Below are 144,179 nucleotides of genomic sequence, written 5' to 3'. Positions count from 1 at the left end.
CATCAAAATTCATCCACAATTTTTTGAGCTATGTTGATGACAAACAGACAGACAGACAGCGGGCCCGTAGCCAGCAATTTCAAAAGGGGGGTTCTTTTTCTGAAAAAGTGGACCTTTTCCCATAAAACGTCATGTACCTAGATCAAATCTTACCCAGAGTTTCCCAGCAAAAGGGGCGGTTCTTTCGAATCCCCCGAACCCCCCTGGCTACGGGCCTGGACAGACAGACAAACAAACAGGGGTGAAAACATAACGTCCTTGGCAGAGGTAAAAATTATCTACTTCTAGATCTACCGCACCATCACTACAAGACTTTTTTCTTTTACATTAAACATTTTCCAATATTCTTTTGGATTTTCTACTTCTCATATTCTTAGTTTTATTTTGTAATTGGTATCTATAGTTAGTAAAAGATTTATTCATTACAGTTTTATAATGTTTCTGGGCATCAAGAACCCCTTGTTTAAATATAGTGGATCCATATTTCTTATATTTACAATGGCATTTACAGTACTCCTTACGTATGATACAGCACTCATTGCCAAACCACTCTTTATTCTTTTTTTTGGGGAAATTTAGTTTTATTGTTGTTATATCTATAAGATCCAAATATTTTCTTAGCTGAACTCAACAATACTTCAGCAGTCTTATCAAAAATTGAATCAATTTTCCTTTTCTGCAAGGCGGTAATTAACTTTTGTGCGCGCTCGGCTGCCAGAAGCTGACAGCAATTTAGAGTGAACCCTCAGGGAGTTTGGTCGATCAAGATGGAGTGATCTAAATCTTTGGGAACCCAGTCTTACAAAAGTGTAGTAAATAATTACCAAAGTTGTTAACTGTATTGTCTTTACTCGTACGTTGTACACTGGTCCCATTTTCAGACAAGTGTCACTCACTGCATTAATTTGTTCTGATGCCCCCCCCCCCCCCCCCAATGGTCCTCCTATCTCATAATCTGTGTCTATGCGCGTGCCCGGAGCCCCTTGGTCTTGGGCTTCCCAATCCACTAACACGTCCAGCGTTCGGGTCAAATGGTCGATTGTCAATGTTAAGTTTGTCAACCTTCAAGACAGCATTCTTATCGTGTGTCTTAGCTTCCTTTAGGTGCGGAATCAGCATCTTTCTTTGTTTGTTAATTTCCTTAGGAAATTGCTCAATGACTCCGAATCGTTTTCCCTTCGGCGTTCATGAGGCAGCTTTCCCCACCATTTCCTTGTCCTTAAATGACCCACACTTGGTGATGATTGGCCTATGTTTCCCCGGTGTATGGTTTTCCATGCGGTGAACCTTTTAAATTTTATTTCGTCAATGATTCCCAGAAACTACTATAAGCACACCACTTTATTATCAGTACTGGTATAGTATGTGCTTCAGCCTTGACTTACAACAACACTTTATTTTTTAAAATATTTCTTGGCAGTTTATTTGATGTAATGAATTTACTGAGATTTCATTATTCTAATATTTTGGATCTTGAGGAAAAAGCCTGATCACTGACTTTTTTGTCTTTTCCAGTCCATCATCTGTCCATCATCATCTGCCACAATGGTACACAATGACTACAGACTACTACACTGTACTAGGAGGCACAGGACTATACTACCACAATGGAACACAATGACTCCAGACTACTACACTGTACTAGCAGGCACAGGACTATACTGCCACAATGGAACACAATGACTCCAGACTACTACACTGTCCTAGCAGGCACAGGACTATACTGCCACAATGGAACACAATGACTCCAGACTACTACACTGTCCTAGCAGGCACAGGACTATACTGCCACAATGGAACACAATGACTCCAGACTATTACACTGTCCTAGCAGGCACAGGACTATACTACCACAATGGAACACAATGACTCCAGACTATTACACTGTCCTAGCAGGCACATGACTATACTGCCACAATGGAACACAATGACTCCAGACAACTACACTGTCCTAGCAGGCACAGGACTATACTGCCACAATGGAACACAATGACTCCAGACTACTACACTGTCCTAGCAGGCACAGGACTATACTACCACAATGGAACACAATGACTCCAGGCTACTACACTGAACTAGCAGGCACAGGACTATACTACCACAATGGAACACAATGACTCCAGACTACTACACTGAACTAGCAGGCACAGGACTATACTACCACAATGGAACACAATGACTCCAGACTATTACACTGTCCTAGCAGGCACATGACTATACTGCCACAATGGAACACAATGACTCCAGACTACTACACTGTCCTAGCAGGCACAGGACTATACTACCACAATGGAACACAATGACTCCAGACTATTACACTGTCTTAGCAGGCACAGGACTATACTACCACAATGGAACACAATGACTCCAGACTACTACACTGAACTAGCAGGCACAGGACTATACTACCACAATGGAACACAATGACTCCAGACTACTACACTGTCCTAGCAGGCACAGGACTATACTGCCACAATGGAACACAATGACTCCAGACAAATACACTGTACTAGCAGGCACAGGACTATACTGCCACAATGGAACACAATGATTCCAGACTACTACACTGTCCTAGCAGGCACAGGACTATGCTGCCACAATGGAACACAATGACCCCAGACTTCCACACCGTACTAGGATACACAGGACTATACTGCCACAATGGAACACAACGACTCAAGACTACTACACTGTACTAGGAGACACAGGACTACTGAACTTCACATGTAACAGACAAACAAAATGATGGATACAGCAATTTTCAAGACAGTCAAATAATAATATGAGTTTCATGAATCAAATTTTCTTACCTCCCTATGTACTGTAGGGACATTAGCTTTTTCCGTATTATTTGTTTTACTTTAAGTTTACTAATTGGCTTTGTTTGGCAAAGAAGCAGGTTACTTTTGAAAATTGGCACAATCTATTTACATTTACAGTAATTATTCCTGTTTTTTTGCACTACTTATGGTGATGTTCACCCCGTAACTGCCAAACCTTATTTTTGTTTTATATTAAATTTACTGAGTGGATTTGTTTGGTAAAGAGGCAGGTTGCTTTCGAAAAGCGGCCTGATTGGTTTACATTTACGGTAATTATTCTGTTTCATTTTTGTTTGAATATTTTATCTCTCACACATTAGCATTTTCAGTGTGTTTTATAGCCCATGAAACTGAATTACTTGCTAGTTTTTCAATATCCATGTTACTAAGCATATCTTAGTACTCACTCTTTGAGGTTTTGAACATGTTTTCATTGCTGGAAATTGTGGATAGCCTCATTTATTGAGTTCAATATAGCATTGATGACACTTTCTGAGTGGTTAGATTTGCAGTGAATATATACAGTTTTACTGTATTAGGTTTTTTGTATGGTCCAAAATATCTGTCTTTTAGGTTAAAGGTCACATCTAAGAGGTTAACAGAGTTGTTTGAGATGTTGGTGACCTTTGTTTATATCTATATATACCATGTTCAGCTTGTTTTTGAGAGGGGATCCTCTCAAACATGCATTTTTATTGAATTTACATAACAATTAACGGAAATTGCTCATTAAATTTAAATGCGAGTATCAGGAATTTTAAAACTTGTCTACCTATTTTGCCTCTTTAAAAATTATACTTCTCTATTTAAGATACTCAAATTCTATTTACTTTGCCCATTTCATTTATAAGGCTTATAGCTCTATATAGCAAGCATCACCATTAATTAGCTTGTGGTCTTCAAAAGTGCATTTTAATTAAGTGAAATTATTTTTACACTTGATTCTTCATGTTTGGATTTAATGTCTTATAAATTTTTTAATGTGATTTGTGTCATTTATTTTTCTTTATACATATTGCACTGGAAAGTTTTTTTCATAAAAACTTTTTACTTTGGTGTTTCTCAGCAGTTCCAGTGCTATCATGTCTGGCTCCATGATCTTTGATGTGCCTTCCCAGTTTTTTCTTATTTATTTATTTATTTTTCATTTATTTTTACTGCTTGTTAACCTCTCATTGGTGGAAACTTTTCAGCCTCTTGCAATGTGCTGTGAAACCTATACAGTAGGTTATAAGTTATATAACTTTGCCTGGTTTTTCTGAAATGGAGAAACAGCATATGAAGTCTTCATGTCAAAGAGTAAGGTGCATGATGTTCCTGACCCCTTCCAGTCACTTTATTCTTCAGCTCTTTCTGACCTTTTATCTTGTTGTCAAACCTAATTGTTAACTTTTAATTATCAATTTTATCATTTGAGGGCTTTAAGAGATAAAAGCTGTTGTCAAATTTAATACAGATTGGTTAGGAACTGAACACTTGCATGCATTAATATCATACCTGCTACATGCATGTTAGGGTGATATAGATTGAACAAAAGCATGTGAATCTTTTAAAAAGTTGGTGTGTCTTGGCAAATTGACACCATGCCGGGTGTCCCTTCCCCTGAGGGCAGTTCCTCTGTCCACCACTTTAGCCTTTAAAAAGTTATTTGTCAAGATTACTCTTACAGTGGCCGTGGTTGTTCAAAATAAAACATGGAATGTAAAGAAACCCTTGATTACCCATCTATCTTTTAAGATGGAATAAAATCTACCATGTTTCCATGTCTTTAACTAAAGTTCCACTCAGAGGTGGAGTTTTTGGGCAGGAGAATATCTGGCTGGAGAGCTGTACCCTGTGAGGAATTGATAAAGGTATAAAAATACCTAAACATGTGGAACTTTCATTTTCTTTTTGAGTTTAAAAGCAAGTTATTTTAATCTTATATCATCATTTTCTCATTTTGATATTAAAAAAAAATTATACTATTTGTGGCTTTACAGATTTTCACTCTAAGTGAAAGCTGTGGGCAGCAGCACCTCTGCCCTCAGAGAAGGGACACCCAAATTATTGTGTATTGCAAGGTTGACACCATGATGGGTGACCTTGCCTCCTAGGACAGTTCCCTTACCAAACACCTCCAGCTGTCAGATTATCTGAAAATTAATTTTCATTTATTATATCGGTATTATCATTTCTTTTTCAGACTGGTTCCTTGCAACACAATAAACAATATGACTAGTAAGGTATATAATGATGGGCTTGTGTGGGACATCTTTTCTTCCAGGTATGCCTGTCTCTACAGTCTATTACTCTGCTGTTAGTAAATTCCGTATGAAACAATAATGTCCCAATTACAGCCCTATTTTTTTAAAATTTCAGTGTTTATCATCAGACTTTGGAAATAATTTCTCTTTCCTTAACTGTTGCACAACTTGTGTATTGGGCTGTGTTAAAAGTTGTACAATCTTAAATCTCTGCCTTGTGGAAGGAGGGACTCCTGGGTGTCCTTAGTTTTTTTTTTCGCCCATCTTTTTCTCTGATGGTTTTCTGTGAATTGTTTACCTGTTACTGATAACAGTCAGTGTGAGGTGTTGTCTTTTGAGTGACAGATTTGTGTTCAAAATGATAACAGTTGAAAATGGAATTGATATGTGCATTTATTAGTTAATCCGTTTTTCTAAATATTTGTTTCTCTTTGAATCTTCTTTTATAAAGTTATTTTCTTTTATGTATAAAGCAAGCATGACATTGATTTAGTTACATTTTTGAACGATTACACTTGTACTAGCCAGTTTACATTGTATGAGCCTGGCATGTATTTATTCTTCTCCAAATTGTCCAGTGTGTTTAAACTTAGACATCTACAACTGTGGTCCCTAATTTACTGCAGCATTATCTTTACAAGTTAAGGTATGTATTAGCTAGTATTTGTATGTGCATGTTTCATGAGTGCATTAAAGGAGTACATAATAATGTACAGATATTTCTGTCAGGGCTCTGTCTTCAGTGCTGTTAACATCTGGCACACTTTTTGTAATAAAACTTCCTGCCATGACAGTAACCAAGAGTTGGGTTTGTTTTTGTTTCAGTAAAAGCAGAGAATGACATAAAGTGGTCATTTCTTTTTTAGTTGAGTGATGTAGAGGTTTTAAATTAAAACCCCATGAAGGAAATTTTCTACTTTAAGGGACAGTTCATAAAAATAAAAACATTATTTGAAAGTCACATATGGATATAGTTATAAATGAAAAAAAAAGTTTGGATGAAAGTCGAAGTTTTTGAACTATAATCAAAATCCATTTATGGTGTACAGGCCAAATTATTTGTTAAGGCCCATATTCGAGGATGTTGGTTTGAAAAAATTGCCCTTTTGCTGGAAAGGGTCCAAAACCTATCATGGTACCATTACTGTGACGTATCCCAAGTTGGATCAACTAAACGAATAAAGAAAATCCACTTTATCGGATAACGACAACCCCCCCTTAAGCATCCCACCCTTCAACATTGCTGGCTACTTATAAATATTCAAATCACCTGTTAACAAATTTTTCTCTTTTATTTAGAAAAGAAAGAAAGACAAAACCCATTTAATAACATTTAATCAATAGTTTATTGTACCAGTAAAATAAAGGTGTTTTAAGAAAACGATATTCTGAAGTGTTCAAACTGGCTGCCACAGAGCTAATAATAGATGTGCACTGACAACCCTGAAAAATGAAAGATGAAAATATTAAAATATAATTCAGTTAAAATGTGTATTCAGTTAAATGTAGTGTAAAAAGATGTTGACAGTAACTCTACAACCACCAGCTCCTGGCTGCTATCATATAATTACTGCTTTCATGTACAGTTTTACCAGCTGTTTGACTAAGTTTTCCTCTAAAACTCTTTAAGTTAACTTTGTTATGATGTCATTAAAGCAAGGAAACAAGAAAAGAACTTTCTTGTGACTGTATAATGAATCCGTTTTTTTTATAAATACTGTAATTTTTTCATTTCTAAATGTCCGAAATGATTAGATTTAATAATGAATGATAATAATTATAACCATTTATGTTCTTGGCCTGCATTTGAAGCAAGACGTGAAAAGATTTAACATCCTCCTCCACCTTGATTGGCAGCAGTCCTTGGGAGCTGAAATATATGGCACAGTATTACTTACTAATATGCAATAATAAATAACCTTCAATAAGCAGTCAGTGTATTACCTCCGCCAAGGAGGTTATGTTTTCACCCGTTTGTCTGTATGTTTGTTTGTTTGTCATCAACATAACTCAAAATGTTATGGACCGATTTTGATGAGATTTTCAGGAACTGTCAGATGTGGGCCAAGGAAGAGATGATTAGTTTTTGGTGGTGATCCAGATCAATAATCAATCAATAATCAATAATAATAAAAAAATCACTGCCTTGGCGGAGATCTGCACTCTCAGTGCTTTTCTTGTTTCATGTATGAAACTGCATCAAAATATTAACCATTGCTTAGAGTTAACAAATTTGCCAAGTATCATTTTAAACTTGCAAAAAGCACAAACTGTGTTGGCAAAACATAAGGAATGTGTGTGTGTGTGTGTGTGTGTGTGTGTGTGTGCATTCACAGTCACATTCCCCCAGCTAGAAAAGTAGTCCCCTTTGCAGTCTGCTTGCAGTCTCCTTTACAGTCCCCCCATGGAGCCTGCTTTGCAGTCTCCCTAGCAGTCCCCGCTCCCATAGCAGCCTCCTTTGCAGGTATCCTTAAGTATGGAGGGAGTCCCCTTGGCAGTCTTAATTTGCATTTTTGGAACGCGCTGCCAGGGGGACTGCCTGGGCAGTCCCCCTAGCAGTCTGCTTTGGCAGCCCCCTAGCAGTCTGTTTGGCAGTCTCCCTGGCAGTCTTAATTTGCATTTTTGGAACGCGCTGCCAGAGGGACTGCCTGGGCAGTCCCCCTAGCAGTCTGCTTTGGCAGTCCCCGTAGCAGTCTGCTTGGCAGCCCCCCTAGCAGTCTGCTTGGCAGTCCCCCTAGCAGTCTGCTTGGAAGCCCCCTTGGCAGTCTGCTTGGCAGTCCCTCTGGCAGTCTTAATTTGCATTTTTGGAACGCGCTGCCAGAGGGACTGCCTGGGCAGTCCCCCTAGCAGTCTGCTTTGGCAGCCCCCCTAGCAGTCTGCTTGGCAGTCTCCCTGGCAGTCTTAATTTGCATTTTTGGAACGCGCTGCCAGAGGGACTGCCTGGGCAGTCCCCCTAGCAGTCTGCTTTGGCAGCCCCCCTAGCAGTCTGCTTGGCAGCCCCCCTAGCAGTCTGCTTGGCAGCCCCCCTAGCAGTCTGCTTGGCAGTCCCCCTAGCAGTCTGCTTTGGCAGCCCCCCTAGCAGTCTGCTTTGGCAGCCCCCCTAGCAGTCTGCTTTGGCAGCCCCCCTAGCAGTCTGCTTTGGCAGCCCCCCTAGCAGTCTGCTTTGGCAGCCCCCCTAGCAGTCTGCTTGGCAGCCCCTCTAGCAGTCTACTCTGCAGTCTCCCTAGGCAACTGGCAAAAAAATATTTGTTAAAATCTTTTTATTTATATATTTTATTTATTTATTTATTTTTTGTATATTCAAACAATAATTACATTTATCAAAAGGAATTTAGAAATAATCATTCTCCAAAGTATGTGTATAAGTTCAAATCTAAATACAAAATTTCCCCTTGATCATAAAATGTATGTTATCTGATCCATTTATATCTAACATATTGGTTTATTTCTCTCCATACAATTTACTTCAGTTTACTGCTTTACATATATATATATTTCTACAAAGCCCATATTAGCAGAGGGCTGGGAATTCTACTGTATGTTATTTAATCATTCCAAAAACTCTATCACAAAATTCACTGACCAGGATTCATATATACAGACACATAACAGCAATATTTCAAGTAATTTTTAAGGTTTTTTCAACTAATGAGGGCAAGTTATACACTAATACAATTTTAAAGTGTACATACCAAAGGAAAAAAAGGCTCATTTCATTTAAACTTGGTATTTTTAACACACTGCATGATGATGAAATGTACAGAGATGTTTTAAAAGGTAATTATCCTCATCTGTGAATTATTGTTGATATTCATGCCAAAAACTAAAGAATTTAAAATAAGATTTTTACAAGGACCAAAATGGTTAAATGCAAACCTTTTTCTAGCCTAATAGCAATTCCAAGTACTTTTCAAAACCACAAACAGAATTCAAAGTGCTGGGTTAAAATTGAACACTTTCCAAGGCTCTATGGATCCTGGTGCATCAGTAAACTATACATGTAGGAACATACAAAACCTAAAAGGCTTGCATGCTCACTTCTTATCCTGTCTCTTTATCTCTTCATTTTTCTTTCTATATTTCCTTAAAATGTCTTCTTTTTCAATCCAGAAATCAATGTTTTCAGATTTCTTGCCTCTTCGATCCTTAGAACATTCCTGACCTATAGCTTCTGGCTTAGATATTTGAATCAGCCCAACGGACTACTGCCTGTTTAAACTGTGCTATGTACTGTCCAGTATAGTAATTTGATCTCATTGAGCAAGCTGTAGGCGGACTGTGTATATCAAACTGACAGTTAAGATAAACATGCCCCTAACTTGAAATGAATTTGGTCTATTGAAAGTTACCAGTTGATTTTAAGTCCAACTTAAATTGATGCTAACTGTGAGGTTTGAAATTTATACATTGTGCAATTGTATATTAAAATAAGACTTCAATCATTTGTCTAATTTCAATGATAATAATAGCAATGATTAAGCATATAAAATTTTCACAGCATTATTTAAAAAATATAAATCTGTTCACACAGTTATTTTTTATAGGTGAAGTAAATGTACTATATATGAGTGTATATATAGCTTGGAGGATTAAAGCCAACAACTGCTTTTAACCCAAACAATTTTAAAGTCATTTTGACAAGCTCTTAATAAAAAGAAAATGTTTTCTTTTAAGCCTGATAACTGATCAAAAGATTAGCATACATGCTTCCCAGTTGCGAATAGAAACACTTTTTAAGTAACTATTGGGTTTTTTATTGCATACGTTGGGCAACGTTAAAAATGTCAGTTATTGCAGCCTCCTTTGCAGTCCCGTGCAAAATATTTAAGTTATTGCAGCCCCCTTTGCAGTCTCCTGCAAAAATGCCTAAGTTATTGCAGCCTCCTTTGCAGTCCCCTGCAAAATGTTGAAGTTATTGAAGCCCCCTTTGCAGTCCCCTGCAAAATGTTTAAGTTATTGCAGCCTCCTTTGCAGTCCCCTGCAAAAATATTTAAGTTATTGCAGCCCCCTTTGCAGTCTGCCTGCTCAAGGAGACTGCACACTGGAGCCCCAGACTGCAAAAGGACAGTCTCCCTGGCAGTCTCTCTGGCAGCCTGGGCTCCTGTGGGCAGCCGGGGCTCCCATTCTAGCTGGGCCATCAGCATAATAAATAGATCCCTATTCTATTGCCCCTGCTGTCTTAACCTCTCTCCTTCATATGTCTGCTGTCACAGCTGTTGTGTCTTTAACATCAACTGAAGAAAAAAAAAAGGAAACCATACTTGTCCACAACACATATTCAAAGATATACATGCAATAAAAACAGATAACAGTGAATTAACTTAGTGATTGTGCAAGAGAGTCTGCTTATTGTGTGGGTAAATTTTTAGAGTGTGTTTAATGAATGCCTGTTAAATTGGTGTATACCATCTTACCTCTTTCGATCTTTAATGCTCTCAGCATCTGACATACTCTTTGTGTCTTTTATGTCGCCTGAAGACAAAAATGTGGAATAGAAACTAGCTGTGTACAAATAGGATTTGGGCAAAAATACAGAATTGAAAACTCATTCAAAGTCTATTCATTAAAAAAATTAATTATTTTCAAGAAGACCAGATTTAGTATTATAAGACCAGGTTGCTTGAGCAAAACTGTTCGTATGTATGTGTGCATGTTAGTATGTGTGCATGCATGCGCATATTTAATATGTGTATAAAATCATAATTTAATCTGGGCTCCATTCGACCAGATGCATGGGGAGGCATGTGAGAGGCGAGATATATTACAAGGACCAAAACTTTCACCCTGAAAATCAACAGCTACAAGGACCAAGACTTGCACCCTGAAAATGAACAGCTACAAGGACCAAAACTTGCACCCTGAGAGACAACAGCTACAAGGACCAAGACTTGCACCCTGAGAGTCAACAGCTACAAGGGCCAATACTTGCACCCTGAGAGACAACAGCTACAAGGACCAAGACTTGTACCCTGAAAATGAACAGCTACAAGGACCAAGACTTGCACCCTGAGAGACAACAGCTACAAGGAGCAAGCTTTGCACCCTGAGAGACAACAGCTACAAGGAGCAAGACTTGCACCCTGAGAGACAACAGCTACAAGGAGCAAGACTTGCACCCTGAGAGACAACAGCTACAAGGACCAAAACTTGCACCCTGAGAGACAACAGCTACAAGGACCAAAACTTGCACCCTGAGAGACAACAGCTACAAGGACCAAGACTTGCACCCAGAGAGTCAACGGCTACAAGGACCAAGATGTGACTTGCACCCTGACAATCCATATTTGCATTTGAATAAACTTGTTTTATTTTTGATAAGTAGATTTTGTCTGTAAACAACATATATATAGAAACTTGCACATTAAAAATAAAACAATACATTGTTTAGTTGCATATACCTCTTACACTTTAACTAACTTCATGTGGTTAAAGCCTAAAATGATTACACAAACTGCATTTCTATATACTGATAACTAATAAATATTAATATTAGCAAGAGCACAGCTCAAGAACATATTTTTTCATCTCTTAGAAGTATTGCAGAGGTTGTGATAGTTGTCATTGCCACACAGCATTTGGCAATGATTGGTGCTTTCGTTATATGATAATTGCAGGTTAAGGCATGGCAAAAGGATTAATCCTGGTCCTATACATCCTTCCCAGATAGCATGTAAACGTTGGGCCAACGTTGCTTTGGTTGCCCATGCACATGTTGGCCCAACGTTGGGTTTCCATCTAAGTGCTCACTTTGGCCAACGGTTGGCTGAATGTATTTGGCCAACGTTGGCCCAACGTTAGTCAATTTCAATGCTAACGCATTGCCAACATATTCCCAACCAAACTACGTTGGCCCTACATTGGGCCAACTAATATTCAACATGGGCCCAACAATTACCCAACCTGTAACCAACAGTGTATTTATATTGGTTCTACTAATAACCAACATCAGTCCAACAATTACCCAACCTCAAACCAAAATTGCATTAACATTGGGCCAACGGTAGGCCAACGGGTCACCGAGGTATCTGCAATTTGCACAATGATTAATGACCCAACCTAAAACCAGGAGCACAGTGATTTACATCACTGAACCAAAGGCAAAATAATTTTATCCAGAATCACATAAGTAGTAGGGCACTGAAATAACATGTCTGATGCACAGGCAGATCAGTGTCCTGATAAAATATCTTAAGCATCTGAAATCTGCAGACTGCAAGGTATAACTGAAAAATTAGGAAGCTGATTAATGGATGAATTCTTCAAAGGACTTGGTCTGCCGGTGTTGTGGTTGAAACAAAAAGATTAGTGATATATTTTAAACTGTTTAATTAATTCATAACATTACACTGAACAAATACCTTCAACCAACTAAATAATGTGATGTGAATGGAAAAATAATACAAAAATACATCTCAAAGAAACTTTTTATAAAGATATAATAATATTAAATTTAAACAATTGTTAAATGATTAATGTCAAGAAAATTATTACCAGTCCTGTGAAAGAACTTTCCACCTTATTCCTGGAGTCAAGGCAGTTATTTCACCCAATCCAAGAATCACAATTATTTCAATTTTTAAAAAATCTTCATTAAATTAAATTTAAATCCAGAAACCCTTGATTAATATCAGGTAAGATGTTTAAAATTCAAAAGAACTGTCATTAAGTAGATAAGTTACTAGTAAGTCTATAAAATCACATAAAGTCTCTTCCTTCAGGCAAAATCTCAGACATTGTCTATTTAAATAAAATCCTGTCCTGCACCTGCATGATCTTTGGCAAAGCATGATGAGTTAGGTGTATCTTCAACATCTTTTTCTTAACAGTCACAAAGGAGTGTGCTGCATCTACAAATTAAAATATTAAAAATTTAACTTGAAATATAATGCTGGAATTGATATGCATATGCATTATATGCATAACATTTTTAGGTGCTTGACTATACCTCTTCCCACATCACTGTGTTCCTATACATTATATTAGTAGTTGTGTATTATAATATAATATGATAATCTCCCCATATTCTCTAAGTTAGGCAAAAGCTAATATCTTTAACTTTTACAATGGAGTGTCTGTGTGCAGTTATTTATAGCAAAATTACTAGTACCTTTGTAGTTCTTTCATGTACACTTGACCATGAATCAGTTTTAAAGGGTTCAAAATCCCATACATCTGTACTGTACCAATGAATACCATATTATTTAGTCATTCCAACAACTCTATCACAGAATTCACTGGCAAGGATTCATACAGACACATAAGAACAATTGGCTTTCAAGGACCTTTAAGGCTCTAATTCAAGTATTTTTCAGGGATTTTTAGGTAATAGCCCAGGCAAGTTATACACTAATACATGTACTGTACAGTTATTCTAAAGTGTACATGCCAAAGGAAAAAATTATTTCTATTCAAGCCCAGAAGAAATTAATAGCATTAATAGAAATTAATAGAGTTTTCAATAGAATATCTCTAAAAAATTTCTAACTACATTTATTGCACGCTCACACACATACACACTGAAATTAATAATAATAAATTGCAATATTTGTAATAGGTAAACTTAAACAGCACCATTTACAATCAATCTTTACCTTAAACTGCACTATTTATACCTAATTCATGACAGTATTGATAAACAAAGTTTGTCTGGAATTGAACTTTGGGCAAAGTTGCACACCCATCATTCAATTAAAAACCCAATTTGAATCAAGGCCTGAAAATGTTAGAAAACACATGCAAGTCGGGGCACCACAAATTGTGGTGTACCCACTATCATGCTACCCTCTACCAGGGCGACTGATAGATTTTTACGGATATTCACAGATATGTCTCTATCTAGATAGATTGTCATTTTAACTCTAAGTCACTAGATTTACTTGTGACTTAGATGTGACTTAGAGTTAAAATGACAATCTATCTAGCTAGAGACATATCTGTGAATATCCGTAAAAATCTATCAGTCGCCCTGGTAGAGGGTACTATCATGCCCTAATCATTGAAGGTCCTGTTTCATTTAATGTACAATAATTATTAATTTTAAAAGATGAGTTTTACAGATGATCTTCATCTTCCCATTATATAGTAATTACATTTACTTGATCTTTTCCATATGAAAAAGTTGTGATTTTTACAAATATTGTATTCAGTATTTTCCAAGTCATAATTTCTAAAAATCAGATCATTCCTATGGGATGGTACAAACAAAATTATAAACATACTTCTATATAGTTATATTCTATGCAGTAAAAGCACCACAAATGCTATAAAGAATAAGTATTGTACTTATGAAATGATGTATCTGAATGTTTGATAATTTGCCCATCAAAAAGATTGAGTTTTTACTATATGTTCTTTATTTTTGTGGAACAACTGTAATTTCCTTTTAAAGGCCGGCACAAATTAACTTAGAAGTGATGCATTTGCAGGTGTGTGTGTGTTTGAGAGAGAGAGAGAGAGAGAGAGAGAGAGAGAGAGAGAGAGAAATGAATCATATGTAAACATCCACTAAAGGAGAGAAAGAGAAAGAGAGAGAGAAATTAATCATATGTAAGAAACGACTGAAGGACCTCCACAGAATAAGGACCTGTAGATTAATTTCTGGTACATGAAGTGCAGGTCCTCTGGACATTCAGCACCTTCAAAGTTTTCCCCATGTTTAAATTTGCAATACACAAATGGAAAATAAAGGTATGATAACAAAACACAGATGCTAGCTGCCATATCCTCAAGAGCATGCATTAAGATTGGTTCACCTAACCAGACTAAAACCAAAGTTTTGCTTGCAAAAACAATTCAAAACCAACAGTCCCTTAAATGATTATTTGCCTATCACTTACTAAAGACATACAAACACAAATATATTATTCATCTGTGTTATATTGCCATTTTTATGACACTATTCCACTCAAAATGCCAAACCAATGGCGCAATAAAACTTATTTTGGGTTAATGTTTTTTTTTTCTCAAAATTGATACAATACATTTGCACACACCCCCACACCCCGCAGGCAAAAAGTAAACATGTTTAAAGCCAAATTTAAGATTCATATATTTTAAAACATGCCTATGGTTAGTTTACAATGTTGTATATCTTTCACAACTTCTAGTACCAATTTTGTTACTCGCCAGTAATTAAGAGAACATTCAGTGAAATCGATGCACGGATATTCCTTTGGTGTATAAAATGTTACATAATTATATACTATATCGTCTCGTTAAGTTTATTAGTATAAAACTAGAAAGGCCATTGTATAAACACCTCTACATCTTACAGGTCTCTATGCTATCTTCTCTTGGAGCTGCGCCCCCCTCCAGTTCCCCCCTCCCCTCTTTGAAACGAGGCCAAGTCTAATAATTTCCTAAATAACCGCCATGCGAGCTAGCCGTCTGCTCCCACAGGGTATTCTGTACATTATTATGTAATTCAGGTGACAAATGATCATAGAGGTCAGTAGAAGATGGAGAAGACAGATATTTAGGGTACGTTGCTACAATTGCCACATCTCAGCCAAAAATTAAGCACAAAAAATGACATCAAGTTGCAGGGTATGAAATTCGTATAAATTTGAAGCCGGACAGCAGGGCTGGCAACTTGAAAAGTATCCAGCCCTGACCAAAAGTAGCCAGTCCTGATTTTTTTTTTTTTGAAAATTACCTGATTAAACCAATTGCAGGCAAGAACGATATTGAAACAGGGCCTCTTAGTCTCAAAGTGAATTTATTCAAGTAGATTCTTCACTGTCAGCATCTGAAACGTTATGCTCTGAACCCAAATCGGAAAAGTCTGATTCACTGTGATTGTCATAATCAGAGGTTAGTTGCATAACCTGCTTGTTACAAATGCTCCATGGGCATACTTAAGAAATCCCTTTGGACAGGTGGTCATAAATTTGACGTGTCTGATTTTGAATCCAATCTGTTCATCAAAACCATTTTTTCCCATTAATACCTCTTGGTAAACTTTGTAAACATTAATATGTGTAGTCATACATGTAATGCATTTTTTACCAAGATATTCAGTCAAATGAGCCTGGAAAATGCAGTGGATTTATTTTCAGATAAAAAGTCATTTCTTCAATCTTGTGAACTCCTGAATATTTAATCTTGCATATAAGTCCGATTTAACATGGTTTCGATCAGGGCTTTTCCCAGGGTTTGGGGTGCAGGGTCCACTTATTGTAAATCTGAAATTTGATAACAGATTCACATGAAGTTTAACCAAGTCTTAAAAAAATACTGTGAGCTGGAGGTGGGGGGTGGGGGCAGTGTTATATTATCTTATTAAAATATTCAAAATTTTTAATATTTGAATAAATTTCATTAAAAATAGAAGAATATTCATTGTATCATAGTTTACTTATATAAATGTCACAAATTTTAAAGTTTTTAAATTGATATTTATATTAACAATTAGCTTTCTTTAGGGGTAACATGTGTTTGATTTTTTTAATATACAGTATGAATTAAATAAAATCAGTCATTTAAAAAATTCCCCCTTCTTTTTATTTAAATTCTCATATTTTTATCACTAGTTAATTTTCTTCCTTACGTCAATACCACACTGGTATATGATAACATTGCTAATTTATCAAATTCCAGCACTAAATTTTGAACTGTAAATAACACAGGACTGAGGTGGTGCTAGAGTCATTAAATAAAACAAATAAAACAAAATTTTAGGTTATGCAAATAAACAACATTTCAACAATATTTTCAGTCCCAAAGTTTGAATTTCCAACTTCATATGGTTGTGAGGAGATAGCGTGCAATACGTTTGACTGACAGGCAGTATGCCTTGACAACAAACTATATACATCCAGTCCAATCTGGCTGTTGTACCCAGTGCTTGTGTAGTTTCTATTTTAGGAACAGTCTTTGTTACTAGAGCACTTAGATTTTTAAGCAAATAAATATTCAGTATTCAGCCTGTTACTAGTATGTGGATAAATTTTGTCTTGTGAAGTTCTGGAAGGTGTTCACTTACATAATTTGGTGGTAAGTTTGCTTAGACTTCGTTTTGGGACCACATGTTTTGTACCAAATGTAGGCTACTCTTTTCAATGCAATCCAGGAAGAGACGAGAAGACATTAGTATGCAACAAAAATGTCTTTTTCAAGATTTTTTTTCTTAAGTTCTAATAAAAAAACATAACCTGTCCGTCGGACAGCCCATCCTGCAAATTCACTAGTCCGAACTGAATTTTTACTTGTAGAGCCCTGCTTTGGTGTCATAATACACTTTATTTGACTGTCTGATACCTTCCTGTGTTCTTTTCTTACGTGCTGGGGCATCACATGCATTTTATTTCAGCCAAATCTGCTTAATATGAATGTGCATATTGATATACAATTATTTTAGAGGCCAGAAAATGGCCAGACCGACGGACTGGCAACTTTTGGAAAGAGACCGCCCAGGTGACAATTGAGCCGTCACGGGCTGCCGGTCCTTATTTCCTACCCTGCCTTTTGAAAAAAAAAGTGTTGATCGCTATTGATATTTAGCAACGGTTGCCATGGAAATAATGGATGAATTATCGAAAATTATATCTTGTCAGATTTTTCTTGGCATACTGTAACTTTCCAGAAAATTTCAAATGGATACTTTACTACATTCAAAAGTTATGCCAATTTTGTTTTATTTATTGGGCAATGAGGTGACACTTTTGGCTTCCACTGTTACATATATGCTTGGATACCAGACTTTTTCAAATTTTTGTGAGCAACTAGCATTCTTTTACATTTAATAACTTTTGATTGGCTTGCTTGATTTCCAAAAAATAAAATGTTTTGGAAAGCTCATGAATTTTTCTATCACATAAGATCCTTTTGGCTGATATCTATGTTACTATCAAAGTTGACCTGACCTCTCTAGTGGAATGAAACAAGGCAAGATCTAGATCATCAATATGCCCTACAAATAACTGTTTTAAGGGATAACAACTGGTTGTTTTGGCAAAGAAAGTATATAGTCCGGTTGCTTAGGGCAAAAAAATGGCCAAATCGTGACACAGCGGATAAAAGCACCAAATTTTGCATGTGGGTACCTTTTGACATACTAAATCAAATTAGAGCCGTAGCCCACGGAAAAAATTTACCGTTTGGCCAAAAAATCCAAAATGGCCGCCAATTTGTGAAATTTTGTAGAAATATATACATATCTATGTTGATTTTTATCAAATTAAGTATTTTCTCAATGTTTTCCACATCCTTATTACCCATATTATGCATATGTGTCAGATAACAAACTAGTGTCCTTGGACTTATTGAAAAATCCAAGATGGCCGCCGTATGGCATAGGAATACTAGAACATGTACAAGGGTTTTCAACTAACTAATGCCAACTAGGAAGATGCATTGCCCACTATCTAATTAATTTTGTTTCTTATTACACAAATAATATATTTGTGGGGAGTAACTAACCTTTATTCATAGGCAATTCGAGAAAAATCCAAGATGGCCCCCATATCAAAGGAATACTAGTATACACATAGGGCTTCTTCTGCCATGGAGATATAATATTAATTGTTAAATTAGGTTTGTTTCTGAGTATTTTCCACATATTTTTAATTAACATAATACATATGTGATGAGAATGTTATGTGTATCCTTTTTGAAAACAAAACAAAACAAAATGGCTGCCATTAGCCGTAGAAGGTGGGGTTCAGTTAATACCTGCGAGAGATAGGCTTACAAATAAAATGAAGCTGAATTCAGTTGTTATTCTGTTTTTTTTTTTAGTATTATTATCCCATGACACATATCTGTTAGGTAATTAATGTCCATATTTTATCATTTTGGGGAAATCCAAGATGGCCTTCTTTTCCTCATAGGAAAACTGGTGCATTAGATTTTATAGGCACTTCTAAGGCAAATGAGGGTAATCATGATATTTTTTCAAAATACTTAAGGGTATACACTTGTTACCCACCAGATAGATATCTAAAAGTCCAAAAAGAATGTGGGAAATACCGAGAAACAAAATTCATTTTATATTGAACCCAATGTTTCTCTGGCAGTAGTTGACTGTACTATTCCTATTGTGAATTGCAGCAATCTTGAATTTTCTCAAATACGCAAGATGCACACTTGCTACACACCAGATTTATAAAGAGTAAGGTTAATAAGGATGTCAACATGTTTAAACATCAAACGGCTTTATTTGAACTGTTCTATTAATTGACACCTATGTGCATTTGAATGATATATTCCTATGACAACTGGCAGCTATCTTGGGTTTTCTCCGAATAATACTCAAGGATACATACACTTTCAAAACACACAGAGTCTTTCATAAGGATAAATAGGATATGAAAAACATTTAAAAACGACCCAAAGTTAACTACATTTAAATCGTACTCAGTGTATCTCTAGCATTATTTGATTATGTGTTCGAATATTCTAATGACAAAAGGCAGACATCTTGAATTTTTTCAGAATACCCAAAGATACACACATGCTACAGACCAGGTATACATCATAGGGGTAATAATAAATGGAATGAAAAACATAAATTATTTTTAAAACAAACCCATGGAAATGTAATTGTATAATGAACCATATGCCTCTCTAGCAGCAATTGAAACCCACCCATTAGTATTCCTATGTTAAATTGTAGGTATCTTTTTCTCAGATCCAAGGATGCACACTATTTACCCACCAGATATATATCATAGGACTAATAAGGATGGGCAAAACTTGATAAGCAAACACAAATTCACCCTGGTAGTAGATGAAAAGCCATGGATGTGCAGTTGTAATTCCTATGGCCAGTGACGGCCATCTTGGGTTTTCTCAAAATGATCAAATGTGCACATTTATTACCTGCTAGATATGTATCACAGTGTAATAATAATGTGTAAAACACTAAAAAAAATAAACTGAATTTGATAGTGAATTAGCTGGCATTAGTTCCAACCCTTTGTAATACTAGAAGTATTCCTATTACATATGACGGCCATCTTGGATTTTCTCAAAATGCCCAAGAATACTGTTAGTTACTAACCACATACATATTGTGTGGGTAGAAAGGATGTAGAAAACACTCAGAAACCAGCTTAATTTGATAGTGAAAAACTAATCTTTCCAGTTGCCATTAGTTGAATCCCCCGTATACTAGAATTCCTGTGGCACATGGCAGCCATCTTGGATTTTCCAAAATGCCCAAGAACACTTCGTAGTTACTCACCACAAACATATTATGTGGGTAACAAAGATCTGAGAAACAGACTTAATTTGATAGTGGACAACGTATCGTTCTAGCTGGTAATAGTTGTGCACTAGTATTCCTATGGCTGTTTCTATGGCAAATGACAGCCATCTTGGATTTTTTCAAAAAGTCCAAGGGAACTTGTTTGATATCTGACATATATGAATAAAATGGGTAATAAGGGTGTGGAAAACTCTGAGAAAATAATTTATTTGATAAAAATCAACATAGGTATGTACATATTTCTAAAGAATTCAATAAATTGGCGGCCATTTTGGATTTTTTGGCCAAACGGTAAATTTTTTCCGTGGGCTACGGCTCTAATTTGATTTAGAATGTCAAAAGGTACCCACATGCAAAATTTGGTGCTTTTATCCGCCGTGTCACGATTTTTTCCTTAAGCCACCGGACTAATATACCTGGGGAAAACAATGATTTTCCCATACCCATACCAACAAATGTTTAATTAATCCATTCCAACATTCAAAGCTAGTCCATGTTTTTTTTTTTCTAAAAAGTTTTTTTCTGGTAATAATCTGTAAAGTGATTCTTATGGAGGCAAAAGCAGCCACCTGGTTTGTTGGCAAACATTGTAAAGTCTGCTACTGAAGAAAATGTGGTGCTTCATTAAATATGTTCATATTATTTCAAGGTTGAATAGAATTTTATGTATAAATGCCAAAACAAGATGTTGTAATGATCTACATACTGTATGTTCTTGCAGAGTTTTCGAGAATGGATGAAAGTGAACATGTTGGCTTTAAATGATAGTATGACTAAGTTGATATGGTTTACATCAATGTTCAAGGCAAATAGGAAAAATGCAGCAAATGCCAACATTGCATAGGAGATAATCTTATAAAACCATCTAGTTCTGTAAAAGAATGCCAAAATATGATGTTGTAATGATCAGCTTTTTAGGAAATTGTTTTTATGTACAGACACAGATGTGTCTGTACATATAGCCATCATCTGCGTCTGTCGTCGCCGTCGTCGCCGTCGCTGTCGCCGTCGCCGTCGCCGTCGCCGTGCACTTTTACCGATAACACGATAAGTGGAAAACCATTTTGCCTTTTGATTTGAAACTTGCAGAACTGATGAATATTCATAATACGCAGGTCAAGTTCGAAAATCAGCATGATGGGGTCACTCTTAGGGAATTTATGCTGTTTTTTCACTTTTTTCAACATATATGCAGCACCGATAACACGATAAGTGGAAAACCATTTTACCTTTTGGCTTGAAACTTACAGAACTGATGAATATTCATAATACGCAGGTCAAGTTCGAAAATCAGCATGATTGGGTCATTTTTAGTGAATTTAGGCTATTTTTTCACTTTTTTTCAGCATTTTTGCAACACTGATAACACAATAAATGAAGAGCTGTTTTACCCTTTGGCTTGAAACTTACAGAACTGATGAATATTCATAATACGCAGGTCAAGTTCGAAAATCAGCATGATTGGGTCATTTTTAGTGAATTTAGGCTATTTTTTCACTTTTTTTCAGCATTTTTGCAACACTGATAACACAATAAATGAAGAGCTGTTTTACCCTTTGGCTTGAAACTTACAGAACTGATAAATATTTATAATACGCAGGTCAAGTTCGAAAATCAGCACGATCGGGTCATTTTTAGTAAATTTAGGCTATTTTTTCACTTTTTTTCAGCATTTTTGCAACACTGATAACACAATAAATGAAGAGCTGTTTTACCCTTTGGCTTGAAACTTACAGAACTGATAAATATTCATAATACGCAGGTCAAGTTCGAAAATCAGCACGATCGGGTCACTTATAGGGAATTTATGCTGTTTTTTTTCACTTTTTTCAGTATATATGCAACACTGATAACACAATATAAGAAAAACAGATTGGCCAATTGTCATTATACTCACAGGAGGGGCCAATCTTACTAAAACGCAGGTTGAGTTTGAAAATCAGCATAATCAGTCCATTATTTTAAAAGGTAATGCTGTTTTTTCACATTTCCTCACATTCAATTCTTAGGCATGTTAACAGTCTCATTATTGAACTAATAAGATACGTAAATGTGTTTGTTTGGCATTTCCTGCATCTTTACAACATTGTTAGTTGATTTTGTAAAAATGATGGTAAACTTGTTATCATGTATTGTGTAATAAAGTGTCAAAAATGGAAATAAACTCATATCATTGCAGTTTGTCAGATGCATTCATCCACTATGTTCAGAATCTCAGAATGGAGGAAGTTGGGCATTTAAAACTGTTCTATTGATACTTTTCCCATCTCATCAATTTTCTTCATTGGTCATATAAAAATGGCAGTAAACTGTTTATTTTGTTTAATGTTTAAAAAGTGTTAAAAATGGAAATAAACCCATTTCAGAACAGTGCTGTATTGTTTACATTTTGGCATTTTCAATATGTGACTTTGAAGTTCCATGGGCCTGAAGGCTTTTGCTAGTCACATTTTCTGAATAACCATGATGCTAATATTTTATAATTAAAAATTGATGGTCATTATGCTGTAAAACATTATGTAATATTGCATGAAAATTTGAAGAAACCCCTATTTTGGGCACTGCTCCCATGATGACCATTTAAGGAAAATCATGTCACAGGGGTCAAAACAGAATTTGGGCAGGACTGGCCAATACGGACCAGTGGACCTTAGAGGTACTGGTCCTTACCAAGAAGTACTGGTCCGTAAAATTTTACGTTAAAAATTAGTAGTTTCAAGCTACTAGATATAACGAAAATGCATACATGTTTAACATCCATTTTTATTTCTATATGATTATCTAAACACATTCATAATTCAGTCAGTTCCTTTAACTGTTTGTACACATCCTCCTCTGCTAGCTCATCATCATAATATATAAAAATAAAATGGATATATAAAAAATTATTATGAAATAAATATAACTTCTACATATATCCATATTTTAATCTTAAAAATTTAATTTAATTTTAATTGCTGGGGTTGAACGCGAAACGAAAAAAACTTCTCTCAAACTTTACTAGCCCGAACCAAAAAACACTAGCCCAATTTAAATAATTCATTTAAAAAGTTTAAGCAGATGTTGTAAAGAGTTGTGGTACCATACTGTACTTTCTTATAAACCTTATTATAGAAGTAGAGCAAGTGAATAACAAAGTTAATCAGGTTAATTTCCAGTTGATGGGGTGGTAAAATTAATTAAAAATATATTTAATTTTTTTTAATATTGAAAAAATTCTTTTTTTTTTTTAATTTGTAATACTGAATATAGTTACCTTTACTTTTCATATTTTTATTATATCTTTTTTATATGCAATCAAAATCTTTTTTTTTTTTTAATTCCTATTCTTTTTATTGACAATGGCTCTTTTCTGACAATTTGCCACTTCTAATATAATGCCACTTCTAATTTAAAATACATAGGTGCTGTAAGGGTAATTAAACAAACGTCTTACAATTTTTTTGGTAACAATTCTTTTGGTTATATATTTGTTAAAACAACTTTTCAAGGACTTTACCAGGACAAAGTGTGGAGGGGTAGCCATGGCATAAACCGAACTATCCCACATTGTCAAGAATAGTTCATAGGGTATTTATGTAACTGCCATGTATTTACTCATGGACATTAAAATTATAAATAAAAAATATAAACAAAAAAGGAAATAGAATACTCCACCTCAGTCTGCTAAGTGGTGCTAACCTAAATGTTCTATGAGATAACGCATACATTACACTTGCTTCGGAGACAGTGTTGTTTTGACAAAACCTGTTGCTAGTGCCAAAGAATTCCGGTCTGATCCAGTTTCTTGATTGACAGCAATTTGTAGTCATGACAACAAACTGGTCAAATAAAAAGATGCCGACACGCTGATCAGACAGACTGCTACTATTAATAACTACAGTGAAGTTATTTATAGCAACTAATCAATATTCAGTAGTTTGAGCTAGGTGTGATTTTTTTTCAACTGAGAGGCATATCATACTATCTAGAAACGTCAAATTAGAGGCAGGAACAAAGAAGACTGGCGACTCATATTTTTGAAATCTTACTGAGTGTTAATATAGGTTCAAAATTACAGCTAGTGCTTTATAAAATTTCAACTTTTTTACTAGCCCGGTGCCACTTTAGGTGGGCAATTGCCTCCGGCTAGTGCTTAACGTCGCAGACTGTGGGTTTGGCAACGATGTTTGGCACTTTTCAGCGGTCGCCAAAACGGACCAGTACCCCTGACAGGTAGTCGCCCGGGACGTTTCTAAGTCGCATTGGCGAGTGGGCGACCGTCTGTTTCGACCCCTGATGTCACTTACTGTTCTCAAACTTACAGGAAAGAAACATGGGACTAAAATACAGCTCCAGTAGGCAATGCAGGCTGTTTGGTAAATTTTTCTGGCAATTAAACAGTTTTTTGTGAAAATTTAATTTTTCACTTATTGGCATTTTCAAGGTGTGACTTTGAAGTTCCATGATCCTGAAGACCTTTGCTTGTCACATTTCCTGAATATCCGTGATACTAATATTTTATAATTAAAAATTGATGGTCATTATGCTGTTAAACATTATGTAATGTTGCATCAAAATTTGAAGAAACCCCTATTTTGGGCACTGCTCCCATGATGACCATTTAACAAAAATCATGTCAATTACTGTTCCCAAACTTACAGGAAAGAAACATGGGTCTAACATACAGCTTCAGTAGGCAATGCAGTCTGTTTGGTAAATTTTTCTGGCAATTAAACAGTTTTTTTGTGAAAATTTAATTTTTCACATATTGGCATTTCCAAGGTGCGACTTAGAACCTCCACGGGCTTGAAGACCCGTGCTAGTCACATTTTGTGAAAATCCATGACACTGATATTTTATTATTAAAAATCGATGGTCATTATGCTGTTAAGCATTATGTAATGTTGCATCAAAATAGAAGAAAACACAATTTTTGGTGCTGCTGCCTTGATGACCATTATGGGAAAACCGTGTTACTTATGACTGTCAAACTTTCAAAAAAGAAACACAGGACTAAAATGCAGCCTGATTCAGAAAAGCAGTCTAATTGGCTTCTTTTTCTGGAAGTTATACATTTTAGTGTTATATTCATTATCTTTTTTGGCATATTCATTGTGGGACTCGGAGCTCCCATGGACATGAAGCCAAATGGTAATCATATTTTCTACATGTCCATCCTATTTATAGTCAATAAATAAAAATTGGTGATAATTATTCTCTAATTTATTATGTAATGTTACATCAAAATTGACAATCTTTTTGCACTGCTACTGCAAACATTATGAAAAGAAAACTGTGCTACTTATTATAATTTTAAACTTACAAGTACGATTTTTAGGATTGGCCTTCAGCTCATGAGAAAACCAGCTCTATTGGATTATCATGTTTATTGTATTTATGCATTTTTTGTGAAATTTTCATTTTTCTCATTCTGGCACTTTCTAAGTATAAACTTGAACTCTGATGGGCCTGAAGCCTTATGCTTTTACTTTCCTCTGTGTTACCTGTTGTGCATAAGTTGATGTTGACTGTGCAGTTAAACATAATGTATTATTGCATCAGAATTGGTAGTCTCCTATTTTGGGCATTATGGTTTTGTGCTTTTCTTAAGGTGACTTATGGGCCTGAAGACCTTTGAGTGGGTCAGTCTGTAAATTACCCTTGGGTATCACTAGATTAATTTCAGAGTTATAAAGTCATTTGCTTTAATAGGCCATTAAATGAGATTACGTAAAGCACACTTGTTGATATTTCCCTGTAAACTCCCAAAGGGAAAGCTCTCTGCTAGATTAATAATAAGGAAGCAGTGATAATTATGCAGGTAAATTTTGTTTAATATTGCAAATAAGTTTTATATATATATATATATATATATATATATATATATATATATATATCAAACTGGAAGATTAAAAGTTTGAATAGCAGCTTCATTGGAATTATATTTACCTCAAGCTCTGCCAAGGAGGTTATATTTTCACCCCTGTTTGTCTGTCATCCACATAACACAAAAAGTTATGGACTGATTTTGCAGAAATTTTCAGGAACTGTCGGAAGTGGGCCAAAGAGGACAATGATTAATTTTTGGTGGTGGTCCGGATCAATAATCAATCAATTATCAATAATAATCAACAATTGCTGCCTTGGCAGAGGTCTGCACTCTCAAAGCGCTTTTCTAGTTTTGTTGTTTTCCTTTATAATTTTTTCTCAAACACTTGCATTTGTGACTTTTAGCCCCAGGCAGGCTGTCATCTGCCTGGGGCTCTGCACATTTTCTGTATTTCTACATAAGCAGTTATATTGTTTTTTATGTCTTTAAACATTATGTAATATTATTTTATGCACTGTCATCATTTTTCAAATATTGAGACTTTCATAATGTGAATTTGAACTCTCATGGTCCTGAAACTGTAATCTTATTGAAGGGGTGGATTGAGACCATCTTCTGGGTCTTCCGGAAGACAGTCAGGTTATTAAGTTTATATTGACTGGTATCTATTTTTTTCTGTTGGAACACCATCAAAATGGAGGATGGATCAACATAGATACTTTGTAATACTGTCAGAAAATATCTCTGGGTCCGCTCCTGTTATTGACCATGTTACCTGTTGTGCAAGATTAAAATTCAGTGTTGACTGACAGTGCTATTATAAGCATTATTTATTATTGCATCAAAATTGACAAAATGACCTTTTTTGCATCTTTATTTTCTGTTTTTTGTCTGTACATTTGACAGCTTTGCTGCCTTGTTTTTTTTTTCATGTGATTTTCATCTTTTATTTTCAGGGACTCCCAGCTACTGAGTTTCCAGAAAATAGGATATATGCTCCATGAAAGATCTAGGCTTCAGATCCAGACTGCCATGATGCTATCAGACTTGGTTGTCCTGCCATGTAGCTGGCAGACTGGGTTGTCCTGCTATTCTGATGTCAGTCTCCGTTGTCCTGCCATGTTCTGGCAGTCTCGGTTGTCCAGTCATGATGCTGGCAGACTTGGCTGTCCTGCCAGAGTTCTCGCAGATTCGACTGTCCTGTCATTCTGATGGCAGGTTCGGCTGACCTGCCATGATACTGGCAGTCTACGTGGTCCTGCCATGTTCTGGCGGTCTCGGTTGTCCTGCCATGTTCTGGCAGTCTCAGTTGTCTTGCCATGTAGCTGGCAGACATGGTTGTCCTGCCAGAGTTCTTGCAGATTCAGCTGTCCTGTCATTCTGATGGCAGGTTCGGCTGTCCTGCCATGAAACTGGCAGTCTACATGGTCCTGCCATGTTCTGGCAGTCTCGGTTGTCCTGCCATGTTCTGGCAGTCTCAGTTGTCTTGCCATGTAGCTGGCAGACATTGGTTGTCCTGCCAGAGTTCTCGCAGATTCAGCTGTCCTGTCATTCTGATGGCAGGTTCGGCTGTCCTGCCATGAAACTGGCAGTCTTCGTGGTCCTGCCATGTTCTGGCAGTCTCAGTTGTCTTGCCATGTAGCTGGCAGACATTGGTTGTCCTGCCAGAGTTCTCGCAGATTCGACTGTCCTGTCATTCTGATGGCAGGTTTGGCTGCCTGCCATGATACTGGCAGTCTACGTGGTCCTGCCATGGAAATAATGTCCTGTCATTCTGATGGCCAGAAGGCAGTCTCAGTTGTCCTGCCATGTTCTGGCAGTCTCAGTTGTCTTGCCATGTAGCTGGCAGACATGGTTGTCCTGCCAGAGTTCTTGCAGATTCAGCTGTCCTGTCATTCTGATGGCAGGTTCGGCTGTCCTGCCATGAAACTGGCAGTCTACATGGTCCTGCCATGTTCTGGCAGTCTCGGTTGTCCTGCCATGTTTTGGCAGTCTCGGTTGTCCTGCCATGTTCTGGCAGTCTCAGTTGTCTTGCCATGTAGCTGGCAGACATTGGTCACCCTGCCAGAGTTCTCGCAGATTCGGCTGTCCTGTCATTCTGATGGCAGGTTCGGCTGACCTGCCATGAAACTGGCAGTCTACGTGGTCCTGCCATGTTCTGGCAGTCTCAGTTGTCTTGCCATGTAGCTGGCAGACATTGGTCGCCCTGCCAGAGTTCTCGCAGATTCAGCTGCCCTGTCATTCTGATGGCAGGTTCGGCTGTCCTGCCATGAAACTGGCAGTCTACGTGGTCCTGCCATGTTCTGGCAGTCTCAGTTGTCTTGCCATGTAGCTGGCAGACATTGGTCGTCCTGCCAGAGTTCTCGCAGATTCGGCTGTCCTGTCATTCTGATGGCAGGTTCGGCTGTCCTGCCATGAAACTGGCAGTCTACGTGGTCCTGCCATGTTCTGGCAGTCTCGGTTGTCCTGCCATGTTCTGGCAGTCTCAGTTGTCTTGCCATGTAGCTGGCAGACAGTGGTTGTCCTGCCAGAGTTCTCGCAGATTCGGCTGTCCTGTCATTCTGATGGCAGGTTCGGCTGACCTGCCATGAAACTGGCAGTCTACGTGGTCCTGCCATGTTCTGGCAGTCTCGGTTGTCCTGCCATGTTCTGGCAGTCTCAGTTGTCTTGCCATGTAGCTGGCAGACAGTGGTTGTCCTGCCAGAGTTCTCGCAGATTCAGCTGTCCTGTCATTCTGATGGCAGGTTCGGCTGTCCTGCCATGAAACTGGCAGTCTACGTGGTCCTGCCATGTTCTGGCAGTCTCGGTTGTCCTGCCATGTTCTGGCAGTCTCAGTTGTCTTGCCATGTAGCTGGCAGACATTGGTCGTCCTGCCAGAGTTCTCGCAGATTCGGCTGTCCTGTCATTCTGATGGCAGGTTCGGCTGACCTGCCATGAAACTGGCAGTCTACGTGGTCCTGCCATGTTCTGGCAGTCTCGGTTGTCCTGCCATGTTCTGGCAGTCTCAGTTGTCTTGCCATGTAGCTGGCAGACATTGGTTGTCCTGCCAGCGTTCTCGCAGATTCGGCTGTCCTGTCATTCTGATGGCAGGTTCGGCTGTCCTGCCATGAAACTGGCAGTCTATGTGGTCCTGCCATGTTCTGGCAGTCTCGGTTGTCCTGCCATGTTCTGGCAGTCTCAGTTGTTTTGCCATGTAGCTGGCAGACATATGATCTGTCCAGAATTGGTTGTCCATTCATGATGCTGGTAAGCTTTTTTGTTCTGCCATGATACTGGCAGTCTCAGTTGTCCTGCCTTGACATTGGCAGATAAGGTTATCCTGCCATGATGCTGGCAGTCCTTGTTGTCCTGCTATGACATTGGAAGTCATGTTAGTCCTGCCATTACATTGGCAGTCATTGTTGTCCTGCCATGACACTGGCAGTCCCAGTCGTCCTGCCATGACACTGGCAGTCTTGGTTGTCCTGCCATGACATTGGCAGTCCCGGTTGTCCTGCCATGACATTGGCAGTCCCGGTTGTCCTGCCATGACATTGGCAGTCCCGGTTGTCCTGCCATGACATTGGCAGTCCCGGTTGTCCTGCCATGACATTGGCAGTCTCGGTTGTCCTGCCATGACATTGGCAGTCCCGGTTGTCCTGCCATGACATTGGCAGTCCCGGTTGTCCTGCCATGACATTGGCAGTTTCGGTTGTCCTGCCATGACATTGGCAGTCCCGGTTGTCCTGCCATGACATTGGCAGTCTCGGTTGTCCTGCCATGACATTGGCAGTCTCGGTTGTCCTGCCATGACATTGGCAGTCCCGGTTGTCCTGCCATGACATTGGCAGTCTCGGTTGTCCTGCCATGTTTTGGCAGTCTCGGTTGTCCTGCCATGTTCTGGCAGTCTCGGTTGTCCTGCCATGTTTTGGCAGTCTCGGTTGTCCTGCCATGTTCTGGCAGTCTCGGTTATCCTGCCATGATGCTGGTAGTCTTGATGGTCCTTCCAGGATCAGGCAGTCTCGGTGGTCCTGTCATGTTCTGGCAGTCTCGGTGGTCCTGCCATGTTCTGGCAGTCTCGGTTGTCCTGCCATGATGCTGGTAATCTTGATGGTCCCTCCAAGATCAGGCAGTCTCGGTGGTCCTGTCATGTTCTGGCAGTCTCGGTGGTCCTGCCATGTTCTGGCAGTCTTGGTGGTCCTGTCATGTTCTGGCAGTCTCTGTGGTCCTGCCATGTTCTGGCAGTCATGGTTGTCCTGCCATGTTCTGGCAGTCTTGATGGTCCTGCTATGTTCTGGCAGTCTCGGCTGTCCTGCAATGATGATGGCAGTATTTGTGGTTCTCCTATGAAGCCGTTAGTCTCGGCTGCCCCCCCTTGATGCAATGTTAAGTCCAATCCTATTCTCATTATTATACATGTAACCTGTAGAAAATATCATACTTTAACATGGTCTGAACACTGTCATTTTTGCAGCTGACATACAAGTTTATGTTACATGCAAGAGTAACCAGTCTGCAACAATCACTCCTATGGAGGATTGTCTTGCAGAGTTTTCGAGTAATGGATGAAAGGGAACATGTTGGCTTTAAATGATACTAAGGTCGAGTTGATATGGTTTACATCAACCCTCGCCCAGGGCCGCAGTTATTATTGTGGACATATTTGCTGAGGCGACCCTGTTATGTTTGGCCAGGAGGAAACAATTAATTCTGCACGCAGGCAGAAGGCTTTGTACTTGCTCTGCAGGACCTCAATGAGAGCTGGGCTTTGCGCCAATATGATTAACACTTGTTATGCAACCTGCCTTGTCTTGTCTGTCTGTTAAAGGGCTGTTTTATTGTCACAGATGAGCAATGCACTATCTTGATTACTGTCAAGGGGACTTTGCAGGGACTTGCTAAGTGACCATGCCTGAGTAGTTATGCAAACATTTACAAGCCATGTAATCATCCTTGAGATTTCAGTACAGGGTGACATCTGACCAAAATGATCGTCTACTTATCTAGAGACGTATCTGTGAATATCTGTGGAAAATCAATCTGTTGCCCTCAGTGTTCATTCTAGGATGCGCCCTTGCGTCATTGGCGCAGAAAAAATTAGGTTGACGCAATTCCTAGAGTGAGCTGCGCCAACAAAATTCAAGAGAATTAACAGCGGCGCATTTTTGTGTTCTAAACGCGCCCTCCAATTCGGCAAATTCACGACAGAAGTTTGATTGTTTACTCGACATCTCTTGACATCAAGATCTTATGTTCGACGTAATGAAGATATTCTTTGCTCGTCGCAGTTTTTAACAAATATCTTAATTTATGCTGACATCATGCTTTTTATGAAAATCAGTGGCGATCGCCCCTCCTTTCTTGAATCCCTGATAGGCTGAGATTAATTGTCCATGTAAATCAATTGATCAACCCGTACATTGTACATGATGGCGGAGAAGAAGCAAAGTGTTATTTTAAGTTTTTTTAAGAAAGTCGATCCGAAAGATCACCCTAAAACGGATCAGAATAGTAGCGACGGAGACAATGATCATACACAGCAGACATTTCCACCGGAGAAGTTAGCTAAAGTAGATGTATGTGCTGCTGTCACGACTTCTGATACCGTATCAACTAGCAATGCAACTTCAAGGTCATTCCAAAAAAAGTGGAGAGATACTTACAAGTGGCTTGTATACGACAATAACGCAAACTTGATGTATTGCAGCTGATGTGTTGAAAAAAAGAAGGACAATATATTTTTTCAAGGGACTAATAACTTTCGAACCAGTACCCTTATGCGCCATGAGACATCTAATGACCACAAGCTTGCCATACAAGAAATGTCGGAATCAGCTCAAGCTAAACAGGCTTTTTGCAGAGCTTTAGAAGGTAAGATATTATTTTTTGTCAATATTTATTTTTAACACGGAGCATGAGCCATCAAAGTGACACTAGTGTACGTTGTTGATTATCGTGACGGTCCCGGACCCACGTGTTGTAGTTATATTTGTGTAGGTTGAAGAACTCTCGAAAGTGCATTCTGGGATATCGCAATGCTGAAAAACTATGTAAACGATGCGTTTGCTGCGTAGCATTGACACAGCAGACTTTACGAAAGGCGTCGGACGGTCGGACATGCCTGGCAAATTTCGTCACGGTCCGGTAAAAAATCCTGTATCGTCGGACCTTATGTCCGGCGAGTTTTCAAACTGACTGAGAATGTGTAAATATAAGGATTACGTTGTTGTTTCCTTTCTGGACGATATATTTTACTTCATTCGAAAAGAGAGACGGGGTGAAAATCTCGGGGAGTTCCCAGCTATTATATATAATTTATTAACCTCAGTTTCACTCACAAATACTATTTTGTGACTGGCTGAGGTTGGGGAATTCCTGAATGATGTAATGTACAGTCTCGTTTTCGTTTTCGTAATACTACACAACAAAATGGCCGCAACACATGTGCTTGTGTTAATTTGCGTTTTTACAGACTTGATCCTCTGTTTCTTCATTATCAGTCGTACATAGTACTCATGGATAAGCCTTTTGCTTAGAAAATGACGTTATTGAACTTTAAACACTTCGTTGGTGCAAAGCGTGGCAAAAATGAAAACGAAGTGAGGAAGAGAAACGGAAGTTTAATAAAATTGGAAAGAAGGTAGGCCCTGGCGGACTTATGATCTGTAGGAGAGGAAAATAGTGTGTGCCGGGTGTCAGGAGTACTAAAGTTATCATTTTGATCAACAGCAATGTTACAGCTTTATTACAGTTTCCTAGATTATGGAACATACGTACGCATTTGCATGTTCATCACGAGTTGGAGAAAGTGCACATGAACTTGATGAAAGCTCACAGTTTGAGTTTCTTTTTATAAAAAAAATAAAATGAAGAAGGAACTTAGACTCGGACTGGACAGTGGATGAAAGAGACTGTCTTACTGTGCTGTTTCAAAATGCATATGTTATTGCCAAAAACAACGTGTGAAATGGTTACTGATTAACAGACGTTTTTATGGACAAACATTTGATATTACTAGCTACGCATTCTTCATACTTGTAATGTTTTTAGTCCTTGTGTCATTCAACAGCGTCTTTTTCATTAAATAAAAAACAACTTGTTATGCAAGTAATTTTTTGCCTTTTTTTTGTTTTGTTTTTCCTTCTTATCTTACTTTTTTTTACGAATAAATATATATAAAAAAATTAATATTTGATTTAATGTCAATGATTTAAAACATTAGAATATACACATAAAAACATGAATAATGGTTTATATTTCTATTATTTTACTTTGGTCTGACAGATTTTGTTTCGGTCTGACAGAATTTTCAAGCTTGTCAGACAGAATGTCTGACAGATTTTTTGGCCTTTCGTAAAGTCTGCACAGGGCGTTACGCTCATGTTTTTTCCCTGAACATTATTTTTTGTATATATATAGATAAAACTTTCACATTCATTTTTCATAATTTTAGTGTGTCGAGAGATTTGGTCTCTGTTCATGGTGATTAAGGGAAAAATAAAGTAAGGGATTGTGTGCTGGAGTAATGTTTGCAGGTACCTTCATATGTACCATATGCTTTTGTCCATCCTCAGCATTGTCACAGAGCTATGTTTACTCTTCCAAAAGAAAGATCTTGACCCAGCCTTGGTGGATGTTAATGTGAAGCATGCATTGAGAGAACTGCAAAAGCACAGGGACCATGCCACAAGTAGTGAAGGGTTGTCTAGTAAACCTGGCAGCTACATCGAGGAATTTCTCCTGAAGGTGGGTACAGGTCATCGTAATTTTTCAGGGACCACGTTCTGACTTGTTGTGCTAATTATGAAAAACAATGCAAGGCAATTCAGTGTCAATTTATTGACAATCTCATTAACAACATAAATGCCAGATTTCCCCAGGATCACTTGGATATGGTAACAGCATTTGGGTATTTGAGCATGAGACCACTAAGCTTTTTGTCTGAGTCAGAAAGAGAAAATTGGGGTGAAGTCCCTATACAGAAACTTGCTAGCCATTATGGTAACATTATTGAACATCATGGGTCCAAATCAGTGCCAATAATAATTGAAAAACAAGGTATGAGTGAATGGTCTAAACTCGAAAAATTGGTTTTCAGAATGGGGTATGCGAGCGATGCCACCTGCAAACTGTGAGCATTATCAAAACACACCATAGTGAAGACTTTCCCAATTTGTTGAAGCTGGCTGCAATCTCCCTCATCCTTCCAATACACACTTTGTAGGTATCAAAAAAGGGACAGATTCTCTTAGTGATTTTTATGTACAGACACAGATGTGTCTGTACATATAGCCATCATCTGCGTCTGTCATCGTCACCGTCGTTGCCGTCATGCACTTTTACCGATAACACGATAAGTGGAAAACTGTTTTTTATTTCAGCTTGAAACTTACAGAATTGATGAATATTTATAATACGCAGGTCAAGTTCAAAAATCAGCATGATCGGGTGACGTGTAGGGAAGTTATGCTGTTTTTTCACTTTTTTCAGCATATATGCAGCACCGATAACACGATAAGTGGAAAACCATTTTACTTTTTGGCCTGAAACTTACAAAACCGATGAATATTATTAATCCACAGGTCACGTTCGAAAATCAGCATGATCGGGCCATTTTTAGGGGAGTTATGGTATTTTTTCACTTTTTAAACATATATGCAGCACTGATAACACAATATAAGAAAAACAGATAGGCCAATTGTCATTATACTTACAGGAGTGGTCAATCTTACTAAAACGCAGGTTGAGTTCCAAAATCAGCATAATCTGGCTATTATTTTAGAAGTTATGCTGTTTTTTCACATTTCCTCAGATTCAATTGTTAGGCATGTTAACAGTCTCATTATTGAACTAATAAGATACGTAAAAGTGTTTGTTTGACATTTCCTGCATCTTTATGACATTGTTAGTTGATTATGTAAAAATGATGGTAAACTTGATATCGTGTATTGTGTAATAAAGTGTCAAAAATGGAAATAAAGTCATATCATTGCAGTTTGTCAGATTCAATCATCTACTGTCTTCAGAATCTCAGAATGGAGGAAATTGGACATTTAACACTGTTCTATTGATATTTTTCCCATCTCATCAATTTTCTTAGTTGGTCATATACAAATGGTAGTAAACTGTTTATTTTGTTTTATGTTAAAAAAGTGTTTTAAAAATGGAAGTAAACCCATTGCAGAACAGTGCTGTTATGTTTCAGCATATATGCAGCACCGATAACATGATAAGTGGAAAACCATTTGACCTTTTGCCTTGAAACTTACAGAACTGCTGAATATTCATAATAGGCAGGTCAAGTTCGAAAATCAGCATGATCGGGTCATTTTTAGGGAAGTTATGCTGTTTTTCACTTTTTTCAGCATATATGCAACACTGATAACATAAGTGAAAAATCATTTTACCTTTTGGCTTGAAACTTGCAGAACTAATGAATATTCATATTACGCAGGTCAAGTTCGAAAATCAGCATGATCAGGTCATTTTCAGGGTAGTTATGCTGTTTTTTCACCTTTTTCAGCATATATGCAGCACCTATAACACGATAAGTGGAAAACCATTTTACCTTTTGGTTTCAAACTTACAGAACTGATGAATATTCATAATACGCAGGTCAAGTTTGAAAATCAGCATGATCGGGTCATTTTTAGGGAAGTTATGCTGTTTTTCACTTTTTTCAGCATATATGCAACACTGATAACATAAGTGAAAAATCATTTTACCTTTTGGCTTGAAACTTGCAGAACTAATGAATATTCATATTACGCAGGTCAAGTTCGAAAATCAGCATGATCAGGTCATTGTACCACCAGCGTTAGCGCTGGCGGTACACATGGTTTCGGTCCCGTCCGGATCGTTCCGCCGGCTCCGCCGGCTCCGCCGGCTCCGTTGGCTCCGCCGGCTCCGCCGGATGGCTACCGTTACCGCTTCTCCTCCTAGACGGTAAGGGCCCCCGTACCCATCTCATGGATTTAGGTCACCTATAATCTCAACTCGTTCCACGTAAAATTTGGGCTTTGTCGGTATTGGGGTCTGGGTGTGGCACTCATTGCAATGCACCCTTGTCTAAAAATGGCAAAATTAAATGCTAATTATCTACCCTACGGAAGGGGTTATGGGAAAAATTTCTATAGACGACTTTCCAAAAGTCATATGTGTAGATTTCAAATATACCCTTGGATTTGACCTTTGACCTTTACCTCAAGGTCAAATGGGCCAAAATTTTCAAAAAAATGAAATTTTTTACGAAAAAAAAATTTTTTGCCCTGTTATTCAGACACCACACAGACTTAACCAATAATATTATTGGAAAGTGTTACCCTTCAGGTCATCTTTCATCTCCATGAATTTGGGGTCAATCGGTGCATTTTCACGGGAGTAGCGGCCATAAGATACCGAAACTGAAAACTGTCTCTAATTCGGGAACCGTTAATGCTAGAAACCCATTCTTTTTTGCATTTTGTAGAGCATGTAAAGCCCAACACTGGAGGTGGTCTCGGTTTTTTTGTATTCCATACGGTTTTCGAGTTACGCTGTATCAAAAAGCACATATTGGTGGTAAAAGCAAAATGTGCAGTACGGTAATGGATAATAAATTTTGAACTCTGGAAAAATAAAACATAAGGCTTGGCAAAGCAGACAACTTGTGTTCAAAAATGACATTATTTCATCAAATTTGAACTTCTGAAACTTCAGAGCACCTCCTATTTCAAGAATTTTGACCAAAATGACATTTTCTTTATTTTAATTAATTTTTTCTGTACGAAATTTAAGGCACATTATGGTAACTCCAAAATTATAACATTTAGTCCCTTATATCTCCAAAACTGGCAGAGATAGGTCCATAGTTACTATTGAAGTTGAATAGGAAGTCATATACTGGCAATCTTACTATGACCTTGAAATTGACCTTTGACCTACTTTTCACCATGAACTGTACTTTGCAAATTTTTATGTACAGACACAGATGTGTCTGTACATATTGCCATCACCTGCGTCTGTCGTCGCCGTCGCCGTCGCCGTCGCCGATCATGTCGCCGTGCACTTTCAGTGTTAACACCATAAGTGGAAGACAGATTTACTTTTTGGCTTTATATTTACAGAGCTGATGAATATTCATAAAACGCAGGTCAAGTTCGAAAATCAGCATGATCGGGCCATTATTGTAGAATTTATGCTGTTTTTTCACTTTTCAGCATATATGCAACACTGTTAACACATTTCAAGGAAAACTGATAGGCCTGTTGTCATGAAACTCACAGGAGTAATCAATCTTACTAAAACGCAGATCAAGTTCGAAAATCGGCATGATCGGGCCACTATTTTAGTAGTTATGCTGTTTTTTCACTTTTCAGCATATATGCAACACTGTTAACACATTTCAAGGAAAACCCATAGGCCTGTTGTCATGAAACTCACAGGAGTAATCAATCTTACTAAAATGCAGGTCAAGTTCGAAAATCAGCATAATCGGACCATTATATTATAAGTTATGCTGTTTTTTCACATTTCCTCAGATTCAATTCTTGGGCATGTTAACAGTCTCATTATTTAATTAATAAGATACGTAAAAGTGTTTGTTTGACATTTCCTGCATCTTTACAACATTGTTAGTTGATTACGTAAAAATGATGGTAAACTTGTAATCGTGTATTGTGTAATAAGGTGTCAAAAATGGAAATAAACTCATATCATTGCAGTTTGTAAGATTCAATCATTCACTATGTTCAGAAACTCAGAATGGAGGAAATTGGATATTTGACACTGTTCTATTGATATTTTTCACATCTCATCAATTTTCTTAGTTGATCATATAAAAATGGCAGTAAACTTAATTTTGTTTTATGTTAAAAAAGTGTTAAAAATGGAAATAAACCCATTTCAGAATAGTGCTATCTTGTTTCACATTTCCTCAGATTCAATTTTTAGGCATGTTAACAGTTTCATTATTTAATTAATAAGATAAGTAAAAGTGTTTGTTTGACATTTCCTGCATCTTTACAACATTGTTAGTTGATTTTGTAAAAATGATGGTAAACTTGTTATCGTGTATTGTGTAATAAAGTTTCAAAAATGGAAATAAACTCATATCATTGCAGTTTGTAAGATTCAATCATTCACTATGTTCAGAAACTCAGAATGGAGGAAATTGGACATTTGACACTGTTCTATTGATATTTTTCACATCTCATCAATTTTCTTAATTGGTCATATAAAAATGGCAGTAAACTGTTAATTTTGTTTTATGTTAAAAAAGTGTTAAAAATGGAAAAAAAAAACATCAGAACAGTGCTGTCTTGTTTACATTTTGGCATTTTCAAGTTGTGACTTTGAAGTTCCATGGGCCTGAAGACCTTTGCTAGTCACATTTTCTGAATATCCATAATACTAATATTTTATCATTAAAAATTGATGGTCATTATGCTGTTAAACATTATGTAATATTGCATCAAAATTTGGAAAAAAAATATTTTGGGCACTGCTCCCATGATGACCATTGAAGAAAAATCATGTCACTTACTGTTCTCAAACTTACAGGAAAGAAACATGGGACTAAAATACAGCTTCAGTAGGCAATGCAGTCTGTTTGGTAATTCTTTCTGCTAGTTAAACAGTTTTTTTTTTTTTTTTTTTTTTTTTTTTGTGAAAATTTAATTTTTCACGTATTGGCAATTTTAAGGTGTGACTTTGAAGTTCCATGGGCTTGAAGACCCATGCTAGTCTCATTTTCTGAAAATCCATGATACGTATATTTTATTATTAAAAATTGTCGGTCATTATGCTGTTAACCATTATGTAATATTGCATCAGAATAGAAGAAAACACAATTTTGGGTGCTGCTGCCATGATGACCATATGGGAAAACCATGTTACTTATGATTGCCAAACGTTCAAAAAAGAAATACAGGACTAAAATGCAGCCTGAGTTGGAAAAGCAGTCTAATTGGCTTTTTTTTCTGGAAGTTATACATTTTGAAAGTGAGAACTTGAACTGCCATGGGCCTGAAACCTTATGCTTGTTACACATTTTACTTACATTAGTATTACCTGTTGAGCATAATTAAAATTTGATGTTGAATTTGCAGTTTAACATAATGTACTTTTGCATCAGAATTGACAGTAGCCTATTTTGTGCATAGTTATTTCCTGCTTTTTGTCTGTACATTTGACAGCTTTGCTGCCTTGTTCTTCCTTTTTATCTCCAAAACTGGCAGAGATAGGTCCATAGTTACTATTGAACTTGAATAGGTAGTCATATAATGGCAATCTATATGTGACATTAAAATTGACCTTTGACCTACTTTTCACCATGAACTGAATTTTGCAAATTTTGCTTTCCTTTTATCTCCAAAACTGGCTGAGATAGGTCCGTAGTTACTATTGAACTTGAATAGGAAGTCATATACTGGCAATCTAAATGTGACCTTAAAATTGACCTTTGACCTACTTTTCACCATAAACTGAACTGTGCAAAATTTGCTTCCCTTTTATCTCCAAAACTGGCAGAGATAGGTCCATAGTTACTATTGAAGTTGAATAGGAAGTCATATACTGGCAATCGAAATGTGACCTTAAAATTGACCTTTGACCTACTTTTCACTATGAACTGAACTTTGCAAATTTTGCTTCCCTTTTATCTCCAAAACTGGCAGAGATAGGTCCATAGTTACTATTGAACTTGAATAGGAAGTCATATACTGGCAATCTAAATGTGACCTTAAAATTGACCTTTGACCTACTTTACACCATGAACTGAATTTTGCAAATTTTGCTTTCCTTTTATCTCCAAAACTGGCTGAGATAGGTCCATAGTTACTATTGAAGTTGAATAGGAAGTCATATACTGGCAATCTAAATGTGACCTTAAAATTGACCTTTGACCTACTTTTCACCATGAACTGAACTCTGCTAATTTCTTTCTCTTTTAACTTCAAACTTGACAGAGATAGGTCCATAGTTACTCTTGAACTTGAATAGGAAGTCATATACTGGCAATTTACTGTGACCTTGAAATTGACCTTTGACCTACTTTTCACCATGAACTGAACTTTGCAAACTTTTCTTCCCTTTTTTCTCCAAAACTGGCAGAGATAGGTCCATAGTTACTATTGAAGTTGAATAGGAAGTCCTATACTGGCAATCTAAGTGTGACCTTGAAATTGACCTTTGACTTACTTTTTATCATGAACTGAACTCTGCTAATTTCTTTCTCTTTTAACTTCAAACTTGACAGAGATAGGTCCATAGTTACTCTTGAACTTGAATAGGAAGTCATATACTGGCAATTTACTGTGACCTTGAAATTGACCCTTGACCTACCTTATGAAGAACTTAAATTTGATTGTACCATATATATTTTTTGCAATAGTTTAAAAATTCTTGTTGATTGCATTTTTACAGCTTGTCAAGCACAAAACTGGTGGCTGTGTCCCATATTTTGTGTATGTGGGGGTCTATACGAATGCGCTTGCTCCAGCTGGTGGTACAATATTCGGAGGCGGTATCGCCTCTCTGATCCTCTAGTTTTCAGGGTAGTTATGCTGTTTTTTCACTTTTTTCAGCATATATGCAGCACCGATAACATGATAAGTGGAAAACCATTTTACCTTTTGGTTTCAAACTTACAGAACTGATGAATATTCATAATACGCAGGTCAAGTTTGAAAATCAGCATGAGCGGGTCATTTTTAGGGAAGTTATGCTGTTTTTCACTTTTTTCAGCATATATGCAACACTGATAACATGATAAGTGGAAAATCATTTTACCTTTTGGCTTGAAACTTGCAGAACAAATGTATATTTATAATACGCAGGTCAAGTTTGAAAATCAGCATGATCGGGTCATTTTTAGGGAAGTAATGCTGTTTTTTCACTTTTTTCAGCATGTATGCAACACCTATAACACATTTGTGCTATATGATGGTACTGTATGGATGGCAGTCTATGAAATTGTCCCTTGGGTGATCACTAATTAAATTAAGGTCTATAAAGTCACTTGCCTACTCATTAATTTTCAATTGGCCATTAAATGAGATTACATAAACACACATTGAGATTTCATTGTAAAGTCCCATAGGTTTAGCTCTCTTAAGGCCCAGTCACAATGTCGGCGATCTGTCGGGGATTAGTTTTGGCCGGGGGTCGTGGCAGAAAATAAAGAATCCTTGAACAATCCTAGCAATAATCCTAATAAAAATGGAGCAGTCACATTGTCTGAGATTTTTTCAAGGATTTTGACATGGTTTTGTCGAAAAATCATGGGATTAGCCTCCGATCGCCTCCCATTGCATCGGAGGCGATCGGAGACGATATCTGCGAGCGTCTTTTCTTGTAATTTTTTCCCCCCCGGGTATATGTGACTATATATTGCGACTAGTCTCAGATTATTCGGAGGACGCCTCCTATTAATCGGAGGGCATCGTAGGTCATTGGAGATTGTGTCTGGGATGCCCAAAATGGGTGAAAAATCTTGCGAGCAATCTTAAAATTTTAAGTTCAAAGTTGGGGACTGCGACGGGTGTGGTGATGTCTAAAAAATCTGCGACAACCCGCAGGCGTCCGGAGAGCGCCTCCGACGGGTGCAAAATCGTGAGATCTGTCTCAAGATTTTGTTCAAATTTCCCGGGTTTTACCCATCCCCGACGCATCGCAACTGATTTGTGACTGGGCCTTTAACTGTGTCACATATTTAGGAATCGATTATTATTATGCAGGTAAATGTTATTTAATATTGAAAATAAGTTTACAAAAAAAATTATACATAAATACATTAATGCTAAAGATGAATAACAGTGCCTTATTATTCTCAAACTCAATAGGGTTATTCATATCATGTTAGTAATTGTACAGCTAGATTAAAAGTTTGAATAGCAGCTTTATTGGTATTTTTTGTTATGTTTTATTTTACATTTTCTTTAAAATTTTTTTTTCAAACACTAGCATCTTCAAGATGACACTTTCAACTGTCATCCACCAGAAGCGCTGTGTATTTTGTTTTTCCACATTAGCAGTTGTGTTGGTTTTTATGTCTTTAAACATTGTGTAATATTATTTTATGCACTGTCATCATTTTTCACATATAGGGATTTTCATTATGTGAATTTGAACTCTCACATATGGTCCTGAAACTGTAATCTTATTGACCATGTTATTCTGTTGTATATATTTTTGAAATTTTTATCTTTTACCTACTGGCATTTTCAGTGTGGGACTTATAACTCCCAAGGGTATGTAACAGTTCACTTTTATTGATACTACCTGTTGTGCAACATTTGCAACTTGACTTTACAGTTAAAGGGATAATAACTGTTCTTTTTTGGCAAATAATTTTTTTTCTAAAAAGTTTTTTTTGTTAAAATCTCTTAAGAAATTATTACAAAGTATAGCCACCTATGGAGGTCACATGGTCTGATGACAAGTTCAGATATCAGAATAATAGCTATGACTGCCCTTTTTGTGGTAAAACAAAATATATTTCTGTGACTTGTTTACACTGTTTAAACTGAAGTTGGATGATTCATATCATGGTTATGCAGCTAGACTGAATGGCAGCTTTAGTGGAATATTTTTGTAATTTTTTCTTTAATTTTTAATTTTTCAAACTGGCATTTTCAAGATGTGACTTATCACTCCCATCCACCAGGAGCCCTGTACTGTAACTTTATAACACTTTCTGTATTTTTTTAACTTACAAGTATGATTATATATATATATATATATATATATATATATTAAATTGAGTTTAAGCAATGAGTTTAAGAAATTTTCACTTTATCTCATTCTGGCATTTCCAAAGTTTAACTCTTATCAGCCTCAAGCCTTAGGGACTATTTCCAGACCCTATCACGCAAACTGTGGATCGATGTTTCTCCAAGGGAATTCTCGCTAAATTGCAATCAATGTAAGTGGCTAAGCTGTCTGTCACGCCTACTGAAACTGGCATGCCAGAATCCTAAGCCGCTTAAACTGAAAGCAATTTAGTGAGAAACCCCTTGGAGTTGGATTTATCCTGTTAGATTGATCTAGGTATGGGAACTCGGTCTAATGCTTGTTACACATTTTACTTTCATCCTAATTCAGTGTTATGCAGAATTAGAATTTGATGTTGGCTATGCAGTTACAGTAACCATAATACATTAATGCATCAAAATTGACAGTATCCTATTTCCTGTGCTTTTTTTTGTTTTTTGTCTGTACATATGACAGCTTTGCTGCCTTGTTATAAATTGAAGCCAAAAATGGTTTTAAAATCTTGTTTTAGTAAGAATTTGGTTATTGGTGAAAGAATCATCAACATATTTCAGTGTAAACTTATATTTGTAAACAAAATTTCGAGCGTGAAGTCTCTTATTTTAGAAAGTTGGGATAACCTATTGAATGTGAACCTGCAAGTCAAAATATTATTTTTATGATATAAAGTATTTTTCATCTCTGAATATTAAAACCACAGCAGTAAAACACGTGTTACATATTATTATTTAAAGATTTGAAAAAGGGCCCACTTCAAAATGTAATGACCCACTTCTTTTTATGATAGGGGCCCTTTGTCCCATATTGAAACATTCCTAGAATGAATACTGTGCCCTGGTAGAGGGTAGTTTACATCAAGGTTCAAAGCAAATAGGAAAAATGCAGCCAATGCCAACATTTGCATAGATGTTCTTATAAAACCATCTAGTTCTGTAAAAGATCTGGTAGTTGCCCTCAATGAAAATGGCACTGTGTGGGGAAGCATGTATCTGAAGTGTGTAAATCAGCATCTTATGCACATTGGAAAAGTAAGAAAAGTGTTGTTTTATAACAGAACCACTGAAAAATTAGTAAATACATTTTAAAAAATCATCAAGATAAGATTACTGCAAGTCTCCTCTTTGGTACATGTGACTATCAGATTAAAAAAATTAATTACAAGTTATTCAAAACTCGGCTGCAAAACTGGTTTGTCAAATAAAGTGCAATAGTGCACATCATATAACTCCCATTCTGAAAGGATTACAATGGCTGCCATTGAAGCCATCCAGCTAGCAGTCTCGGTTGTCCCGCTATGTTCTGGAAGTTTCAGTTGTCCTGCCATGATGCTGGCAGTCACACTTGTCTTGCCATGTTTTGGCAGTCTCTGTTGTCCTGCCATGCTGCTTGCAGCCTTGGTTATCCTGTGATGCTCAAATTAGAAAACCAGTTCTATAGGATTATCTTTTTTTCATTAAATTTATAATATTTTTGAAATATTTTCATTTTTCTTATTCTGGCATTTTCAAAGTGTGTACCTGAACTCTCAATAGCCTGAACCTTTTGGTTGTTTCACATTTTATTAAAATCAGTTTTATCTGTTGTGCATTTTTCAGGGAGTGGTTACAAGGCAGCAAGAGAACTGGTATAGACCTGTCATTCAGGATTAATTAGTGATTCATGTCATCCAGTGATTCATGTCTAGATGTCTTACCAGTACACCTGTGGCAGAGTATCCCAGAATGGACCTTTTTCTGACAAAAAGGGCAGTTCTTTCAAACCCCTGAACCCCCCTGGCTACAGGCCTGCTACCTGACAGCAGCAGCCAGCAAACAAAGCCACGTGTTATCCTTTCCACCTTACTTAACTGCAAGTAATCCGTCAATAGAGAGTGCAGTGAAAATATTACAAATGGTTTAAAATTAATATTTAATATGTAGTATGCATTTTCAACTGAGAACAAAATTATTAAAGGCATTTCTTCATCTGAATCATAAATGGTACCAGATAGTACCAGAAGCGATATACTGTTTATACTATACTGTTAATATTCCTGTTTATATTCCTCCAATGAAATGCAGATTTTGTATTTGTAAAAAACACATCAACTTATTAGCTCTTGGTAGTTTTCATGCAGCCTGGTTTTGGTTGAAATAAAAATTTTCCTCGTGTACTCTTAAATATGAATCTGCACTTAAGTGTGAAACTGAGTGATCCTGATGGTCACAGAGTACAGCTCTTCATATCTTTTGTGATCTTATGTGGGCAGTTTGCCTCTATGACATATACTAGTATATATATATGAACAATGAACAGTTCACTTAATATTGTGATGCTCATATAGACCAATATATATCTTGATCATAAAGTTTGTTTATTGCTTACATTGCATAATTTAGTCTTTTACAAAGCCTTTTTCTGTTTTTTTGGGGTTTTTTTGCTTGCAGTAATGAATAAACTTAGAATAGTTATCATTGAAAGGAACATATTGATGGTTGTTTTCTTTGTCATTTCCTGGGTAAAGTATGAAATGGCAGTTTGCACTATTTAACACATATTGGTACTGTAGTGAAGATGTACATGTAGATGGCATCCTATTCAAATTGATTATTTTTTATACCACTTGGGTACAGTCTTCTGTTGAGCATTTTTGTAATTCGAGTGTTTAGAAACACTTCTGTGGATTTTTAGTTTATTTCTCTTTAACAATCTCCAAACAGTGAAGGGAAGCATGGAAGGAAGCAATTATTGCAAGTATTTTTTGTTTGAAATGAAATGCAGTTTTAGTATAGCCCGGGAGCCACTGGCTCATATGACAGTTACTTAGGAAAATATTAGATTTGGCCTTTTCAAAAAGGGAGCAGATAGCTCTAAGAAAAAATGGTGGGAGAAGAAGGCATTGAGACAGGTAAGATGTACATATGTTTATACAATGACCAGTTGATTTATATACTAATAAATTCAAAAAGACGATACAGCATATGCTTCAGTTACATCTTATACCCCAAAGGAATTCGTCTTCCAAAATGGCCGCACACAAAGCGGCATTGTAACTGTGTTTTTGAATTGTGCCAAATGTAGATGGACTTTTTCCTTTGTCTGTTCAGGTTTTTCCATAGTTTGACATTCATTTTTGAACATATAAAATTTTTGAGCACTGACCAAACCTGTAACTTGGTGGTTTGCGATATTTCCAATGAGGTTTATATACTGACAGTCGATGAAAATGCATCAGAAAACTTTCTTGTACTTTTGTACTCTTGTACTTTTACCTAGAATTGATTCCAACCATATAAACGAGTACAGATGCACGTATTTGGTCAAATGAGAGTGGGCTGACCACTCGGATGTTTAAAATTTCCACTTCATTGATTTTGTGGTCAGCTGTTACAAAATTATGTGTTTTTTCTGTTTCGTGATTAGTGTGAATTAATCAGGTTCAATATATAGTGATTAATTAAGCCTATTTAAGGCAGTCACCAGATTCAGTATGACACATGACAAAAAAGTAATGTGATGCCAAGTCTGACACTGGAAGAGCGACTGGGGATGCTGGAGGCTGGGCAGAACCAAAGAGATTTGATCACGTGACCTTGCATTTTAATGATCTTTTCTGATCTTTATTTCACCTTGTGTGACTGAATAATGGGTCATATTTCACATGAAAACTTATTTTCTTAATGTGCCAAAGGAACTTAAAATACTATTCGAAAAATAACACACAAACAAACACACATACACACACACACACATACACACACACCTGCGTACACATTGCTTATTAGTTTATGAAAGAAAATTGTTTCATGATATAAAAACCTGATATATGTTAAACTATTCCTTTGTTTTAAGTTAGAAATGTTGTGTATTTTGTGAAACAAAATGTACCAGTACAATAATTAGTGTGATAGTTGTGAACACTGTAGTTTGTAGACATGTACCCCAGTTTGAATTTTCTACCAGCTTTATTACCAAGATAGTGATTTATTATTTATATTGATTTTAGTGTGCGTGTTGTTGTGTGTGTGGAAAGACATTTGCAGTTAGAAAAGTGTTTTTATGTTACTTTTTAATTTGATATTTTTCTAGGCTTGAAGAACATGAATGGGACCAGGATTAATCATTTTGCCATTCCTTGGCCTGCAATTATTATGACAGAAGCACCTATCATTTCCAAATGCTGTGTAGCATTGAGCACCGTCACAACCTCTGACATTCTTTTAAGAGATGGAAAATATTTTTGTGCTGTGCTAGCTGATGCTAATAATAATAATATTTATTGATCATCAATATAACTAGTTAGTCATATTATTTTACGGGTAGGTTTGAACCATGCACCAAAAGTAGGGTATATTAAGTTTAATGTGCAAGCTTTTGCATACATGACGTGGCTTGTAGACAAAAAATTATTCTTATAAAGACAAAATATGGATTGGTACAGGAATAACTTGGTACAGGAATAACTGCTGACCTTGGGTAAATTTATAAAATATTATTTGTTAAAAGTGGGTGGTGTGTTTGTTGGCTAACTGTATATGTACTGATTTAGATGTGTAAAATAAATCACCATATCAATGTTGCGAAAATAAAAAACAACTCTTTTTGTCACAAATCTGCATGTATATTTGCAAAGCTTTAATCCCTGTTGGCTGTCACAATATTGATACTTTGTTGACTCGTGTTATAAAAGTTGCTCATATGTAAAAAATTTATAAATTGAGTCAATTGATAAAAAGTACTCATTTGTTTTTTATTTGTCTTTTCATAAAAAGAAACTCATCAATCCGCCTCGTGTAATAGATAAATGCTTATTTACAAAGAAAAAAATGAGATAATTATATTTTCATTTTTCCCATTCTTCCTGTGCAAGTTTTGTTTCTCAATATAGACAATATTGTGCGAAGAATAATCCAAAACGAAGCTAGATTAGAATGTACTAAGTCAAAACGAGGCTGGCACGTGGATATTGCAAGTACGACTTTTTTCTGCATACTCTGCTGTGAATTGATTTGTGCCAGTGCTGGATGAAGGTAAAGTTCCTTACATGTTTACATTGACATGAAGCTGAATAAATTTGCCACAACTTGCTGTAATTTAAAATTCCGACCTGTTCTCTAAGAATGCAAGCACTGGAGATAAAGTTAAATTTCCGTACGTAACGAAACTCTTATGCCCTTAATAGCCAAGATATTCCACCTTTTCTGACATCCTATAAATCAAAAAAATTTCCCATTTCAAAAATCTATAACTTCCGGGTTTTTTTTAAACCACCTAGCGGCAGACCGGTGCTGGTAATGTTTTTTATATAAATTTTAATGGCATACTTTTCTTAGCTTCAGAACATTTCAAGTATAAATGCTTCTGACACTACAATAGGCCTATTAATTCAATAATACTTATTTTTGAAGTGTATTTTTTCATTGCCAACAAATTACATTAGGCCCTACATGTTTTTAAACAGCTGCACTGGCTTTAAGTTAGAGCACGGGTCTTAGGCTACTTTAAATTTTAGCTATTGTTCATACAATATTTTACCAGTCACCCAGTCCTTACTGTACTAAGTCCAAAAGTATATTCTAAATGGTAACTTAAGATCGTTTAATAAATAACTTCTTACACCATGTAAATAACCGAATTTGTCTTGAAATAATAGCAAAAAAAATACATTTTTTTTCTGGCAATATTGTTCTAACTCCCGGTTTTTATTATCAGTTCATGGTTTGTCATTCTTAATTTGCAGAGTATAATTTATCTTGATCTCCCAGTGTTAGTGTGTGTGTCGTTCAAATTCACAATATATTTAAAGAATATTAAAAATAAATATTTCGTTGTAGTTTTCCTTATATCTGATCAACAGTGTATTGTATATAAAATGCAAAAAAAGGGTACACAGTACAAAACGCGTTCTGGGAAGGGCAGAGAAATATGGGGAAAAGAGGATCTTAATAAAGTTGAAGTATTTTCCGTTTATACAGTCCATAAAAGTGTCTTATTTTTCTTCCAGTAGGCGTTTTTATGTGTACCACAGGCGGTACAAATAACCGCCAACCTGCGCATATTTACTGTAGGCCTACTCCCGCTACACCAAGCATTTTCCTCAGCTAGCCTATGGCCCAGAAGATAAAATTATAAAGAGGGTCTTTTTTTAAAAAACCATATCGGTCAAAAAAACATTTTATTTGTGATGAGACAAAAAAAGACTGGAGCAACTCTGCTTGTACCTATGTAAATTGTATCGAATTCCGGGCTGTTGTGCAAATGGACCAAATTTATCCAGATAGGACATTTTCCCAGCAAACAGAGTTATTTCGAAAAGCTCGACCCACCCACCCAACATGGCTACGAACCCGATTATGGGTACTGATACCTAAAATCGTTGAGATTCGGATTTTGTCTTCGGAAAGTGGAACATTAAGTGACACCGTTTCAAAATAATCGGTGTCTTATTCATTTATATTTTCATCACCATCACTGGAGGATCCAATTAAGGTGCAATTAACCTGACGTGTTAGCCTTTCTTCCTTTCTTTTCCTCTGGATATCCCTGTAGTCAGTCCACAAGAAGAAAAGAACTCCACAAGCGTCACAAATAACCTGGCAGCTAGTGTACATGTATATGTAGGCCATGATCAGCTTCAGTGATTTCAGCCAACGCCCCTGTGGATATCCAAGCGCATTTTGGTTTTTGTCGCGAGTACCAAAGATGAAATAAACGGTGTAATAACATAGGGATATTTGTTCTCAACTACAACATTTTCCTATGCGTCAGGAGAGCGCTGGAGAACGATGTGCTGCACATAGCTGACACAAGGGGGGGGGGGGGGGGGAGTCTACTCATATGTTGCATTTTCTTAAATTAAAAGAAACAAAGAATATTTTTAAGATTTGGCATTATCTGATTGCATTTAGACCCCCTACAAAGAAAATTCAGCAGGCAATGCCGAACTTTCTCCATTCTTAGTTCACACAACTGTACTCGCCTAGTGTAGAAATGGCACATTAAAGATGAACAACTATGTACCTCACGTGGAGAAGGCCGTGGGGAGGGACATGGACGCGGAGAAGGCTGCGGGGAGGGACCGGGGACGTGGAGATGGCCCGGGGGGGGGGGGGGGCAGGGACGTGGAGAAGGCTATGGGGAGGGACAGGGACCCGGAGAAGGCCGTGGGGAGGGGCAGGGACGTGGAGATGGCCCGGGGGGGGGGGGCAGGGACAAGGTGGGGTCAATACACACTCTACACATCAGGACTTGACTTTTTAATGATGGCAATGGGTCAGTCTTGGCTGTTTACATGTTTCTCGGACAATCCCTTCAAGACATCCCCCACCCCGAACAATTCCCCCAAGACACCCCCCTCTTTCTCAGAAAAAATACTCTGGTTTTGAATTATCTATATTATACATCTGTTCCATTAAAACATTTCTTGTTTACCCACCTCTGCCTGAAGACAGAATTTTTTATTAAAAGCAGGCATTTATAATTTTTCTCAATATGACATTTTCATTCTCATTATTATGTTCATTACAGGGGGAATGTCCAGGAAGGGGGAGGGGATCCTGATTACCTGGATAGATTTTTGAGCTCCAAGATTATCTAAAGACGAGGATGAAAAAGAAAATTTGAAGCTTTTTTTCAAATAATACGTCCATGAAATTTCTTTGGGAAGACAAAGATTAAGAAATTTAAGTTGACTTATCAACTCTATCATTTATGGCAGCAGTTTCAATAAAATTTTGTACAGCGTATGTGCAAATGAAGCTTTCCGTGCGTTTCGACAGTGATTTCCTTGGTAGATACACAGCGTGGTTTGGGACAAGTTGAAGGCAGAATCCATGGACATGATCCCAAAGCTGCGGTTATCTGTCGCTGGGATCGTGAACTAAACGTTATCTGAAACAGACATGGAAACAAAACTTAAATTTCCGCTGATACACACCAATATTCAATCTTGCGTTTTAATAAAACGTGATCACATCTCTTAATTGATCTAGGCTGCGCAAACAACATAAAGAACAGTTCTCTAATATTCAGAGACCAAGGTCGGTGTTTCAATTTTATATAGTATTGAAAACATGCATGAAAGTTCACAATTTCACACCTGTTTTAATCCAAACACGAAGTCTATTTTTCGAGAAACGAACACCAACCAATTTGTAAGTATACATACTGTATACTTAAATTGAACAATCTGTTTTAATAAGGGTAATGTGCCATTAGACTGCGGTGTTTCGCTTCTGATACTGTCTCAACCATGATTGTGACGGACTCCACAAATATCACCCCATTGTGTTAGTGAAGACTGGACGTAAGACGAGAAGTGGGGGGGGGGGGGGGGGGGGGGGGGGGGGGGGACCCTCTTGTGGTGTACGGCAGATTGCATGTGCGTGCATTTCAATGATTGGAGTGTTTGAAGGGGAATGTGGTGGAGTGGGGGGGGGGGTGGATAACGGGGATGGATGTAGGAGAGAGGAAGGGAGATATACAAAAATATCAGTTCGTTACAACAGTCGACCTACCTCACAGGGAACAGATATCCTCAAGTTGTCCCCGACAGCACGTTGAGTCTAAGAGATTTCTGAAAACTCACATCAGCACACCTGTGGAGCGGTGTAAGTTGTAGAACCAGTACATGTAGTAGTTGTAGTACAGTGTAGTAGGACTATATGATGTAGTAGTAGTAGTAGTAGTAGTAGTAGTAAGAGTAGTTGTAGTATAGAAGGCAATAATAATAATTACTGGCAAGGGCTGTATATCAGTAACACTCACATACACGTGGCTGTGAATACAATACAGTTAAATACAGTTAACCAAAGGAATCAATGTGCGGATCTCGTTACAGCACGCTTATTTAATGGTTATATCATACAGCAACAAGGAGACAAATTACCTCTAAATCAGAAAGCTCCATGAAACGCGCCGTGCATCATTTTTCAGACTTTGTTGTAGCACGTATTAATAAACACAGAGTATATTTACCCCTGGAAATTAACTTAAATTGTGTAAAGGACCGATTTCACACACACACATACATATACATAAAAATAAATAAATAAATAAATATAGAAATCACATAATATAACATAAGACCAAAACATTTAGAAATTGCACGCATAATTCCCCGACAAATATAGTTAATTTTTTTCAAATATCCAATCTTGGGTTACCTTTGTGGTACATGCGATGTCCGTATGGTGTCCTTGCATTACCCATATGCTACTCATGGGGCATCCGTTACTTAACTACAAGGTCATGTGGGAGAAATGGTACGGCGCCCGTACCGAACGTAAGCATGCTAGTCCATAGACACTTACGGTACAAAAATACGGAAAATTAATTTCTATTTCATCGTGCGGCGTCTGTGAAAAATGTAACCTAGGCTTTAGTATAACGTAAATCTTTACACCTAATGCTTTCGTTTATAGCCGTTTTAATCTTTTTTATTATGGCAGGTGTGATTTTTTGCATTTTTGCCCAGAAATTGACTAGTTTCTGACAATAATGATGATACCCCCCCCCCACACACACACATTAACAATCTCCGACATATGTTCTATGATATTTGTGTGAAATTTAATCATCCGTAAAGATGTTCCTGCTCATAACTGAATTAATTTTTTTTTCGATTTTATTTATGTCTCGGATAAACCTGTTTTTCCCTCCCTCTCCTTCTCTCGCTCGTTTTCTTAATCTTTGTTGCTAACATAAAATATGTTCTCTTTCACCGTGGAGACATTTCAAATGAGCAATCTCAGTTAATACGGGAAATGAGCCATAGGCTTCCCTCTACCAAGGCCGCAGTTATTATGCTGTGGACATATTTTTGCTTTTACAGTACAGAGATTAGCCATCTATTTAAACAGAGGCGCATCTTTGAATATCTAGTGAAAAATCAATCTATGTCCCTGGTAGAGGGTAGCCAGAGGCTGCGGTGTGTTGATTTTGATGCTGTCTCAACCATGATTGTGACGGACTCCACAAATATCAACCAATTGTGTTAGTGAAGACATAACGCGAGACGGGGAAAGGGATGAAATGTTTATTAAGAAATGACCTAATAAATCAATGGAAAGGACAACATGCTATTTTAGCTTAAATTAGATATCGACGAACCTTTAAGCAGAGAAAGTTGGATTAAAAGGAAATATGTTGAAATAAAACGGCACTAAAATGATGAGGGGTATGATGATGGTATAAAAGGTTTGGGAGAGTCGGGGAAATTGAGTTTTGAGAGCGCTTGGGTGTTTACTGGTGTCTTTTAACTTTAACACACCAGGTTATACAAACTTTTACAACTTTTGTCTCTAAATAAAACCCTGTTCAGATTATCTTTTTAATTTATATAACCACCGGATGTTTCAGCTCTATAGTTATTCCTAAAGATGAACTTAAAATATGACGTCTATTGAGAAAGAGCGCCATTTCTAAAATCGCAGCACTGGAAAATAACCTGGCAAAGCGTGAACGCTAGGAAAGGAACTAAAATTAAAATAGGTTAAAAATGGAACATAAAGTGCCGACAGAATTTACTTGGAGTCAAAGTTTGTTATTTTTGATCTACACAAACTGTCAGCGATTAATTTTCACATCAAGTATGTTTGCCGACTTACACGAAATATTGCACATTTTCATTTATGCACTTGGGCCTGTTTGCGCGACAACCCAGAATATACACCAGAAAACATAAAACAGAAGTGCTAATGAATGAGCCGAATTGCCTAACTGTCCACATAGGCAATGGGCTAAAGATAGTACAGATTGCGGCTTGAAGGACAGAATGATAATTTTATTTTATTTTTTAAATTAAAATGAATTTGTTACGAGGTGAGGATATTCGAGACTTCACAAAGAAATCTCAACAATATTTCAAAAATGCTCCAGTAACATAAAAAGTTAAGCTAACGACGTGAGACTGAAATATCGGGGCGCAAAAATTGACTTGTTTTCATTATTGTTTAAAACAGGCTGTTAGTATGACTAAGTTGTAAAACAGCCGGTAAAAATCTTGAAACATTGAAAGATTGGAATTGGAATATAATACATTTCTTAATTGCCAATTTAATTTTTCTATATCATTTTGTATAGTCAAAGTATTTTATTAAAGCAAACTGCTACATGTACCAACACATTTCTAACCGAGGCGTCACTTTCTAAAACATAAAAATTATGCCAGGCTGACGCTTGCACGACTTTTGGCCCCGATTTTGTCGTGGCAAGTCGTGCCATTTTGGGGCACGAAGTGGTAGGTTCCCGCACTGTTCCCGACTAGTTCACGCATAGTTCACGACGAGTTCACGACAAACTAACGAATAGTTTACGAATGCGTGTCCGCATTAACACGAACTGGCACGACAAGTTCACGCATAGTTTGCGCATAGTTTACGCACTTCCCGCATTGGCACGACGAGTTTGCGCGATTCGGACGGTGTCGTACCGACTTGGGCTGTCATATACATGAGCTGTTCGTGAACTATTCGTGGCAGTTCGTAACAGTCGTGGCAGGGCGCGCACTGCCACGAACTGGCACGCATCCTCCTGCACCGTCCCGACGAGTTCACGACGAGTTCACGAACAGTTTGCGCATAGTTCACTACCCGGTCGCGAAATTTTGTCGTGACCAAAATTTTGATCATTTCAAAATTCTCGTCCCGACATGGCACGCAGTCACGACGGGTTTACGCACACTTCACACCAGTTTACGACTAGTTCGCGCACTGGCACGACTCGAATCGTGCCAATGCGTGCCACAGAATCGTGCAAGTGTCAGCCTTGCTTTAGTTGTGTGTGTGTGGGTGTGGGGGACGTAAGGCGTGCGCGGGGATCTCCCTCTCTGGCAATTGTCAATGTTGACAGGTATGTAATGGTCCGGGAGAATAGAGGAAGTTGAGTTACAACAGGGTTAATACCACAGTATTTGACTTCAGAGTCTATCTCAACATGATTGTGACGGTGTCCATGAATTTCATCATATTGTGCTAGTGAAGACAACGATAAATGATAGAGGGCGCTGATATGATCATTTTCTTATAATTTCTCCGGAGTATCATAATACTTTTTTTTAAATACTCGAAACTTTTTGTACTGAATACACTTATTTCAAAACTGTCCAAATTTCTTGAATCTCATTTATATGAAAAAAGAGTACCTTGTTACAGTGATAACTGTACTTGAGGCCCCTGACTTTGAAGCAGTATACCAATTTAACTGTAGTTATAAAGTCGATCAACCAATACAGGGCCCGTAGAGTAGTAGAAAGTATGCCGTCCACCTTTGGTACTATTGGCACACTTCACGACTTTAGTTTTGGGCCAGTTAGGCCCTGGGGAACAATTTGGGGAAACAATTTGGGAATGTCCATTTCACAAGCTAATGAGAAAGAAATTGAAGGCTATAGGCCCTACATGTATTTATATTATATTTTTCTGCTATTTATTTATTATTATTTATTTTATGTTTTTGTTTATTTATTAAGTCATTTTTTGGCTAAAATTGGAATGTTATTTATTCTTTATACATATAAAGGGCCACGTTTAGACTAATATTCCATCTTATCTGTTAGCATTCGGTCACTCTATGAGCACTTGAGTATCCCTACTGGGCTAAAAAGAATGAAAAAACAAACAGCAGATGTGGAATAACATGTTTTTCCCTATTGTAGTCTGAACAGATCGCAAAATGATCATCAGACTTGTAAATTGATTTTAATGGAATATAGCTAGCATGTGCACGCGACTCGTTTAATTAGCTTTGCTTGACTAGGTTGTTTTTAGTAACACCCCAAACTTAATTGCCTGGTCTGCTTTCAGCCCTTCCAAGTGACAATGAGGATTGTACATGTGTAAGTTTGACCAAGGACGCGGGTAGAAGGTCCTAGGGTTGACCAAATATGAAACCATGACGCTGTCTCTGCGGCAGGGACATGGTGGCAACAGAGCAGAGAGTCTGGTTCATAAAGGGATGATCTGTTGTATAATCTATTGCATGATTCGTTAAATATTAACATAAGGGTATAAGTGATCCATTAAGATATATTAAAAGGTGGACCTACATGTATCACTGTAAATATGCCACTATCAAAGACAGGCGTTCTGAAGTTAAATTACCTGTTATGTGCAAATTAATATTTATTACAACTTATGCGGCAGCATGTACTGGTGTAAATGAACGTGCACAACAAGAGGTCGCTAAACTACAGTAAAATCTTACAAGTGACTTGTATCCAAATAATTTCTATTTAAAGAGAACAGTGTACAGGATGGGTAGTGTGCTAGGAACCGTAGTCCGTTCCCCATTTCTTTGTACAGGTGACATTCGTCCCATATACACTGTACTAACCGCAATACTTCAACTAACCCTAACGTGTACGAATTATCATATGGGAAACGGGACGCAGCTTCGTTCAATTATCGATAAACCTCCTTTTATCGGGGACTTCATGAAAACTTGTGGCCGTCACATGTCAAAAGATTTTGGGGGTGTTTGTGTTGCTATTTATGTTTTGTTAGTCCTGGAGTGGGGGGGGGGGGGGGGGGGGAGCTGAGGGGTTGCTGTTCTGGAAAGCATCACGCTGTAATAACCAGTCGGTGGTTATGCACTTTCTTTAAGTTACTTTTTCACCAATAAGTCAACTGAGACAGGCAGGAAGAGTTTTCTGTTACATGGTTTATTCAAGCGCCTGAAGACTCAGGTCTCTTCTACCGTATCTATAACTATCTCTAACTCTCTCAGTCTGTAAGTCTATAAGTCTCTGTGGCTCAGTCACTGCCTTTATACTCTATCTTAATTTGCATTTCAAATTAGCTTTCATAACTGTCATGAAACATGCCATGCCTTTGTACATTAACTTAATTGTAGATACATTTAAATTAAACCTTGATTTGCATTTTAAATGAACTTCTCTTAAACTGCCATGCCACATGTCATGTCTAAGTATATTTGAATAATTAAAACGTACAAATATATACATATCTGATGTATGCAAATTTAGAAGACTCAGTTCTAATTAACGGATCACTACAACGCATTGCGATCCAGCGCAAGAGTCTCGATTCCATAACCCCCAGGCGAGTATGGGTGAGTTATGGAATCTAGACGCTTTCGCTCGGTCGCAATTGCAATGCGTGATGCTTTCGAGTTACGGGACCTGTTCTGTCGAAAAGCGAGAGCCATGTTCATTTAAAAAACTGGTAAAATCCCGACCACAATTCGACAATTCTCTTCATTTGAAGCGACCAGCAATTTTTTTCATGGACCAATAAGCGTGCCGTCACTCTTGGGATAATCTTTCCCGGATATATATTTTAGATAGTTTTTGTTCCATTTGTTCACACATCTTCTCTACTGCCCATTTCAATGCGCTACATGTAGTTTGTACATTTATGTGGGTTGATAAAGTAATATGCTTACATGGACTTTATGTGTGTAGTTACTGAAAAAAAAACAACGCTTCTAAAGTACAAATATAATTTCTCAATATGTAATATCTAAAGGTTCTTGAGTACTCGTTAAGGAGAATTTCAGTACGAATATCATAGCAATATCATACTTCACCTCTGTAATATCATAACAATACACTTCACCTCTGTAATATCATAGCAATAGTACACTCCCTCTGTAATATTATTGTGTTTTAAGGAGGGTGAACTGTCTTAAGGGTATTATGTTTAGATTAGTGTTATTAATCAAATCACCGAGTATATGAACCTGCCAAGTTTCCTGGTCTAGACCATTATGTGTAAGTTAATACATCACTAAGGGACCGCTCATTATTTGAGTTGGAGGGGGGGGATGTCAACCCCCCCCCAAACCAAAAATAGCTGAAAAAAATCCCCGATAACATTCAAAATTTTCGGGATCTCCCTTCCACATTGATTGAATAACTCGGTCACCCCCTCAATAAAACTAGTGAAAAAGTAGTGTGAAATTTATATTTTTCACTATGTCTTGTACGGCAAGTCACAAAAATAATTTTTCTCAAGAACCCCTTATCATTTGCAAATTTCGAGACCAGCCAATATTTGCTCGGAAATTTTCAGGCCCCACATTTTCTCCTCCACCTCCCCCCTCTAACTTAAATAATGACCGGTCCCTAAGTGGCGTTTCAGCCGGTGTCATTCCTTTTCCACCGCTTTCCCACGCGTTCACACATCTATTGATAACTTTTAACCTTCCTGGTTGAATCTATGCCATGTTATGGGTACGTCGTCATTGGAAACGCAACACAGATGTATACAGGGTGGTCCATAAAAAACTACCTATTTAGTTTTCCGTCTCAAATTTGATGTACATATAATTAAGATATGTACAACTTTCTTATGCCAAATTTTTTCATAAATATGATTATTTTATCCTTCCACATTCTGCAAAAATTGGAAACCTAAGTAGTCAAATTTCAATAATTGATAATGTGCTCTATCCACACTCCTCGCTGCTGAATAACGGCAGCCACACTAACGTTGAAATTTGCATTGGCTTTTGCATTCATGTCAGCCGGACTGTTCCTTACTTTTTCTCGAATGTTGGTCTTCAGAGAGTCTAGAGTTTGTGGCTTTTAAACAGAAATTCTTTCCTTAAGGTGACCACCAAAGGAGGAAATCTGGGGGGTTGAGATCTGGTGAAGAGGGTGGCCAAGGAAAGTCCGTGCGGCGTGAGATGATGATGATTGAAATTTGACTACCTTAAAGGTATCAATTTCTGCAGAATTTGCCAGGATAAATGGTCATCCTAATGGAACACTTTGGTGACATAAAGTTGGAAATATCTTAATTATATTAAAATTGAGATGGAAGGTAAAATATAGAGGTCTTTTTTTGTGGACCACCCTGTAAATAGTGGAGATTGAGACAAACATATTACATTAAGCTTCTGTTGTTCGGGATAAATATATATTAAGTAGGTTCTCTCCCTACATTTGTTTTACGACCGTTGTGAATTTAGGCTACAACATACATAAAAATACTTAAATCATAAAAACTGTATAACTGATACCTGTATTTGTTGCGTAAAATACATGTACATCATCTGTGGGACATTGGGGCAAGGCAGTGCATGCTGGGTGTGTGTTCACTTTCATAGAGGAAATTACACTTTTGGCGACGTATCCATAGAGATCAAGTTCTTGTTCAAAGGGTCTGGGGAGGGGGGGACTTTCTTTGGGGAGCGTAATAGTGTGCCTTTTCGACCTTTTAGAATGGTTAAATAAGTTCACCGCATCTGTCCCTGCACGTACTCACGCGTTTACAACAAGGGTGGATAAAATAATTCCTACACGATAAAGCACAACGAGAAGGATGTTGGTATCTTGTGCATGTTTTTAAACACACATAAAGATCGCTATGGCAAAGTATAAACATTTGGGTGGAAGAAAATAACTTAATTGGTTGAAAGAAAACCATTTTTCTTTTTTGCATTAGAAAAAAACAATGCTGGTAATGTTATATTTTAAACTATTTTCCTGTGATGTCTCGTTTCAAATTTGATTAAATATTTGCAATCACTAAGTCATTAAGTCAGCCATCGTTTGAACAAGATAGAAATGTTGATCTTCTAACTCTCCTTGTTGATAAGATATGCTTTTCATTGGAAGTATAACGATAAACTATATGATTAAATAACCTCACTCGAAGGTGAGACATGGAATCGACCGGAGTTGGAGGGAAATTACTTTCCGTCTTTTTCATAATTTTCGGGACTCGTTCGGCGCTTTCGAATGCTTATACCGTCATAGATGCCTCACCTACCGCGGATCTGACGTTACGTTTATCAGATCAACCGTTCCACGTCAACAATTCCATCACAGTACCGCAGGGGGTAACGCTGAATGTAGAACCTGGCGTTACCGTTAAATTCGACCCGGCTGTCGGCGTGCGCGTTGAGGGACGGCTTTTGGCAGTGGGACAACCGGACAAACGTATACTTTTCACGGCTGCTGACCCACCCAATGTTGGAAGGGATGATAAGCAGCCACCTGTTTGGTTCGATGGTGCCCGATTGGCCGGGGACTTCACGGAAAATCATCTTGGACGCCTGGAGCTTTTATACCAAGGTATATGCAGTGTAGAATGTCTTTGTGCTTTTGAAGAGTTTATTTTTCTTTTTTATATTTTATTTATTTATTATTCTTTTTTGTAAGTTACAAAATGTTAATTATGTGTTACAACTCTAGTTTTTATTATTAGGAAATGACGGAACAAAACTCTCACCTCGAAGTTTGTGGAATGAAATCTGTCTATATTTCCCGCAAAGCAATTAATATCTCCCAATTCAGACCTTACAAACTGTTACAACAATAGTTGCTGCTGTCCAGTTTTTTAGAACTATGCCAAAAATTAAAAATTGAATTTATGTTATACGTTGGATCCACGTGCATTCGAGTAATGTTTCGAGAGTAGGAGAAAACGTTATTCCCGTCGAACATTAATATTGACTGGTAAACCACATAAAGAGTACGTTTTATCATTATTTGGCTTATTATCATAGGAGCCGAGAGGGTAGGAGGCAAAGCGAAATTACCACCCCCTCTCACATATTTAAATACATCAGTTATAAATGCAAGAGTCTCCCCCCCCTCACGACCAAAGACAGGCGTTATTTTTCAATCGTTTTGAATTGTTAGCCCCCATCTGAGCCTGACTTCCTACAAACCTGAATATCCATCTCTACAAATGTTTGTTAAAGAGTACGTATAATTTTCTCCATTCAGGTAGTTTTGGCACCGTTTGTCAGATTGGTTGGGGTAGTTCCTACTATAACAACAACAACAGAGTTGTTGCCAGGATGTTGGGATATAAAACGTGTACCAAAGTATATAACAGAGGCAGTGGCACTGGAAGTATTCTTCTGAACAACGTGAGATGCGATGGACATGAGAGCTCTCTCTGGGACTGTCCTCACGATGGGGTCCGTGTACGCAACTGTTGTGAGTATCTTACTGACCTGTTATCTTTATTCATGTATTTACCACTTTTGAGAACCATGATATTGCAATTGTGTAATCTTTTATAATAGCCTAAGGCCAATGTCAGGGATGTTTCTTTGTTTGGTGAATTGCAGAGTGATCTATCACGAAAAAATTAAACTTAATAATCAGGCGTCTTTTTTCACTGCTAACCACAGAAAAACTAAACTCGACACTTTTATAGGCGTCTGCTTTTTATTGTCTGCAACATGTGAACATTTCTTTTAACCTAGATTTTTTGTTTATTTGTCCATTTTATTTTATGTATTGAATGGAATATAATGTAAGTTCAGGTATCAAAACATTATCAGTATTTCTTGTACGTAAGTGATTATTGCTAAAGTTCTCATTGTGCAGTGTTTGATACGTCCCCGACCGGAGGAATGATAGGATAAACGATCAAAAAAGCTCTTAATAAAGTATACCCGGTGACTTCTGGTCATTTTTCTCATATGACGGCCATACTTAAAAAGAAATTAATGTCTCGGAAGTAGCAACCAAGCTAATTTTGCTTCTCTCGGCCTGAAGAATGCATTTTAGAAAAAAGCTGACAAGAAAAAACATTGCAGGGTTAGCGTTCTGGCTACTCGACTATAGGTCTTTGCATGGGAACCAAAATATTAAAGTATAATACAGTCATTGTCTGTCTTTCTGTTGTTAGTAATCTATAGTTAAGGAATGGAGATATAGTGATATCAATTTACAGTTAGAACAATATAGAGGAGCTGAATGTCCGTTAGGAACCCTAGTCCTCTCCCCGTTATTTTGTACAGATGACATTCGTCCCATATTCTTACCCTTATGCTACGACTAACCCTAACCTGTACTAATCATATGTGACCCCGGACATCCATTCCTGTAGAACCACCATTCCTGCCCCACCGGCTCAGACCAACACAACTATCATTATTCATACACAAATCGAATATAGAGCAATGTGAGATTAGCTGTTAATGAAATTCAGGACTGCAACCTGCTTCCTGTCCACCATTCCTTACTCATGTAATCTTAATTATTGTTCTGCCTGTCTCTGTTCCTCTTTCTTGGCTCTGTTCGACCCTATGCGTTTAATTGGGGTTGGACATAATTAGTCAGAGGATCAGTTAGTCCGAAAATCATCTGTTCTAGATCCACTCCTAGTCCGCTGTTCTGAATGCGCTCTCAGAGGCATAACAGCAATAGACATACTGTATTCAGAGAATGCTTCAGTCTCATCTTTGAACAGATGGCTTTCTTCAAACAGATCGCTTTCGTTCATTTAACAAGTGATGGTAATAATAATAATAATAATACATTTCTTAAAACCGCGCTACACTTGCGTCTCAGCGCTGTTTACACTTACATATAAAAGGTAAAACTAAAAAAGATCAATTAAACACTAACATAAAAGTATTTAAAACTAAGAGATTAAATTAACCAAAATATTCCTTAACTAAAAAGGTTTTTATTAAAAAAAAAAACAGTAATAAGAGTGGTTCAAAGACACAGATGTATCGTTAATAAAATTGGACCATAAAATTGGTGCAGCAATCTCAAAACTCCTGTGACCATATGTTTTTAGAGTTTTTTTGGTATCATTTCGCTTGATTTGAAATTGACCACTGGAACGAAGAGTTCTAAGAGGAGTAAAAAGTTCATTATATTGTTCATATAAAATGGACAGTCGCCCTTTACATTTTTAAAAGTCAAGAGTAAAATCGAATAAACTACTCTTTGAGAGACTGGTAAGCTATGAAGATTGTAGAGAACTGGTGTGATGTGGTCGGATTTCTGAGTTTTACAAAAGAGACGAGCTGCTGAATTCTGAATAGACTGAAGTTTTTCCATATGATAGTAACTGTTGCAAACATCGAGTCTAGAAGTCACAAATGCCATGTCACATTGGCTGGTGAAAATTACACCAAGATTTCTAACTTCTGTGCTTGTTGTGATAACAGAATCTCCAACTCTGATACTGTCTAGTGTGGGTGCTGTCTCTGACTAAGTAGTTGGACTTGAGCCAAGATCTAAGTTCATACACACAAGCCTCACTAGTTCCAGGTAAAATATGTTGTGGTCTTAGTCGATCTTAATTGCAAGGGCTTTGGGTTTTGATCTCTTGCCTGGAACGTTTGAACCCAGCTCTTCAAAACTGTTGGCGCACTCTTGTCTTTGTCTTTGATTCCAATATGCTACAATGTTACTGTTGTAATTGTTGGAGTTGTGCAGTCATCCCTTTGGTCTTTTGATCTTTTCTGCAATGATCTGCATACCATGTGTTAATAGACAGTATTTTCAACTTTTTTCTCGTTCTCCACCTCCTAGACCATCTATTTGTTGTGAGTAAAAACACAAATTGAAATAGCTGCCACCAATGCCGCTGTCTTCCATTGGTTTTGTCATTGTCATTATCCTAACACTTAGCAACTTTCAGAAATGTGTAAAATGAGTCAACTGTAACCAAAATAAACTGTGAACAATAACATCGAGTTCTCTTTACATACCATTTCCCATTATGTTATTTAATTTTTCAGTTCATAGTCAAGACGTGTGGCTGCAGTGCTCAGGTTACTCTGGTTATCGTGGGAATGCCAACGAAACAGCCAAGTACTGGTCTGGGATACAGCTGGCGACTAACTCCTCCGTGTCAGGTTTAAGTGATCTCCAATATGTCGACATCGAATTCGCTGGTCTTCCTAACATCGGGACACATTCAAATGATACAGCAGCCATATCTGTTAGCGGAATCCCACCTGTGCTTGATAACCTGAACATCACAAATGTCATCGGAAATGGTGTTCTACTCAGAGATATAACTGGACATGCGGCGATCAACAATAGTAACATTGAGGACAGCATGGGAAACGGGGTTTCCTTCAGAAGCTTTGGTGGTGACCTGGCAATGGACAATACCCAGATTTCTAATGTCCATAAAGCAGGTGTATATTACAACAGGACATCCCCGCTGCCCTCCTATAAGATGTGCCAACTGCCGGAAACAACGGTTCCTGATGGAGAACCGCTCATAGTCAGCTTTGACAGTACTGACCTTCATCTGGGGTCAAGGTCTTCCTGTTCTCAGGTAGGCCACTCGATACTTATTAGACCTTTACAGCTCACTGACTCGTCATATTTAAGAATTGGCTTGTTCAACGCGTAGCCTATGTTGTAAAAGAAACTTTCACAAAAGTTTCTGGCCATACATCTTTACATTTTGAGTAAATAATCATTTAGCTCCAGCGTTGAATTATTTAAGTACATGTGTAAATGAGGGTACTTACATTAGCGACGTTGTTTCATATTAGTATTACATGTGTTTTAATTTGTTATGTTCCATCATATAGGTGTTTCGAAGTCAAAACCCAGGATATATTTTGGCGGTGCGCGTACTGTTCATAAGGACACGATCGTACACACATCGTAACGTACTGGATTTATTTGACGGAAACAGTTCGTCCTCCCGGCGGCTGGAGAGAGTGTATATGTACGGTGCAGAGGTGAACATGCCGTCTCCTCTCTACACAAGTGGCGGTTCAGTCTTGCTGTCAATTTCAAGACTCAATATTGACTCTAGCGAACGGTATCAAGGAATGTTTACAGTTCAGTCCGTTGCCGGTGAGTTGACATTAATTTTATGGAAAAAATGTCTTGTCTCTTTTTAACACATGCAGATGTATGTTTTAATTTTACATGACTAATAGATCCAAACAACTTTGAAGAATCGTGAATTTACTAATTGATTTTTATAACCTATGAAAATCGCTAAATAGGCCACTGACTTTACTGTTTATTTATGAACCAATACATATACGTATAAATTCAGTGCATAATGACGTAATACATGAAGATGTTTGACAAGAATTTTCTTTTGTAAGTTAAAATAATATATACAAACTCGTATGTATTTTTACAGCTTATTCAGGGCACTCTACGGGGTTATCATTGAATGACGTCAAAGTTACAAAGTCCGGATATGGAATTTTTATTGAGAATCAGCTGCAACCAATTCGCATATCAGGCTCTCGGGTGGTACATTCCTCAGAGGCAGGTCTGCACGTGGGTAGGGGATCCGGTACGATTGTGCTTCAGGACAGCGCCTTTGTGAATAACATGAACCATGTGTACTTTGAGCACATCCAGAGGAATGTTACCGTGAAGAACAATGAATTCATTAATTCCTCTAACTATGCTTTGTCTGTTGGCATAACCTCGGTGTGGACAATATCAGATAAAGTCAGCTTTATTTTTCAAAACAACACCCTGATGGATAATACATTTGGTATATCAGTACCACGGGCCAGACAGTGTGCTCTAACAGACATCGTAGTGTCTGGCAACGTCTTTCTCAACCAGGGCGAAACCGCCCTCAAGTTGGGGTCTGGTTATGTATGTGGAACAAGCAGACTCAGTTCCGTCCAAGTGAATGAGAATTCTGTTTCTAAAACAAAAGGGACAGCGGCTTTATTAATAGAAACTGACTCCCTAATACTCAACAACACGTTATCCGATAATGACGTGTCCCAATGTGTTCTTTGTGTTTCTGCCTCCAGTTTGTTCGTGACTGGAAATAAATTTAGAAACAACAATGTAAGAACAGAAAACAAAAGACACGAGGTGGGTGCCATCATGGTCTTGATAAATTTTCCGAGTAGTTTCACATTCACAGACAATGTTTTCGAAAACATGTTGGTCGAATATCAACTGGCCACTTGGCATGAGAATTCCGTCCTTAGAACACTTGATGTGTCACGAAATTACTGGGGGACATCAAATCCGCACGATGTTATTATTGATAATACAAAACGCTACACTCTGAGAACAGAGTTCCTATACACTCCTTTCTATATCACGTCTGATCTCTCCAGTTTGTCCCCAGCGACTATAGAAGTGGACCCAGCACCAACTCCCCACACACTCTGTGGTCGCATTTACACTGACCTTACTCTTAAGGACACTGGTAGACCGTACACGGTGACACATGACCTGAACGTGACAGCCAACGCCACACTTACCATTGAACCAGGAGTGGTTTTAGAATTTGAAGATTCTGTGGGGATGTACATTGAAGGAAGACTTAATGTCAGTGGAACAGAGAGTAAGAAGTGCATCTTTACCGCCAAAGGAAAGATGGCTACAACGAAAAATGTCACATCTAAAACAGATTTTGGTAAATTTTCGTTGCTTCGAGGGCCATCGCAATCATATGGTGCGGCATCGTTTTATGGACTACTTTACGGAGAAGAAAACGGAGATATTTTACCAGTTTGTTATGATTCTTCATTGAGAGGGCCGATGTTGACAACATGGTTGGACGGAGAATGCAGGCGACTTGGATATGTTTCTCTTTTGTACATGAGCTTGATTTCTGATGCTGCTAAACTGGGGTTAGAACTAAATTGTGTTGGGACTGAAACGGACTTGGAAAATAATTGCTTTACGGGTATGCAAAGACATAGGTGCACTTCGTTCTTCAGAGTTGTGTGCACCAAGTATTCGCGAGAGTCCACATGGGCCGGTATACGATTAGGTCTGACGGCTCGTCCCAGCTCTATACAACATGCGGTGATGCAGTTTGCTGGATACTTTGACTCCGGGTCAAGCAGAACAGGTCTTTCTTTACAGGTGGATTTCAACCGACATACCATTGACAACGTGGCCATTCTTACCTCTGGGGGAGGCATTCGACAAATATACGTGGACGGTGTAGAGCGAAGTATGACTAACATGGTTGTGGGAGATATAGATAACAACGCCTTTGAAACATATACACTGAGCGCAACTCTGAGGGATTCACGAATGGAAGACATAAACTCATATGCTGTATTGTTTCAATCAGGGTCACCCAGCTGGTCAGTGACAGGGTATTTTACTCCCTATAAAAGAGACTGCGGTGTTACATATCTGGCCAATGAAGGCGATATGGTGCCATTTTATCACTACATGTATGCGCGTACACAATGCGGAACCTTTACAACCAGGTCGGACCTCAGATTACGGGTTTTTACCATCTACGGTGGTTATCTTGACTTCCAACTGCTTTTAACAGATACAGTGAAAAACTGGACAGTAGGTCTGAACTCGACGGATTCCGTTATCACCACCTTTACTAACACTCTACAGTTCCTCAAGACTTGGAGACACAGTTGTTCTGGGTGCAATGTATATATCCACGCAGTAATTATGGCGGTGAAAGGTAAGCAACATAAATTGGTAGGTATCACATTGTAATTAGATATGATAATTGGCGCAAATGCATTGTTTAATTTAGTAATTATGTCAAAAATTGTTTTTTCTGTCATACATTGATTTGCAGTTTGCCCAGGCCAGAAACTGCACTGCAATTAAAAACATCATGTTTTTTTTTGTATAGAACATACTTGATAGAGAAGAATAACTTACTAGCATGTTAGTCAACAATCAGGCTAAACCAACTTAATATAAAACTGGCTTTAATGATATTATGTTATCATATTCATGGACATTATTTGTCTACAAAAAGGCCTGATCCTTTTGAAGATGACGTCATATCACCGGCATTGGGTTAAAGTGCTATTCAAGGTTTCATTGTGTTCTCTGTTACCTGAGCTATCATAAAAAATGCAAGATATGAGATTATGGCTGTGGAACTCAAATAAGGTGAAATATGACATATTTAGGGGATATAATCTATGGTGTGATCATTAAGGAAATTTGTAATTTTCAGACGACCTGCCACCAAACAAACCAAGTTTAACATTGGACAAAGTTATAATCAGCGGCTCCTCCACAGCAGTATATGGCCAATACCAAGGCTACACTAATGGAATACGGAGTGACAGAAGACGTCCAGACGACCCTGATGTGGGACAAGTCAGTGTTGATATAAAAGACTCAGTTATAGTAGGAAACTACAGACCAATGGATGTTAGGATATATAGAGTGTCAAATGTTCCCCTGGTGAATGAACTGATACCATCTTTCGTCATCTCAATCAAAAATACAACCTTAGATTCTAATAACTATGGAATTCATATTGACAATGACCGTGGAAATCGAGAACAGTTAACCATTCACGGATGTAAGATCAGAAATACCAGGGACACATTGTTACAGTACAGTGTCAGGGATGACAACCCGAAAGATGTGGACATCCAGTTTTTGAATAACGAAATCATTGACAACAGAGGGAGTGTACTTGACATTAGTGGTGGTGCTCTACATATGACAGTATCGGGGAATAACATCACAGACAATGAGTACAGCTATGGGTCAATGACCTTATACCGGGGATATGAAAAGACAATACAATTCGTGAACAATGATATATCAGGTAACCATTACAGGAATATCATTGTCATGAATATGAAGAAATCAACCTATGATCTAAACAAAACACCAAACGTTGGACTGATAGGGAACATCATTGCTAACAACACATATTCATCCGGCAACAACGAACGTCGGCCGTCACAGCCCCCAGTGACAGCTGCACTAGTTTTAGATGGTTATGGAAATGTCTATGTTCAAAACAACACGCTTCAAAACCCGGGCCTAGAGGCAGAGCTGTATGTCAAGACTCGCTCTACAAAATGGACAGACACCATTGAAGCCAGATACAACACGTGGGGATGTGAAAATACCCGTTGCGTTAGAAAACGTATATATGATGCACACAACGACATGTATCTACCGGAAGTGCGAGTACTTCCATTTGTGTCAAGATCGAACGAGATGGTGTACACTCCTGACGTCACAGAGGGACTTCCACAAGGAAACGTCCTTTGCGGGTGGCTGAACAAGTCCATCACATTAGAAGCAGCAGGTTCTCCGTTTTATCTAAAAGAAGATTGGACTATTTTACCCGGTGTTGAGGTTTTCATTGAACCTGGTGTTTGGATTAAGCCAGCAAGGGACAAAGGGATCCTCGTTCTGGGACGGATAGTTGCAAGGGGAGAAAAGAGAGAAAGGATTGTCTTTGGCTGTCAATACCAAACAGCTAATTGCTCTTATTGGCAAGGATTGGTGTTTGCTTCAGGTGACATCAGCACTAGCCCTTCCGAATTGCTCTTTGTAGACGTTTTTAATGCAGGTTACAAAGGAAACATCTACGGCGCAGCTGTACAGTCTTTCACCCCCAGTATAATCATACAGAACTCACGAGTGGTCCAGGCAAGGTTGAACGGTATTGAACTTATTGGATCAGCAGTGAAATCAAGCATCATTAAACGAAATGAGTTCCTTAACAACAGAGGTGTTGGGATAAAAGCTGTTGTGGCTTACCCAAGAAGTGTACCACTCAATACTAGGGTCAAACGAGAATCTGTGGGATGGCCAAGTGACGTTTATGGGGTCGATAACATTTGCGAACGAAATTCCAAAATGCTTATTGTTAAGGACAGAGTTGAGGTTTATTATTCTCACGGAAAACAGCACGGAGGAAATGATTTTAATTGCACGCGTGCAATACGTTCTGAACCTGGACAGAATATCACAATCCAAATTTTACAGTTTAATCTGCAACGTTTTCAACTGGAAATATTCGAGGGATCGTCTCCCCTTCTCTCAAGGCGACTTCTTTATGCTGACCAGACAAACAATTCACTTCCTTCAGATGTTCCAATAAACAGTTCTAGTGTAACCATCCGGTTATATAGCAGGACCTGGAGCTGGGACACGTATGGTTTGCAAAGCATGGTCTTTGGTATCAAGATTTCCAACGACACATATACAGGTAAGATTTTACATTCTCACATACACATTCTAGTAACATGTCATTGTGCTACTTGACATTCATACAAATACTTTATTGATTGATAAGAGTTCTTAAGGATAAAGTTTAAAATTTTAGGTATGTTAAAATACAAGTTCACGTGTATATTTTACGTATTTCATAATCCACACTATTGGATTTGCCTTTTAGGGTCTAATGGCAATTTTGTTTAGCAATGGTCTTGGTGGAGTGAATATTACTACATTTGGACAGAGTGATTGGGACATAAACATCAACAAAAACATATTTCACAGAAATGGACTTTCGACTTCCCATCCAGCTGAACATTCCAAAGCAGCTATTCGGCTTAATATCGCTGAAACCAGTGCTACATTAGCAAACAATTACATGGAAGGAAATCAGGGTGGCATCCACGCTACGACTCACAGCTTATTCCAAAACAATAAATTGAACGTTTGGAGCAACCAGATTCTCTTTACAACCCAGCAAGAGAGCATTCAGGTGGTAGAAATAGAGAACGGTCTTCACACACAGCAGTGCAGTATAGATGGGAATGTGATACAGCACGGACAGGGAGATAGGTACAGTGATGTTCTCCACCTGGAGGGTGTGTCTGGAACCGTCACAAACAACTACATCTACAACAACACGGGTCTTCACGTGATGTGGTGGACAACTCCAGCCAACAGGAACACGAGTGACGTCACCACTGACAACATCATATACTACAATATTGCAAGAGATGCAAACAACATGGCAGCCATAGTTGCTGGTGGCTCATCATCGTTTCTCCATGACAACGTCTTCCAAAACCCTACATTTATATTTGACATGACAAGTGAAGGGTCCTCTTCAACAGTGAATGCGTCTTCCAACTGGTGGGGTCTGACAGAGCATGCGCAGATCAAGAAGAGGCTACGAGATAGGGGCACGGGGTTCCCATACCCCGAGGTCTCTATTCACCCAATCATCAATTCCATGTCTTCTTATCAAACAGGTGAGAATGTTTTCAAAACTGCCACCCCTGTAGCTGAAACAAGTCATATTTGCATTTTTTTTATTTTTATACTGTTTTATCATGATGTCTATTGGTTATTTTAAATGAAAAAGTTGATCCGATACCTTAATAATGTTTCGTGTGATTTCATCATTGTATTTCTTGAATTACTTTTGGTACATTTTGTTAGGATAACAAAAACCTATTGATGATGATGATAATAATAACAATAACAAGTAAATTGAAACAAATCAACCAATATTTTGGTGTAGAACAGATAAATGGATTGGCATAAAATTCACCAAATTATATACTTAAATGATTAAGGTTCCAAAGGCCTGATTATCCTTTCTTTGTATTAAAGCATTACAACTGACAATATCTAACGATATTTCTTTATGCTATATTTCAGGGCCCAGCGTTTTCCCTGCTGATTATCCCCGTCAGATAACAAAGTGCCCCGTAGGGCAGTTCATTCCCGACTCCAGAGTTTGTCGGCGGTATTACAGCTGCACTGAAGGTGGCATTATTCCCAAGATGTGCCCAAACCATCTTGTCTGGAATCCGGAAATACAGGAGTGTGGTAGAGGCGGTTGTGAGCCACGGGAAGCTTCTGGTATGTGGTTTGGTTCTCGGCTACAATGAATACAAAAATACACTCAATGAAGTTTGTTTTGAACGTAATTTGATAAACCATATGTGAATTGCCCTAGGGATATTTATAAACAAGGTAAATCTGGTAAATCTAAAACAATCAGAATTGGTTTCATGGTAAATCGTTTTGGTGAACTGCTGATGATACAGAGTTTATCTGTTCTAGATTCGTGTCCTCTTGGATGGCTGCAGAATAAGATGGTGTGTTACTTGTACGTCGGGGGAGCACAAAACTTCACTCAAGCTCGAGCTTCTTGTGAGGTATTCAATTGACATTTATTTATCAAGTCGTTGGTCTGCTAACAAGGATAAATATTGTATTCAGGGAGGGATATAGCAAATATTTGATGAATCTTGTGAGATAACGTTATTGATTGCTTTACTTTGTTCAAGAGTCAATACAGTATGTTGGTCAATCTTGCTACGAAGTCTGAGCGAGCATTTGCAATCAGTATACTAAGGTCACGAGCGGTGGGAGAGCGCAGTTTTGGCATATGGACAGAGACGTGGGATAAGGTATGGTATTTTGTGTTCTTCCATCCGGTTTTGAATAGAAAAGATTGACAATGACAAATGAAATACAGACAGAACAAGAGGTTAACAATATCAATGTGTAGTATGTGACATGTTAGCATACATGTTATAAAACAAATACATACATACATGGAATAAACATACGGTAGTGAGAATTTGGATTCTGTGGCATAGTTTATACATTTTTTTATTTTTCGATTTATCTACTGGCATACATGTATCCTTGTAACGGTTTCCAGGAGGACGGAAAATGCCCACTGTTTAATTTGTCGAGTATTGACGGCAATGCACATATCTACAAAGATGATTGTTTCAGTCTTTCTCCGTACATTTGTAAACGGTCCGCAGGTAATAATTTTACTACAAACTATCATAAATGACATTCTAATAACATAACCTAATTTTCAAATGTACATAAGGGGCCAACTACATGTATGCTCAAGCTGGCTGCTTGCGTTTGAAGTACGCTATTATATTTTATTATGCCCTAATTTCCACTGTATTTTTCATTGTATTTACAAAGTACCTCCTCATTCCCTATCCCATCGTTATACAGCATTACCCTTCTATATGTACCATAGTTAACGAGTGTCCCAATGGCTGCACCTACAATGGACGTTGTGGTAAAGATAAACGATGTCACTGTAACCGTGGCTGGGAAGGAAAGGACTGCTCCGTGTACCACTGTAGAGACAGGAACAAGTGTGGACAGTACGGGACATGTGTGGGACCGAACCAGTGCAGGTGTCAGCCTGGGTGGCAGGTAAACCCTTCATTAGTTACCAGGTAGTCTCGATGGGGTTACGTATATTGAATTTAGTAGAAGAAAAACCCTGAATAAATAAATCAAGCAATATTGTTGTGCACAATATCAGGTGTTTGGTCCTGATTTCACGACCAAACAATGATGCAGACAAATGGGCTAAATAACTGTGCACTAATTTTAAAATGCCTCTATCAAAACATGTAATATCTTATCAATGACATACAGTTTTTTAATTGCATGACCCTTTTTGTTCATAGGGCCGCGCCTGTTCAGTAAGCTACTGCCCCGTGTACAGCACATGTAGATCTTGCACTGAACAGCCCGGGTGTGGGTGGTGTGACCACAAACAAAGATGTCTGCCAGGCCACGAGTCTCAGCCGTGGAGAGAGCAGTGTGGAACATGGTTCTATCACGACTGTTTCTCTGTAGACACACACATGGGATGTTCTAGTCAAATTGAGGTATGTGATTTAAAGCAACCTTTTATGATACGTTTGTTACAATATATACGCTATTACCATAAGCAGAAGTTACACATGATTTTAATAGTATGAACATGAATTTGTAGGGTGTAAAAGTCCCAGTTAGGTGCCAAATGTAAAATTAATAACAAATTTAACAAAACTGAGATCTGATACAGTGTAAGTTAGATTTTAAATGGATTGTATGATCACTGTTTTTCTTACCATACTATGTCAATTCCGATTGGTGCACAAATATCATGTCAGAAAATATACTCTTTGTGTGAAAAAAAATCGACGGCTTCAATTACCATCATCTCGTTTTTAACTTAATGCTGTATATTTAATGTATTCAGTATATCGGCTGTGACTACCGGCAGTGTAACTCTACCATACGGTATTCCAATGATGAGCTTTGTCACAGGTGTAGAGACGTGGAGGCCTGCTTCAGTGACGATGTGTGTGAGAGTATATAGTTAATATAAATAAAAATAAGAAGAACAATAAACCATTAACGGACCTGCAATCTGTTTCACATTACATTGGGTGCTGTTATAATCCTTCCGTAAAGTATGTGTGTAAATATGCAAATGCCATTTCTTGTAAGCAATGATGACTGCACTATATAATAACATACATATGTGTTTCTTCATATTTAATAACTGAATGTACACCATTCACCAATAAATGTAGAATATCAAAGTCGTCATTTATAATTCTTCTGCAAAATACCTTAGGAAATATGTTTTCTTGCATATTGAACCGGTTAGACCTCATATAGCTGCCGTCAATGGGACATGAGGAAATGCCCAAATGGCCTAGTGCGACCAGTCTATAACCATGGCAACCGAGCCCTAGATACGACATTGCACGCACACGTGAAGGTCATTAAGCCTGGCAATGCAGAGTTTTATGTGTGCCCTATATCAAATACGAAACAAAGAGGTGGGCATTCATGTATGATATCTGTAATGTTTATGAATTATTGAAATATGATGCAAAGTGGAATACGAGATATCTCATTCTATGCCTTTTATGTGTTCTATCATAAGTTTGCAAGTCTGTAAGTACATTTTGTTGAACATAGCGTCATGTTACTGCAATACTTGTGACAAATGTGACAAATACTACAAATAAAAGCAATGTTATCGATAACTTTTATACATAATTAATAAAAAGTCTGATGCCTTTTACTAATAATGTATAACTGTACCAAAGGTTAACCCACAGTTCATCATAAAGATACAGTTATTCCAGTGGGCATGCTGCTCCTATTTCAGTTACGTTTCAATATTCACTTTCGCACGCAATTGAATTAAAATTTAAAACGCACGCTGATTTTTGTTTCTATCTGTTTGAATAATTTTGGTAGGTCACTCCATTCTTGTGACCAGAGACAAGGTCAAGTATCCCAGGCCCAGAGATTTTGTCATTGTCAGCAAGCAAGCTGGAGGAATCATGCATAAAGTGTACGCAACTCAAGAAAAAGGTGAGTTAATTATACTACATGTAACACTTTTTTTTCAACCAAAGAAACAATGTATGGAAATAATTCTGGCTAATTGTACAATGTCGAATTCTTTTTTGACGTAACTTATGACGTTACATGTATGTCAGTAGTAGGACTCTCTGGTTCAGTGATATTTTAACACATTAATATATCATAATCCATAACCTGAATACATTACTAAAGTAGGCCTTATTAAAGTTGCATTTCAATGGCGTTTAACCAATAATCGGCATAAAATATAAACATGCATTTTTGGACAAAGTGTATGACGTGATTTTCATTGTATGAATAGCATCAATGGTACATTTCATTAAAGGCTTATAACATTTGCATGATTCAGTATACACCACTATACTAGAATTATATGTTTTATCAGCTATGGCAATCGTTTTGTTCAGGAACATACCAATATTTTGCTGCTGTAAGGGCCTCGTTGGAAGATGTCATCCAGTATGCCAACTTTAACCAAACAGTCCCTGTCCGTTCCCTCATGGATGATAGGACGCTAGAGCACGTGCCGGAGAAACGCATCTTTAAAATTGCCTATGCGTGGGAAGGAGCAGCCATTAGAGGTTCCTTAGTTCACGTGCTAAAAGGTGAATCTCGAAGAGTTCTGATTTCAAATTGTTCCCAAAATAATAATAATAATAATAAACGATAAATATAAATGGTTGAAAAACTGAATGCAAAGTTTACTTATTTAAAACGTTTACCTTACACTACAGGAAGTAGCGTACGTTTTTATTTGATAAATATGTGAACCACAGCTGATAAAAAATATTTCATTTCTCATTTCAGATGATGATGTTTTTAAATGTCTTGGACATTGGTACAATGTCACCATAAGACCTGTGGCGTCTCAGTACATTGTGCTACGACAGAGTACGTCAAATCACATTAATGTTGGCGATGTGGTAGTCGGCGGGGAAAGCCAGGGCTTCCTCGAGGACTTAGAGGATGTTGTAACAGAATCTGAGTCTGTGACGTATCACGCCAAAGTAAAGACGTGTAGTCAGGCTATGTCTTTTAGGTGAATGACATATTTGTATACGATGTATACGTTGTGTCGTATTACATCTTTGTTACGTCAAAACGTGATACATTATATCATGTGTAGTACATCATATTAAATTTCCGGTCCCAGTCGAACTGTACATAATATTTTTAGTAACGACAACTCTTATTTTTGCCGTCTTTTTGCAATATTCTGAGATTTTTCTATGAATACTGACACTGTATAATTCAGTTTTAGCTAATAATTGGTCAACAGTGGGGCGTAAAACATATTTAAATTTGAAAAGAAGTATTCAATGCCACAGGAAAGTTTACTGTACATTTTTAATGTGTTCGCACATGCATATAAAGGACACTTAATATTTTTATATAGAAAAGCGCATAACATGTGGCGTACTTGATGTGTTTTCTAGTCCCATTGCTGTCTCTCCTGTTTCCACATCTAACACAATGTACTGCCACGGCGGAGAACAAAATGACAGAAGTCTGCACATTAGTGAGTCAGTGAATCAAGAGACGGCGCCACCAGTCGTAGGTGACGTTATTCCAGGACGTACATCCGGCGCCTTTCTCGGTCAGGTAAACGGTATACTTGACTGGTATATCATATCACTATTTGACTCTGCAGCATATACATGTAGAATATAGCATTGCATTACAAGGCAAGATGAGCCGTTTTGGATATTGGGCATATAACGTTAAAACTATATAATGCATAATTGTTCCACATTTTCTGCATGACTTTTATAGAATGAAAATATGAAGATGTAGTTGCATGTTTAGCATACCAATCGCCAATCTGGGCTTCTATTCAGGTTATTTCAAGGTTTGAGAAAGGGGGCTACGTTTTCCTGGAGTGTATCCCCATCCAGGACTTAAACAAAGACACAGTGCTGACGTCTGCTCCCTACACAGCTTTCCACCCCGACAGACGGCTGAACAACCAAATATCCACTGATGGCATATTTACATCACTGAAAAAGGAGGCGATGTTTGAGGTACCTGCGCTGCCAACTTGCATGTTGTTCCTGCATGTATTGAATACAGTGGCTATTACAAACATTGTAGCTTGTCGTTAACCTTAATCATGATATGGAAAACGTAACGGTAAATACTTAAGCTACCGATGCATCGACCTAATAATACAATGAATTTAATTATATCATGTGTTGTATTAAGGCTACGTACTTACTTCTTATAATACACACGAAACACATCACATCACATCACGGACAAATCGGATGCTGGTTGGGAAGCTGTGGAAGAATATCAATCCGATGATCTTGCAGATGATAGTGAAGACGAAAAGAAAATTCGTTCAGCCCAGATAAGAGCAAATAGAAAATTGTGCCAGAAAAAACAGAAACGCAACAATGTCGGTCAACGTAGGTCTGGTGTTTATAATAACTATTCCAATATGCCTGTTCAATATACAGCCTCAGCCAATTTTTCAGGTTCAGGGCCATTCAAAAGGCTTTTTCGAGCCAAAAGAAGTCAACCGTCCAAGTATGACCAGTGTTTTGGATGTGGACAATACGGTCACTGGCGAGCAGAATGCTCCAAATTTAACCAGCAAAAGCAGTCATACTTTCAAAACAACACGGAACCGAACCCAAGCTACTACAGCTACGCACAGGTCGGCAGTCAATAAGACAGATACAACTCTAAAAGATAAGTATAATAGCGACAATGTGAAAGGTAGATTGAAGAAAAATGTAGCTTTTTGGGAAAGTATTCGTGCCAATACGTATGTATTAGATGTAATAAAACAAGGATATGTTATTCCTTTTATAAATACACCACCAAAAATGATTATGAAAAACAATAAGTCTGCATTAGACAATAAGGATTTTGTAGAAGAATCAATATCAGATTTGTTACAATCAGGCCGTATCAAAGAATTTAAAGGGATACCACAAGTTGTTAATCCTTTGACGGTGGCAATAAATGGGAAAAAGAAACGTTTGGTTTTAGATTTGAGATGTGTAAATCCATACATTTGGAAAGAGAGTATTAAATTTGAGGATACAAGAATTGCATTACAGTACGTAAATTCAAAAGGATTTGCATTTAGTTTTGATTTAAAAAATGGTTATCATCATATAGATATTGTTTAGTCACAGCAAGAATTTCTGGGATTTTCTTGGGTTGTTCAAGGAAAAATTAAATATTTCGTTTACACAGTTTTACCTTTTGGGATATCTTCAGCAGGTTACATTTTTACCAAAGTATTAAGATGTTTGGTTAAACACTGGAGAGAATGGTCTATACCTATAGTGTTGTATTTGGATGATGGATTTGGATTTAGTGATGATTTTGAGATGTGCAAAAAAAATATTCAGACAAAGTGAGGGGAGACTTGAAAAAATCGGGTTTAGTAGTGAATAATGAAAAGAGTATATGGAGACCAGTTCAAGAGATTGATTGGTTAGGTATTCATTGGAATTTGATACAGGGTACGATATCAATCACAGAAAAAAGGGTTTCAGAATTGAAAAATGATATTAGAAAACTGATGCAAAATATTAATATGACATCGGCACGTGAGCTGGCTCGAATTACGGGAAAAATTATATCAATGTCAACTGTTATTGGAGATATAAGTAGATTTATGACAAGAAATATGTATCACGCAATCAATGATAGAAACAGTTGGGACGAATGCAAAAATTTTCATTCAAATACAGAAATTCTGAATGAGTTACATTTTTGGTTGTCAAACATTCATTGTCTAAATAAAAGACATTTATTCTTAAACGAAATACCCAAAATCTTGGGATTTTCAGATGCTAGTGATTATGCATGTGGTGCCTATTTGGTACGTTGTCAATCTGACATTTGTCACAAAATGTGGTCAGATGAAGAAAAGGAGAAAAGTTCGACATGGAGGGAGTTGAAGGCAATTGCAATTGCATTACAAGATTTTATTAAAGTTATAAAAAGAAGTAAAATAGGTTGGTACACAGATAATCAAAATGTCGTGAGGATTATACAGGCAGGATCTATGAAACATGATCTACAACATTTAGATTTACAAATATATCATTTATGTACATGTCATGAAATCAGTTTGACAGTAAACTGGATACCTAGATCAAAAAATGAAAAAGCAGATTATATCAGCAAATTGGTAGACATAGACGACTGGGAGGTAGAATCTTCTTTTTTCGAATTTTTGGATAAAAAGTGGGGACCTCACACTGTAGATAGATTTGCGAATTTTGAAAATACAAAGACAAACCGTTTTAATTCAAGATTTTGGAATCCAAATACAGAGGCAACAGACGCATTTTTACAAAATTGGCAGCATGAGAATAATTGGATAGTTCCACCTGTAGGTTTGGTACCAAAGGCAATAAACCATTTATTAAATTGTAAAGCAAAAGGCACTTTAGTAGTTCCAAGTTGGAAGTCGGCTGCATTTTGGCCAATGATATTTGACAGAGATATGAAGTGGAAAATGTACATAAAAGATGTTCTTATTTTCGGTAACAAGGGTATTTTTAAGCAGGGGAAAAATAAGCAATCTTACATAGGGTCGCAGAAATTTAAGGATAAAGTTTTGGCAATCAGGATTGATGGGGAGACAGGATTTTAATAGAAAAATATTTTCTAAAAACGAAGGTTATATTTCAAAAGCGAGATGGGATGGTGTATTTTTATGAAGGTTGCCAGTCAGGATTGACACTGCAACAAACATTATACAGAATTGAAATTTATATATAGAAGGTGTGATGGAATGACGGTGTATTATTATGAAGGTTGCAAGTCAGGATTGACACTGCAACAAACATTATACAGAATTAAAATTTATATGTAGAAGGTGTGATGGAATGACGGTGTATTTTTCATGAAGGTTGCAAGTCAGGATTGACACTGCAACAAATATTACACAGAAATGAAATATATATATTTGAAAGTTTTATGGCATGTTGGTGTATTTTTATGAAGGTTGCCAGTCAGGATTGACAATGCAACAAATGTTAAAAAGAATTGAAATATATATTTGAAAGTTGTTACGGCATGAAGATGTATTTTATATAAATTGACAGTCAGGATTGACACTGCGACAAATGTTATACAAAACTGAAATTTATATTGGGAAAAAACGTGATGGAATGAAGGTATAATTTAGGAAGGTTAGTAGTCAGGATTGACACTGCACCGAATGTTATACAGAGTTGAAAATTATAATTGAAAAGCGTTATGGAATGAAGGTATATTTTATAAAGGTTTGTAGTTCGGATTGACACTGTAACAATTGTTACACAGAATTGAAAAGTTCAATTGAAAAGTATGATGAGATAAAGGTGAATTATAATATATTTTGCAAGTCAGGATTGACGATGAAACAAATGTTATACAAAATTAAATGAAAATCATATATTTGAAAGGTCTGGTGGCATGAAGGTGTGTTATTATGAAAGTTGATAATCAGGATGGACAGTGTACAAAATGTTTATACATAATCAAGGCAATGAAAGCATACTTTTAACGATGGTTAAGAGTTAATGGATAATTCATTCTTTTTTGTTAAAAGAGAAAATATAAGATTGTCTGGATTGGTTTTTGAAAACAGTAGGCCTATAATGCATGAAAAGAACATTTGAAATGTTTCAAAAATGGGCTTTTATATTAGTAAACATAAATTGGTGTGTTTTCATCAAAATTCTTTATTTGTATTTACAGGTATTCCAATCTGGAGTTTGGACGGAATTAAAGGATTTCAATAATGCAACTTTACGAAGATTGGGTAAAGAGTTACCAAGTATTGTATTGAAATCTAGAGCAGATAATACGGTGAAAAAGTATACTTATATATTTCAAAAGTGGAAGAATTGGACAGGGAAATTTACAGAGGTTAACATATTCCCGGCATCCACAAATCACATTGCACTATATATGTTAAGTTTAATTCAACAAGAAAGTAAACCAGGAGCAATACAGGATGTGAAATATGCCTTAAAGTGGGTTCATGATATTGCTGGAATAACACGAAATCCTTACGATAACGCTTTGATCAGTAATATTGTGGAGGCAGCAAAAAGAATGTCATGTAACAGAACAATAAAAAAGGAAATAGTAACCAGTGAAATGCTTAATAAACTTGTTAATAGATTTGCAAAATCTAACGCCAGTTTGTCCGATTTGAGAGATGTCTGTATATGTTTATTATCATTTTCAGGATTTTTAAGATATAGCGAGGTATCCTCAATTAGAAGAACAGATGTTATATTCAAAAATTCATATTTTGAAGTTTTTATAGAAAAAAGCAAAACTGATATATACAGAGATGGATCTAATGTTTTAATAGCCAGAACAGGTAAGACTTCATGCCCATATGCTTTCTTACAAAGATATCTAAGAGCCGCAGACATAGAAGAAGATTCAGAGAAGTATATTTTCAGATCGGTCAAGTATTTAAAGAAATCAGGAAAACATGTTTTAAAGGATACTGGAAAATTGTCGTATACACGTATGAGAGAAACAGTTTTACAAAAAATTGAAGAATTGGGTTTTGATAAAAGTAAATTTGGTCTACATAGTCTACGAGCAGGTGGCGCATCAGCTGCAGCAAATTGCGGGATAAAAGAACGATTATTCAAAAAACATGGTCGCTGGAAATCGGATAAAGCAAAAGACGGTTATCTTAAAGACAATATATTGCAAAGAATGAGTGTATCTTTAAACTTGGGTATTTGATATGCATTTACATTTTGTTTGTCGATATTGTAGGACAATGTGAATCCAGAGTGGATGTGGATTAATAAATTATGTACGTATATAAGTCGATGAAATTGTATTTGTTTTTTCTTTTTTAGGATAAAGTAATGATACACAGAGGAGGCCCGTTCTTTGTGGTCGAAGCAGGCAGAGGCACATCGACTCATTCCTATTTATAAATAAATGATTTGGTGTTTGAAGATGAAGTGGTTTTATTCGTTGAGAGTTATTAGACGATAAATAATTTATATACGTTTAAGCGTAAGCGAATTAGAATATAATAACATTTACCTTTGTATATAGACAACCTCAGCGTTAAGAAAGCAGCTGTCAGTTGACATGAATATAGTGGTGACAGCAGGACTGCAGCTCCATCTACAGTCCACTGTTCCCAAAGCACAGAAGATAGGGATCCGACTGGATGCAACCATTGACTACAATATGAACAACAGTTATGAGGCATTGGTCAGGTATGAATGGTCCAGTGATTCACTTTTTTAACGTAGACAACGTAATGTGCTCACGGCGAAGTTGTAGGTTGTTGAATAAATGTCATGGCTTTTTTTTTTACTTTCATTGTTTGCAACCATTATTGTAATTACTTCAAATAAGGAAAACGTACTTGCTACAAGCAATGGCTGCACATTAAGGAAATATCACAGGTTGGCCATTTTCCAATTGCAACATACGGTACATGTACAACTATTCTTAAGTAATCTGTATGCTGTTTTAAACTAGTGCGTTCCTTTAATTTTCAGATACACCGAAGTCAACGAAGATCATTATCTTGTATCTAAACGTACATCTCTTGGCGTGCACTGCTTGGCTATCTCACAAGACGTCTGCTTGCCTCTTAATATCGCTCTCCTCAACATGAAGTACAGTTTTACGGCAACATCCCAGGTAAGTGGGAAGCAGTAACACCGACCAAAAACGGTTTAACTGTAGTCAGTCGAGGTCGCCTGTTTGAGAGGGGGACGGGCGCCCTTCAACCTATGTTCGCAGTTTATAACACACTTTTATTACGCGACCACCCACAGTGAAGCCATAGTGTTCTGTTGTTCCTGCAATCCCCAGCTGCCTATGTGTATGTGTGTGTTTTTTTAATCCTGGAACTCGCCGTAATTTCAGGGTACCGGCATATTGCGACATCATTCCCGAGGACGAGTCCGGCAAACTCTCGGTGCAACTTGGAGATATGGAGCCGACGGGGAGCACTTTCCCAGAGCTGCTGTAAGTTTCAGTTCGCTGGGTATTGATATTATTATTAATAAATTATTTGCAACTTATTTGAAACTTTTGCTTTACTGCAACCAGAAATTCAACCAGAATTTGTTCTTAACAATAAAACAATGTTGATTTATCTTTGCGAAAAAGAAAGAATCCCCCCTGCATCACTAGCTGCTACCAGTCTATTCAAAGGCGCCCACTTTTTCTGTAAGGTGCCGATGTATGTTTCTGTTATTGATGTTCGTAGTGAACGGTCTACTCACATTATTTGTCTATTCAGTTTAACCATTGTACCATTTGTATTTTCATTGTTCTAAGGAGTGTAATATTTGAGCGGTTTTTCTGTACTTTATTAATAAAATTATTTATAGTAGTAGATATTAATACAGGTTATCAAAGAATTAACATGCTGGGAGTACATATTTAAAAGACAATAAATTCCAATTTTTAAAATTAAAATTCTGAATATAGTTGTGATTATGGCTTTCAGATATTAATTTGTCGTCTGGAAATAACTGTTTCTGTTGAATACAGACAACCTGATGAGTTGATTCTGATATAAAAAGTAATGAGCCTTTAGTGGGAACAGAGTTATACGCCACTGTAGCTATAATTAAATTGAAGGATCTGTTTTTCCAGGTGACTGACGTGACACATGATGTAGATCACGCAGATGACATGGGCAGTGTTCATCTAAACGTTGCCATAGAACCAGCGTTGCACGTGCAGTTTCCCAGTGCCTCGGATACCATAGTTTACGACCTCGTCAACCCTTCGCTCGTTCTTCGTTTTCTAAAGGATTTGATAGGTAAGTCCTACTCCAGAGTCCTCGTGTTCCAATACGGTTGTCACATGTCTCTGCATATCATTATACGTCCCCTAGTTATATTGGTCCCTGTAACACAGATGCTTCGACGTACACATAGTTAGACCGCATAATGAAGCCATCAGAAAAAAAGCATAGAACACCAGCAGAACCTACGTGTATGTACACATGTAGCACGGCCGAACACCTATGCCTTGGCACATTTGTTTACGTTGCTTTATAAATTTGCTGTTGGCACTGGTTTGTAGTATTGTAAAAATCCCGTTAGTATTAGCCTTTCAGAAACGACTATACGCATGTTAGGGACTCTTAAAGATGCATACAAAGTCAATTTTTGTCACAAAAACCAAACAAATGTCAGCATATAGTTTCAAGTAGTATAACTAAGAGAATTACCAAAAGGCATTATTTAATTTTACCCGAAAATGATGTTTGAACGGATTTTTCTGCTGGCATTCTAAGCTGTATGTCAATGGGGCAGGAAAGTAGGTCACGAAAGTAGGTTAAATTTACAACCAAAAATTTAAAGAAATGAGCAGTCTAAATGTCTTTTACGGCTGATCGAGTGATCTATTCAGTTTATCCCTTGGTATGTCGAATTTATTTGAGTCATATAAGAATCTAGTAGAAGTGGTTTACATGTGTTACTGGGAATCCACGCTCCACCGATGCTCGGTTCGTATGTACCTTTAAGCGATGGCTGCTTTATTAGAGTATTGCAGTGTAGTAGAAGTGTAGTAGGTGGTGTGCATGCACGTACGTGAGTGTGTGAATACAATACACGGAGCTTATTTGGGATTGGAGTGCAGAAAGCATGTCATTGTTGTTTCAGACCCCGGTGTTGTCAGTCAGTCTGAGACTGTCACATACACGACTACAGCCCCTATCACGGACAGTTTGGACATTACCAATTGTTCTAAGATCTGTTCCGGGCATGAGGGCGTGCACCTTGTGGTCCACAAAGTGGGGCCAGGGAACAGAAAAGACGCTGGGTTTCTTCGTTTAGAAGCGGCATATTCGATTTTCAGAAGCCTTGAAGAATATGTGCTTGTTCCTGATGCTGTAAAAGTTTCTGCGTAAGTGTGTGAACCGTTGTGTTTGACATCTTCATATCTGATGTGTGTATTACGTATTTCAGTTTAAGCGCCAACAGTTAGGTGTTTCAATACCAAGGTGCATTACCATACAGTTATAGAAATGTTAACCAAGAGCGTCAGCTTATCAATTCGAGGCCATGATATTAGAACTTAAATTATGTCTTTTTTATACCACATTTAGGTATATTCATTAATGGCATTGAATGGTGATCATTAATAAATATAATTTAACCGGCATTACAGGCACTGTAGGCCAGCTACCGTAGCCAGCACGTGCCCTATTGGACCCGGTACCTGCCTATGTCCTGATGGAAGCAGTAGTATTGAGGTGAATTGTGTCATTTGTGTTTTTATTGCCTGGACAATCCTGATACTAAAAAGTTTGTGTTGCAGGGAATTTTCTATCGCTTAATACGTTTCTATGTCCGTTCTCGACATAAAATTAGTCTTTCAACATCAAAACTTAATTCATGGCCGAAAGCAACCAAAGAAAGCATTTACAAATTTAAGTCGATGGCAATTTTTTGAAATATAAATATGAAAGTCATATTATGATATTGAATCAGTTGTTAATATTTGGTTATGATTCACAGTATAACCATAGTTGCCAGTGTGACAAGTGTCCGGATGGTAAAACTAAAAAGGTGATCACTGATGACCCTTCTCAGCCTGCGTGTCCATGTCACTGTGCGGACGGTTGGCCACGGGAGATGAACGCAGACGGCACGTGTGAGGTACAGAACATGTACATCTTCATAAAATAAAAATGTTGTATTCATTTTAATTTTCATGGAGGTTTTATGTAAAGAATTTGTTAAGATGGTTGAATAGAGTTATTTCGATGCACAGTGCAATTCAGACATCATTGTTATCGTTTTGATTATGTTTCAAAATAATGGAACAAAGGCAAAACGTTGGTATTTTAGTGAATTTCAAAGTGCAACTTTAACTGACTTAATGCTTTTGACATCCGTATATCGATCTTGAAACCATATTTAATTGTTATTATATTTCTGTCCATTATATCAATGTGTATATTTCTAGTGTGGCTGTGAATGTCCAAATGGCGGTTATGGTACCGTTAAACCTGATGGTGGCTGTCATTGTTCATGTGAATGTAAAAACTGCCAGAACTCGGTTATAACTAGTGATGGAACGTGTTACTGTCCGAATGATATGTGAGTATATTTCACCCCACGTAGAGGCACAGACAGGCATATACTTATATTGATAAACGTGTACACCTGTTATATTCTGTAATTTATCGAATTTGCTTGTAATGAGGCAACTATTTACAGTTACGTGTTATAAGTTTCTGAACTATTGAAGTCATCTGATTTGAATGTCTAGTTTTTGCTTCTACAGCTGCCCGGTGTGTGACTCTGCCTACGAGCCTGTGTGGGAAGACTGTCGTTGTGTTTGTCGTGAGAAGACCCAGTGTGGACTGTACCCTGCCTGTGTACGAGGTCGACGTGGAGAGCAGTGTGACCAGCCGGACTGTGAACCATGCAGTTTTCAGACAGACAACGGGTTGCAAGGTGAATCGCCCTAAATTTAAGTGTAAATGCACGATAGGCTGGCGCGGTTGCATGAATTTACACAGCATGAAAGATAATTATTTACATTTTTTACTTTTACAAATGTTTTTCCTTTAAATTATTTATCATTATATCAACTTCATTATTTGGTTGTGTCTTATCTCTGCTAAATGTTCTATGAACTAGCCGCTGAATTCATACAAACAGATATAACCTTTGCATTACAAACACCCCTGTTGCATTTCAGAATGTTTCGGCAATGGTGTTTGCACCCTTCAGTCGTACTTCTGTAGCTCCAGGTGTGAGTGTTTCCAATTCTGGACCGGCGTCTGTTGTAATGTCAGAATACCAAGAAACATGGGAGGTGATCCTCACTTACAGACAGCAGATGGTGGGTGAACATCGTCAACATTTCTCATTGAATTTAACTCACTTTATCTTTAGACATGTTTTTCAAAATGTTTGGAAAGTCATAATATACTGCGGTTCTTTTAATCACTTTTGTACCATACGTGTATACGTATATAATATAATTTTTCTTTACAATTCTTCGGAGGTTTAGTATGCATCGATGTTTATTTCTTGATCTAATCATACCGTCTCGAAATCGCCGTGAAATGAAATAACCGTTGTTCACCACGTTTGCTAAAGTAATGGTATAACTTAGGCCCCGTTCACATGACAAGTCTATTTTCTAAAAATCTATTTTCTATTCGCGGTATCTTGTAATCACGGTCCCTGTGCCCTGCCTGAATATCCCGCAGCGTAATTACTGGCGGCGCGAGCCAGTTACTTCCAAAGCTGTAATTAATTCTCGGGATATACAGGGCACAGGGACCGTGATTACAAGATACCGCGAATAGAAAATAGTTTTTTAGAAAATAGACTTTCCATGTGAACGGAGTCTTACTGTATGAATTCGTTGTTTCCTAAGGTATATCCTACGACTACCATGGTATCGGGGAGTTCTGGGACTGTATGAGTACAGCTAACGACTTTGGCGTACAAGTCAGGTTCTTCGGCTATAAACAAGCGTCACTGGTCGGTGCCGCCGCGGTCAAGGTCGGTCACAGTGTGGCCACCATTACTACACCGGTCACTGCTACTGAAACCACTCTTCCTACTTTAAGGTGAATTGGATGTGTATAAAGAGTGTACTAGTAACATTGCCTTTGAATAATATGACATTAAAATCGGGAAAGATTCTATCAAACTTTGGATCTAACAAATAGCAAGATGGTTGCGCTTGTTTTATCAATCATATGGTCAATGAAACGAATGGATGTATTGTTCTTGGATTTTTTAAAGATATCATTAAAATGGTCGTTATTGTAGACGTCTTACTACATGTGCCATGTACCTCACGGTAATATAGAAAAACCCGGCATATAAAACGCATAAACGTATGTTTAGATAATTGTTTTTTACTCAGAATTGACGGGCTAGTCCAGAGCATAACCAAAAACAACACAAGACTGACGCTTAACAACGACACCGTCATTGTAGACATTGCTAAGGTCAGGAACAACGCCACTGGTGCCGTGATGATGATTGCAATCCAGTATGACACCGGTATGTAGACTGTTATATTTATGTTCTTTCACCTTAATGCGAGTAATTTGAAGAGGATATTCTCATACATAATAGCCACTGGATGTGATGTAGGCTGTGAGTTAATAACTGGTATGTGTTCTACTATATATGGTGTGGCATAGCCGCTGGAGGCCGGTGTAACGAAACTGAGGGTCCGTGTAACAGAAAGTCCGCCCTCCGTATAGTTATAATGGTTAGGGTTTGCCTGACCTAAATGGGTCAAAATCTATGGGCAAGGCTCACTGGTATGAATGAATGGGAAGCGGGCTCTCTTTCACGTTACACCGGGAGGGGGGTGGAAGGCTTAGCTACGTATTTTAACCATGGTAGTCCTAGGCACAGAACACATGGTTTAGTGACTCTGTACACTTCTTTGAGACCAATTGAATAGTTCCCCCCTTTCCTTTCCTCACGCCTGTGGTGATTGGCACTGATTGTGTCAACGCTTTATTTTCCCTCAGGTGTATCTGTCACAGTAGACGTCCGGTTCAGTCCGGTGATGGGGCGTCTCTTCCTTAACGTACGTTCTGGTCTAACTGCTAGTTTTAAGGGGCGGACGACTGGACTGTGCGGACTGATGGACGACAACCATGACAACGATTTCACCATGGCCAATGGCACCGTGGTCACCAAGGACAAGGCAGTGGAATTTGCCGAGTCATGTGAGTCATAAGGAAAAAATAATACGTCAACTATTAGAGAGAATGATCAATGTACTTATGAGCTTGATTACATATTTATTCTTGACTTCTTCTCTTTGAAATTCAGAGTATGGCGATAAAATACCATATGGTTTATAGACTGTATATAGCGGTGAAAAGAATCAGATTTGTAATTAATGCGTAATTTTCTTTAGCATATATAGAAATAAGTGTACAAAAACATTGTCTTAATTGTTCGAATTTTCATCATTTGCTCCTTTGAAAACATTTTTGCATTTGTCGTTATCACCACAGGGAGAATCAGTACTTCATTTTCTGATTCTGGATTATACGGCAGTTGGTCCTGGGACAGTTCAAACTTCCACGCTGATGACGTCATGGACCCCTCCTACACCGACCCTAGTCTATACAATCCGGCCTACGGTCCCGTGAACGTGTCACAGGCTGAGATGAAGGTCAGTGACCTCTTACCTGTATATAACGCTTAAAGCCATTGCGGTCAAAATGACCAGTGTCCATCACAAATACGTATATACCAGTTAACCTTTTTCATCTTTTGCGGAAATACGAAGTGCGCATGACAGGAACCGCGCGCCACAGGGGTCATGGTAGTCCTCTGCTGTTTCCAGCATGGCAATGCTAGGTGTAGATGATGTACAAGGTGCGCATATAAATAGGTCGTTTGAAGCGTGCACTGGTTTCTGTCAAACTAAACAGGTGGATGAAGCACAGCAATGCGTAAACTGTAGGCAAGAGCTATTTGGACGGAGAATCAAGCAATTAAATGTTTTTTCTCAGTTTAAATACGATGCGCTGTACAACTAGACTTCTCCTAAGCGTCCGAGCCTTGGCTGCACTTTAAATAGTGATGACGAACTAAAGCTTCAGAGTTCTTTTAAATGCTTCCCATAATAAAGATATGCGAAAGAGACTCGTAATTTTTTATATATTAAATCAAAATAGCCAGTAGACTCGTACACAGCTTTCAAGAGTGTGGACAGGTGCGAAGGCCTACGTCTTCACAATATTACATGTATATATGCAAGCTGTGGCGATATCACCTCATTTACCGGCAGTATCAATTCATTACGATTTTTATGTCTTGTTTGAAGGATGTCTTAAGAGATTTTTGAAATGATAAAATGAAAAGATTCCCTGCATTGTTTGACTCGTACCTACTGTGTATACAAGTAAAACTGACACGCAGATTGTTCGTCGGTGAACTGATTAAATCGTTTGGTACCTGATAAGGCATCAGGTGTTACTTGTTCAATTGTTCGGTAAGGGTGGCGGCCTCAACTACGACCTTTCCTCTGTAATTAAAACCTTCTAATTAATAAGTGTTAAATTGGTGAGACAGGAATTCTCGACTCTTTCCCAGACGATAATTAAAGTTTACCGTGTCTTACTCTAGTACATGTATATGTACAAAATTTACAACAGGTAAAAAATGTCAGACTTTCGGTCTGACAAGTATGAAAATTTTGTCAAACTGAAACAAAACTGTCAAGCAAAAACAAAATTATAGCAATAGGCCAAATTATTTGATTTTTAAATGTTTTCATGCGTATTTTCATCGTTTTCAATCAAAGACAATAAAATCATTCAAATAAAGTGTTTTCCACACATTTCATACTTTTCAACTATCTAAGACAGTTAAATATACAGGTAGTAGGCCTACTTTAATACTAAGCATATTTGTATGACTTTACAAATACGTTGTTAGATTATTTTTATTATCCATTTTGTCTTTACAATACATGCATTATGCACGTGTAGCTTACAGAAAGGCTTTTCTGCATTTTTTTAAATTAACAATATATTCCCATTGAATTTTCCAATTCTCTTGTCATTGAATTCAGAAATAAATAACTTTTTATTTTGCCGATAACGCGTTCAACAAGAGCCGATGTACTTTCTTCTTCGTATGTCTCTGTTGATCTTGATAATATGAGCCCCATTTGTACAAATCAGTAATACGTATACACAACAATAAAAGTTTTATTAACGTCTCTCGTTAAAAAAATAGAACCCACCTTACTAAGGGTTATGAGAGACTAAAACCTGTGATAGGCCTACTACATTTAAAATGATCACTTATCAGTAAAACACACACAAAAAGGATATTACATACAAAACTTTTCAAACCTTCTCTTTGTTGTTACACACAAAGTCGTGAAAGTTATTGAATTTTTTGTAAGTAGAATCCCCGAGTAAAACTTCACAGCTTTTACTTTCTTTTTCCATAATCTCATGCTTAAAGTCTTTTCTTTCTTTTTAGGCCCCTATTCTTCAACTTTTTCTTCAGATCTTTATAATGTTTTTTTCTCGCATTGTTTATCCCCGAGTTCTATTTGCCGATAGTTCGTTATATCCGTTGATTAACTAAGCATTTCTGTTTTTTATTAAAGCACCGTTCATCATCATCATCATCATCATTTAGAGCCTATAGTGTTCCACTGTTGGACAAAGGCCGCAGCATGCTTTTTCCATTGTTTCCTATACTGAGCCTCAGATTTCCAGTTTGGCCAAGGTTTCTTCTTCCAAGACCTCCAGTAGTCATCTAATTCATCCCTCCATCGTTTGACCGGCCTTCCTCTTTTTCTTTGTCCATACCTTGGGGTCCATTCTGTAAGCCTGATTGTCCACCTATTGTCCTTCATTCTTTTGACATGTCCTGCCCACCTCCATTTCATTTCTTTATTTGTGAGTAGTACGTCCTTGACTTTGGTCTGTTCACGTAACCATACATTCGTTTTCCGCTCTCTTGGATTGATGTTCAACATAATTCTTTCCATCTTTCTCTGAGCTACTTGTAGCTTGTGTTCCATGGAGGCATTCAGTGCCCAGGTCTCTGAACCATAGGTGATTGCCGGCAGCACACAAGCATTGAACACTTTCTTTTTCAGGCAGGTAGGAAGGTTGCTCTTGAAGATGTCATTGTGCTTCCCATATGCTGCCCATCCTGCTTTTATCCTTCGTTGGATTTCTTTCTCCAGTGTTCGATCACTAAGGCTGAACCGTTGCCCAAGGTATATATACTCTTCCACTGCTTCTATCTCTTTGGTGTTGACTTTCACTGTGCAAGGGGTGGTTAGTGGTCTAAACATGACCTTTGTCTTGCTGGTGTTCATCTTTAGCCCACTTTTTGCGCTTTCATCTGCTAACGCCTGTAGCATTTCTTCTAGGTCTTTTGCATCATCTGCTACTATTATGATGTCGTCTGCAAACCTAAGGCGATTGAGCCTGGTACCGTCTATGTTTATGCCCTTGTCTTACCAGTCTAGATCCCTGAATATACGTTCCAATGCTGCTGTGAACAGTTTAGGAGAGATTGTATCTCCTTGGCGTACACCTTTCTTGATCCTGATCTTATTGGTGGTCTTGTGTAGTTTGACTGTTGCAGAGCTATCGGTGTATATGTCTTTGAGGACGTCTACGTATCCATCTTCGATCCCTAGATCTTGCAGGGATGCCAGTATATACTGGGTTTCTACGGAGTCGAAGGCTTTTTCATAATCAACGAATGCTTCACATAGTGGAATGTTATACTCGAGACATTTCTCTTTGAGCTGGTTGACAGTGTGCATATGATCAGTAGTGGTGTACTGGCCTCTGAAACCTGCTTGTTCCTTTGGCTGCGCTTCATCTCTCTCCGCTGCCAAATTTCCCTGTGGCACGCTCTTGTTCGTCTGACTTTATCCCGATCTTGGCGTTGAAATCACCCATGACTATGTGGTAGTGTCAGTCTGTTGTCAACTGACGCTGTACTTCTTCATACAGTTGTTCTACTTCTTCATCTGGTCTGCTTGATGTTGGTGCATATACCTGAATGAGTTTCATCTCTGATTCACTTTGAGCTTGACTGTAGCCACCCTTGCGCTAATTTGCTTTACCTCGATGATGTTCTTGCTTAGCGCCTTGTGTATCAGAAATCCAACTCCTTGTTGGCCATTTGAAGCATTTGTATGGTACAATATATGTCCGCTATTCAAGGTAATTAAGCGTTCTTCCGCTCGCCTAATTTCTGACAAGCCTATCACATGCCATTTAACTCCGGTGTCCTGGAGTTCAGTTTCCAATCCTGCAAGTCTTTCATTGTTCTTCAGAGTTCTAATGTTGCAAGTAATGATGTTGAAATTTTTCACTGGTCTTGATCTCCTAATATTATAGTTTTTCTTCCCGCCTTCGAAATGTTCAGCGCAAACGCGGTGCCCTGCTTTTGATCCAAACCTGCTATATTTTCCTTTCTTTCTACCATATTTTTCATTCTAATGGGTTTGTTGGGAACTTATTAAACCTCATGTGTCGATCTCGCTTACTGTTATTGTAGCAGCGGGACAAAAAGCACGTAAACTCAGCCATGGTTTTTAGCACCGCTGTAAGTGTTTCGACATAGCAGGGCTCCCCTACCGTCAATGCAGTTGCCATTTCCGGAAAAGATGAAAAAGGTCTATACAGAATTATACTGTAAACGTATGATAAACAAACTGATTAGATACTTAATATGAAACCGGTGTAAGAAAATGTATTATGTGATTAAGTAATGTCGTCTCGAACACATATTGTTGCTTCACTTGTGCTTAACATTTTTTTAACAACGTTTATTCAAAAGAATGAAGTGGAGGCAAGGCGCTGGAAGCATTATATGCTCTCCACAAAATTAAATAAGTAAATAAATAAAACAAATGGATAGGTATATACATATATACAACAGAGTAAGTGTAAAACTTCAAATATTATGGAACACAAGTTAAAGGGATAATAACTCTTCGTATGAGATCTATATTTCACAATAAAAACATTGTGAATAACTCAAAGAAATATAATATATTCTGTTTTACCACAAAAACAGCAGTTATAGCTATTATTCTGATATGTGAGCTTGTCTTTAGACCACGTGACCTCCATTGATGGCTATACTCTGTTAAAATCTCTTAAGAGATTTTAACAAAAAACCAAACTTTTTAGAAAAAAACAGGGACTGAATTTGAATGTAAAAATGGATTCATTAACCATTGGTAAGTATGGGAAAATTGTTGTTTACTCCAGGAAAATTCATTTTTTGGCAGAAACGAAGAGTTATTATCACTTTAAGTACAGAAAGAAAGAAGAAGAAAAGAAAATTTGCAACAGTTTCGAAGATACTTTCGTTTTGGGTGGGTGATGAAGATATATGACCGTAGAGAAATAGGGACAGCTTTTCTTTTTGAGTTTTAAAAGAGGTCTTGCTTGCATGTAGAATTTCATTTATTTTTTGGTAAAGGGGGCTTAACATCACCGACTAGTTTTAGAAAGCTCTTGAAGTTATATCCAAATACCTCAGTACATTCAAGGAAAACGGGTACATGTGGTAATTCCAAATCATTGGATTATCCAAATTAGTAGCATAGTCGGTAAGTGTAAGGATGAGCCCGAGTAGGTGACATTAACATTTGCAACCTATATAATGCTATACCGTCATTACCCCAATATTCAGGCTGCAGAGACGGTATGTCAGGGGAAAGGACTGGAGGGTGTATTACTGCAGGAGTGTGTCTATGACATCGTGGTCACGAAAGATATCACTTTCTCCAACCAAGAAACATATGAACTAGGTGAGTATTAATATACATGTATATAGAATCTCTAACACCACTCCTTGCCTAATCCGCTTGAATTAAATAAAAATTTATATATATATATATATATATATATATGCCTCTGTCTACCAGAACCCGTGCAGTTGGATCGATCTAATATATATATATATATATATACACGGTATCAAAACGGTAACATACTTTGTACGTGTGCAGATTCACGCCATATCAGACTTTTATTATTATTGTTGTTGAATCATTCTGGCAACACGTAAAGGGTTGGATAAATATAAAGACACAATTGCACAATCAGATAAAATAACCAATTGATAGAACTGAGAATATTAATGGATATTAAAAACGCATAAATTAAATTCCATGTGCACATATTCTTTATTGCCTTATTTATAAATATCCGTGTTATTTTGTGTTATTTTAACTGCTGAATTAATATCCTTTGCCATATCCAATAATATGCATACCTGCATGCATATACAACCACATCTGTGTCTGTGGTCTTATAATATAACGTTATTGCCAGGTTGTCCTGGTCAGTGTAATGGTAAAGGGAGGTGTGTGAACAGCACTTGTCAATGTAACGACGGCTGGACTGGAACTGACTGCTCTATAGGTAGGTTATATGTCACCCTGGACAACGTCCCACATATATATATACAGTAGGCTTGTTAAGGGGTCAAACGCTGCATTTTATAGTACAAATGTCTAACTTGGCATGAATGTTCCTTGGGCAAAAGAAGAAAAAAATTATCTATAGAGACACGCATAAATCATGCAAATTAGATACCAAAATACAATATTTCATATTTCCATCACTTTTTTTTGCCTAAAAACGTGTAGATTATCAAACCTGACTAAATTAAGAAAAAGAAACCCATTTTCGACATTATGGAAACAATTTGCGGCCATTTAGTGCCTCATGTAGATTTGACATATATCTTAGGAAAAAGATATTCAAAGTCTTTTTGGATATTTTTTCCACTTTTTTCTTTTCCTTTTTGTTTCTAAAATGCGTTTGACAAAATCACGTTTTTAAATATGTATGAAACTGTGACACCCACTGCTCTGTGCAATAATAATAATAATAGTGTTTTTATATAAATTTAGCTATGTTTTGAATTATAATACAAGTGACAATACTAACGCCAATATCACTCCGGTTCATACAGGTTCCTGTGGTGCCTGCGTCAATGGTGTGTGTGACAGCGGTTTCTGCGTGTGTACTGTGGGCTGGGAAGGGACAGCCTGTGACCAGAAAGGTAACTATAGGGAACTTACAAAACACCCGTTTACTGTATGCACTAGATTGCTCTTCTGGGGCACTCTATTGTGTACGATAGTCATAGTTGCTTACTGTATAGCATTTATTCTCCTTTCGCTCGCCACGCCTCACCACCACACATTCCTCTGACGGCATCAGTCTTGTTAATAAACAAATGTATCGCAGTCAGGACCTCAAGTCTTTTTTCTTCTTGTGTTTGATAGAAAACTTCATACCATTGCATCAACAACACACGAGTAACGCTATAATATGAGTAAGTGTATAGAAGAGGAATGTGTGTGCTGCATAACGTAATGTGCCATACCACACAGAACATACTCTCCTAAAATGAACTAATAACTTCAACGCCGTACTCTATTCCAGCCACGTGTCTGTATGTGAATAACTGCACTGACGAGGACCACGGTGTGTGTTACAGGACCAACAGGTGTCGCTGTCTACCAGGGTTTGTGGGTATGTATTGAGGACCACGGTGTGTGTTATAAGACCAACAGGTGTCGCTGTCTACCAGGATTTGTGGGTATGTATTGAGGACAACGGTATGTGTTACAGCGCCAACTGGTGTCGCTGTCTAACAGGATTTGTGGGTATGTATTGAGGACCACGGTGTGTGTTATAAGACCAACAGGTGTCGCTGTCTACCAGGATTTGTGGGTATATATTGAGGACCACGGTGTGTGTTACAGGACCAACAGGTGTCGCTGTCTAACAGGATTTGTGGGTATGTATTGAGGACCACGGTGTGTGTTACAGCACCAACAGGTGTCGCTGTATACCAGGATTTGTGGGTATGTACTGAGGACCACGGTGTGTGTTACATGACCAACAGATGCCTCTGTCTACCAGAACCCCAGCGTACACCGAGATCACCCCTAACGCCCGAGTAAACTTGTCATGTAGTTAATTCGATTGCATTCAGCGAGAGTCCCCGTGCAGTTGGATCGATCTAAGTAGAAAAGTATTTCATGCACCCTACCTGTATATTCAAATTAATTTACGAAGTTTCTGTGGCAAAAAAAACAAAAAAAGAAAAAAAAACACGAACACTAATTTACGCACGTCTTCAATTCTGTATATTTAGGTAGTGACTGTAGCATCGTTGCAACTTGTTTCAACGTGTCTGACTGCTCCGGTCACGGGGTCTGCGTGGACTTTGACGTATGCAAATGTGACAGCGGATGGGCGGGGCCAAGTTGCACAGAGTTTTCTTGTGAACGTCTGGCGGCGTGCTCAGGTGTGTTGTTCATAGGAGAGATTTTCACGATTGTTCTTACGTGAATGATATGAAAAAGGGATGCATTTGATAAAGCACACACAAAAAAAAAAAAAAAAAAAAAAACGTTTTTGTATAATGCGACATGTAACAATACGTGATAGAATAAAGCAGTACTATACGATATGCTTTTATACATCACTGTCATATGCGTTATCATCAGTAGTTCAATTAGAAGAATGTTGAAGCATCTACCTTTCCAGGCCACGGTCAGTGTAAAGGATACGACGTATGCAGTTGTGACAATGGTTGGCAAGGTGACAGCTGCGCTCTGCCAGACTGTTCTTCAAATAATGACTGCTCCCTACACGGGGTGTGTACGTCACCTCACACGTGCACGTGTTATGACGGTTACCATGGTGAAAACTGCACCGCAATGAAGAATTGCACATCGTTAAATGGCTGTAATGACCACGGTATATGCGCTGCCTTTGAAGGGAATGATACGGCTGTTAGGTGCAGGTATTGTACTTTTCGTTACCTTCATTTAGAGGTGGCAAGCATTTGTTTATATCTTAATAACAGAAATCCCACAGCAATTGTCTACGAAAGTGACACGTAACAACGGTTTTTAAAATATATGTTTGGTGAAAGCATAGGCTGGGTCCATTTATGACACTTAAAATAAGATGATTTTAAAAGTGTTATCATAATTTTTACAATTTGCCGTATGACAAATTTAGAGAATTTCTGAGGGAGGAAAACAGTACATATATTTATGATTTTATTTTATCCCTTCTAAAATGATATTTGTAACAGGTGTTTTGAAGGCTACCGTGGCGACACGTGTGACACCGTCTCATGTTCTGCCGTAAACAACTGTTCAGGACACGGTGCGTGTTTGGAGCCCAACCTCTGTAACTGTGACCCAGGCTTCGGGGGAAATGACTGCTCTAATTTCTCATGTGAAGCTCTTGGATACTGCTCTGGTAATAACTGTATAACTCAATACATACCCACAATGTCATATTCTATATGGTTGTATATATTTATTCTAACTGTGCGACTAACCCGTTTATTTTCAAAGAAAAGCGTTAAAACATCCACTTGACCAGCAGGTATCTGCCAGTAATGCGTTCATTGGGAGTTTGGACACGATTGCATTCCCTTACTGCGGAAGAAACTAGTTTAAAATAAAAGCCATAAGTCTTATGTGTTACATCCGCAACGATTGCATTTGTTCCTCTCTCTATGTTACGCTATGTGACATACTTGTGTTTGTCTTTCCTCTATGCAGGCAATGGACTTTGTGTATCTTTGGACACGTGCTTGTGTTCTCCCGGCTGGCTGGGTGAACGCTGTGACGAGCCCGTCTGCAGTGATGTGGCCAACTGCTCTGGTAATGGAAGTTGCGTCTCACCTAACCAGTGCGAGTGTCTGGATGAATACGACGGCGTCGACTGTTCTATTAGAATTGGTTCGAACTATCACAGCCCAGTGTTTGCATACAACTGGTACAATGGCACTGTGCCGGAAAATGCCCCACCAGGAACTATTATCGTGTTTCAAGAGAACATTACTATGATTAACGCGGCAGACTTAGATACAGGGCGAAATGGCAAACTAGAATATACTTTCTCTGGAAGCAACGGAGCGGAGCGGTTCTTCAACATGGACAGTCAGGGACAGTTATCAGTGGTAGCCAAACTGGACTACGACAGTCTTCCGCAGGAGTACATTATGACAGTAGTGGCATCTGACAAGGGCGTACCGCCCAAGAGTGCTGCCACCAAGGTCGCCATCATTGTCCAAGACGTCAACGATAACGCGCCACTTTTCCAGTTGTTTGGTTTCCCAGAGATTCCAGTGAATGCCAGCGGCGAGCTAGGACGCACGGTAGGGCGGTTCCTGGCCACAGACAAAGACAGTGGGTCGTACGGAACAGTTCGACACTCTATAACCAACGAAAGCAACCCTGATGCTGTATTTGCTGTCAACGAAGACACCGGAGAGCTGAGCGTCGTGCGTTACCTAGCCCAATATCGATATGACCTTACCATTTTGGCGGAAGATGGAGGAGAGCCACCAAAGTCCGCCATCTTGCCTGTTGTTATTTCTGTCTACGGACACCTTGTTGAGGAACGAAATGATACAGTCGTTGTGAACCCTACGACTAACACCGTATCACCGGTTTCCACGACACTTGGGAGTTCTTCAACCACGGGCACCCCGGGTAAAGTGACAAGTGGTGAGACAGAACCAACACCGAAGACGACGACAACACAGGGTATGTTACAGTGGCTCAAAACAATGACCAAGTTAACATGTATGAATTGAATCCCGCTTTTATCTAAACGAACACAAACACCTGATAAAAAGTTAGTAATTTCCACATCCGGTGATGTATAGGCTAATTACAATGATACGTTTACCAAATGACCCTAAGTCCTTAGTTATACGTGCAATACTTGTATGTTTTCTGAACACATACCTGTATATTTGCAAATAACGTGTCATGGGAACACGCCAAGCTGAGAAAAAAGTAAAATGGCCAAAAGAATGAAAGACACAAAGAAGGTAAACCGAGGATGATGTACAGAAAAAAATTGGCGCAAGTAAATGAAACAAATTATGTTCTCTTTATTTCAGCGACTGTGGTAAAGTCCCCACAAGAACCATGGTACCAGACGGTGGGCTTCAAGGCCGGCGCAGGCGCAGTGGGTGGAGTGGTGGCACTGTGCCTTACTGCTGTTATTGCCTATCGCTGTTTCTGGGGACAGAAATATAAAGTCAGCTCCACGCCAGAGCATCCCCGTAGATCGTCGCCCATGGCCTACACACACCAGATGACATCTATCGGGGCAAACAAATACGTCACGGAAGGAGACATCGGCGACATTGAGGACATTAATGCCTCGTCGGATAGTGAGAACGAGACCGATTTCGCTTCATTTCCACCTTGGAGACATGCATTTAGCAATCAGGCATTCACTTAGACATTGTTTTATTTTCTAAGATATTATAAGCAATGCTTTTAGATGCATGAACTAAAGTCGTAAGTGCTGATGACGATACATGGGATATCTGATCTGTACCGGCTTTGATTTTGACATATGAATGTTAGATGCGCAGATCCAAGAAAACTAGAAAAATTATTTGGAAAAGAAATACGTTTTGATTATTCCGGTGCTTCAAGATAATAAAATTGTGACCAAAAAAGAACAACAAATTATAAAAATGACCAGAAAGGTTTCAAATATCAACATCAATTTACAAAGAAATGCAAAGAAGAAGGACACTGATATTTTGAATATGTTATACACATGTTATCTTAATCCTGAGAAATTAATGGTTGTCAAAATTAGGAATTATTCTGATTATTAATTGGTCATAGGATATTAAGGAGGAAACACTGCTATTTTATTGACGGCTTGCTGCATTGTGATATGGTTGGATCACGGAACAACAAGAATAATTCCATGCGTTATTATCAGTTATATACGGGACCTGCTGACATTTAGAATTTTTATAATTTTAATTTATTGATATTGAAATTTCCCCAATTTGAAATTTTCAAAAAGCGTAAAACCCACTGGTACTGTTTTTGTATCATATAACTCGCTGCTTGTTCAGTGAGGTCACACAATGAAAGTCATTGGTTGTTGATTGAAAAATCAAATAAATAGTTCACTTATTGCAGGCAAAATGTGTCCTTCGCTTGAATTAAAATGCTCAACCTCGTATAACATTTATAACCCCGTGTTAATTCCCTACACAGTGGGAATTACCTTAATTTTTTATAAACAGCAGACGGCACAACTTTGTTACTTTAAATTTAGTCCCCTTTACAGTGGACGGCGTCATTTCAGCGTCCCTTCTACAATCAGTAATGTGGTCAAGAAGCTCAGTTGTCGCCAAAACAATTAAATCGTGTCTCAGTGTAAATGCTTCTTCGTCCTTTGTGCCTTCTTTGATCGACCGAATGAAGGTTTTACTGGTAAAACAGCGAGCGACCTGTGCGTCCATTGAGCTACCCGCCTGCCTCCCCTGTGCGTCCCCTGCACAACCTACAGGGTTCAAGGATTCATTGCGAACCCTTCATTACGTTCTCTGTACCTTCATCGACGTTCAGTGGCTATCATTCTAAGAACTTTCTGCCTCCTGCTAGACTGATAAACGATGCTTGAACGTTCTGTGTGCGACCTAAGCGATTACCGTGTGTTCTTTGAGCGTCCAACGGCCACCTGGCAAGTTTCATGGTCTCTGTCCAGTGTAAAGAGGGTTTTGCAGATGTATAACTGACGATTTACGAAACTCCCAGACTTCGCTTCCATAGTTCAGGTTCGGTAACACGTATGTATCAAAGAGAAAAAGTTCAGTTTCTACATTTGAGAGTCCGTCTCTACTGATATTTTTTTACTGCCAACATTGCTTCACTTCCCTGATCAACTACGGCTCTCTGTGTGGTGAGGAACTTTTCATTGTGATTTAACAATAACCCTAGGTACGGAAAACTATTGGTTATCTTGATATGTACTGTGCAGAAAACAACTCAAGACAACGCTACGTATTCACTAATATCCTTTATTTGAATTCCTCTCGGTCGCCCTCTCAGCCGAATATATAGCTTTTTGTGGCCGCGTTTGCCTCGAGTGCAATGAACTCTTCTCATTTATTTATTTATTTATTTATTTTCTAAAAACCACCTTTAAACGATGAGTAAAAGAATATATATATATATATATATATATATATATATATATATATATATATATATATATATATATATATATATATATATATATATATATACAGAAAGACAAGTAACCGAACAAATTAGTCTGTTCTCTCCATTTTAATTCAAAAAGTCCCTGATCGTCAGGAGGTTTATTTGAAAATGGTTTTATTAGCCGTTTTTACGTTCACGGCGTGACGACACTCAAGATAAGAAATGTAATTGTAGATTACCAAGCAAGTGTCTTTTGAGAGGGGAATGTTTGTCTAGCAACATTGTGTACCAAGCCACAGTTATTACAAAGAACAAATGCATGAAATATATAGGCCTTTGTGGTGGGCAATTTAAGTTGAGATATAATAATCACACTTAGTCATTTAGGGACAAAAAATATGCTGCAGATACTGAGATATCTAAATACATTTGGAAATTAACAGAAAATAACACCCAGGATGGCATTAGATGGGACATCATAAAGAAATCAGCGACGCAAAGGAGAAATCAGCACCTATGCAACCTTTGCCTGGACGAAAAACTGTTAATAATGATAACACCAGATACTCTTAGAAATAAAAGAACTGAAACAATTACCATGTGTCGGCATAAGGTGACGTAACTAACACGGCGTGCGACGTAAGTGTCGTCACGCCGTGTACGTAAAAACGGCTAATAAAACCATTTTGCAAATAAACCTCCTGACGATCGGGCATACCTTCTGGGTACGCCCGTGAAACTCGGGGACGGGGTTATTACATTTCTCTTGTTTATTTATTTATTTATTTATTTATTTATTTATTTTAATAGTATATATACAGAACAGTAGCTAAAACGATTTTAAGAGCAATTCCGCCAACATCTATTCTTTTGAGAGTCTGTTCTGATAGCAGGGGCTGTGTAGGGGCCTACTAAGAATCTCAGCGAAACAAACAGCCCTGTCGGTGCATGCAGGTCCGGGACCACTCAAACATAAGATCGGGTTCGTGCCACTAGCGACAATCCTCTGGAGCAACGACCCCTTCACTATGGAACGATTAAGCATAAAATGAGACAGTTAATGAGTTAAAAGATTAAGATATGGCGTGTCAATGCTCATTACCCAGCGGTATAGTGATTCTACATTTCTAGATATAGTATAACTAATTTTCGGAATATGTTTGACTTCTAGGAGAGCAGAGGTATGTGATCGCGAAGATAAACCCATGAATCTTGAAGTCCAGTAACAGATATAGAAAAAATTGTTAAGTCATCAGCATCGATAATATTATTATACGTGTATAAGGTATTTCCAATTAGAACACCAGCGTTTGTAGAGGATAATTCCTTCAGCAGCTCGTCAATAAAATGTTAAAAAGGATCGGGGATAAAATACTACCCTGCCTTGTTCCCCGGGTAATTTTAAAATTAGCACTATATGAGCCTCCCCACCTTATTGAAACACTTAAACTCTTATACAATTTATAAAGATATAACCAATGCGAATCGGGGAGAACATCAAACAGTTTATAGAATAGTCCATTGTGCCAAATCATATCGAAGCATTTTTCGGCGTCGAGGTTGCACATATACATGTATAAGGGCGAGTCACCGTCTTTCACAGTGCACATAATATCATTTAAGAAGCTGCAAGCGACGTCCATTCCTCTTCCTTCCTTAAACCCAAACTGGGTGCCCGCAGTGGTATAGGGCACACTGGGGAGGAATATGGACTCAATAAGTTTGGAGTATGTAGTGCTGGCGGTGATTGGCCGGTAGTTCTCCGGATGGTTTGGGTTTAGACCAGGCTTTTAGGGTGCATTTCCAGAGATTTAGATCGATCAAGAGATTTAGATTTAGATCGACCTAACTCCCTTGGGGTTCACGCTGATACTAGAATGTGGTCTATCCACGAATAGACATCCCTCGGGGTACAAAAGTAAGTGTAATTAAAGGGGAATACAATGACGTCATCACAGGATAATCACCCCCCTAAAAATAGGCTTACGCTTACAGTGGGTAAAACGTGATGGGCAGATCTAGAGAGAAGAGGGGTCGGATTTTATTGAATTTAGTACCCCAGAAAGTTGTATTCCCCTTTAAGCGCTTGGGTCAAAAACAAGTCCGCAGGTGTGAGACAATTTTCCAGGATGAAATCGTGTAATATACCACTGTAGTCATTAAAGCGTTTGTCCCTGTACCATCGTAAGTACATGTCCTTATCTGTGGGCAGCTGGGCATTAAAGTCACCACAGAGCACAGTGGGCGCAGATGATGCATATTTTTCTATTAGAGAATGAAGGCAGGTGATGGTATCTACAGTATATATTCCTCTGTACTAGTCCCATTACCACATTCAAAGCATGGCATATTAACTGGTGCCGCTACTAGAACTATATTACCGGTGGAATCAAAAACTCTAATAGCACATATTTTATTGCTATCAACTACCAGTTCACTTATCGTAACGTTTGACATCTGTCTCGCGATTAAAGATACACCACCAAAGGGTCGGCCAGAGTAAGGAAAGTCTAGCTCTCCCATTGCACTTTTCCCATAAGTTTTGAATGTACCTGGAGTTACGTGTAAAATCTCGGGGAGGAGAGAGATTTCACGTGGCCTTAGCCAGGTTTCAGATAGGCATAGTATGTCACAAGACTCTAACCTATCTTGTAAGTAATAACTGAGCTCTTCAGGACCTTACAGTTAAAACTCTCGACAATAATCTGTTGTATATTTTCAATTTTTGTGACCCAACATTACTTTTAGTAGAAATAGTTTCTCGCATATCGTGAGGATTGCTGTCTCCCGTGAGATTCGTACCTGTGTGATCTCTCCTTATATTTGTCGTAGTCCCTTCTGTTGTCGTAGGTGTATCGGTGTGTCGTCTCCCACTCGTCGGACCGTCTCCTGCTGTTCTCTTAATAAATAGCGGTGGTAGGTGTCGGGTGAATTACGTTGCCCCTGGTTGGAGTAGTGGCTTAGTGAGACGCTGTAGTCACCGCCATGCCTCCCGGACCTGACGTTTGGGTGCTTACGGTTATCCCTTCGTGTGTGGGTGGGGGTCTTGTTGCATTATTGTTACGAAAGGTCTGGATTTTTATATTGTCATTCCAGTTGTCAGTGTTCAAAACAAGCTTTTTATACACTGTTGGTATCTTAATGACGAAAGATTTTTTACCGTACTTCTCAGACACCAGTCTGCAGGAAACCCCGTCGATCCCCATGCTTGAAACATGAGCTACCATATCATCAACATCATTTACAGGGGACACATTACCAACAAAAATATCTACATTGTAACACGAGGATTGAACACCGACCACTGGTTTTATAGCAGCCTTGCGCGTACGGGTTGTGCTTGCATCGGAGTTTTATCTGGAGAGTCTGTTCATCACCTACAACTTCGAGATTGCTGGAATCTTGGTTACCCGCTGGGATATTTGCAGCATGCGGAAAAATTTTTTGCAATCAGATCTTGATATTGATGATGAAAACTAAAATCAAACTCATCGAACTCTTCTTAATGTAATTAATATCTTATATAATGAGTCACACTCGATTGATCTAAAGTGCCAAGCACATATCCATTTATTATTATTATTATTATTATTATTATTATTATATCTGAAATAATATGGAAAAAATATAATCTAATAATAATATCAAGTAATAATCCTGTTTAAGAACAGTGGCGCTTTTAAGGGGGTGTCAGGGGGTCGTGACCTCTCTTCGATTTCTGAAAAAATCACTCCAATGGACACCACTTGAAATTGGAATTTTGACTTACTGAATCATAGTTCTAAACAGTACAGAAAGGCACCGTTCGCCCTCTAAAATACCAATTTTTTTTACGGCGGGCCCCGAGTCCCACGCCAAAGCATCCGCGGTCTGTCAGCCCTGAAAACCGGACCCCCCCCCCCCCCCTTAAAATAATCCTGGATCCGCCACTGATGAATATATATTGTGGCTTTTTTTTTATTAAGTATTAACATCGAACGCAACGCAACGGGTTACGGTATGCACCATTTCGGTTTGGTTTGATTATTGTCCCTAGCTCCTAAATAGTTTAATAAGAGAAAGATACCATGACAGTACCCTCTATCAGGGTGGCAGATTATATAGGGAAAAACGGGAAAATCCAGACCAAAATGACTATTTATCTTGAGACATTTGTAAGTACCTGTGAAAAAACAATCTGTCGACTGGTAGAGGGTACCATGACAGCAGCTACAGTACGTAAGAACTTTTCAGAATTCTCTGTTCTCAACAATTTCTTTGAAAACAATTTACAGATTTTGTAAAAAGAGGAAGAACGATTATATTTCCTAGGGGATAATGTTTGCAAATAACAGGAGCAAACTGTTACAGATGTATTCTTGAAAGACTGCCCCTTGTGACATGAAAAAAACAAAGAATGAAGCCATGTGCAGATGTACGTGTAAACAATTAAGAACACTTTTCAAGAATTAATTTTGCCAGTATTGAATACCATGTACAAAGAAATGTGGAAACATCCCCCCTTGCAGTGTAGAAAGAAACAATAGGGAGGAAAATATGGGGTGATGGAGCTAGGTGTCATCTTCAAGACAACATTAATTGAAGAAATTCCGGAATGAATGCATAGTGAAACTTCTTTAAATTTTTAAAAATATTTTCGGAAAAAGAGGAAGGAGATTTCAAATAACAGGAACAAAATAGAACTTTACAGATGTATTCTTGAAAGACTGTCTCTTGTGACAGGAAAAGAATAAAGTCATGTAGATGAAAGTAATAAACAACAATTTCCAGTAATAAATTTAGCAGTACTTACTAAGTTTGAAATTTTTTGAAACTTCATAAAGCATATTTTTATTTACTGTCATTCCTTCTATGTGTCGCTAATTTGGATGTATGCACCAGTTATAAGACTGAAAAAAAAACCAAGCTGGGTATTTTCCTTATCTGTGAAAGCCACTTTTTACTTCCCAAGATTCGAGAAACGCTCATTTTATTTAGCGTGAAGCACCCCATTCCTGTGACTCGTACATGCAGCTTTTTATTCTCCGTTGTTCGTGAAAGAAAGTCGTTATACCCGGTGATTCGTGATTTTTGACGCGCATTTTCAATGAAACTTAAATTAAGTTTTATTTACTGTGATTTGTGAATTGATAATTTTATTTCCCGTGAATTGTAATCACTCAATGGTACTCTCTCTGGGCTGTATCCTCCCGAGGGAGGTGAGAACATTTACACCTAGTCTGAGTCAGTATTATTTTTTGTACTTTATAAAACACATCTGTTAAGTCAATCCTAGCTGTGAGAGCTCTAGTTAACTAAGCTGTACTCACCCTAGGTCCTAATGAACGCTGTCACTAATTTTAACGTTCTATACAAATCGGGTAAACAAAAAACGCATCTTGTCTTCTCTAACACAATCGGTACAGGTGACTTTTTTTTTGGGGGGGGGGGGGGGGTGAAACATAGCCAAATTATTTGATATCAAACTTAATGGTTGATAAAATGTTATTATTTTTGCCATTATGATGGTAGAAAGCCTAAATCACCATCGCGGGATTAGGACCCCTAGCGCCATATCAAATAAAAAAAAAAATATTTTAAATCGAAACTTGCGTTCAAAAAGCGGGTGCCCTGTACATTATTATGTAATACAGGTGAGCATTTCGGTGAGAGGTGTTCAGGTTGGACCAAGGTCAGTAGAAGATGGAGAAGACAGAGGTTCTTGGTACGTTGCTGCAATTCCCACACGTAGGCCACAAATTTAGCACAGAAAATGACAGGAAGTTGCCGTAGTATTTTATAGATGATATAAGATAACGTTGTGTATTTTGTGTTGACGACAATTGCCCAAATGATGCGTTTTGCACACGGACATTTGAGTCCTTATGACTGTGGGAACATTGCACTTATGTCCAATACACTCTTCATTAGAATTTCAAAATTAGCTCAAAGTTTGAATGATTTGTTTTCTGTAATTTCAGAGAAGGAACACACTTGCCAATGAGGAAGTGAGAGGCTTATTGCAGCTGTCCAAAGGTCTGAACACGTCCTCAACAAGACGACTGGACAGGTATCTGCATTCTCTTAATAGTTTTATTGTCAGGGTCATTGACATTACCTCAAAGTATCAAAATATCTGGTTTATAAAAGTAAACTTCATACAGACAAGTGCACATTCATTAATAAGATGTTGAACTATTGTGTCATTACATTCCTGGAAACGACGGGACAGTTTAAGGAGGGGAGGGGTGGGGGTGGCGAACGGGCCTACGGTGTCCCTCTCTTTAAGAAGTATCCCTTCTCCATCACAAAATAACTATTCAAAACAGGAACAAGAACAAATCAAAAGTGCAAAAATATTGTACATGGCACGAAACTAGACGAAATCCAGCTAATGTATCCTCGTATTCTCGCCCCCTCCGCCTGAAAAACGTGGCTTGGTCAGTCAAAACGTGTCTAGATAATGTCTTTTCTATACTAATACTGTCAATTTTATACTAGTTGGACCCATCTGCCAAATGTTTTCATTCACTGACTTTCATTTTCGTAAATATCTCCATAATCCGGGAGACTGGTCCTTTCATACTGCATCTTACATATGAATGCAAAGAAGTATGTTGTCATTAAACAGTGTGCATAGGGTAGAAAAGAATAGGAATGGCACAATAGTGTTTTGTTTACATAATCGCATGTGTTCCAGAATAGCATGCTTTTAAGATATACATACTGCTTCATCAAACCGTGTCATGAATGTGATTTTCTTCGGTTATTTCAGTGGCTCCCTACTGCTGTTTACCGGGTGATTGGATGCATCGCCGATCAAAGACATCAGATTCATGTTGGACATCGCCTGCGCCCATGCAAAGATTGCCTCGCTTGTTGAAGTTTGTCTTGTAGCTTATTTGCAGGATTGACATTTGGTGTGAAATGTAATCTTTGCCTTGGATAATAATATTCTGCATAAAACGAGTATCAAAATAATTGTTGCACGCAGCAAGAATTTTTTAATGAAACTTCTGATAAGAAAAAAAGAAAGAAATCGATATCGTCGATACATACTATAGATTTGTTTCTAAATTGTAGTACAGTACTCTATCAGCTCATATCGTTTCAAGGTATTTTATTTATTATGTATATTTATTATTGGGGGAGGTACCCATCAGTTCTCAAACAAAAATACGGCACTTTTTTGAGTTCGCCTTTAAGAAAATAATTTTAATTCAAAAAGTATTTGCTGAAGTGATGGATTAAAACAAAAATGATAGTTATTATTATTATTATTATAAGGCGAATTTAGGTAGAATACTGTTCCTGTTCCTTCTAGATGAAGGTAAAATTTTTCTGTGGGCAAATCTTCAATCGGCCACTTAGCTATGCATTTGACGATATTTTAAACATTTATTTTGAATTGAATTGAATTCTGAGAAATTTCAAGAAGAAAAATATCTCAACTTTATTACATGAAACTTTTGAGAAACAAACGGTTTCATACATTGGCCGTTAAGTTTGAGAAAAGAACAAGTTGTTTATTTAACTTACAAACACTGTACTTCAAGTTATAATGCTTTGAGAATTATAGCGTTATGAAAAAGATAACATTTGTCCACGTGATTGCAGAATTGCCCATGTATAAGAAACGACCCTTCTTTAAACTGCGGACATACTTTTGTAACACATGTTAAGAATGAACTTACTTTGGTTTCGGTGTTTTGATATTTTGTCTGATCAGTGACAGATACACATGTACTGTGCTGGGATGGGTCTAAAACAATGTTAAGAAAATCAAACCAGGAGAGAAATAGGGATTTTCACGAAATTAGTGCGCATTCGTTATTGCAGTAGGGGAATACATGTTACCAACGTGATAAATACTGCCCCTTCTTAGGGCCACTCAAATTTATCAGCATTGCATGAGTTAATTTGTGTGTTGTTAGACTTTTTGCCAATATCGCAAAGCAGAAATGTAAGTGGTCTCCTGAAAAACTTTTGTGTTCATATGCATAAAAATATCTATGTAGGACTGACATTTATCATAAACTTTACATTTTTAATTTAGAAAATTCATCATGCAATTCAAATTGATTGCTTCGGCCGTCGCAAAAAGTTGGAGGGGGGTTAAAGTAACTTTCACCTATGTTCTTTGTTCGAAGTGCTTTATTAATTGATATTTCTTTGGTCGAGAGGTGATTGAGAGGAAAAGGTCTTATTAGATGCCATTCCAGCACGTCTTGTTGGGGTATTTTTTGCCAATTGTTTCTTTATCACTGAACACGGGAGACCAGAGTAAGGGAATTAGCATTTATGAATTAATGAATCTTAAGTCACCTTTTTTTGCGAAATCTTTTCAGTTTTGTTTGCATATTTTTCTTGAATTGTTATGACTAGAATAAGCTTGTAAATTAACCATGTCTTTCTGCCGTTCCTTGATTCGCATAAGTACAAATTTTAGTTTTCACTCAAAGTCGTGCCATTAACCTACCAATATTAAGGATGTAATGAAATGAAAACAAAATAACGTAAAACACTCGAATCTTAAAAATGACTATTTTGTCTACCTCTTTATGTGCGAGAATCGCTACGACGGCATAGAACAAGGTGTGCATAAGTGCGAATGCACGTGAGGTTATCTATATGTACTAGTCCTGGTCAATTTTTTAATATGAATTTTGTTTTGGTAAGAGTTATATCGAAATTCTCTTTTATATAAATAAATAGAATTTGTGGTTTGAGCAGCAATTTCCAAAGTGCATAAAATCCTTCATATGTGTTACTTAGTCTACTGTCTGGTAGACTTCTTGTATTTTTTTGTAAAAGCATCATTTATAGAATTTTTTTAGAAATTGGACGCTATTGTAATGACTGGTATCAACATAGAAAAAAACGCAACATCACATATTTTGTTTTGTATACAACTTCGTTGAAATTACTTGGAATTTGTTGAAACAATAAATAGTGAAAATAATGTACAGATATTTGTACGTTAAATTCCCTTTCATTTTTCACCTTCTTTCCCTTTAACTCTTTCTCCAGTGCACAGGTCTTACCTATAGAGCCTCTTGTATTAGTTTACCTTGCTTATTTGAATATTTTTTTGCAAAAGGCAATTTGCTGGGACCGAGGAGCGCCAGGTTTCGAACTTGTGACTTTCTAACTCGGAGGCAAGCGCGTTACCTATTCTTCTAAGTGTTCCCACCCACCCTCCCCGTGAAGACTTTCCTCTTATAGTAACCAAAGAGAAATTTCTGTAAAGCCCCTTGAAAAGTATTCAATGATTTCCAAGTACCCGAATCAGGAAACGAACCCACTGAGTCAATGAAATTATTGTAGTAACCAAAGTAAACTTCTAAAAAATCCCAATACATTAAAGAAATTTTAGAAACGTAAGCCAAGTTTGAAGCCCAAACCTAGGTTGCAGCTGAGAAACGCAACCGTCAAAGAAATAACTAAGACATTTTGTATACTTGGAAAGTCTTTATTTAGTGCCAAACAACTATGTATAAAGTATATCTAAGTATTTTATTGTAAGTTTAAGAACACTTAAATAACTACTTAATCACTTTGAATATCCGTAAGACATGCATGTAAGACAAAGTTATATTTCAAAGGTGTAACATATACAACACATGTATTGCATTTCACCAATAAACGGTCAACTTAACTACTCGTTTATGGTTTGGTGTTATATCTACAAATATTTTCAAAAAATCAGAACAAATTTGAGAAATTGACTGAAATTAAAGAGATATCAAGCAGTTCATTAATTATTACAAAAAGTGCGTGCGTCACTGCCTAATAAGATAAATAACTTGTGGCTATTTCTATATTTACATGATCTATTTGATTTATTATTACCATAGCATAAAACGTGGAAAAAAGGAACATATCATGAAAATCGCTGTTGGGAAAATACATCAGTAAATCATTGACACTTCCAAATGATCTTTCAAAACATTCACTTTTGTCTTATGAAAAAAAACGATGATCTCGACGATCAAAAGTTTCCATATTTGTGCATACTTTATTCGCACGACAACGTAACGCCAACTGGTACTTTCGCCCTAAAAAGTTCGGAAACGTTATTTTGAATAGTTATAAAATAACCATATTTAGTTACGGTAAATATTTTAACCAAATATTGTTGGATAATGAACCACAATTTGTTAATCTTTATTAACACAAGATTTTCCCAACACATTACATTTTTTTTGTTACTGAAAAACAATTTCACGTTTCCAAACTTTCTTGGTCGCGTGTATAATAATCAACAATCTCCCAGAGCCTGATTGACGCAGGACAGAAAAGTCCCATCGTTTAACTAGAAACATATCTGTACAAACGTGTATCTAGTGAAAAATCAATCTATGGCCCTGGTTGAGGGTAATCATTATTGTAGTACCATTTAACAAAGGCCACGGCGGGGAACTTGAAGGTCTTACGAGAATAGAGCACGTTGAAAGGCATAAGGGGCAGATATCTTTACTGAAATAAACCAAACCTGTATCTGACGACCACACAGTCTTAAACATGCCACGTTTCTAATACCCAATGCTTTATTTTAAAGGTATCAACATGAGGTATCAACAGAACGATTAACATTTGTTTGAAACAGTATTTTGCGCTATCAATTCGCCCCCTATGCCTTGAAGGGTTTACCAGTGAACGCACAATTTAAGCTCCCGTCATACAAAAATCTGTACAGTGTAGGTATAGTTCAACTTATATACTCAACGGACTGAAATAGTACAACTGAACTAGTGAAATCGTGCCGAAATTAGAAATGGAAGTGTAATACTTATACAGTGTACCTACTGTTTGCTATGCTCTTTTTATTTCGACCTCCAACCGCTTACTACAAATATTTACATTGCAATAAATAGGAATTTAAATGGGAGATTCCACAGCATTTCCCTTTTTTGTCTGCTTCGTGTAAATTTTCTCTTGGTAAGTCTTTAACTGACGATAATTTTTCTACCAACGAAGTTTGAAATAATTGTCATTTCCATAGGACGTGATAAGGTGAAGTAATGGAGGAAGCAAAATGTTGAGGGGGAAACACTGGGTAGTGGTCAAGCCATTTTTATACATGCACACGTCACAGTACTTCTTATAAAATTAATTACAAATAAGTGAACATTAAATCCCTAACACTGATACATTGAAACGTTATACCGAATTGGTTGAAACATAAATATTCGTATACTTAGTTTCCAGAACGCCCCGCATCCACTCCCTGATCACGTAAGGTGTAACAACTCTTCCCAGAGTAAGTTCAATTTGCTTTATGGGGGAGGGGCTAAAGCTTTTCTGTTCAACTCTCACCCTTATCTGACAAGCAAAACTTGATAAAAAATTTACTAAAATCAAAATGCATATATATGTATATATAGTGCATTTGTGTTAAATATATTTCAAAAAAGAAACCAGAAGAAAACAGCCACAATGAAATAATGTTATGTAGGTCAATGGCGAGTCTAAAATGGTCCACTGCTTTTATCTGAACAGTTTTCGCCATGTTTGACAAACTGGGCAGTATTATAATGCCACCTTGAGGAAAATATGATCGTCTCTGTTGCAATAAGTACCTATCACATTATGATATCAACATACTACGTGTAGCTGCATATGACATTTACGTCTTTGTATGTCCACACATGAATCTACAGTGTATGCTCAGGTGTATATAACGTGCTTTTCCCGTCACGCCGGTTTATTTGGACCTCTTGAGGAGGAAGATTTTTCTAAGAACATACTGTACACCTGTGACGAGGCAGAAAGCTGTCATGTGTACATACAGATATATAACACATGGTAGAAACATTGACATGAAAACAGTCTACTATGGCTGTACTGGGGGTAAATTAAGGAAACCATTTAAAATGGAAGTGCACAAAATGTTTGATACCGTATAATGTTTATGTTTTGTTACCCAGTGCTTCACAGCATCATGATAACCTGTTTTCAATAAAGAAATACATGTGTTGTGGATATTAAAAATGAAGTAAACACAGGACTTGAGGCCCATGTAAATACTTATTAAATCACAGGTAAAATATGCTATACTGTGAATAGTGAAAGTGAGCAAAAAAAGTAATAAGGTGGGTTTTTAAACGTGAAACCTACATCTATGTTTCAGTCTAGAAAGCCCATCTTAATTATGATTGAGGTTAGCTTATCTGTTGACTGTGTGCAATTGAAGTAAATTTTGAGAAAAATGAAAACTACACTTAAGACTGGCAAAATCCATGGATAAAAACAGTTTAACGTTAATAATAATGACAAATAAAGTCCAATGTTTGTGACATTTGTACAACTGAAGCTTACTGCATAAATCTGAGATAAGCTTATCAGTTGATTGTGTATGATGAAAAATATATATATAATATATAATATATAAAAATATATAACCAAGAGTCCTCATTTTTTAAAGAACATTTTAATTTATAACAAAATTGTGGGGAGAAGAAACAAGGCAGCAAAGCTGTCAAATGTACGGACAAAAAGCAGAAAATAACAATGCACAAAATAGGCTACTGTCAATTCTAATGCAAAAGTACATAATGCTTAACTGCAAATTCAACATCAAATTTCAATTATGCTCAACAGGTAATACCATTTTAAGTAAAATGTGTAACAAGCATAAGGCTTCAGACCCATGGGAGTTCAAGTTCACACTTTGAAAATGCCAGAATGAGAAAAATGAAAATTTCACACAAAATTGCATAAATTCAATAATAAATGATAACCCAATTGAGCTGGCTTTCTAATTTGAACTGCATGTCAATCCTAAAAATCATACTTGTAAGTTAAAAATAATAATAAGTAACATACAGTTTTCTTTTCATAATGTTTGTTGTAGCAATTCAAAAAGAATTTTGTCAATTTTGATATAACAGTACATAATAAATTGCAGAATAATTATCACCAATTTTTGATTATTGAACATAAATAGCATGGAAAATTTGATTGCCATTCGGCTTCATGTCCATGGGAGCTCTGAGTCCCACAATTAATATGCCAACAGGATAAAATTGAATATTTCACTAAAATTTAAAACCTCAAGAAAAAGAAGACAATTAGACTGCTTTTCCAATCCGGGCTGCATTTTAGTCCTGTGTTTTCTTTTTGAAAGTTTGACAATCATAAGTAACATGGTTTTCCCATTGTCATCATGGCAGAAATACCCAAAATTGTCTTTTCTTCTATTTTGATGCAGTATTACATAATGACCATCAATTTTTAATAATAAAATATACATATCATGGATTTTCAGAAAATGTGACTAGCATGGGTCTTCAAGCCCATGGAGGTTCTAAGACTCACTTTGAAATATGTGAAAAATGTGAAAAATTAAATTTTCACAAAAAAATGTTGAACTGCCATAAAAATTTATCAAACAGACTGCATTGCCTACTGAAGCTGTATTTTAGTCCCATGTTTCTTTCCTGTTAGTTTGAGAACAATAAGTGATTTTCCTTAAATGGCCATCATGGGAGCAGTGCCCAAAATAGGGGTTTCTTCAAATTTTAATGCAATATTACATAATGTTTAACATCATAATGACCATCAATTTTAATAATAAGATATTAGTATCATGGATATTCAGAAAATGTGACTAGCAAAGGTCTTCAGGCCCATGGAACTTCAAAGTCACACCTTGAAAATGCCAACATGTAAACAAGACAGAACTGTTCTGAAATGGGTTTTTATCCTTTTTTAAACAATTTTTAACATAAAACAAAATTAACAGTTTACTGCCATTTTTATATGATCAACTAAGAAAATTGATGAGATGGGAAAAATATCAATACAACAGTGTTAAATGTCCAATTTCCTCCATTCTGAGATTCTGAACATAGTGAATGATTGAACCTGACAAACTGCAATGATATGAGTTTGTTTCCATTTTTGAAACTTTCTTACACAATGCACAATAACAAGTTTACCATCATTTTTAAATAATAAACTAACAATCTTGAAAAGATGCAGGAAATGTCAAACAAACACTTTTACATATCTTATTAGTTAAATAATGAGACTGTTAACATGCCTAAGAAAAACAGCATAACTTCTAAAATAATGGCCCGATTATGCTGAATTTCAAACTCGACCTGCATTTTAGTAAGATTGACCACTCCTGTGAGATTAATGACAATTGGTTTATCTGTTTTTCTTATATTGTGTTTACAGTGTTGCATTTATGCTGAAAAGTAAAAAAAAACAGCATAACTACTAATAGTGGCCCAATCATGCCGATTTTAAAACTTGACCTGCGTTTTAGGAAGAGTGATTACTCCTGTAAGTTTCATGTCAACAGGCCTATTGGTTTTCCTTGAAATGTGTTTACAGTGTTGTATATTTGCTGAAAAGTGAAAAAACAGCATAACTTCTACAATAATGGTCAGATCATGCTATTTTTTTGGAACTTGACCTGCATTTTATAAATATTCATCAGCTCTGTAAATATAAAGCCAGTAAGTAAAACTGTCTTCCACTTATCATGTTTACGCTGAAAGTGCATGGCGACGGCGACGATGACAGCGACAACAGACGCAAGTGATGGCAATATGTACAGACACCTCTGTGTCTGTACATAAAAATTCAAATCCAAGGTTGCAGTAGGAATAAGAATATAGGACCTCCAATCCAAGTTCAATTGTATATATCAGAGCTTGTAAATTTGGAAAGTGCAATTGATGGCTAAAAGTAGGCTAAGGGTCAAATTCAAGGTCACTTGAAGACTATCACCATATGAGTTCCTATTCAAGTTCTAGGGCGTGCCAGTTTTGGAGTTCAGTTCATGGTGAGAAGTAGGCCAAAGGTCAAATTCAAGGTCACAGATTGGCAATGTATACCTTCATATTCAAGTTCAATACTAACTACGGGCGTATTTCTGTTTTGAAGATGTAAGGGGAGAAAATTTTTGCAGTGTTCAGTTTAAGGTTGAAAAGTTGGTCAAAGGTCAATTTCAAGGTGACAGGTTTCTAGTATATGACTTCCTATTCAAGTTTAAAAGTAACTATGCGAGTATCCCTGGCATTTTTGGGGATATAAGGGACAGAAAAGTTGCAAAGTTCAGTTCATGGTGAGAAGTAGGTTAAAGGTCAATTTCAAGGTCACAGATTGGCAATGTATGCCTTCATATTCAAGTTCAATACTAACTACGGACGTATTTCTGTTTTGAAGATGTAAGGAGTGGAAATTTTTGCAAAGTTCAGTTTAAGGTTGAAAAGTAAGTCAAAGGTCAATGTTAAGGTCACATTTAGATTGCCAATATATCACTTCCTATTCAAGTTCAATAGTAACTATGGACCTATCTCTGCCAGTTTTGAAGATAAAAGGGAACAAAAAGCTGCAAAGTTCAGTTCACGGTGAAAAGTAGGTCAAAGGTCAATGTTAAGGTCACAGTCAAACTGCCAATATGTGACTTCCTATTCAACTTTAATAGTAACTATGGACCTATCTCTGCCAGTTTTGCAGATATAAGGGACTGAATGTTATAATTTTGGAGTTACAATAATGTGCCATAAATTTCCTACAGAAAAAAATAATGAAAATAAAGAAAAGGTCATTATGGTTAAAAGTCTTAAAATGGGAGGTGCTCAGAAGTTCCAGATGTTCAAATTTCATAAAAATAATGTCATTTTTTACCAGAAGTTGTCTGCCTTGACAAGCCTTATGTTTTATTTTCACGGGGTTCAAAATTTATTATCCATTACCATACTGCAAATTTTGCTTTCACCATCACCATGTACTTTTTGATAACTTGAAAACCGTATGGAATACAAAAAAATGGAGACCACCTCTCGTGTTGGGATTTACATGCTCTACAAAATGCAAAAAAGAATGAGTCTCTAGCATTAACGGTTCCTGAATTGGAGACAGTTTTCAGTTTCGGTATCTTATGTGAAAATGCACCAATTGACCCCAAATTCATGGAGATGTAAGATAACCCAAAGGGTATCACTTTCCAATAATATTATTGGTTAAGTCTGTGTTGTTTCTGAATATCAGCGCAAATAATTTTTTTTTCATAAAAAAATTCATTTTTTTGAAAATTTTGGCCTCTTTGACCTTGAAATAAAGATCAAAGGTCAAATCCAGGGACATATTTGAAATCTCCACATATGACTTTCAGTCACCCATCTGTAGATTTTTTTCCCATAATTCCTTCCTTGGGGTAGATAATTAGCATTTAATTTTACCATTTTTGGACAAGGGTCACATTTGTCAAATATGGAAAGATGATGCATAACAACAATTAAAATCTGTGATAAGCTCATCAGCTGACTGTGTCTCACGAAAAAGATTGGAATAGATTTGTCAAAATTATTAAAGTTATATTGTCCAAAATAAACTTTAATAATTTTGACAAATCTAGTCCAATATTTGTGAAATTTGGACAGATGATGCATAACAATAACAAAAATCTGTGATAAGCTCATCAGTTAACTGGGTCCAACGAAAAAGATTTCTTTTGGACAATAAATTAGAGAAAACTGAATAGACAGCCAAATTCAAGGGCAAAGAATAGTTAAACGTTAATAATTTTGTCAAATCTAGTCGAATATTTGTGAAATTCAGAAAGATGATGCATAACAACAATAAAAATCTGTGATATTCTTATCAGTTGACTGGGTCAAACAGAAAAGATTTTTTTGGACAATAAATTTGTGAAAACTGAAAAGACAGCCAAATTCCAGGGCAAAGAATAGTTAAACATTAATAATTTTGACAAATCTAGTCGAATATTTGTGAAATTTGGAAAGATGATGCATAACAACAATAAAAATCTGTGATATTCTTATCAGTTGACTCGGTCAAACAGAAAAGATATTTTCGGACAATAAATTTGTGAAAACTGAAAAGACAGCCAAATTCCAGGGCAAAGAATAGTTAAACGTTAATAATTTAGACAAATCTGGTCGAATATTTGTGAAATTCGGAAAGATGATGCATAACAACAATGAAAATCTGTGATAAACTTATCAGATGACAGTGTTTTATGGAAAAGATCTTTTCAGAGCATATAAATTTGAGAATACTGAATATTACATGAAAAAGACTGCCAAATTCCAGAGCAAACAATAGTTAAACATTAATGATTTTGACAAATCTAGTCGAATATTTGTGAAATTCAGAGAATGTTGCATAACAACATTAAAAATCTGTGATAAGCTCATCAGTTGACTGGGTCCAACAGAAAATATTTTTTTTCGGACAATAAATTTGAGAAAACTGAAAATAACACTGAAAAGACTGCCAAATTCTAGGGTGTAAAATAGTTAAACATTAATAATTTTGACAAATCTAATCGAATATTTGTGAAATTTGGAATAATGATGCATAACAACTATAAAAATCTGTGATATTCTTATCAGTTGACTGGGTCCAACAGAAAAGATTTTTTCAGACAATAAAGATGATGCATAACAACAATAAAAATCTGGGATAAGCTCATCAGTTGATTGGGTCCAACAAAAAAGATTTTGATGATGCATAACAAAAATAAAAATACCACCAATACCAGATGCAGATTCCTCCTTTCAATGGTTTTCTGGAATCGGGTTTAGCACACCATTTGACAATGTCCTAAAGCTTGCCACATACCATCTATTGTACAAATGGATGACACAGACCATTGCTATTGCTGTTGTCTTTCACTGCCTGTTTTTTCTATAGGAATTAGCCATGACCAGACAGGAAGAATCAGTTCATCAAAAAAGCCACCACACTGTATGGAAAAGGTCACCTGGAAAAGGACCAACATCTTTAAATATATATACATTCAAAAGACTGCTAAATTCTGTTCCTAAATATAGTAAAAGGTTAATAATTTTTAAAAAACTAATCCAATATTTGTCAAATTTCGACAGATGATGCATGACAACAATAAAAATCTGTGATAAGCTCATCAGTTGACTGGGTAAAACACAAAGGATTTTTTTCTGACAATAAATTTGAGAAAACTGAAATCAACACTGAAAAGACAACCAAATTCCATGGTATAAAATAGTTACAAGTTAATAATTTTGACATATCAAGTCCAATATATGGGAAATTTGGACATATGATGCATAACAACAATAAAAATCTGTGATAAGATTATCAGATGGCAGTGTTTTATAGAAAAGATCTTTTCAGAGCATATAAATTTGAGAAAACTGAATATTACATGAAAAAGACTGCCAAATTCCAGGGCAAAGAATAGTTAAACGTTAATAATTTTGACAAATCTAGTCGAATATTTGTGAAATTCGGAAAGATGATGCATAAAAACAATAAAAATCTGTGATATTCTTATCAGTTGACTGGGTCAAACAGAAAAGATTTTTTCAGACAATAAATTTGAGAAAACTGAAAAGACAGCCAAATTCCAGGGCAAAGAATAGTTAAACATTAATAATTTTGACAAATCTAGTCGAAGAGTTGTGAAATTCAGTGAGATGATGCATAACAACAATATAAATCTGTGATAAGCTTATCAGATGACAGTGTTTTATGGAAAAGATCTTTTCAGAGCACATAAATTTAAGAAAACTGAATATTACATGAAAAAGACTGCCAAATTCCAGGGCAAAGAATAGTTAAACGTTAATAATTTTGACAAATCGAGTCGAATATTTGTAAAATTCAGAAAGATGATGCATAACAACAATAAAAATCTGTGATAAGCTTATCAGATAACAGTGTTTTATGGAAAAGATCTTTTCAGAGCATATAAATTTAAGAAAACTGAATATTACATGAAAAAGACTGCCAAATTCCAGGGCAAAAGAATAGTTAAACGTTAATAATTTTGACAAATCTAGTCGAATAATTTGTGAAATTCAGAGAGATGATGCATAACAACAATAACAAGGCAGCAAAGCTGTCAAATGTACAGACAAAAAGCAGGAAATAACAAAATAGGCTTCTGTCAATTCTGATGCAAAAGTACATTATGTTAAACTGCAAATTCAACATCAAATTTTAATTATGCTCAACAGGTAATACCAATGTAAGTAAAATGTGAAACAAGCATAAGGCTTCAGGCCCATGGGAGTTCAAGTTCACACTTTGAAAATGTAAAACTTCCAGAAAAAGAAGTCAATTAGACTGCTTTTCCAACTCAGGCTGCATTTTAGTCCTGTATTTCTTTTTTGAAAGTTTGGCAATCATAAGTAACATGGTTTTCCCATAATGGTCATCATGGCAGCGGCACCCAAAATTGTGTTTTCTTCCATTCTGATGCAATATTACATAATGGTTAACTGCATAATGACAATCAATTTTTAATAACAAAATATATGTATCATGGATTTTCAGAAAATGTGACTAGCCTGGGTCTTCAAGCCTGTGGAACTTCAAAGTCACACCTTGAAAATGCCAATATGTGAAAAATTAAATTTTCACAAAAAAATGTTTAACTGGCAGATTGCATTGCCTACTGAAGCTGTATTTTAGTCCCATGTTTCTTTCCTGTAAGTTTGAGAACAGTAAGTGACATGGTTTTTCTTAAAAAGGTAATCATGGGAGCAGTGCCCAAAATAGGTTTTTTTCAAATTTTGATGCAATATTACATAATGTTTAACAGCATAATGACCATCAATTTTTAATAATAAAATATTAGTATCATGGATATTCAGAAAATGTGACTAGCAAAGGTCTTCAGGCCCATGGAACTTCAAAGTCACAACTTGAAAATGCCAAAATGTAAACAAGACAGCACTGTTCTGAAATGTTTTTTTCCCCATTTATAACAATTTTTAACATAAAACAAAATTAACAGTTTACTGCCATTTTTATATGATCAACTAAGAAAATTGATGAGATGAGAAAAATATCAATAGAGCAGTGTTAAATGTCCAATTGCTTCCATTCTGAGACTCTGAACATAGTGAATGATTGAATCTGACAAACTGCAATGATATGAGTTTATTTCCATTTTTGAAACTTTATTACACAATACACAATAACATGTTTACCATCATTTTTACAAAATCAACTAACAATGTTGTAAAGATGCAGGAAATGTCAAACAAACACTTTCACGTATCTTATTAGTTTAATAATGAGACTGTTAACATGCCTAAAAATTGAATCTGAGGAAATGTGAAAAAACAGCATACCTTCTAAAATAATGGCACAATTATGCTGATTTACGAACTCAACCTGCATTTTAGAAAAATTGACCATTCCTGTGAATTTAATGACAACAGGTCTATCGGTTTTCCTTGAAATGTGTTAACAGTGTTGCATATATGCTGAAAAGTGAAAAAACAGCATAACTACTAAAATAGTGGCCCGATCATGCCGATTTTCGAACTTGATCTGCGTTTTAGTAAGACTGATTACTCCTGTGAGTTTCATGACAACAGGCCTATCGGTTTTCCTTGAAATGTGTTAACAGTGTTGCATATATGCTGAAAAGTGAAAAAAACAGCATAAATTCTACAATAATGGCCCGATAATGCTGATTTTCGAACTTGACCCGCGTTTTATGAATATTAGTCAGCTCTGTAAATATAAAGCCAAAAAGTAAAACTGTCTTCCACTTATGGTGTTAACGCTAAAAGTGACGGCGACGGCAACATGATCGGCGATGACAGACGCAGGTGATGGCAATATGTACAGACACATCTGTGTCTGTACATAAAAATCTGTGATAAGCATATCAGTTGACTGGGTCAAACAGAAAAGATTTTTTCGGACAATAAATTTGAGAAAACTGAAAAGACAACCAAATTCCAGAGCAAAGAATAGTTAAACGTTAATAATTTTGACAAATCTAGTCGAATAGTTGAGAAATTCGGTGAGATGATGCATAAGACCAATATAAATCTGTGATAAGCTTATCAGATGACAGTGTTTTATGGAAAAGATCTTTTCAGAGCATATAAATTTGAGAAAACTGAATATCACATGAAAAAGACAGCCAAATTCCAGGGCAAAAGAATAGTTTAACATTAATAATTTTGACAAATCTAGTCGAATATTTGTGAAATTCGGAAAGATGATGCATAACAACAATACAAATCTGTGATATTCTTATCAGTTGACTGGGTGAAACAGAAAAGATTTTTTTGGACAATGAATTTGAGAAAACTGAAAAGACAGCCAAATTCCAGGGTAAAGAATAGTTAAACGTTAATAATTTTGACAAATCTAGTCGAATAGTTGTGAAATTCGGTGAGATGATGCATAACAACAATATAAATCTGTGATAAGCTTATCAGATAACAGTGTTTTATTGAAAAGATCTTTTCAGAGCATATAAATTTAAGAAAACTGAATATTACATGAAAAAGACAACCAAATTCCAGAGCAAAGAATAGTTAAACGTTAATAATTTTGACAAATCTAGTCGAATGGTTGTGAAATTCGTTGAGATGATGCATAAGAACAATATAAATCAGTGATAAGCTTATCAGATGACAGTGTTTTATGGAAAAGATGTTTTCAGAGCATATAAATTTGAGAAAACTGAATATCACATGAAAAAGACTGCCAAATTCCAGGGCAAAAGAATAGTTTAACATTAATAATTTTGACAAATCTAGTCGAATATTTGTGAAATTCGGAAAGATGATGCATAACAACAATACAAATCTGTGATATTCTTATCAGTTGACTGGGTGAAACAGAAAAGATTTTTTTGGACAATAAATTTGAGAAAACTGAAAAGACAACCAAATTCCAGGGTAAAGAATAGTTAAACGTTAATAATTTTGACAAATCTAGTCGAATAGTTGTGAAATTCGTTGAGATGATGCATAACAACAATATAAATCTGTGATAAGCTTATCAGATGACAGTGTTTTATGGAAAAGATCTTTTCAGAGCATAAAAATTTGAGAAAACTGAATATCACATGAAAAAGACTGCCAAATTCCAGGGCAAAAGAATAGTTAAACGTTAATAATTTTGACAAATCTAGTCGAATATTTGTGAAATTCGGAAAGATGATGCATAATAACAATAAAAATCTGTGATATTCTTATCAGTTGACTCGGTCAAACAGAAAAGATTTTTTCGGACAATAAATTTGTGAAAACTGAAAAGACAGCCAAATTCCAGGGAAAAAAATAGTTAAACGTTAATAATTTTGACAAATCTAGTAGAATAGTTGTGAAATTCGGTGAGATGATGCATAACAACAATATAAATCTGTGATAAGCTTATCAGATGACAGTGTTTTATGGAAAAGATCTTTTCAGAGCATATAAATTTGAGAAAACTGAATATCACATGAAAAAGACTGCCAAATTCCAGGGCAAAAAAATAGTTAAACGTTAATAATTTTGACAAATCTAGTCGAATATTTGTGAAATTTGGAAAGATGATGCATAACAACAATAAAAATCCGTAATATTCTTATCAGTTGACTCGGTCAAACAGAAAAGATTTTTTCGGACAATAAATTTGTGAAAACTGAAAAGACAGCCAAATTCCAGGGAAAAAAATAGTTAAACGTTAATAATTTTGACAAATCTAGTCGAATAGTTGTGAAATTCGGAAAGATGATGCATAATAACAATAAAAATCTGTGATATTCTCATCAGTTGACTCGGTCAAACAGAAAAGATTTTTTCGGACAATAAATTTGTGAAAACTGAAAAGACAGCCAAATTCCAGGGCAAAGAATAGTTAAACGTTAATAATTTTGACAAATCTAGTCGAATAGTTGTGAAATTCGGTGAGATGATGCATAACAACAATATAAATCTGTGATAAGCTTATCAGATGACAGTGTTTTATGGAAAAGATCTTTTCAGAGCATATAAATTGAAGAAAACTGAATATCACATGAAAAAGACTGCCAAATTCTAGGGCAAAAGAATAGTTAAACGTTAATAATTTTGACAAATCTAGTTGAATATTTGTGAAATTCGGAAAGATGATGCATAATAACAATAAAAATCTGTGATATTCTTATCGGTTGACTGGGTCAAAAAGAAAAGATTTTTTCGGACAATAAATTTGTGAAAACTGAAAAGACAGCCAAATTCCAGGGCAAAGAATAGTTAAACGTTAATAATTTTGACAAATCTAGTTGAATATTTGTGAAATTCGGAAAGATGATGCATAATAACAATAAAAATCTGTGATATTCTTATCGGTTGACTCGGTCAAACAGAAAAGATTTTTTCGGACAATAAATTTGTGAAAACTGAAAAGACAGCCAAATTCCAGGGCAAAGAATAGTTAAACGTTAATAATTTTGACAAATCTAGTCGAATAGTTGTGAAATTCGGTGAGATGATGCATAACAACAATATAAATCTGTGATAAGCTTATCAGATGACAGTGTTTTATGGAAAAGATGTTTTCAGAGCATATAAATTTGAGAAAACTGAATATCACATGAAAAAGACTGCCAAATTCCAGGGCAAAAAAATAGTTAAACGTTAATAATTTTGACAAATCTAGTCGAATATTTGTGAAATTTGGAAAGATGATGCATAACAACAATAAAAATCCGTAATATTCTTATCAGTTGAGTGGGTGAAACAGAAAAGATTTTTTCGGACAATAAATTTGTGAAAACTGAAAAGACAGCCAAATTCCAGGGAAAAAAATAGTTAAACGTTAATAATTTTGACAAATCTAGTCGAATAGTTGTGAAATTCAGTGAGAAGATGCATAACAACAATATAAATCTGTGATAAGCTTATCAGATGACAGTGTTTTATGGAAAAGATCTTTTCAGAGCATATAAATTTGAGAAAACTGAATATCACATGAAAAAGACTGCCAAATTCCAGGGCAAAAGAATAGTTAAACGTTAATAATTTTGACAAATCTAGTCGAATATTTGTGAAATTCGGAAAGATGATGCATAATAACAATAAAAATCTGTGATATTCTTATCAGTTGACTCGGTCAAACAGAAAAGATTTTTTCGGACAATAAATTTGTGAAAACTGAAAAGACAGCCAAATTCCAGGGCAAAGAATAGTTAAACGTTAATAATTTTGACAAATCTAGTCGAATAGTTGTGAAATTCGGTGAGATGATGCATAACAACAATATAAATCTGTGATAAGCTTATCAGATGACAGTGTTTTATGGAAAAGATCTTTTCAGAGCATATAAATTTGAGAAAACTGAATATCACATGAAAAAGACTGCCAAATTCTAGGGCAAAAGAATAGTTAAACGTTAATAATTTTGACAAATCTAGTTGAATATTTGTGAAATTCGGAAAGATGATGCATAATAACAATAAAAATCTGTGATATTCTTATCGGTTGACTCGGTCAAAAAGAAAAGATTTTTTCGGACAATAAATTTGTGAAAACTGAAAAGACAGCCAAATTCCAGGGCAAAGAATAGTTAAACGTTAATAATTTTGACAAATCTAGTTGAATATTTGTGAAATTCGGAAAGATGATGCATAATAACTATAAAAATCTGTGATATTCTTATCGGTTGACTCGGTCAAACAGAAAAGATTTTTTCGGACAATAAATTTGTGAAAACTGAAAAGACAGCCAAATTCCAGGGCAAAGAATAGTTAAACGTTAATAATTTTGACAAATCTAGTCGAATAGTTGTGAAATTCGGTGAGATGATGCATAACAACAATATAAATCTGTGATAAGCTTATCAGATGACAGTGTTTTATGGAAAAGATGTTTTCAGAGCATATAAATTTGAGAAAACTGAATATCACATGAAAAAGACTGCCAAATTCCAGGGCAAAAAAATAGTTAAACGTTAATAATTTTGACAAATCTAGTCGAATATTTGTGAAATTTGGAAAGATGATGCATAACAACAATAAAAATCCGTAATATTCTTATCAGTTGAGTGGGTGAAACAGAAAAGATTTTTTCGGACAATAAATTTGTGAAAACTGAAAAGACAGCCAAATTCCAGGGAAAAAAATAGTTAAACGTTAATAATTTTGACAAATCTAGTCGAATAGTTGTGAAATTCGGTGAGAAGATGCATAACAACAATATAAATCTGTGATAAGCTTATCAGATGACAGTGTTTTATGGAAAAGATCTTTTCAGAGCATATAAATTTGAGAAAACTGAATATCACATGAAAAAGACTGCCAAATTCTAGGGCAAAAGAATAGTTAAACGTTAATAATTTTGACAAATCTAGTCGAATATTTGTGAAATTTGGAAAGATGATGCATAACAACAATAAAAATCCGTAGTATTCTTATCAGTTGAGTGGGTGAAACAGAAAAGATTTTTTCGGACAATAAATTTGTGAAAACTGAAAAGACAGCCAAATTCCAGGGAAAAAAATAGTTAAACGTTAATAATTTTGACAAATCTAGTCGAATAGTTGTGAAATTCGGTGAGAAGATGCATAACAACAATATAAATCTGTGATAAGCTTATCAGATGACAGTGTTTTATGGAAAAGATCTTTTCAGAGCATATAAATTTGAGAAAACTGAATATCACATGAAAAAGACTGCCAAATTCCAGGGCAAAAGAATAGTTAAACGTTAATAATTTTGACAAATCTAGTCGAATATTTGTGAAATTTGAAAAGATGATGCATAACAACAATAAAAATCCGTGATATTCTTATCAGTTGACTCGGTCAAACAGAAAAGATTTTTTCGGACAATAAATTTGTGAAAACTGAAAAGACAGCCAAATTCCAGGGAAAAAAATAGTTAAACGTTAATAATTTTGACAAATCTAGTCGAATAGTTGTGAAATTCGGTGAGATGATGCATAACAATAATATAAATCTATAATAAGCTTATCAGATGACAGTGTTTTATGGAAAAGATCTTTTCAGAGCATATAAATTTGAGAAAACTGAATATCACATGAAAAAGACTGCCAAATTCCAGGGCAAAAGAATAGTTAAACGTTAATAATTTTGACAAATCTAGTTGAATATTTGTGAAATTCGGAAAGATGATGCATAATAACAATAAAAATCTGTGATATTCTTATCGGTTGACTCGGTAAAACAGAAAAGATTTTTTCGGACAATAAATTTGTGAAAACTGAAAAGACAGCCAAATTCCAGGGCAAAGAATAGTTAAACGTTAATAATTTTGACAAATCTAGTCGAATAGTTGTGAAATTCGGTGAGATGATGCATAACAACAATATAAATCTGGGATAAGCTTATCAGATGACAGTGTTTTATGGAAAAGATCTTTTCAGAGCATATAAATTTAAGAAAACTGAATATCACATGAAAAAGACTGCCAAATTCCAGGGCAAAAGAATAGTTAAACGTTAATAATTTTGACAAATCTAGTTGAATATTTGTGAAATTCGGAAAGATGATGCATAATAACAATAAAAATCTGTGATATTCTTATCGGTTGACTCGGTCAAACAGAAAAGATTTTTTCGGACAATAAATTTGTGAAAACTGAAAAGACAGCCAAATTCCAGGGCAAAGAATAGTTAAACGTTAATAATTTTGACAAATCTAGTCGAATAGTTGTGAAATTTGGTGAGATGATGCATAACAACAATATAAATCTGTGATAAGCTTATCAGATGACAGTGTTTTATGGAAAAGATGTTTTCAAAGCATATAAATTTGAGAAAACTGAATATTACATGAAAAAGACTGCCAAATTCCAGGGCAAAAAAATAGTTAAACATTAATAATTTTGACAAATCTAGTCGAATATTTGTGAAATTTGGAAAGATGATGCATAACAACAATAAAAATCCGTAATATTCTTATCAGTTGAGTGGGTGAAACAGAAAAGATTTTTTCGGACAATAAATTTGTGAAAACTGAAAAGACAGCCAAATTCCAGGGAAAAAAATAGTTAAACGTTAATAATTTTGACAAATCTAGTCGAATAGTTGTGAAATTCGGTGAGAAGATGCATAACAACAATATAAATCTGTGATAAGCTTATCAGATGACAGTGTTTTATGGAAAAGATCTTTTCAGAGCATATAAATTTGAGAAAACTGAATATCACATGAAAAAGACTGCCAAATTCCAGGGCAAAAAAATAGTTAAACGTTAATAATTTTGACAAATCTAGTCGAATATTTGTGAAATTTGGAAAGATGATGCATAACAACAATAAAAATCCGTAATATTCTTATCAGTTGAGTGGGTGAAACAGAAAAGATTTTTTCGGACAATAAATTTGTGAAAACTGAAAAGACAGCCAAATTCCAGGGAAAAAAATAGTTAAACGTTAATAATTTTGACAAATCTAGTCGAATAGTTGTGAAATTCGGTGAGAAGATGCATAACAACAATATAAATCTGTGATAAGCTTATCAGATGACAGTGTTTTATGGAAAAGATCTTTTCAGAGCATATAAATTTGAGAAAACTGAATATCACATGAAAAAGACTGCCAAATTCCAGGGCAAAAGAATAGTTAAACGTTAATAATTTTGACAAATCTAGTCGAATATTTGTGAAATTCGGAAAGATGATGCATAATAACAATAAAAATCTGTGATATTCTTATCAGTTGACTCGGTCAAACAGAAAAGATTTTTTCGGACAATAAATTTGTGAAAACTGAAAAGACAGCCAAATTCCAGGGAAAAGAATAGTTAAACGTTAATAATTTTGACAAATCTAGTCGAATAGTTGTGAAATTCGGTGAGATGATGCATAACAACAATATAAATCTGTGATAAGCTTATCAGATGACAGTGTTTTATGGAAAAGATCTTTTCAGAGCATATAAATTGAAGAAAACTGAATATCACATGAAAAAGACTGCCAAATTCTAGGGCAAAAGAATAGTTAAACGTTAATAATTTTGACAAATCTAGTCGAATATTTGTGAAATTTGGAAAGATGATGCATAACAACAATAAAAATCCGTGATATTCTTATCAGTTGACTCGGTCAAACAGAAAAGATTTTTTCGGACAATAAATTTGTGAAAACTGAAAAGACAGCCAAATTCCAGGGAAAAAAATAGTTAAACGTTAATAATTTTGACAAATCTAGTCGAATAGTTGTGAAATTCGGTGAGATGATGCATAACAACAATATGAATCTGTGATAAGCTTATCAGATGACAGTGTTTTATGGAAAAGATCTTTTCAGAGCATATAAATTTGAGAAAACTGAATATCACATGAAAAAGACTGCCAAATTCCAGGGCAAAAGAATAGTTAAACGTTAATAATTTTGACAAATCTAGTTGAATATTTGTGAAATTCGGAAAGATGATGCATAATAACAATAAAAATCTGTGATATTCTTATCGGTTGACTCGGTCAAACAGAAAAGATTTTTTCGGACAATAAATTTGTGAAAACTGAAAAGACAGCCAAATTCCAGGGAAAAGAATAGTTAAACGTTAATAATTTTGACAAATCTAGTCGAATAGTTGTGAAATTCGGTGAGATGATGCATAACAACAATATAAATCTGGGATAAGCTTATCAGATGACAGTGTTTTATGGAAAAGATCTGTTCAGAGCATATAAATTTAAGAAAACTGAATATTACATGAAAAAGACTGCCAAATTCCAGGGCAAAAAAATAGTTAAACGTTAATAATTTTGACAAATCTAGTTGAATATTTGTGAAATTCGGAAAGATGATGCATAATAACAATAAAAATCTGTGATATTCTTATCGGTTGACTCGGTCAAACAGAAAAGATTTTTTCGGACAATAAATTTGTGAAAACTGAAAAGACAGCCAAATTCCAGGGCAAAGAATAGTTAAACGTTAATAATTTTGACAAATCTAGTCGAATAGTTGTGAAATTCGGTGAGATGATGCATAACAACAATATAAATCTGGGATAAGCTTATCAGATGACAGTGTTTTATGGAAAAGATCTTTTCAGAGCATATAAATTTAAGAAAACTGAATATCACATGAAAAAGACTGCCAAATTCCAGGGCAAAAGAATAGTTAAACGTTAATAATTTTGACAAATCTAGTTGAATATTTGTGAAATTCGGAAAGATGATGCATAATAACAATAAAAATCTGTGATATTCTTATCGGTTGACTCGGTCAAACAGAAAAGATTTTTTCGGACAATAAATTTGTGAAAACTGAAAAGACAGCCAAATTCCAGGGCAAAGAATAGTTAAACGTTAATAATTTTGACAAATCTAGTCGAATAGTTGTGAAATTTGGTGAGATGATGCATAACAACAATATAAATCTGTGATAAGCTTATCAGATGACAGTGTTTTATGGAAAAGATGTTTTCAAAGCATATAAATTTGAGAAAACTGAATATTACATGAAAAAGACTGCCAAATTCCAGGGCAAAAAAATAGTTAAACATTAATAATTTTGACAAATCTAGTCGAATATTTGTGAAATTTGGAAAGATGATGCATAACAACAATAAAAATCCGTAATATTCTTATCAATTGAGTGGGTGAAACAGAAAAGATTTTTTCGGACAATAAATTTGTGAAAACTGAAAAGACAGCCAAATTCCAGGGCAAAGAATAGTTAAACGTTAATAATTTTGACAAATCTAGTCGAATAGTTGTGAAATTCGGTGAGATGATGCATAACAACAATATAAATCTGTGATAAGCTTATCAGATGACAGTGTTTTATGGAAAAGATCTTTTCAGAGCATATAAATTGAAGAAAACTGAATATCACATGAAAAAGACTGCCAAATTCTAGGGCAAAAGAATAGTTAAACGTTAATAATTTTGACAAATCTAGTCGAATATTTGTGAAATTTGGAAAGATGATGCATAACAACAATAAAAATCCGTGATATTCTTATCAGTTGACTCGGTCAAACAGAAAAGATTTTTTCGGACAATAAATTTGTGAAAACTGAAAAGACAGCCAAATTCCAGGGAAAAAAATAGTTAAACGTTAATAATTTTGACAAATCTAGTCGAATAGTTGTGAAATTCGGTGAGATGATGCATAACAACAATATGAATCTGTGATAAGCTTATCAGATGACAGTGTTTTATGGAAAAGATCTTTTCAGAGCATATAAATTTGAGAAAACTGAATATCACATGAAAAAGACTGCCAAATTCCAGGGCAAAAGAATAGTTAAACGTTAATAATTTTGACAAATCTAGTTGAATATTTGTGAAATTCGGAAAGATGATGCATAATAACAATAAAAATCTGTGATATTCTTATCGGTTGACTCGGTCAAACAGAAAAGATTTTTTCGGACAATAAATTTGTGAAAACTGAAAAGACAGCCAAATTCCAGGGAAAAGAATAGTTAAACGTTAATAATTTTGACAAATCTAGTCGAATAGTTGTGAAATTCGGTGAGATGATGCATAACAACAATATAAATCTGGGATAAGCTTATCAGATGACAGTGTTTTATGGAAAAGATCTGTTCAGAGCATATAAATTTAAGAAAACTGAATATTACATGAAAAAGACTGCCAAATTCCAGGGCAAAAAAATAGTTAAACGTTAATAATTTTGACAAATCTAGTTGAATATTTGTGAAATTCGGAAAGATGATGCATAATAACAATAAAAATCTGTGATATTCTTATCGGTTGACTCGGTCAAACAGAAAAGATTTTTTCGGACAATAAATTTGTGAAAACTGAAAAGACAGCCAAATTCCAGGGCAAAGAATAGTTAAACGTTAATAATTTTGACAAATCTAGTCGAATAGTTGTGAAATTCGGTGAGATGATGCATAACAACAATATAAATCTGTGATAAGCTTATCAGATGACAGTGTTTTATGGAAAAGATCTTTTCAGAGCATATAAATTTGAGAAAACTGAATATCACATGAAAAAGACTGCCAAATTCCAGGGCAAAAGAATAGTTAAACGTTAATAATTTTGACAAATCTAGTCGAATATTTGTGAAATTTGGAAAGATGATGCATAACAACAATAAAAATCCGTAATATTCTTATCAGTTGAGTGGGTGAAACAGAAAAGATTTTTTCGGACAATAAATTTGTGAAAACTGAAAAGACAGCCAAATTCCAGGGAAAAAAATAGTTAAACGTTAATAATTTTGACAAATCTAGTCGAATAGTTGTGAAATTCGGTGAGAAGATGCATAACAACAATATAAATCTGTGATAAGCTTATCAGATGACAGTATTTTATGGAAAAGATCTTTTCAGAGCATATAAATTTAAGAAAACTGAATATTACATGAAAAAGACTGCCAAATTCTAGGGCAAAAGAATAGTTAAACGTTAATAATTTTGACAAATCTAGTCGAATATTTGTGAAATTTGGAAAGATGATGCATAATAACAATAAAAATCTGTGATATTCTTATCAGTTGACTCGGTCAAACAGAAAAGATTTTTTCGGACAATAAATTTGTGAAAACTGAAAAGACAGCCAAATTCCAGGGAAAAAAATAGTTAAACGTTAATAATTTTGACAAATCTAGTCGAATAGTTGTGAAATTCGGTGAGAAGATGCATAACAACAATATAAATCTGTGATAAGCTTATCAGATGACAGTGTTTTATGGAAAAGATCTTTTCAGAGCATATAAATTTGAGAAAACTGAATATCACATGAAAAAGACTGCCAAATTCCAGGGCAAAAGAATAGTTAAACGTTAATAATTTTGACAAATCTAGTCGAATATTTGTGAAATTCGGAAAGATGATGCATAATAACAATAAAAATCTGTGATATTCTTATCAGTTGACTCGGTCAAACAGAAAAGATTTTTTCGGACAATAAATTTGTGAAAACTGAAAAGACAGCCAAATTCCAGGGCAAAGAATAGTTAAACGTTAATAATTTTGACAAATCTAGTCGAATAGTTGTGAAATTCGGTGAGATGATGCATAACAACAATATAAATCTGTGATAAGCTTATCAGATGACAGTGTTTTATGGAAAAGATCTTTTCAGAGCATATAAATTTGAGAAAACTGAATATCACATGAAAAAGACTGCCAAATTCCAGGGCAAAAGAATAGTTAAACGTTAATAATTTTGACAAATCTAGTCGAATATTTGTGAAATTTGGAAAGATGATGCATAACAACAATAAAAATCCGTGATATTCTTATCAGTTGACTCGGTCAAACAGAAAATATTTTTTCGGACAATAAATTTGTGAAAACTGAAAAGACAGCGAAATTCCAGGGAAAAAAATAGTTAAACGTTAATAATTTTGACAAATCTAGTCGAAAAGTTGTAAAATTCGGTGAGATGATGCATAACAACAATATGAATCTGTGATAAGCTTATCAGATGACAGTGTTTTATGGAAAAGATCTTTTCAGAGCATATAAATTTGAGAAAACTGAATATCACATGAAAAAGAATGCCAAATTCCAGGGCAAAAAAATAGTTAAACGTTAATAATTTTGACAAATCTAGTCAAATATTTGTGAAATTTGGAAAGATGATGCATAACAACAATAAAAATCCGTAATATTCTTATCAGTTGACTCGGTCAAACAGAAAAGATTTTTTCGGACAATAAATTTGTGAAAACTGAAAAGACAGCCAAATTCCAGGGAAAAAAATAGTTAAACGTTAATAATTTTGACAAATCTAGTCGAATAGTTGTGAAATTCGGTGAGATGATGCATAACAACAATATAAATCTGTGATAAGCTTATCAGATGACAGTGTTTTATGGAAAAGATCTTTTCAGAGCATATAAATTGAAGAAAACTGAATATCACATGAAAAAGACTGCCAAATTCTAGGGCAAAAGAATAGTTAAACGTTAATAATTTTGACAAATCTAGTCGAATATTTGTGAAATTTGGAAAGATGATGCATAACAACAATAAAAATCCGTGATATTCTTATCAGTTGACTCGGTCAAACAGAAAAGATTTTTTCGGACAATAAATTTGTGAAAACTGAAAAGACAGCCAAATTCCAGGGAAAAAAATAGTTAAACGTTAATAATTTTGACAAATCTAGTTGAATAGTTGTGAAATTCGGTGAGATGATGCATAACAACAATATGAATCTGTGATAAGCTTATCAGATGACAGTGTTTTATGGAAAAGATCTTTTCAGAGCATATAAATTTGAGAAAACTGAATATCACATGAAAAAGACTGCCAAATTCTAGGGCAAAAGAATAGTTAAACGTTAATAATTTTGACAAATCTAGTTGAATATTTGTGAAATTCGGAAAGATGATGCATAATAACAATAAAAATCTGTGATATTCTTATCGGTTGACTCGGTCAAACAGAAAAGATTTTTTCGGACAATAAATTTGTGAAAACTGAAAAGACAGCCAAATTCCAGGGCAAAGAATAGTTAAACGTTAATAATTTTGACAAATCTAGTGGAATAGTTGTGAAATTCGGTGAGATGATGCATAACAACAATATAAATCTGTGATAAGCTTATCAGATGACAGTGTTTTATGGAAAAGATCTTTTCAGAGCATATAAATTTGAGAAAACTGAATATCACATGAAAAAGACTGCCAAATTCCAGGGCAAAAGAATAGTTAAACGTTAATAATTTTGACAAATCTAGTCGAATATTTGTGAAATTTGGAAAGATGATGCATAACAACAATAAAAATCCGTAATATTCTTATCAGTTGAGTGGGTGAAACAGAAAAGATTTTTTCGGACAATAAATTTGTGAAAACTGAAAAGACAGCCAAATTCCAGGGAAAAAAATAGTTAAACGTTAATAATTTTGACAAATCTAGTCGAATAGTTGTGAAATTCGGTGAGAAGATGCATAACAACAATTTAAATCTGTGATAAGCTTATCAGATGACAGTGTTTTATGGAAAAGATCTTTTCAGAGCATATAAATTTGAGAAAACTGAATATCACATGAAAAAGACTGCCAAATTCCAGCTTATGTCAAACAGAAACAGAAACAGACAAATCTAGTCGAATAGTTGTGAAATTCGGTGAGAAGATGCATAACAACAATATAAATCTGTGATAAGCTTATCAGATGACAGTGTTTTATGGAAAAGATCTTTTCAGAGCATATAAATTTAAGAAAACTGAATATTACATGAAAAAGACTGCCAAATTCTAGGGCAAAAGAATAGTTAAACGTTAATAATTTTGACAAATCTAGTCGAATATTTGTGAAATTTGGAAAGATGATGCATAATAACAATAAAAATCTGTGATATTCTTATCAGTTGACTCGGTCAAACAGAAAAGATTTTTTCGGACAATAAATTTGTGAAAACTGAAAAGACAGCCAAATTCCAGGGCAAAGAATAGTTAAACGTTAATAATTTTGACAAATCTAGTCGATTAGTTGTGAAATTCGGTGAGATGATGCATAACAACAATATAAATCTGTGATAAGCTTATCAGATGACAGTGTTTTATGGAAAAGATCTTTTCAGAGCATATTAATTTGAGAAAACTGAATATCACATGAAAAAGACTGCCAAATTCCAGGGCAAAGAATAGTTAAACGTTAATAATTTTGACAAATCTAGTCGAATATTTGTGAAATTCGGAAAGATGATGCATAACAACAATAAAAATCCGTGATATTCTTATCAGTTGAGTGGGTGAAACAGAAAAGATTTTTTCGGACAATAAATTTGAGAAAACTGAAAAGACAGCCAAATTCCAGGGCAAAGAATAGTTAAACGTTAATAATTTTGACAAATCTAGTCGAATAGTTGTGAAATTCGGTGAGATGATGCATAACAACAATATAAATCTGTGATAAGCTTATCAGATGACAGTGTTTTATGGAAAAGATCTTTTCAGAGCATATAAATTGAAGAAAACTGAATATCACATGAAAAAGACTGCCAAATTCTAGGGCAAAAGAATAGTTAAACGTTAATAATTTTGACAAATCTAGTCGAATATTTGTGAAATTTGGAAAGATGATGCATAACAACAATAAAAATCCGTGATATTCTTATCAGTTGACTCGGTCAAACAGAAAAGATTTTTTCGGACAATAAATTTGTGAAAACTGAAAAGACAGCCAAATTCCAGGGAAAAAAATAGTTAAACGTTAATAATTTTGACAAATCTAGTCGAATAGTTGTGAAATTCGGTGAGATGATGCATAACAACAATATGAATCTGTGATAAGCTTATCAGATGACAGTGTTTTATGGAAAAGATCTTTTCAGAGCATATAAATTTGAGAAAACTGAATATCACATGAAAAAGACTGCCAAATTCCAGGGCAAAAGAATAGTTAAACGTTAATAATTTTGACAAATCTAGTTGAATATTTGTGAAATTCGGAACGATGATGCATAATAACAATAAAAATCTGTGATATTCTTATCGGTTGACTCGGTCAAACAGAAAAGATTTTTTCGGACAATAAATTTGTGAAAACTGAAAAGACAGCCAAATTCCAGGGCAAAGAATAGTTAAACGTTAATAATTTTGACAAATCTAGTCGAATAGTTGTGAAATTCGGTGAGATGATGCATAACAACAATATAAATCTATGATAAGCTTATCAGATTACAGTGTTTTATGGAAAAGATCTTTTCAGAGCATATAAATTTAAGAAAACTGAATATCACATGAAAAAGACTGCCAAATTCCAGGGCAAAAGAATAGTTAAACGTTAATAATTTTGACAAATCTAGTCAAATATTTGTGAAATTTGGAAAGATGATGCATAATAACAATAAAAATCTGTGATATTCTTATCAGTTGACTCGGTCAAACAGAAAAGATTTTTTCGGACAATAAATTTGTGAAAACTGAAAAGACAGCCAAATTCCAGGGCAAAGAATAGTTAAACGTTAATAATTTTGACAAATCTAGTAGATTAGTTGTGAAATTCGGTGAGATAATGCATAACAACAATATAAATCTGTGATAAGCTTATCAGATGACAGTGTTTTATGGAAAAGATGTTTTCAGAGCATATAAATTTGAGAAAACAGAATATCACATGAAAAAGACTGCCAAATTCCAGGGCAAAAGAATAGTTAAACGTTAATAATTTTGACAAATCTAGTCGAATATTTGTGAAATTCGGAAAGATGATGCATAATAACAATAAAAATCTATGATATTCTTATCAGTTGACTCGGTCAAACAGAAAAGATTTTTTCGGACAATAAATTTGTGAAAACTGAAAAGACAGCCAAATTCCAGGGCAAAGAATAGTTAAACGTTAATAATTTTGACAAATCTAGTCGAATAGTTGTGAAATTCGGTGAGATGATGCATAACAACAATATAAATCTGTGATAAGCTTATCAGATGACAGTGTTTTATGGAAAAGATATTTTCAGAGCATATAAATTGAAGAAAACTGAATATCACATGAAAAAGACTGCCAAATTCTAGGGCAAAAGAATAGTTAAACGTTAATAATTTTGACAAATCTAGTCGAATATTTGTGAAATTTGGAAAGATGATGCATAACAACAATAAAAATCCGTGATATTCTTATCAGTTGACTCGGTCAAACAGAAAAGATTTTTTTGGACAATAAATTTGTGAAAACTGAAAAGACAGCCAAATTCCAGGGAAAAAAATAGTTAAACGTTAATAATTTTGACAAATCTAGTCGAATAGTTGTGAAATTCGGTGAGATAATGCATAACAACAATATGAATCTGTGAAAAGCTTATCAGATGACAGTGTTTTATGGAAAAGATCTTTTCAGAGCATATAAATTTGAGAAAACTGAATATCACATGAAAAAGAATGCCAAATTCCAGGGCAAAAAAATAGTTAAACGTTAATAATTTTGACAAATCTAGTCGAATATTTGTGAAATTTGGAAAGATGATGCATAACAACAATAAAAATCTGTAATATTCTTATCAGTTGACTCGGTCAAACAGAAAAGATTTTTTCGGACAATAAATTTGTGAAAACTGAAAAGACAGCCAAATTCCAGGGCAAAGAATAGTTAAACGTTAATAATTTTGACAAATCTAGTCGATTAGTTGTGAAATTCGGTGAGATGATGCATAACAACAATATAAATCTGTGATAAGCTTATCAGATGACAGTGTTTTATGGAAAAGATGTTTTCAGAGCATATAAATTTGAGAAAACTGAATATCACATGAAAAAGACTGCCAAATTCCAGGGCAAAAAAATAGTTAAACGTTAATAATTTTGACAAATCTAGTCGAATATTTGTGAAATTTGGAAAGATGATGCATAACAACAATAAAAATCCGTAATATTCTTATCAGTTGACTCGGTCAAACAGAAAGATTTTTTCGGACAATAAATTTGTGAAAACTGAAAAGACAGCCAAATTCCAGGGAAAAAAATAGTTAAACGTTAATAATTTTGACAAATCTAGTCGAATAGTTGTGAAATTCGGTGAGAAGATGCATAACAACAATATAAATCTGTGATAAGCTTATCAGATGACAGTGTTTTATGGAAAAGATCTTTTCAGAGCATATAAATTTGAGAAAACTGAATATCACATGAAAAAGACTGCCAAATTCTAGGGCAAAAGAATAGTTAAACGTTAATAATTTTGACAAATCTAGTCGAATATTTGTGAAATTTGGAAAGATGATGCATAACAACAATAAAAATCCGTAATATTCTTATCAGTTGACTCGGTCAAACAGAAAAGATTTTTTCGGACAATAAATTTGTGAAAACTGAAAAGACAGCCAAATTCCAGGGAAAAAAATAGTTAAACGTTAATAATTTTGACAAATCTAGTCGAATAGTTGTGAAATTCGGTGAGATGATGCATAACAACAATATGAATCTGTGATAAGCTTATCAGATGACAGTGTTTTATGGAAAAGATCTTTTCAGAGCATATAAATTTGAGAAAACTGAATATCACATGAAAAAGAATGCCAAATTCCAGGGCAAAAAAATAGTTAAACGTTAATAATTTTGACAAATCTAGTCAAATATTTGTGAAATTTGGAAAGATGATGCATAACAACAATAAAAATCCGTAATATTCTTATCAGTTGACTCGGTCAAACAGAAAAGATTTTTTCGGACAATAAATTTGTGAAAACTGAAAAGACAGCCAAATTCCAGGGCAAAGAATAGTTAAACGTTAATAATTTTGACAAATCTAGTCGAATAGTTGTGAAATTCGGTGAGATGATGCATAACAACAATATAAATCTGTGATAAGCTTATCAGATGACAGTGTTTTATGGAAAAGATCTTTTCAGAGCATATAAATTTGAGAAAACTGAATATCACATGAAAAAGAATGCCAAATTCCAGGGCAAAAGGATAGTTAAACGTTAATAATTTTGACAAATCTAGTCGAATATTTGTGAAATTTGGAAAGATGATGCATAACAACAATAAAAATCCGTGATATTCTTATCAGTTGACTCGGTCAAACAGAAAAGATTTTTTCGGACAATAAATTTGTGAAAACTGAAAAGACAGCCAAATTCCAGGGCAAAGAATAGTTAAACGTTAATAATTTTGACAAATCTAGTCGAATAGTTGTGAAATTCGGTGAGATGATGCATAACAACAATATAAATCTGTGATAAGCTTATCAGATGACAGTGTTTTATGGAAAAGATCTTTTCAGAGCATATAAATTTGAGAAAACTGAATATCACATGAAAAAGAATGCCAAATTCCAGGGCAAAAGGATAGTTAAACGTTAATAATTTTGACAAATCTAGTCGAATATTTGTGAAATTTGGAAAGATGATGCATAACAACAATAAAAATCCGTGATATTCTTATCAGTTGACTCGGTCAAACAGAAAAGATTTTTTCGGACAATAAATTTGTGAAAACTGAAAAGACAGCCAAATTCCAGGGCAAAGAATAGTTAAACGTTAATAATTTTGACAAATATAGTCGAATAGTTGTGAAATTCGGTGAGATGATGCATAACAACAATATGAATCTGTGATAAGCTTATCAGATGACAGTGTTTTATGGAAAAGATCTTTTCAGAGCATATAAATTTGAGAAAACTGAATATCACATGAAAAAGAATGCCAAATTCCAGGGCAAAAAAATAGTTAAACGTTAATAATTTTGACAAATCTAGTCAAATATTTGTGAAATTTGGAAAGATGATGCATAACAACAATAAAAATCCGTAATATTCTTATCAGTTGACTCGGTCAAACAGAAAAGATTTTTTCGGACAATAAATTTGTGAAAACTGAAAAGACAGCCAAATTCCAGGGAAAAAAATAGTTAAACGTTAATAATTTTGACAAATCTAGTCGATTAGTTGTGAAATTCGGTGAGATGATGCATAACAACAATATAAATCTGTGATAAGCTTATCAGATGACAGTGTTTTATGGAAAAGATGTTTTCAGAGCATATAAATTTGAGAAAACTGAATATCACATGAAAAAGACTGCCAAATTCCAGGGCAAAAAAATAGTTAAACGTTAATAATTTTGACAAATCTAGTCGAATATTTGTGAAATTCGGAAAGATGATGCATAACAACAATAAAAATCCGTAATATTCTTATCAGTTGACTCGGTAAAACAGAAAAGATTTTTTCGGACAATAAATTTGTGAAAACTGAAAAGACAGCCAAATTCCAGGGCAAAGAATAGTTAAACGTTAATAATTTTGACAAATCTAGTCGAATAGTTGTGAAATTCGGTGAGATGATGCATAACAACAATATAAATCTGTGATAAGCTTATCAGATGACAGTGTTTTATGGAAAAGATCTTTTCAGAGCATATAAATTTGAGAAAACTGAATATCACATGAAAAAGAATGCCAAATTCCAGGGCAAAAGGATAGTTAAACGTTAATAATTTTGACAAATCTAGTCGAATATTTGTGAAATTCGGAAAGATGATGCATAACAACAATAAAAATCCGTGATATTCTTATCAGTTGACTCGGTCAAACAGAAAAGATTTTTTCGGACAATAAATTTGTGAAAACTGAAAAGACAGCCAAATTCAAGAGAAAAAAATAGTTAAACGTTAATAATTTTGACAAATCTAGTCAAATAGTTGTGAAATTCGGTGAGAAGATGCATAACAACAATATAAATCTGTGATAAGCTTATCAGATGACAGTGTTTTATGGAAAAGATCTTTTCAGAGCATATAAATTTGAGAAAACTGAATATCACATGAAAAAGACTGCCAAATTCCAGGGCAAAAGAATAGTTAAACGTTAATAATTTTGACAAATCTAGTCGAATATTTGTGAAATTCGGAAAGATGATGCATAATAACAATAAAAATCTGTGATATTCTTATCAGTTGACTCGGTCAAACAGAAAAGATTTTTTCGGACAATAAATTTGTGAAAACTGAAAAGACAGCCAAATTCCAGGGCAAAGAATAGTTAAACGTTAATAATTTTGACAAATCTAGTCGAATAGTTGTGAAATTTGGTGAGATGATGCATAACAACAATATAAATCTGTGATAAGCTTATCAGATGACAGTGTTTTATGGAAAAGATATTTTCAGAGCATATAAATTTGAGAAAACTGAATATCACATGAAAAAGACTGCCAAATTCTAGGGCAAAAGGATAGTTAAACGTTAATAATTTTGACAAATCTAGTCGAATATTTGTGAAATTTGGAAAGATGATGCATAACAACAATAAAAATCCGTGATATTCTTATCAGTTGACTCGGTCAAACAGAAAAGATTTTTTCGGACAATAAATTTGTGAAAACTGAAAAGACAGCCAAATTCCAGGGAAAAAAATAGTTAAACGTTAATAATTTTGACAAATCTAGTCGAAAAGTTGTAAAATTCGGTGAGATGATGCATAACAACAATATAAATCTGTGATAAGCTTATCAGATGACAGTGTTTTATGGAAAAGATGTTTTCAGAGCATATAAATTTGAGAAAACTGAATATCACATGAAAAAGACTGCCAAATTCCAGGGCAAAAGGATAGTTAAACGTTAATAATTTTGACAAATCTAGTCGAATATTTGTGAAATTTGGAAAGATGATGCATAACAACAATAAAAATTCGTAATATTCTTATCAGTTGACTCGGTCAAACAGAAAAGATTTTTTCGGACAATAAATTTGTGAAAACTGAAAAGACAGCCAAATTCCAGGGAAAAAAATAGTTAAACGTTAATAATTTTGACAAATCTAGTCGAATAGTTGTGAAATTCGGTGAGAAGATGCATAACAACAATATAAATCTGTGATAAGCTTATCAGATGACAGTGTTTTATGGAAAAGATCTTTTCAGAGCATATAAATTTGAGAAAACTGAATATCACATGAAAAAGACTGCCAAATTCTAGGGCAAAAGAATAGTTAAACGTTAATAATTTTGACAAATCTAGTCGAATATTTGTGAAATTTGGAAAGATGATGCATAACAACAATAAAAATCCGTGATATTCTTATCAGTTGACTCGGTCAAACAGAAAAGATTTTTTCGGACAATAAATTTGTGAAAACTGAAAAGACAGCCAAATTCCAGGGAAAAAAATAGTTAAACGTTAATAATTTTGACAAATCTAGTCGAATAGTTGTGAAATTCGGTGAGAAGATGCATAACAACAATATAAATCTGTGATAAGCTTATCAGATGACAGTGTTTTATGGAAAAGATCTTTTCAGAGCATATAAATTTGAGAAAACTGAATATCACATGAAAAAGACTGCCAAATTCCAGGGCAAAAGAATAGTTAAACGTGAATAATTTTGACAAATCTAGTCGAATATTTGTGAAATTCGGAAAGATGATGCATAATAACAATAAAAATCTGTGATATTCTTATCAGTTGACTCGGTCAAACAGAAAAGATTTTTTCGGACAATAAATTTGTGAAAACTGAAAAGACAGCCAAATTCCAGGGCAAAGAATAGTTAAACGTTAATAATTTTGACAAATCTAGTCGAATAGTTGTGAAATTCGGTGAGATGATGCATAACAACAATATAAATCTGTGATAAGCTTATCAGATGACAGTGTTTTATGGAAAAGATATTTTCAGAGCATATAAATTTGAGAAAACTGAATATCACATGAAAAAGACTGCCAAATTACAGGGCAAAAGGATAGTTAAACGTTAATAATTTTGACAAATCTAGTCGAATATTTGTGAAATTTGGAAAGATGATGCATAACAACAATAAAAATCCGTGATATTCTTATCAGTTGACTCGGTCAAACAGAAAAGATTTTTTCGGACAATAAATTTGTGAAAACTGAAAAGACAGCCAAATTCCAGGGCAAAGAATAGTTAAACGTTAATAATTTTGACAAATCTAGTCGAATAGTTGTGAAATTCGGTGAGATGATGCATAACAACAATATAAATCTGTGATAAGCTTATCAGATGACAGTGTTTTATGGAAAAGATCTTTTCAGAGCATATAAATTGAAGAAAACTGAATATCACATGAAAAAGACTGCCAAATTCTAGGGCAAAAGAATAGTTAAACGTTAATAATTTTGACAAATCTAGTCGAATATTTGTGAAATTTGGAAAGATGATGCATAACAACAATAAAAATCCGTGATATTCTTATCAGTTGACTCGGTCAAACAGAAAAGATTTTTTCGGACAATAAATTTGTGAAAACTGAAAAGACAGCCAAATTCCAGGGAAAAAAATAGTTAAACGTTAATAATTTTGACAAATCTAGTCGAATAGTTGTGAAATTCGGTGAGAAGATGCATAACAACAATATAAATCTGTGATAAGCTTATCAGATGACAGTGTTTTATGGAAAAGATCTTTTCAGAGCATATAAATTTGAGAAAACTGAATATCACATGAAAAAGACTGCCAAATTCCAGGGCAAAAGAATAGTTAAACGTGAATAATTTTGACAAATCTAGTCGAATATTTGTGAAATTCGGAAAGATGATGCATAACAACAATAAAAATCCGTGATATTCTTATCAGTTGACTCGGTCAAACAGAAAAGATTTTTTCGGACAATAAATTTGTGAAAACTGAAAAGACAGCCAAATTCCAGGGAAAAAAATAGTTAAACGTTAATAATTTTGACAAATCTAGTCGAATAGTTGTGAAATTCGGTGAGATGATGCATAACAACAATATAAATCTGTGATAAGCTTATCAGATGACAGTGTTTTATGGAAAAGATATTTTCAGAGCATATAAATTTGAGAAAACTGAATATCACATGAAAAAGACTGCCAAATTACAGGGCAAAAGGATAGTTAAACGTTAATAATTTTGACAAATCTAGTCGAATATTTGTGAAATTTGGAAAGATGATGCATAACAACAATAAAAATCCGTGATATTCTTATCAGTTGACTCGGTCAAACAGAAAAGATTTTTTCGGACAATAAATTTGTGAAAACTGAAAAGACAGCCAAATTCCAGGGAAAAAAATAGTTAAACGTTAATAATTTTGACAAATCTAGTCGAAAAGTTGTAAAATTCGGTGAGATGATGCATAACAACAATATGAATCTGTGATAAGCTTATCAGATGACAGTGTTTTATGGAAAAGATCTTTTCAGAGCATATAAATTTGAGAAAACTGAATATCACATGAAAAAGAATGC

The 144,179-nt window shown here is 36.1% G+C and overlaps 1 protein-coding gene and 3 long non-coding RNA genes across 7 annotated transcripts in view; all 4 read left to right on the top strand.

The window, feature by feature from the left end:
* LOC147760182 (uncharacterized) overlaps positions 1-5,874 on the top strand; it is an 8,272-nt gene extending 2,398 nt beyond the window's left edge. Inside the window, exon 2 of the long non-coding RNA XR_015335716.1 lies at positions 1,516-5,874. This is a non-coding gene — a long non-coding RNA (uncharacterized LOC147760182). The remainder of the gene's footprint in view (positions 1-1,515) is intronic.
* Positions 5,875-29,815: 23,941 nt separating this feature from the next.
* Positions 29,816-47,554, top strand: LOC147760181 (uncharacterized). 4 transcript variants are annotated; one of them, XR_015335708.1, is made up of 5 exons: positions 29,816-31,938; positions 33,642-33,813; positions 34,166-34,287; positions 44,415-45,706; positions 46,888-47,554. It is a non-coding gene; the product is annotated as an uncharacterized LOC147760181 (long non-coding RNA). The 4 variants fall into 4 exon arrangements; XR_015335711.1 differs by having other exon boundaries at positions 29,817-31,938; positions 33,676-33,813; positions 44,415-47,554; XR_015335710.1 differs by lacking the exon at positions 34,166-34,287 and having other exon boundaries at positions 29,823-31,938; positions 44,415-47,554.
* Positions 47,555-59,427: 11,873 nt separating this feature from the next.
* On the top strand, positions 59,428-99,865 carry LOC106156309 (uncharacterized). Its single transcript, XM_086994082.1, has 44 exons — positions 59,428-59,839; positions 60,497-60,712; positions 63,265-63,812; positions 64,075-64,345; positions 64,644-66,923; positions 67,434-69,031; positions 69,630-70,437; positions 70,850-71,053; positions 71,258-71,352; positions 71,485-71,607; positions 71,865-71,973; positions 72,207-72,388; positions 72,649-72,852; positions 73,209-73,310; positions 73,623-73,797; positions 74,225-74,341; positions 74,761-74,958; positions 75,161-75,392; positions 75,790-75,955; positions 76,192-76,374; positions 81,404-81,570; positions 81,859-82,003; positions 82,232-82,333; positions 82,970-83,138; positions 83,989-84,232; positions 84,497-84,581; positions 84,847-84,987; positions 85,298-85,431; positions 85,619-85,791; positions 86,039-86,182; positions 86,726-86,921; positions 87,224-87,363; positions 87,846-88,046; positions 88,341-88,501; positions 93,526-93,643; positions 94,170-94,259; positions 94,816-94,905; positions 95,292-95,355; positions 95,557-95,582; positions 96,010-96,162; positions 96,405-96,663; positions 96,961-97,130; positions 97,439-98,428; positions 98,791-99,865. The coding sequence occupies exons 1-44, from the start codon at positions 59,428-59,430 to the stop codon at positions 99,135-99,137; spliced, it is 12,732 nt and encodes a 4,243-aa protein (XP_086850208.1). The 3' UTR covers positions 99,138-99,865.
* Positions 99,866-106,428: 6,563 nt separating this feature from the next.
* LOC106174110 (uncharacterized) lies at positions 106,429-109,811 on the top strand. The gene is made up of 3 exons (XR_001239563.3): positions 106,429-106,574; positions 106,831-106,919; positions 107,625-109,811. It is a non-coding gene; the product is annotated as an uncharacterized LOC106174110 (long non-coding RNA).
* The last annotated feature ends 34,368 nt before the right edge of the window (positions 109,812-144,179 follow it).

The sequence above is a fragment of the Lingula anatina genome, chromosome 8, assembly GCF_051362555.1.
Source record: "Lingula anatina isolate TDL-2025a chromosome 8, LinAna3.0, whole genome shotgun sequence".
In the NCBI taxonomy this organism is placed as follows: Eukaryota; Metazoa; Brachiopoda; class Lingulata; order Lingulida; family Lingulidae; genus Lingula; species Lingula anatina.
The sequence above is the reverse complement of the archived record's forward strand: the minus strand, read 5'-3'. Positions and strand labels throughout refer to the sequence as shown.

What these genes read in the sequence shown, in the direction of transcription:
- LOC106156309 (XM_086994082.1), top strand. Translation starts at nt 59,428, where the DNA reads ATGGAATCGACCGGAGTTGGAGGGAAATTACTTTCCGTCTTTTTCATA. An exon ending in AAAAGGAGGCGATGTTTGAG is followed by an intron (nt 76,375 to 81,403) that starts GTACCTGCGCTG and finishes CTTTGTATATAG; the next exon opens with ACAACCTCAGCGTTAAGAAA. An exon ending in ATGGAAGCAGTAGTATTGAG is followed by an intron (nt 84,582 to 84,846) that starts GTGAATTGTGTC and finishes TATGATTCACAG; the next exon opens with TATAACCATAGTTGCCAGTG.